Here is a 144,179-nt window from a genome sequence, read left to right as displayed (position 1 = left end):
TGGTGGGGGAGCGGGTTGGGGGAAAGAACACCTTGATTACCTGCAATCTTTTTGTGGGTGTCTGCGATTTCATTCTGAACCCCAAAAATTATGCTTTGCAATCATTAAAATGATGTTTAAATGATTAAATTCACCATTTTTAGCTTTTGGGACAATTGATATTTTATCGAGGTATTAAGAGTAGGTGGTCTTTACTTAAGTTCAAATTCTATCTTCACTCTACCTCCTATTCAAAAAGTAAAAATCCTATGTGGTGGCCCCACTTAATAAGATGGAGTTTGGTCACACACATGAGGAAGGAGTGTTAGAATAATAATTAGATGATTAAATTCATTGTTTACTTATAGTTTAAACTTTTGGGATTATTGGTAATTTATTAGCAACAACTTCATTTGAAGAAAATAAAATGTTGCCTATCCATGGGCTTCATCTATCAACCAGCTGTTCTGAGAAGCATGATTAATTTAAATGGAAAAATGTTCTGAATGCTTTTGAGTTTTGACTGTTAGCAGTCAGGCATGTGCTGTTCTCACAAAACTTTGGAACCCAGCTCCATATTTATGTTGGTGTTAATACCTCAACTATATTTCTAAATTTTTGCTTCATGTTTCATTTTGTAAGAGGGACTGCAGTGACCATGAATAAGATGTTGGAGACTGCTTTTCCTGGAATTGATGTTAGACTTTCAAATTATCCACCAAGCTTGCCAAAGCGTCTACTGGGAAAATTGGTTCCAGCAGTGCAGATTGGGGTTGTTGCAATTGTAGTGGCTGGTGAACAAATTTTTCCGATGCTTGGATTTATGGCACCACCTCCTTGGTATTATTCTTTGCGTGCAAATAGATTCGGGACCATTGCCAGCTGCTGGCTTCTTGGCAATGTAGCACAGTCCTTCCTACAAAGTTCTGGGGCATTTGAAGTTTACCTCAATGATGAATTGGTAGGTAACCTTTTCTTTGTGTTGTATGTTTGATTCTAATTTATGTTAAAAAGATTTCATTGCTACTTAAAATTTCAAATGGTTAATACAAGCATAGTCTTTGTAAGTCCATTTTGGCATTCTAGTAAATTCATGATGCCTTGGTGCACTTAACAAAAGCATAGATAATCTGGTATAAAGTTGTATCTGCCAAATATTGTACATCAGTACTCAATGCAAATAAATGGATGTTGCCATCTGTCCTGAGTCCAGGGATTGGATGTTTGGTTTTGTTTTCGACTGGGATATGATGTTGTCTTAGAAGGTTTTCTAATACTTATCCACCTCATAAAAACCACTGATATTGTTGGTAGTTGGTCTTTATAACCTGCTCTCATTGAATGACTCGGCATTTTAAAACTCCTACTCTATGTCAGTTTTTCTTATTTTCAATTGATGATGTTTTATCCTGCTACTTGATGTGTTTGAAAGTTGAATTGTAGGTTGGCTAAATTTATTTAGTTCATTTTCTTCAATTTTCTTGGAGATATGATGTTCATGCCTCAGGGTTCACCATGACTATGATTTCTTCTTTAGACAACTAACTACAATATATTGTCTCAATAATTTTGAATTATTCAACTAATTTGTAGCCTTTTGTATGTTGTAGGTTTTCTCTAAACTACAGGAGGGAAGGTTTCCTGGTGAAATTGAATTGAAAGATCTCATTGGTAAAAGGTTGGCCAACTCTGGAGTTGTAGATGGTCTGGGAAATGTGGTCATAGTTCACAAGCCAAATATAGAGGGTTCTCAATCAATGTGATTGGAGGTGCAAAATGAGTCCAAACTGGGAGTTGTTTGGACCTGTGACTTATATTATTTTTGCACAAATCTTCTGTGTATTAAAATTTGAACCTGCATGGTCTGTGTCATAGACAAATCGCTACTTAAACAATATTAGCTATCTGGAGCTTGTTCTTGAATTGTTTATAGATTATTTTGCAAAAAAATTCGGTGTATCAATAATTGAACGTGCATGGTCTCTGTCATAGTCAAGGCACTACCTAGTTTCTGCAACTGTTGGTCAAGCTATGTGGCCATACATTGCAAGTGCAGGACATGATGTGAAGTGTATTGACTTTTATAACTCATAAGAAATCGTGAGGCGTTTGACGCATCTCGATACATGCCATATAATTGGCTAGAAGAAAGCGTAGACGAATTATAAAATTTTCATCTCGAAATTTGAGGTCTCTCATGCGGATCAGTGAGTATTTCTCATCAATCTGTGGTCACCGTTCATGGCCTGAAAATTTCTTGAACAAAAAAGAGCCATGTTAGATTGTCGTGACATGTCTTGTGCTTGTGCACAAATTGCGCAAGTAGGAGACTGGTGAGAATGCGAAAAGTATGATTTACATACCTGATTTGTTCAAAATCCTTGAAAAGAAAACCCATTGTGCTGATTACAACGTACATGAGGGCGGCCTTGTCGTTTTCCAACACACAAAGTATCTTTTTGGACAAAACCTTGTGCCATTTAAATAGGATATATAGAGCTTACTCTTTAGCTCTATTTTATAACACTTCTACTCCACGAGTCATTCACCTTTGCTTCAATCAGTTCAGTTCTTCTCTCTAAAAAAAATAAATTTCCTTCTAGTTCTACTGGCTTTGATTGCACTCAATTTTCAAACGCACGAGCAAATATATATATATATACAACATCCATGGAACTCAATGTGACCAAGTTGCATAGTGCTTGTCGGCCGACGTGTGTGGAACAGTACACTAGTACAGCACTCTCTCATCCTCATGTGACAAGAAAGTGATCTTCCCAAAACAAAACCTCCACTCAAAGTATAGGGCTGGAGATAAACCACTAGGGGTTAATGAAAGATGTTTTTTTAACAACAAACTCCTTTCCCTTATCCAAAAAAAAAAATCTCCTTTCCCTTATATGGGCTTCACCATTTTATTTGGGCTGGGTTGTGAATTAAACGCACTAAACCAATGACACTGACGCTTTGGGTTAGTTTTTTTGGATGGATGGGTCTGGTTGAATATTTTGCATTTCTTTTTTCTTTATCTCTTTTTTTTTTTTTTAATTCAGGATAATTTTGTTTGGATTACTACGATTTTCAATCCGAGTAACCCTATCCACGTTATTAATAGTTTAACAAATATATTGTGTATTTTAAAGTTGTTATTTTCATTTATTTTGGAATTTGAGACTTATTTTACATATGTTAGTTATGATTCATTTTGATACTCTTTAAGGCTTACTTTTGATAAGTTTTGGAATACTATGCCGAATTATGTAAATTAGAACAATGAATTGAATAAATGATCTAAATAGTTGAATGAATTTTTTTAAAAAATTATTATTATTACACTTAACAAAATTGTCCCAATCCAGTGAACCAACTCAACATTTTTGGGAGTACCATTGGCATTGGGTTGAATTGGGGATTTCTCAACATAACGTGATCATATTATGTTCAAACAAATAATAATGAAAATTAAAAAAAACTAAAAACTAAAAACTAAAAACTCTGCTCAAGCCCAACCCATGCACACATTCTACTTTTAGTGTGAATGCTGATTTTAACTTAACCTTTGATGCCAAACAGAATTGCTTCGGGGTAATATTTTTGTAAGAATATTTCCCCTTGCTAAAATTTCAACTAAATTGGTCATGAATTTTGACTCAAGCTAGTAAGGTTTGGGACATTGGGCCATGAATAATTGGGCCAAGTTAATACAGAAACATCTATTAGCAAACCCAATTCCTCAACCCTCTCTCTTCCTATGATCTCCTACCTGACTGGTCTATTAGCACTATCATAAATAATATTCGTAATCTTGCTGTTTCCTTTTCTAGTTGTACTTTTGTTTGGATTAGATGAGGCTGTAATTCAACTACTCATTCGGCTGCCGGCCGCCTATATTTTCTTTACTTGCCAGCAGTTTTTATGTTTCAACAAGAGTAATCTTCCTGCTGTCATTGAGTCTGTCTGTAAGGAAGATTACCAACTCTGTCCTCTTACTTGATTTATATCATTGAAGCTAATCAAAAAAACAAACCAAGTCCCCGTTTTGGAGAGCTCTGTGCCATCTATAACCTTTGCATTGGATATGTAAGAAATATCAAGATGCCAAAAGCTGGGAAGAGTAGATAATACTTGACGAAAATAAAGCAGATTATCTAGATCAAGCTGAGAGGAATGTGTTTTATGTTCATGATCATTTCTCCAAAGTTGTGATCCGGATCTTAAAAGCATCAGCCAATGTCATCATAAACAAATAAGTGTTACAGTTACGCATCCTATAAACAACACTCAACTCGATAGGAATAAATCTGGGGGCTGTCAAGGGAGAAGAACAAGCACGTGTATGTACCAACCATGTCCACTTTTTTCTTCACTTCCTGCCTTTGCCAGAAACGATTATTTGATATATGGTCTTTCAATTCAATGGGACTCCATTGCCCTCTGCTCAACAATTCACCAAAGGAATTGTGCCATGAGTGCTGACCTACGTTTATTTTTGAAATCTAGATTCTGCTAATATCACGCCCAAACACCATAGTTGTAAGCCAGTTGATGGCCACATAAAATCTGTTCCTCCAGCTAATAACACGTGTCAGATATGCCGAGCGCCAAATAAACCAACTGGTAAATCCTGCCAGAGATAATCCTTTTGACTCCTGCAGAATTGCTCCACCAGTTAGTGACCCAAGTTTACAATAAGCTCCTGAGAAGGCCTGGAAATAACTAGAAACTCACCTTGTTCTGCCTAAGATCCACAAGAGCCTTGTATCTGCCGATGGTAGCCATGCTCCCTAGATGCCTGTAAACAAACGGCTGTCCAAGTTCCATGCCATTGGAACTATTTGCATGCCCTCCACCAGCTTCACCAATTTTGTTTAATAAAATTGCTAGATACTTCCCTTGCCGCTCTGCAACCTTCAAAAACTCAGAAGTACCTTAAACTGTTAAACATTACCAAAATTGCTAGCAAAACAGAAATGTAACATCTTTAGTTATCTGCCAACCATGAACAGAAACTGGAATATTGATTTAAGCCTAATAAGGAAATCTCACACTAAAATAGACTTTGATCGAACAAGTTACTCTGGAAATACAATACTGTAGTCAACAGATATCAAACATTATACCACACATTCTGCCTCATCTTTAATGGGGAAGGCCCTTGTAGTTTAGAGTATAAAAGACTTAACCCAGTCCCCTATTGCCTAAAACAGAACTAAAGATATGGACCATGTAGTATTCCCATGCATCATTTGAGAAAGAAATGTGGGAGTCAAGTCTTAATTAGGTTGATAAACCAAAAAACTGCAATCATCAGGGAGATTTCTGGTTCCAGCAGTTTTCCAGGAAGATTAATAATATCCAAACAAGCAAAAGTTGTTCATGCATTCATAAATTACCTGGGCCAAAGCAGGAAGGGTTGGTTTTCCAGTACTTTCAAGAAATCCACTGCAATCACCAATTGAGAACACATCCTGCACAGAAGGAACGCGTAGCCACTCATCAACACCAATCCTGTAAACACAAAAAGGACTAGTTATTCTCATCCTAATATATATGTTGTTGTCCAACCACAGCTACAAATTTGAAGAGACATGGAGAGCACAATTGGAAAATGTCAAATTGAGTATGGAAGTTGTGCTACAACAAAGAATTATGGTGTCAAACAGAACAACAAAATTATGCCTGAGGCAATAAAAAGCATTTACTAGATGCCCAGTTACCATGCAACCTTTTTTTTTTTTTTTTTTTTTTTATTTTAAATTCAATTGCTACTAGTGAGGGGGAGGGGGGATTTGAACCCTGTTTCTCCAAAGAAAGGAGAGCAGGCGGGGTCAACTGAGCAACAAGGCTCCTGCGTTACCATTCAACTATTGAATCAGACTAGTAAGATGCATCAAGACATTTCAAAAGAAAGAAGAGAGGGGGGGGGGGGGGGGGAAGGGAGAGGGGGAATGTCTTTTCTTTCCAAAGTATATCCAACATTGGCCAAAGTCATAATAGAGATTTCAAAAATTTCCCAGCCCCAAAAGTCAGAGAGACATTGTCATCAACTGATTTAGGACCACATTTATCAAAAAATGATTTTTCCCCTGCAAAAGAGTTACAGTAACTACAAGTAATGAAGTGGTCAAAAACCTCAGATAGGACTGAGAATGAGGTAGAGAAGCATTATCATGAGCCAAAAAGAACTTATAACTTACCTTCCACCTGGAGATTTTGGAATTGTTAGAGAGTTAACAAGTGAAGAGGGACCAACACCCGTAGACCATACTAGCAGCCCATATGGAACCTCTGTGCCATCATTAAGAATTAACTTCTGAGATTTAACATCTTTGACAATCCCACGGACAAGCTGAACTCCTGACTGAGAAAAACAGTGAAAAATGAACAGATCCAGAACTTAAATTGGATAAGAGATTTCTTTTCTTTTCTTTTTGTCAGATATCCTAGTCATTACTAGAAAGAGTTACCCTACCCATCATGGAAGAAATCCCACGACCCTTTCAGAAAATAGGTTCCTTTGCTTGGGTTTAGATTATATATGATTATCAATACAAGGGGTGTTCTTTTCAAAACAAAATTCAGACTAGAACATTCAATTGGAAAAGTATACAATGAAACATATTTAAGATAGGGAACAACAAATTCTTCCTATAAACCACACATCTCTTACCTTAGTTAACTGCTTGGTAGCATACTGCCGGAGGCGATCATCAAAGGATGATAATATGTCGTTTGCCTGAGAAGACAAGAACAATTTACTCAACATTGCCTTCAACAATATGTGGTTTTGTCACAATACAAGTCTTAATAATGATTCAAAGCAAATAAAGAACCTATGTCAGCCAAGTTGTTTGCATGAACAGAAACAACTCAAGTGATGGTAGTTTAAAGGAAAGATGATGTTACAGGAATATCTCATGGCTTAATTGAACAAACAAACCTCAATCAAAGTAACGCGGATGTAGTCCTTCACGTGCGAATATCTTTCATGGACATCTTTCGTGATAAAATCACTAAGTTCACCACTGAATTCAACTCCTGTGGGACCACCCCCTACTACAACACAGTGTAGAAGTCTTCTTTTCTCTTCTTCTGAAATGCCTGTCTCCAACCCAGACCAAACAGCAGAATTTCCATTTAAAGGTCACATCATACAGTCTCATTCTTAATTAGAACAGAACAAAAACAAAAAATCATTGCAGCAGCATACCAGGCATGTCAGACAGCATCAGGTTTAGGAGCAGCTTCCTACGAATTTCCTGGGCATGGTAAACTTCCCGAAGAAAAGTTGCATGCTCTTCCACCCCATGGATTCCAAAAGTTGAAGGCTGCGCCCCCAATGCAATTACCAACTTGTCATATGAGATCTTAAACTTCCACGGATCCAAGGTGTCCACTCCATCAGTAACAGTCTGGCAGTGCACCTTCAATATCCAAAACCAAAGTTTTTCCAGTTAAGCCATTGAGAAATTGAAGACTTCAAAATTTTTACAGTTTCACTTACTGTGTAAGTAAATAATTCACTATGCCAATCATATATGTTTCAAATATATATGCGCAAGACTCTCTTATTTTCTTTTATTTTTTTATTGTTTTATGGATAAGTGGGAATAAACGGAAAGATAGGATTCGATATGAGATCTGTTTAAAGATAGGGGTAGCCCCTATTAATGAAAATATGAGGGAGAGTCAATTGAGATGGAGAGGTCATGTTCAGAGGAGAGCGAGTAATGAACCGGTAAGAAAGAGTGAGTTGATCTAAGTTGAGGGAACTAAAAGAGGTAGAGGAAGGCCAAAAATAACTTTAGTAAATAATAAAAAATACATGTCACTTAGGGAAGTAACAAAGAGCATGACTTTAGATGGGATAGAATGGATAAAAAGAATTGTTGTTGTTGCTGTTTAAGTATCAGTTATATAGTAAGCAATAGACCATTGCTTCCTAGTAACTTTGATCATGAAATCAGTTTATTCTTTTAGTTTATCTGTGCTTTTTGCATGTTAAACTCAAAACGAGAATTCAATCAATTAAGCAAGTCTATAGAAGTCAACTCAACATAATTTTAGATATTAGCTTGTCTGATTGTGCATGACAACTTGAAAAGGGATTTAAGGGCTCTAAAGTGTTTTTTTTTTTTTGGGAAGAAGATATTGGGGGCGAGGGTGTTGTTTGGTAAAAGTGGAGAAAAGGGCTTTCAAGCCCCATATAGCTTTTTGTAGTCTTTTAGAAATATACTGAAATTTAGAGCTTTTAAGGAAAACTCATATTCATGCTTAATAAATCCAAAGCTTTAAAGCATTATTCACTGTAAATTTTTAGATGCAAAGGAGCTTGTCAGCTAAAGCTCTCTATTTTTATTATTTTTTTAAAGTAACAATTTTTTTTTGAAAATAAAGACTACTTTATGTTCACGAGGATGAGCACGCATTTTAAAAAAATTACAAGAGCATTAAACTCTAAGAGAGTATTGGAACTCTAAAATAATGTGTGAGATTCCAAGCTTGAGACCAATCAAATAAGTAGGGAATCAACTTATGACTTCAAATGATCAAGAGATGCCTCAACTCTCAACACCCTCAAACATATGACACCATATTCCATATAGCTGAGGATTGTTTCCAAAACCAGTTCCTCCAACCAAACAGTTAAAGGATTATATTACAAAAGCTCTACTTCCTACGGTAATGCCAAACAGTCCTATTAACTAAATTTATCATTCAGCTTGCCAAAAACATATATAACAAAGGGAAGCTCATAAGTGTCAATTTTCAGAACCTAGAACCAGATATTTTTGTAAACAATTTCCTAGGATACAAATGACGCCCTAAAATTTTACATTTATAAAAAAAATCTAGTCCCAACAATCAAATCCAATAAAAGGGTACATTTTATTAAAACACGGGAATAATACAGATTCACAAAGTAACTTTCAAAATTGACCATCATTGCACTTTAGTTCAATCAAATATAAATGTTCTCTTCTCTCTCTTTCCTCATTGGATTGCTGTTCAATCAGTGTTTTCCCACAAAGGGTTCCTATTAGCCATGATTGTCTTTCAAATGACAATCATTTGTTGGTACACAGTTTCCCAAAGAGACCTTTATTCAAACACTTTCCGGACAACAAATAAAAACATCAAAAACATAAAAATAAAAGAAAGATTACCATATGGTTATCGATATCAATGGCCGTACAATTGGATAAGAAGAAGTAGGAACCCGGTTCGCGAGAGATGGCGGGTTGGATCCGACCAATGGGTTCGGCGACGGACCTGAACTCGAGGGTTCCGACGCAGGTGGAGGCCAAGAGTGGCGTGAAGACCATGTGGTTCCTCGGTGACACGCAAACGACGTCGTAGATGTTGGTGTCTATACCTTTCATGAACCTACACCCGGCCCAGCCGGTGCCCAGAACCACCACCCGTGGCTTCTCTTCGGGCCGAGTGGGGCCCAGCCCCGCGTACTGAGTCGGCGGAGCTTCGGTGGTGTAGTGAGAGTGTGAGAGATAAGACAGTAGCGAAAATGGGTGATTAATGTGGTGGTGGTGGTGTTGCTTTTTGAGGGCCGAGACTTGGGTTTGGGTTAGCTTTCTGAACCAAGCCATTGCAAATTCTGAAAGAACTGCGTGTCTTTGGGATTTTTTTGATTTGTTTGAGGAATTGAAATGATTCAAATTAAAGGCAGGCTGTATCAGTCTGTTTAATGTAATGTATTCCTATTTTTTTGGGTTTTGACTTTTTTGACTTTTGTCTGCTGCAGCCTGCAAGATGTTAGGAGCGGCTTTGATTGATTTTTTTTTTTTTTTTGACTGTGTTTGTGTTTATTAGTCAAAATAGATTGCTCGGCGGTGGTGATTGCGTGGCAGCTCCTGAAGGGAGCAGTTGGTGTCTATGACGTTATTTACAATCACAGTCGGCTATTCTACATTTACCACCTGCCTTTCGTATCGTATCGTATCTGCCACGTTATGTTTTCAATTTTGGATTCCAAACGTAGTAATGCAACGTAGCAGCGTAAATTCGCTTTAACTAATTTACAATATTTTTATAAAAAAAAGTTGATTTGATCAACTTTATTTATTAATAATTACTTATTACATTAATAATTTATAAAACTTTTTTTGTAAAATAATTTATAGCATTATTCTTCTAAACAGCGATGGAAGGAGGAATTAATCTTTTCTCAACTTGATTATATTGGACAAACATGAACCATCATTAAATATCAATCCTCAACTTGATTACACTTTGTTTTTCTTAATTTATTTATTTTTCCCTGTTTTTCTTTCTCCATGTTACGTCTTACGTGAGAAAGATTGTTCAGTTTTACCTATTTGTCCAACTTATTTTGCTTCTTTGGATAAATACATGTTTTTAAAGAGAAAATCACACTTCTTATTTTAGATACAATTATACCTTTTCAGACACCTTAACATTTAAATAAAATTGATCAATGAAAATAAGTTGTATAAAAGATAGGTACTAAGATTCATCCCCCAAAAAAATTACTAAAATTGTTTCTAGCATAATACTTCTTTTTCAATTTTATTTTTTTTATTTATAAATTCAGAAATTTGAGAACTTCCCAAAATTCTCTTAAAAGTCAAAAGAAAAAGGTCTTCTATAGTCACATTGTTTAACATCTGAATAAGTTATTAACTTCAGTTTAGGTTGCGTTTGTTTCGACGGTAAATGCTTTCAGGAAATTGTTTTACGCGTATGCGGGTGTTTGGCAACACCTGAAAATTTGGTCAAACCGAAAATTAGCAACATTTGACTGTAAAATATTGCCTCCCACCCGGAAAATATTTTCCATTTGTATTTTACCTTCAATTGGTTTCAGTCCTCATTTTCCCTCTCGGCTTCTCGCATTGTTAGTCACTCCAGTCAAGCTCCACTCCCTGCCTCAAGCCAGTCCGAGCTACACCCACCGTCCGACGAGCGCTGCCACTCTCCCACGGTGAGTTTCCTCCACCTTTTCTCGCATTCTCCTTCACACACCAAACGACCCACACCTTCGGCCCACTCGACGAAACCTCACCCACACACCTCCGATCCCCACACACCTCCGGCCCACTGGACAAACCCACACCCACACACCTCCGACCCACTTTACACAGCCCGATCCACCCACCTCCGACCCACAACCTCCGACCCACTCTACAAAACCTCACCCACAACCTCCGACCCACTCTACAACCTCTGACCCACTTTACACAGCCCGATCCACCCACCTCCGACCCACACACCTCACCCACACACCTCCAACCCATTCTACAAAACCCAATCCACCTACCTCCGACCCACACACCTCCGACCCACCCCTCTACAAAACCCAATCCAAACCTTCGACCCACCCTCTACAAATGGTACTTTGGGTTGAACCGATATGGCTTATATATATATATATATATAATTATTTAATTAAATACCTATTTAATTATTTATTTACTTTTTTTTTAATTATCTAGTTATTTATTTAATTATTGATTTCAGAAATTCAATTTTGCTGCTCTTACAATTATACAGAAATATAAATGCAATGTGATTTGTTGGTGTTAAAGCTCTTGGTGTTTTTGTTGATGGGTATTCTACTGTTTAGCTAGAAAATGTTTAGATTATTATTTAAAGGGGAATTAAACATTTTATGGCTGCTCATAATGGTTTTGATCTCACTTGTTCAAAAAAAAAAAAAAAAAAATACTATTGATTGCTTGAATTTGGATTGTTTCTTGTTGTGTTTTTATATCTTGTGTACTCAATATCATGCTTGTTTGCATACCTCTTAGACCACAATGTTTGTGATGTTTTAGATGAAGAAAAAAACCAAAGCGGAGTTCTTGCCTCGGTTGCATACGTCCTCGTGGGGGTTGCGTTGGTAAGGAAATTGCGACGTAGACGACTGCCTAGGGCGCCTTATGTTAATCATGCAGCCGAAAGAGAGCATTACATAAATAGTATTCTGCATGGAAGTGAGAGACTTTGTGTTAGTCAAATTAGGATGAAACCTATAGCTTTCCACCACTTATGTCACATCCTCACTGAGGGGGAGCACATACGCCCTACTACGCACATGTCCGTTACGGAGCAAGTGCTAATTTTTTTACACATTATTGGTCATAATGTGAGGTTTCGTGTAATTGGTAGTCGGTTCTATAGATCAACTGAAACTGTCCATAGATACTTCAACGTCGTCCTTAGGGGGTCCTGAAATTATATAGAACTCTAATAAGACTGCCTAGCGAAGATACACCCCCAGAGATAAGGGATAGTAGAAGGTTCTACCCCTATTTCAAGGTAAATATTAAGACTTGTGTATATGTGTAAATTGTGAAAGTTTGTGTAATTCTAAATCATTATGTTTGTCGAAAATTAGGATTGTGTTGGAGCGATAGATGGTACACATGTTCGTGCATCTGTGCCACCTGAGATACAAGGAAGGTTTCGTGGTCGCAAAGGTGGAACCACACAAAATGTGTTAGCTGCCATTAGTTTTGACTTGAAGTTCACTTATGTATTGGCTGGATGGGAAGGCAGTGCACATGATTCACGTGTGTTACATGATGCATTTGCTAGGCCAAGGGGATTTTCAATTCCCTCAGGTATTATAGGATTACTTCACCTTTTGAGTTTATTAGTTTAATAAATTTTGTGCATTTTTGGAAGCATAGTAGTGATTTGGTTTTATTTTTGAACATATGTAGGTAAGTATTATCTTAGTGATGCTGGGTATGGTAATAAAAATGGAATTTTGTCACCCTATCGGAGTGTGTGATGTCACTTGAAAGAGTTTAGTGATCGTCCTCCTAAGAATGAACAAGAATTGTTCAACCTCCGACACTCTTCCTTGAGAACTACCATTGAGCGAGGGTTTGGAGTGTTGAAGAAACGTTTTCGAGTGTTGAATGCAGAACCATTTTGGTCTTTTGAAACACAAGTGAAAGTAGTGTTAGCATGTTGTGTGATTCATAATCACATTATGGGGGTTGATCCTGCTGACTATATTATGGAAGCTGCAATGAACCAAGTAGAGGGTAGTGGCTCCCAACAAGAAACACAGTCACGTCGGGATTCCATTGAAGACAGTAGAGTGTGGAATGCTAAGAGAAATGAGATATGCAAAGCTATGTGGTCTGATTATACTAGGAGTGGAGAGTTGAACTTTATTTAGATTTATATGATTGTCATATGTACTGTATTCTTGTTTTATATATGCTTAATCTATTTACTGTAGACTTCTGGTGGTGTAAGGATCATTATTTTCAACAATACATTGTTATTTCCAGTAGTTGTTTTGTTCTGTTGCGTACATCTATAATCATGGTTGTATGTGTGTTTGATTTGTTGTTCATATGCACAGTAATTTGTAAATGCTACTTGGATTGTTTAAATACTAGTCTCACTATGCAATTATCATATGTAGTAATGTCGAAAGGGAAAGAAAAGGTGGGTAGTAAGCAATTCCGATGGTTGCCACCAATGCACACGTGCATGCTAACTGTACTTGCCGAAGAGGCCACGAAGGGCAACAAGCCCTCGAACACTTTTAAGCCCAGTTCCTTCGCTACTGTCGCCAAGGCGATAACTGAACAGTTTGGGGTCGAGTGCCACCCCTCGTATGTTGAGAATCGAATGCGTACTTTGAGGACAATGTGGACTACCATTCAAACTCTTCAAAAGAAGAGTGGGTTCGGTTGGGATGATAGCTTAAAAATGATCACGTGCGATGCGAAGACGTACCAAGAGGAAGTTATGGTATGGCTTTCAACTATATTTATGCATTATATTTTCTATTGTTCTTATCCCATAAATCATGGATTATGTCTCTTGTGGTAATAATAGCTTATACTTGTTTATCATTCACATAAATCATCTAATGACATCAATATTGAATTGAATATTGAATTTATGAGTGAAGTGATCATTGCATTGTTATTGTATGTTCCTGTCTCCCTTACAGGCGCATCGTAAGCATGCTGATTTTTTGAACAAGAAGATAGAGATGTATGATGAGTTGGCCATTGTAGTGGGTAAGGATTTGGCCACAGGAAGCTTTGCTAAGTCATATGTTGATATTGACACGAGCATGACAATGCGAGGAACGAGATGGTGGGCGATAATGGGGAGGAGGGTGTGGTGGATAAGGGGAAGAATGTGGTAGAATCGTCCACCACTGGGTCCACACTTTCAAAGTCCCGCAAAAGAGGCCGTGCACCTCCCTCTGATGATAGCGCTCGGCGATTTGTCGATCGAGCTTAAGGAAATTGCTATGGCCTTGAAAGAAATCAGTCGGGGGCCTGTTGATTTTAATAGTCTTTACTCTGAGGTGATGGCTATGGCGGCGGATGGCTATAGTGAAGATATGCTCGCAACTGTCTTTGACCATCTGTGTGAAAATAAGAAGGTAGCTAGGGGATTTTTGGCCAAGACTGCTAAGCTGAGGAAGCTTTGGATGGATAGTTATTTGTTCACTCGACTCTGACTTGTCTGTTTAGTGCTGATTGTGATGGTAGGGATTGTGTGTGATGTAGTACTAGTATGATCCTAACATTGAATGATATATGTGACAATTGTATTATCGGTAAGCAACCTATGTATGTATTTGTAACCTGTAGGATGTGAACTCTTTTGTATTATTGGGACGATACAATTGCCCAAGTTATGTGTGGTGACTTTAAGCATGTAGGGCACATGTGCACTGTTCAGATACCACGTGTAGGTATCAATTTTGCATACCATGGACTTGTAATGGTGAAAGTACATTATGTGCGTTTTGATATATATATTACCACGTGATATTCGGATGCTCTTTGTTGATGTTGAAGTTGATGATTATTTTTGTGATGCTTTTTGTAACTGTTGAAGTGGATGATTATTTTTGTGCTATTACAGGTTCATCTAGGCAATGCAGGTTTTTATTTGTAAATGCATTTCATATTTTCCGTAAAATGTGTGAACAAACCAAACATGGGAAAATGAATACAGTAAAACGAATTTCAGAAAATGCCAAACAGTGGAATTTGTTTGCTGCCCTTATTTTCCATGGTGCAACCAAACAGCATGAGTACATTTTCTTTACGGGAAAATATTTTTCCCGGAAATGATTTTCCGTCCGGAATTGATTTACCGTCGAACCAAACGCAGCCTTAATTTCACCAATTGTTATGTAACACTTTTTGAGACCTTCATTCTTCAGAGGTTCAATTATACTTTTTTATTATTTCTTTTAAATGAGCCACCAATCATACTGTGAATTTCTTGGGCCATAGAAAATACTTGGCGATGATACACTATTCTATCACTTAATTCGGGGTGAGTTTGGTCTTTTTGGTACTGTACTTTTTGAAAAAATAGCGGTTTCAAAATTTGCAGTATGAATCAAGGCTTTTTAAAAAGTAGTTCCTTTGGTAGAAACTGTTAAAAAATGTTTTTTGAAAAAGTTGAGTATTTGGCTAGCACCTATAAAAGTGGCAATTTGAGTTGTAAATTACCAAAAATGACAATGTATATATAAAGAAGTTTATTTCATACTTAGTATCAACTTTTTAATAATAATAATAATAATAAAAATAAAAATTTTATTGATATTATTTTAATAATGTTTGTGTCAGTATTTTTTAGTGTCATAATTATTTGTTATTACTGTTAATGACTTCTTATCAATATTAATTAAATTTTAAAAAATTTCATCATCATGGAGCACAAAATGATAATGTAAAAGATGATAAAATACATACCAATTGATGAGTCAAAAATAACTTGGGATTGTCATTCCATGTTAATAACGATCCAAACAAGCGTCACACATTTATTGCGTGCATTGATGATGAAACGTAACGGACAAAGAAATGGTAACAAGTGAGCTGTGCACTTCAGAGCTCCCATTGATGGCATACTAGTCGTTGCCCATAAATGCTGAAAATTCATTACCCATTAAGATAGGAAACAACTATAAAAGAAAGGAACTACATAATCCAAAGGTATGCACAAATACGGATAAAAAAAAAACTACTCCAAGTGATTTTCTCTCAAAACAACTATTTTCTGACTTAAGCATCAGAGTGTTTTTGGCACACACCACACCGGTGTATTATACTTTTTTCCCAAGCTTTCTTGCAGGTTTGCACTGAATACACGACCAACCATGGGATCGTCCATCCAGTGAGATGAGGTCTTCAAGTTGGTGATTTTTCGCATCATCAGTTTGGCCCTGTCTCTGGGAATGTTGATTATTCAAAGCCATCTTCCCTAAGTGACAAAAGAGAACCTTGTAGCACGAGATAGATGCTGAACAAGCTGCATAGCAGATTCAAGCCCTGATAGCCAGTTTGGAAGAATTGACTCACCATAATGAAGAACTGAGGAAATTTGTTGAATCCCAGAATATGGAATGACAGTAGACTATGGAGAATCAGAATGAAGAAGAGCATCAGAGGATTGAAGGAAACCATAATGAGGAAGGGTCAGATAGCCAGGTCAACAAGAGGACGAGAACATCAAAAGAAAACTCATCCAAAATGGAGAGCGAGCTTCGTAGTATGAGGAGGGAGATGGACCAGTTCAAGAAAGCAGTAAAAGACAGAGCCGTAGAGAACTTAGATGGAATGATCTGGAGGACAGATTCACCATTCACCACAGAAGTATTGAACCGTCCACTCCCACAGAAGTTTCGTCTTCCTTAACTAGAGTCCTTTGATAACTCAAAAGATTCCTTGGATCACATTGAGTCATTCAAAACTTTGATACTTTTGCAGATGACCCCAAACGAAGTAATGTGTAGGGCCTTCCCAACGACGCTGAAAGGTGTAGCTAGGGTGTGGTTTGGCAAGCTACACTCAAGCACCATTGCAAACTTCAATCAGCTTAGCAAAAGTTTTGTTTGTCATTTCATTGGAGGACAATGACACAAGAAGCCAACTGGACATCTTCTCAACATACGCCAGGCAGAGGGAGAATCATTGAGGCAATATATGATGTGCTTCAATAAAGAGTTGCAGCAGGTGGACAAAGCAGAAGATCAAGTCATCCTTATGACCTTCCAAGCAGGGTTGCTACCAAGAGATTTCTTCTTCTTAATCACCAAGAGTCCGCCGAAAACAGTGGCAGAACTACTTCACAAAGCCCAGAAATATATGAATGCAGAAGACGCTGTGACTGCTAAAGGTGTGACGACCAAAAGGAAACAAGACGAAGGAACCAGTTACAACCATGATAAGAAGAAGGGGACACAGGGCACTGGGCATGCGTTGGACAAAAAGAAGAATCTCTCATATCGAAGGCCTAAGTTTACTAGTTTCACTCCCCTAGTAATGCCTATCGAGCAAATATTGATGCAGATAAAGGACAAACCTTCTTTGCAATGGCCCAGACCCATTTACACTCCAACAAAAGTAAGAGACAAAACCAAGTACTGCAAATTCCACTAGGACCATGGGCATCGCAATGACAAATGTAGGCATCTGAAGGACCAAGTAGAAACATTAATCCGTTAGGGAAAATTGCAGAAGTTTGTATGAAGAACAGAGCCGTATAGAAGACAACAGAGGAACGAGAAGGAAAGGAAGCCAGAGACAGGGGGAAATAAAGCCCCCATAGGTGAAATAAGGATGATCTTAGGAGGATTGGTAGTGGGAGGATCCTCCAAATCATTGAAGAAGGCATATGCGAGAGAGGTGAACAACGTGCACTCAAGATTTCCACCTTAAAAAACGCTTAGATACAGCGAACCGGACATCATCTTTTCAAAGAAGGACGCTCGGTGTGTTAGATAGCCCGATGACGATCCGCTAGTTATAATACTCAGGATGGAAGAATTCAACATGCACTAGGTATTAGTAGACAATGGAAGCTCAACAAACATCATCTATCTGCCAGCCTTCCAATAGATGAAGCTAAACAAAGAAAGGCTTCGACCATTCACTTCCCCATTGGTAAGTTTCATTGGGGATAGGGTTATTCCCAAAGGCGTTGTTAAGCTAACCATAATTGCAGGCAATTATCCAGCATAAGTCTCCAAGGAGATTGATTTTCTCGTTGTAAATTGCCCATCGACATACAACATCATCCTTGGATGACCAATGCTCAACAAGTTGAAAGCGGAAACATCAACCTATTACCTAAAGGTTAAATTCCCCACAGCTCACGGCTTAGGGGAAGTCAAATGACACCAAGTCCTCGCAAGAGAGTGCTATCAAGCTGCCTTAGCATCAGGAGAAAACCACACGTGGATGATAGACAAACCTAAACCAATCCCCAAACTGTCAGAAGTGCCACAAGAAATTGAGTTCGTCCTTAGATTCAGCACTTTCAACTTCAGAGAAGACGAAGATAACAGACTTCCTAAGAGAGATCCAAGACGTTTTTGCCTAGAAGTACGAGGATATGCTAGGTATCGACAGAAGAGTCATCTAACATCGTCTTAATGTTAATCAAGAGTGCATACCAATACAACAAAGACAAAGAATATTTGCGCCTAAACGCAATAAGGCAATAGCAGAAGAGGTTGAGAAACTCCTAGAGGTAGGCTTCATAAGGGAAGTATTCTACCCTCAATGGCTAGCCAACGTAGTGATTGTAAAGAAGAATAATGGCAAGTGGAGGATGTGCGTTGACTTCATAGATCTCAACAAGACATGCCCGAAGGATAACTTCCCCTTCAACTAACTGGTGGATTCAACTGCCAGACACAAGCTCTTAAGCTTCATGGATGCCTTTTTCGACTACAATCAGATTATGATGAACGAGGAAGATCAAGAGAAGACCGCATTCATCACTAGCCACGAGTTATACTATTGCAAGGTGATGCCTTTATAACTGAAGAGATCACATTCATCACTAGCCAAGGGTTATACTATTACAAGGTGATGCCTTTCGAACTAAAGAATGCTAGTGCCACATATCAGAGGTTGGTGAACATCATGTTCTCTCATCAGATAGGAAGAAATGTGGAAGTATATGTAGATGATATGCTAGTGAAGAGCAATGACAAAGTAGACCACTTGGATGACCTAAAGGAAACCTTTGACACACTATGTAAGTATAAGATGAAACTAAATCCTACAAAGTGTGTCTTTGCTGTCTCATCAGGAAAATTCTTGGGATTCATGATATCTCAACAGGGCAAAGAGGCTAATCCAGACAAGAAAAAGGCAATAATAGAGGTAAAGTCCCCTAAAATAGTAAAGGAAGTATAGAGCTTAACAGGAAAAGTTGCGGCATTGAACAGATTCGTCTCTCAAGACACAGACAAGTATCTACCCTTCTTCAAAGTCTTGAAGAAGGCCTTTCAGTGAATAAACAAATGTGAAGAAGCCTTGATGAAGTAAAAAGAATACCTAACACAACCGCCATTGTTAAGCCCTTCAGTAACAAGAGATAAGCTGCACCTCTATTTGGCAGTATCCAACACAGTAGTAAGCTCGGCATTAATTAGAGAAGAGAAAGATGTGTAGAGGCCGGTATACTACACCAGCCAAGCATGATGATTTGAAGACAAACAATAATGGGACCACTCCTTATAGGTGAATGACGATTTTGTATGAATGCCGATGATGTCGATAACCGCTCCATGACCTTTCGCCCAATGAGGAATCGACATAATGGGACCACTCCCTATAAGAAGGAAGTAGTACAAGTTCCTCATTGTCGCAATCGATTACTTCACGAAATGGGTGGAAGCTAAGCCAGCAATGACGATCACAGAAGCCAAGATCACCAGTCTTGTATGGAAGAACATAATCTGCAGATTTGGGATTCCTAACGTAATCATATCGGACAATGGGAGGCAGTTTGACAATCCTAAGTTTTGAAAATTTTGCCAAAACTTAGGCATCAAGAACCACTACTCTTCTCCAAGACACCCTCAGGCTAATTGTCAAACTAAAGTGATGAATAGAAGCCTGCTCAAAATGATCAAAACTCGGCTTAAGGGGGCAAAGGGTGCATGGCCTAAAGAGCTGCCTAACGTCTTATGGGTGTACAAGACGACCACAAGAGTGTCAACGAAAGAAACGCCATTCAGACTGACATTTGGATATGATCCAGCAAGAACTCAACAACAATTTGGATCGGATCGACGAGGTGAGAGACAAGGCAATGAAGTGGATGGCAAAGTACAAGGGAGCAATGGCCAGATACTACAACAAGAAGGTGAATGTGAGAAGCTTCAACATAGGTGACCTCATCCTTAGGAAAGTCTCGCAGGCAACAAAAGACTCGTCCCAAGGGAAGTTAGGTCCAACATGGGAAGGACCCTAGCAAGTCATTCATCACTCCAGAGAAGGATTATACTACTTGAAGACCTTGGACGGCTAAGAACTACCTCGCCCATGGAACATAGAACACTTAAAGAGATACTATCAGTAAGAATCCCCAAGTATCTCAAAATGCTTACTTTCATTTAGATGTAGTTCCTCTTTTTATTATTGTTTTTCTTACATAGACGAAGGAATATTTTATCTCTCTATCAATAAAACATGGGCAACAACACTATTCAGGAATTATACGTAGCTGATTTTATGGCCAAATCGTCATTGATACATAACTTAGAAAAAGTATTAATACGTATTAACAAACACCACTCATGTATGAGAAAAGTTATTAATACATAATAAAATCATCATTCATACATGACCTAAAAGTTATTAATACATAACAAAATTGTCATTCATACATGACTTAAAATGAAGTTATTAATACATAACAAAATCGTCATTCATATGTGACTTAATAAAAGTTATTAATACATAACAAAATCGTCATTCATACACGACTTAAAATCATCATTCATACATGACTTAGTAATACATAACAAAATCGTCATTCATACATGACTTAAAATCGCCATTCATACGTGACTTAAAATCGTCATTCATATGTGACTTAATAAAAGTTATTAATACATAACAAAATCGTCATTTATACATGACTTAATAAAACTTATTAATACATAACAATTTTGTCATTCATACATGACTCAATAAAAGTTATTAATATCATCATTCATACACGACTTGAAAGGACGTCATTTAACACATAACCTCACCATCATTCATACATGACCTAAAAACAGATTCAAGGATATCAAGTTGTTGTAAATTGGATTTCATAAATATATGTTGAATAATTTTTAAAAGGATTAAACTGGGTACTCAAGGATAAGATGTAGTAATTTACAAAGTGGCAGTCTACTTTCATGACTCTGTATTACTACGAATATTTTATGAAGGGGTTGCATTTATAATAAAGTCTTGGGATATAATTTATAAATAAGGCCTAGAGTGCAACTATATTTATATAGTGGTGTTAAATATAGTTAATGGTAACTTTGGACTTATCAAGAGTTGACAGAAAAGCTCAAGGCCCATTGGAGCTAGTGTCTTATCGGTCCCTTTTGGTCATACTCCAAGCCACACACTAAAGCCTAATTGGAAAGGCCCAAAAGGCTAGCCCAATCAGATAATCAGTTATAAGAAGAGAAACATACAAAATTTTTAGGTATGAAAAAGAGAGACATCATTGTGAAGTATATGAGTGTTGGACACTTTCTCATTCTCCCTTGAACAAAAACTGATTGAGAGACCACACATCTTGGGTGTTAGTGGAATTGGAGTGAAGATTAAAAGTATTCTCAAGAACTTATGATCTTTGGTTTTGAAATTCACCGCACCAAGGTACACTCTCTTGATTCTATATTCTGAAATTTACATAGTGTACATTATCAATTACGATTGAAGTAGATCCGTTTATTTTTCGTTGTGTATGTTTTGTATGCGATACAAACATGTAATTTTCCATCAGTTATCTCACCCATAAAAGCCTAGTTTTAGAGCCCATTTTCTACAAATTCATTATGTTGGGCTATTTGGGCTTGGGTTCTCCAGTCGTTTGGGCTCAGGGGCTAAAGCTAGCCCCTACAGATATTATTTTAATAATATTTGTGTTAGTATTTTTTAATGTCATAATTATTTGTTATTACTGCTAATGACTTCTTATCAATATTAATTAAATCTTAAAAAATTTCATCATCATGGAATAATGATAATGTAAAAGATGATAAAATACGTACCAATTGATGAGTCAAAGATAAGTTGGGATTGTCATTCCATGTTAATAAAGATCCAAACGAGTGTTACACATTTATTGCGCGCATTGATGATGAAACATAATAGACGGAGCAACGGTAACAAGTGAGCTATGCACTTCAAAGCTCCCATTGATGGCATACTAGCCGTTGCCCATAAATGCTGAGATTTATTACCTATTGAGATAGGAAACAACTATAAAAGAAAGGAACTACATAATCCAAAGGTATGCACAAATACTGATGAAAAAAACTACTCCAAGTGATTTTCTCTCAAAACAACTTCCTCCTTTTCTAACTTAAGCATTAGAGTATTTTTGGCACATACCACACCGGTGTATTACACTTTTTTCCTAAGCTTTCTTATAGGTTTACACTAGATACACGACCAACCACGAGATCGTCCATCCAGTGAGACGAGGTCCTCAACTTGGTGATTTTTTGCATCATCAATTTGGTGCCATCTGTGAGAATGCTAATTATTAAAAGCCATCTTCCCTAATGGTCCGTTTGGATTAAGGGGGAGGGAGGAGGAGTAGAGTAGAGTAAATTTAGAACAAAATTAGTTTATTTTTAGCCAATTCTATTCTACCCCCCACCACTCCCCCTCCTTCCCCCCTCCATCCAAATAGGCCATAAGTGACAAAAGAGAACCTCGTAGCATGAGATAGATGTTGAACAAGCTGCACAGTAGATTCAAGCCCTGACAGCCAGTTTGGAAGAAGTGACTCACCATAATGAAGAACTGAGGAGAGTTGTTGAATCCCAGAATAAGGAACGACAACGAACTATGGAGAATCAAAATGAAGAAGAGCATCAGAGGATTGAAGGAAACCACAATGAGGAAGGGTCAGATAGCCAGGCCAACAGGAGGACGAGAACGTCAAAAGAAAACTCATCCAGAATGAAGAGCGAGCTTTGTAATATGAGGAGGGAGATGGATGAGTTCAGGAATGCAGTAAAAGACAGAGCCGTAAAGAACTTAGATGGAATGATTCGAAGGACGGATTCACCATTCACCACAGAAGTATTGAATCGTCCACTCCCACAGAAGTTTTGTCTTCCTTAACTAGAGTCCTTTGACAACTCAAGAGATTCCTTGAATCACATTGAGTCATTCAAAACTTTGATACTTTTGCAGATGACCCCAGACAAAGTAACGTGTACAGCCTTCCCAACGATGCTGAAAGGTGCAGCTAGGGTGTGGTTTCATAAGCTACCCTCAAGCACCATTGTGAACTTCAATCAGCTTAGCAAAATCTTTGTTCATCATTTCATTAGAGGACAACGACACAAGAAGCCAACTGGACATCTTCTCAACATACGCCAGGCAGAGGGAGAATCATTGAGGCAATATGTGACGCGCTTCAATAAAGAGTTGCAGCAGGTGGACGAAGTGGAAGATCAGGTCATCCTGATGGCCTTCCAAGCAGGGCTGCTACTAGGAGATTTCTTCTTCTCAATCGCCAAGAGTACGCCGAAAATAGTGGTAGAACTACTTCACAAAGCCCAGAAGTATATGAATGCGGAAGATGTTGTGACTGCTAAAGGTGTGACAACCAAAAGGAAACGAGACTGTGAGAGACCTCGCCGAAAGCGCCTCTAAAAAAAGAGAGATTTTTGGAGTGCTTTTTCAAGACACCTCTTTTTTTGGGTAAGTGGTATGGAGTCGCCACTTTTTTTTATATACAAAAAAAATAAGAAAAAATAAATTCAAAATACAAGACTAAATTATTCCATTCTCATTGATTGAATAAAAAATACATGTTTCAAAAATTTTGAAAAATACATGGTTTTGGGTCCTAGTTACAAACTACGAAATAATTACATGACTTTTTGTCCAAGTTACAAAATAAAATACAAACAAAGTGTAGATCTACCTATCCAAAAGAACTAAATCCGGGAGCTAGGTTACGGAATAGGAAGGTGTTAGGCACCCATTTCGCCCAGATAGAGTCTGGTCATCTAAACTCTTGTAACCAATGTATCATTTATGCATGCTATGAATGACATGTTGCATATATACAAAAAAAAAACTAAATCACATAAGTTTATTTATGAATTCATCCTCTTCTTTGTTTAAAAAAAAAACTCAAATATGTTTTAGGTGATAAAAAAAATTGATTTTTAGTTTGTCAAAAAAAGGGCCAGATTTGTTTTATCATAAAGGAAAAAAAAAAGGTTTTTGGAGAGAAAATTTAGATATGTTTTGGTGATTAAGAAAATTTTGATTTTTAGTTTAGAAAAATCAAATCTGTTTTTACAAAAACAAAAAAAAAAACAAAAAATGTTTTTACCTTGGTAAAGATCAGATCTGTTTTGTGACGATTAAAAAAATGGTTTTTGATAACAAAAAAAAAAAAAAATCAGATCTATTTTTATATGTTTAAAAGAATAGGGAAAAGATTTTTTTTTTATGAAGAGAATTTCACTCATAACATAAATTTATGCTACATGAACTAAATAAAACAACCATAAACACAATCATGTTTAATCTCTTTCTTTGTTTCAAAATCTGCATATGTTAAGAAAACTAAATTTGTATCTAAGGAAGATACAAATTAGTTTTTAACTTAAGAAAAATTCAGATCTGCATCTAAGGAAGATGCCGATCCGTTTTTGTTTTAAAAAATTTATCCAAATCTACATCTAAGAAAGATGCAGATCCCATTTTTTATTGAGAAAAATTCAGATCTACATCCAAGAAAGATGCAAATTTGTTTTTATTTTGAGAAAAAGAATTAGTTATATGCAGATTATTGAAATTAAGAAATAGATCTCAAAAATTACATTAAAAAAAAATTCAAGATCATGCTTTAACAAACAATGATTAACAATTCATATTAGGGATAAAGAAAAACATGCATCATCATAAACAAGAAGCATAAAAAAGAGAATAGGGTGATTGAAAACAACCTCTTGCATGAGCACTCCTTGTTCTTGAGATGATGTTTTAGAGTTCAAAGAAATTTATTTAATTATTTTTGAAACCTAAAAACCCAAAATTTGGCAGCAAGTATCAAAGAGGATCAGCAAATATAAGCACTTGGAGAGTCTAAAAACGTATGCCTTTCAGAGCACCAAATTTTTTTTTCTAAATTATGAGATCCAGTCTTTATTTATAGAGGCCAGAAAACTCTCAAAAATAGTTCTAATGTGTAGAACGGAATCGGGACTCATCCTTTTGCGAAAAGATCGAAAAGGGTGTGCCTTATCGTCACTCGAAGGGCGTTGGGCCAAAGCCCAAAAGAGGCCAATTCGGCACTTTTAATGTGCCATTTGACACTCCAATAGTGTTGAATGGTACTTTGGATGCCAAACGCACTTTCATGTTCGGGTGCATTTTAGACTCTCTTTCTAGGGTTTTTTGATCCGGTCTTTGTATCTAGACGTGTTTTCGTCCTTAGTCTATAATTTTTTTATCTCTTTTCTGGATAATTCATACTTTTTAGAAACAATTATCTTGTAGATAAATCTCTTAAAATAAATCTTGATAAAATTAAGATTATCCACAATTTTATTGTTATCCAATCATCCCTTTTATTCCTATGCATGCAATCCTATTTTAAACACTAATTATCAACCAATCACAAAATTATTTAATTAATTTTAATTTTCTAATCAATCAAAATTAATTTAAATTAATTGTGCGTGGTCGACTCTTCCTAGACACAACGCATATTGACCATGCAAACTTGATCATGTGATATCTTTCGATCCAATGGTTTGATTTAGAAACCAGACACACCGTTGTGACCATTAGAATCTCAAGATCATTTTTATGATATGCAATAAATAACTTGATGCATGTAATGCAAGAACAAAATGATGCATGTAATACAAGAAAAAATTGATGCATGTAATGCAATCATAATTTTTTGGGGTACATGGATGGTCATTCCAGTCATTTTCCTTAATTAAATCATGGGTGCAAAATCGAGTGTCCATAGAATGCCCCTCATTGATAGAGCATGGAAAGCGAATGTCAATGTAAAACAAAGACACTGATTTTAGCGACCATGATTTAACTGAGGTTGAATTTTCAAAAATTACCTAGCCTTAGAACCTAAACCTTTAGAACATAGAACTAGTACCTTATCTTTTAACAAGAAAAATGAAAATACTTGACCTACTTGATAACTAGTGAACTTTGAAATGATTCTTGATAACTGAGGTGACTGAGAGGCTTTCTATATTAGTTTGAATGTGAAGGGTTGATTAAGGGGCTTCTCTACCACGATCTCAAATGTGGCAAATATCCAAGGGGCTTCTCTACCTCAAAATCAGAGTTGTGGTGGCCAAGGGGCTTTCTACCTCAATCTTGATAGAAGGTTGATCAAAGGGCTTCTCTACTTCGATGATAACTATTTAAATGTCGATCAAAGGGCTTCTCTACTTCGATGATAACTATTTAAATGTCGATCAAAGGGCTTCTCTACTTTGATCTTGATGGAAGATCAATCAAAGGGCTTCTCTACTTCGATCTGAATTGTTGAAATGTCGATTAAAGGGCTTCTCTACTTCGATCTAAACTGTTGAAATGTTGATCAAATGGCTTCTCTACTTCGATCTAAACTGTTGAAATGTCGATCAAAGGGCTTCTTTACTTCGATTTGAAATGCTGAAATGTCGATCAAAGGGCTTCACTACTTCTATCTGAACTGTTGAAATATCAATCAAAGGGCTTCTCTACTTCGATCTGAACTATTGAAATGTTGATCAAATGGCTTCTCTACTGTTGGGAAATTTAGACCCCGGTTGATAGAATTAACAAGTTTTAAATCCAAATTGTTAATTAGATTTATTATGCATAAAATTTGTTAAAACAAACAAACATCAATATCATGTCAAAACTAAGTGCAGCAGAAAAATAAATAAGACAAGATATGATGACCCAAGAAAACCAATGAAACCAACCAGTTTCACAGAAAAAAACCTGGGGGGAAACCTTCCCGAAAAGCAATCCACTATAGTAAAGAGAAGTTTCAGATCTAGTACAAAACCTTTGTTCCTAGACTCTACAATCCCCGTAGATGAACTCACAGTAGAAACCTTCTACTGCTTTAGAACCTCTGAACTCTTCAATATATGAACGCCACCCATTGATACACGAATCCCATTACGTGACTAACCAATTGCGTGGATCCCAGTATGGGACTTCAATCACCAATTAGAGAAGAAGATGTTGGTTGCAAAGTTCTTCACTCCATCAACAATGAAGATCAAGAAGCACTTGGTTACAAAACCCTAAGGCGCAAAGACACAGTAGCTTCTTCTAGAGAGAATAAAGCTTCGATCACCTTTTGCATATGTTCTCCTTGTATTCTCTTATGTGATGGCCTCTAAAATATGCCTTATATATGTCTAGGGGTGTGAGAAAAGAAACCCTACACAAATACAAAAGCCTGGCCCAAAAATCAGATCTGAAAATTCTGATTTCCGTAACCTCGATAGATAACCTAGATAAATAGCATCTGTCGAGCCTTATTAAACCTCGATAGATAGCATCTGTCGAGCAGCTGTCCAGCTGCTGTCGAGCAGCTGTCCAGCTGCTGTCCAGCAGCTATCCGCTAAGTGTCCAGCAGGTGTCCAGCAGCTATCCGCCAGGTGTCTAGCTTTAGTAAACACCTTTTCTTCACTTGTTTCTTGGTCCAATCTTCATGGCTTTAATACTAGACTTGAATAACATGTTCTTTGAAGTATTAAACGCATCCTAGATCTACCCAAATACACGTAAAGTGCGTTTTGTCAAAGGATTAGCCAATTACATAAAATATGTCCTTAACAATCTCCCCCTTTGGCAATCCGTGACAAAACCACAACAAACAAATGAACATATGAGAGAAGTCATAAAACACTCAACTCATACTCACTTGTTGAATGCAATAAAATCTACCCTAACAAAAACTCTTGAAAAACTTTGCAAGAAGAGAGTTTATGACAAGTAGACTTTGACAACCTGTATTTCTGAAACACTTTAAACAAAACTCATCAAGGCATCTTAGTGTGAAACAGAAATAATAGATTGCATACAAATAAAGAAACATGTGTATAGAGAGAGAAAAGAAACAACACATGTAGAGATAGGTGAAAGAAACATACATCATCACATATATATAACAAAATGAGCACAATGTATGTAATAATGGTCACAAGACCTAAGGTACAAGAACAGGAAGCTAAAAGAATCTTCTACAATAACAAAGAGGTAAACACTCCCCCTCACAAGATGAAACACATCTCCCCCTTACAAGGGTATGTATTTATCCCCCTAACTTGTAGAATCTTAAAAAAAGAAATCACAAATTCTCCAATTTCTCCCCCTTTTTGTCACGATTGACAGAGGGTACAGGAAGCTATAAAGTTATACTCGAGAAACATAAAAATAATCAAGGATGATCAAGGGGGCACAAAGAATCCATAAAAATGCATGAATGTAATGAAACAATATGCTATGAATGATAAGATAAAAGAAACATGCAAAACATGTGAAAAAAAATGCATGTAGAGGATCTCGATGGATCGAGAGGTATCGAGGAGCTATCGAGCAGACCTCGATGGATCGAACAGCTATCGAGAAGCTATCGAGAGAACAAAAACTTTCTCGATCGATCCACCTAACTATCGAAAGGTGTCGAGATTGCGATAAGATGCAACAGAAGAACTCGACAGATAAGCCAGGTATCGAGAGGTATCGAGAAGGTGTCAAGATGGCTTAAAAATAGTTTTTCAAGAAAGGAAAAATACAGATATGAATGCAATCAAACATGCAACTCAGCCAATGAACCAACCAACAGTTTGACCTCTCAAAACATCTCTCAAACAACAAAGAGTTAAGCATTTGAGATCCCAAAAACACACACACACACTAAACAAGTCTAACCGATTTTATATTTCAAAAACAAGTGAAGATAGTTTAGTGAGTATACATCAACACATGTAAACCTTGTGATGACCAAATCACATTGTACCTGCATATGTATCAAAAGTAGCAAAGAATATTGCGTGTTGTGTGTGAAAAACATTGCAAGATTGCATAAGTGTCTTAATGTTATGACGATTTGAGATATGAGAAAATCACTTTAACTCACACACAATCATAACTGTTTGATGGGGACTATCACCTTTGAGGTACATCCTTTAACTCCCACATCTCCTAGAAAACACGCTTGCAATCATATTTAAAGCATTTTTGATCTTTTTGCTTTTATTTTCTTTGCATATTTTCTTTTTATTAAGCAAACTATGCATGGGTATACAAAGGAGAGAAAAGAAATACCCAATTGTGTTAAGCTTTTGACATTGCACTTTTGCTATGTCAAAGCATACAAATGTCATTGACATTGCACTTTTGCTATGCCGAAGCATACAGATGTCATATCATGATTGGCGAGTAACAGTGGTGAGATGGTTATTTATGCCTTTCTCTTAGGATTTTCTAGTCCTACCCGTCAAAAAGAGTGATACGAGTGTTATGTTCAAGAAATCACTTAACCTTACTCATCACAAAAAAAGAGCTACAAAACTCACTTGCTTAGTTGTGCATAAAAATGCTCATCTAAGCTACAAGAGATACAATATTTAGAAAACTCTGTTTCAATGGCCATTTTAAGGTTCACAAGAACCGATGTACACATACACACACTGTTTTTGTATTTTTCTAATTTTTCCCTTTTATTTTGAAAACAAAACAAAATAAAAACTAAACAACCAACCAAAAACAGAGAAACAATCATGAAAGCATGAAAGAAAAATGCATATGCATGAAAGCATGATAGAAAGATGCAGATGCATGAAAGCATGATTTCAAAAGCAGTTAAAAAATCAAGCAAAGAAAGTCCTACTATAGATAGAAAGAATTAAAGCAGAGGACAAACAGAAAAAACAATTAAGTCTTAGGCTCCTTTCTCACCCACACAACATGAGTCTTTGGCCGTGAAGATGAAAAGACACGTGTCCTAGTATGACTACTAAAGGACATAGAAGAATTAAAATTCTCCTGAAATTGAGTTAAAAAGCTCAAGACTTTTAATAACTCTCCAAACAAAGCTATAGGTCCTTGAGAAGAAACCTGTGACCGTTTGGACACTTGCTTTTGAGGATACAATTTAAAGCAATTAGGATGAATGTGTCTAGAAACACCACAATGGTGACAAACATGAGGTCTAATAAAGGATTTAGAATTAGCCAAAACAGTTTTAGATTTTATACCTTTATTACCTTTCTCGGATTGAGGCACAATGACAGTCCTTGATCCAGAAGCCATGGAAAAGGAGGGGCTGGAGGAGACAACATATCCTAAGCCAATCTTATCAGAATTAGGCTTTTGAGCACGCAAGACCTCTTCAAGCTTTGTACTAGACATCCTTTCTATTTGAGTTATAGCTCGACTAAGCTCAACCTCGAGATTCTTGACCTTCTCTTCTAATGAAGTGTTCTCCACAATGAGAGTCTCAACTAACCTTGTAGTCTCATCCAGTTTGACTAACATATCAGCCTTTTTCAGTTTTTACCTCACTAAGCTCTTTTCTACAAAGATGAGAAGTCTTTTCAGATTTTATGAATTCAGTGCATAGCTTATCATAGGCTTTCTGAAGGGTCATCTTCTTGGACACTTCATCATCAGAAGAATCATCACTGTCACTAGCACTTGGTTGAGTCAGCAAAGGTCATAACATGCCTATATTCATCCACATACTCATCAGAAGAGTCATTCTCAGTGTCACTCCAAGTAGCAACCAACCCTTTATCTTCTGACTTATTGGCCATTTCCCTCATAAGGTAGTTTAGGCACTCTATCCTCATATGACCAAAACCCTTGCACTCATGGCATTTAATGGGGGGTTTCTCATTCTTACCCTTCCTAAAGGAGTTAGATTTCCTAGGAGGTTTGCCCTTATCCTTTTTCCTAAATTGAAGAAGCTTGATAATCTCATCAGTTATGAAGGTTAGATCCTTATCCTCATCATCATCTTCATCTTCAGAGTCCTCAATCTCTTCCTCTATACCCGTAAGACCCGAATTTTTACTCTTTCCACCTTTTGCCATTGAGCCTAATCCCATCTCATAGGTTTGAAGGTTCCCTACAAGCTCAGTCAAAGAAATTTGATCAATGTCCTTTGCTTCTTCAATGGCAGTGATCTTGGCATGGAATCTTTTGGATAAGGACCTAAGGATTTTCCTAACAATTTTGGATTCTGCTATAGACTCTCCAAGGTTGAAGGCAGAATTCACAATATCCATGACTTTAGCATAAAACTCATCAAAGGTCTCATCCTCCTCCATCCTTATTTCTTCAAAGCTACTAGTGAGTCTTTGAAGCTTCATAGTCTTTATAGCTATGGTACCTTCATAGGTGATAGCAAGAATGGTCTATGCTTCCTTGGCAACTTCCGTGGATGATATTTTCTTGAATTCCTCATTAGTCACCCCACAAAACAAAGCATTCAAGGCCCTACTGTTGAAATTTTCCGCTATGATTGTTGCATCATCCCAATCCACCGGCGATTCCTTTGGCTTAATCCAGCCAACTTCAACAGCTTGCCCTACCTGTTCACCTAAAGCCTGCAAAAATACTTTCATACGAACTTTTCAGTACGCATAGTTAGTGCCATCAAATAAAGGAGGAATCAAAAGAGATTGTCCACGATCCATGACAATGGGGGTCAAGGATCACACTCAAGAAATTAATCCAATGGGAATGTACTCGCTTTGATACCACTTGATGAGAAATTTAGATCTCGGTTGATAGAATTAACAAGTTTTAAATCCAAGTTGTTAATTAGATTTATTATGTATAAAACTTGTTAAAACAAACAAACATCAATATCATGTCAAAACTAAGTACAGCGAAAAAATAGATAACACAAGATATGATGACCCTGGAAAACCAATGAAACCAACCAGTTTCACAGAAAAAAACCTGGGGGGAAACCTTCCCGAAAAGCAATCTACTATAGTAAAGAGAAGTTTTAGATCTAGTACAAAACCTTTGTCCCTAGACTCTACAATCCCCATAGATGAACTCACAGCAGAAACCTTCTATTGCTTCAGAACCTCTGAACTCTTCAACATATGAACGCCACCTTTTGATGCACGAATCCTAATACGTGACTAACCAATTGTGCGGATCCCAGTATACGACTTCAATCACCAACTAGAGAAGAAGATGTTGGTTGCAAAGTTCTTCACTCCATCAACAATGAAGATCAAGAAGCACTTGATTACAAAAATCTAAGGCGCAAAGACGCAGTAGCTTCTTCTAGAGAGAATAAGGCTTCGGTCACCTTTTGCATATGTTCTCCTTGTATTCTCTTATGTGACGGCCTCTAAAATATGCCTTATATATGTCTAGGGTTGTGAGAAAAGAAACCCTACACAAATACAAAAGCCTGGCCCAAAAATCAGATCTGAAAATTCTGATTTCCGTAACTTCCATAGATAACCTCGATAGATAGCATCTGTCGAGCCTCATTAAACCTCGATAGATAGCATCTATTGAGCAGCTGTCGAGCAGCTGTCCAGCTAGTGTCCAGCAGCTATCCGCCAAGTGTCCAGCAGCTATCTGCCAGGTGTCCAGCTTTAGTAAACACCTTTTCTTCACTTGTTTCTTGGTCCAAAAGCCTAGGGTTGTGAGAAAAGAAACCCTACACAAATACAAAAGCCTGGCCCAAAAATCAGATCTGAAAATTCTGATTTTCGTAATTTCGATAGATAACCTCGATAGATAGCATCTGTCGAGCCTCATTAAACCTCGATAGATAGCATCTATTGAGCAGCTGTCCAGCTGGTGTCCAGCAGCTATCCGCCAGGTGTCCAGCTTTAGTAAACACATTTTCTTCACTTGTTTCTTTGTCCAAAAGCCTAGGGTTGTGAGAAAAGAAACTCTACACAAATACAAAAGCCTGGCCCAAAAATCAGATCTGAAAATTCTGATTTCCGTAACTTCGATAGATAACCTCGATAGATAGCATCTGTCGAGCCTCATTAAACCTCGATAGATAGCATCTATTGAGCAGCTGTCGAGCAGCTGTCCAGCTGGTGTCCAGCAGCTATCCGCCAAGTGTCCAGCAGCTATCCGCCAGGTGTCCAGCTTTAGTAAACACATTTTCTTCACTTGTTTCTTGGTCCAAAAGCCTAGGGTTGTGAGAAAAGAAACTCTACACAAATACAAAAGCCTGGCCCAAAAATCAGATCTGAAAATTCTGATTTCCGTAACTTCGATAGATAACCTCGATAGATAGCATCTGTCGAGCCTCATTAAACCTCGATAGATAGCATCTATGAGCAACAGCCGGCAATGTCAGTGTCCAGCAGCTATCCGCCAAGTGTATAGCAGCTATCCGCCAAGTGTCCAGCTTTAGTAAACACCTTTTCTTCACTTGTTTCTTGGTCCAATCTTCATGGCTTTAATACTAGACTTGAATAACATGTTCTTTGAAGTATTAAACATATCCTAGATCTAACCAAATACATGTAAAGTATGTTTTGTCAAAGGATTAGCCAACTACATAAAATATGTCCTTAACACCTACTTCAATCTAAACTGTTGAAATGTCGATCAAAAGGCTTCTCTACTTTGATCTTGATGGGAGGTCGATCAAAGGGCTTTTCTACTTCGATCTGAACTGTTGAAATGTCGATCAAAGGGCTTCTCTACTTTGATCTTGATGGGAGGTCGATCAAAGGGCTTCTCTACTTCGATCTGAACTGTTGAAATGTTGATCAAAGGGCTTCTCTACTTTGATATGAAATGCTGGTTGCAAAAGTCAAAATTTGGAATTAAACTTTAACTGATGAGTGCTTTGTGATTTTCATTTTCCCCTTCTTGATTTGAACTTTATCAAGAAAAGTTTAATTGAAAAAAGATTCTATTTTTAAGAAACATTTTATTTTTGAAACTTGGAAGTTTTGAAATTGACATTTTAAAATTTTGAGACTTTGAGATCTTGACTTGAAATTTGGAATTTAAAATCTAAAATTTTGAGGTTTGGGATTTTGAAAATTAGAGCTTGAAATTATGAAATCTGGGGTTGGAATTTTTTTTCTTGAAATTTTGAAAATTGAAGGTTTGATTTTTTTTTTATTAAAAAAATTGGCATTGAGAATGTGAATTTTTTATTTGGGAATGAAAACTTTGGATTGAAAATTTGGAGTTTGAAAGATACTTGGAAAACTTTGAATTAGAATTTTTTTTTTTTTGGGGGGTTTGACTGAGTCAACTCAATTTGACTGAGTTGACTCGGCTATTTGGCTGAGTTTAAGTGTGGGGACCGAAATTTTGGCTCCCTACTTCCTTGTCTCTCTCTTTTTTCCTTTTTTTGCTTCATCCTTGATCAATTTCTCTTCCTCCATTGTCACTATTCATCTTCTTCTTCCCCTTGATTTTCCTTCTTCATCTCAACATTTCTTCTCATAAAAAATACTCCTCCAAGCTTCTCAAGCTTCCTTTATCCATCTCTATCAATATTTCTTTAGATCCTTGTGTTTTGAGCATTTTCACCATACACCCACTTTTGATGAAACCCATTTTCTAAACCCATTTTTCTTTGCATCAAGGTGGCTTCTTCTTCCAAGGGACCTTCTTTTCTTACTTTTCATGGTAAGAATATATGATCCAACATTTGATTGGCATGATGAGAATGGACTTCTTCAAGACCCTAGGACCCATGCTCCATATTTTCATGTAGACACCAAGGTGAGTTTTACTTTGGTTTCTTTGCTTGGAAAAATGTTGTTGCATGTTTCATTGAAAGTTTCATGGCGAGATATTGTCATTTGGTTGTTCGAAATTTGGGGCATTGTGTGATTGGTTATGTTGGAAAATGTTGGCTTTGGAGCATTCTTGAAGTATTATTTTTTGATCATGGTGCAATTTGGACAATGTTGGTGGCTTATGGAATTTTGACAATGTAGGTAGATTGTGATGTTGTTGATGAATTTTGGTTTGAATTTTGGGAGTATTGGCATTGTGAAAAATTTGTGGTAGGCTTATGTGAATGTGTTAATGATGTATATGGGAAAAAGTTTATTGGCATGTGTAAACTTTGTTTTATGGACGTGGCAAAATTTTGTGGGTAAATTTGTGGGTATGGAAAATTTTTGGACATGGGAAAAATTTTATGGGCATGAAATTTTGATTATGAAAAATTTTGTTAGGTATGTGATGTTGGTTCTTGGAAAATTTTTGTGATTATGATTTTGGCCACGTGAGAATTTATTTGTGCATAGGCATGAGCTTGTGGGAATTTTTTTGCTATTTTGGAAATGTAGGAATTTTTTTTGCATGGTTATGGAAAAAATTTGGTAGTTGTTTATAGATATGTGAAGAATTTTGATTGTGGTGAAATTTTGGTGGGGCATTGGTTTTTTTTTTTTTTTGTGATATGGGTTTGGTCATGGAAAAATTATTTGGACATGTAGTTTGGTCATGAAAATTGATGAGCTGAACTTTTGTGTTGCAGAGCCTCAAGAGTCGAGGCAATCTCCAAATGTTAAAAAGTGCATGGGCATCATTGTCTCCTAGCATCAAAAATATCATCAATGAAGCAAGTTTTGGCACTTTCTTCGAAGCTTTGTTAAATCATGAGACACATGAATACAAAGATCTCCAGTTACTTCTTGCCTTGGCAGAACACTTTTGGGACACTACATGTACCTTCCACTTTCCAAGTATTGGGGAGATAATGCTGACACCTTATGACTTCTCTGTTATCACCAGTTTGAGGTTAGGTGGTGAAAGAATTCTTGTCAATGATTCCCTTACTTCAGCTGAACTCAAGAAGCTTCTTGGTGTAGTGCCTTCTAGAATGTAGTGCCTTCTAGAATGAGGAGTAACAATATCCCTTTGTCTTGGTTATGTGAAAATATTCCTCATTGTGAGACTGCGGCAAAAGGTGCTTGTATGTTCATGCTTCTTTTTATTGGGACTTTCTTGTGTCCAGATTTAGGTAGTACTGTGAATCTGCGCTACCTAGAAAACTTGAGAAAAATTGGACAAATTTGAAATTATGACTGGGGCGGCATGACTTATGCTACTCTGATGCATTTCATGACCCAACTCTCTAGATGGAGTCTTTCAAGCTTGGGTGGGGCTCCATTTGTATGGTAGGTGAGGTTTGGGATTTTTTTGGTTATGTGTAGGTTTTGGAAAATTATTTTGGCTATGTGGTAATGGTGTTGTGAATTTTTCAGGTCTGGATGTATGAATATTTTGGAGTGGGTTCTCAAGTTCAGGAGGAGGTTAACGGTATTTTTCCTAGATTTCTCCGTTGGTTGCCCAAGTATTGTTTGTCAATGACCTCCAAGCGTTCTTTGGAAATTTGGCTATTGATAATTGATGATTTGACTGCTGATAATGTGAGTCCTTCTTCTTCTTCCCCCCTTTCTTTTTTGCGCAGGATCTTTGGTGCTTGATTATGGTTTGGTCTTTTCTCATTCTAGGTTCCTTTGCGATTTTTCAGATTTCTTTAGATCCTTGGGCTGGATGTGAGGGGTATGCAGAGTGTGAACGGGCTTTGGAGTTGAATGGTTGTTAGGCATTATTTGAATGTGGGCATGGAAGGTATTGGCATCTTGGTGATCGAGTGTTACCCCAAGTTCATCATGTGTATCCTCCTACAACAATTCCAGCTCTTCCTTGTCCCTCCATCCGGTTAGATGGCTTTCTGACTGATGAAGAGATTGCTCAAGCTCGTACGGGCTTCATTGTTCCGAGAACAGCAGGATCTTATTCTAAATTTATTCAAACTTGTCTTCAAGGTTGCTTGGTTGGCCGAACGGTACTTCTTTTCCTTTCTAAAGTTAAATCCTCATTTTGCAAATTCTTTTTCCACATTTATTCTTGGTGACTTTATCTGCATGTTGGACTTTCAGCCTCCACCTTCTGAAAGAGAGGAAGAGGAAGAGGAAGAGGAAGAAATTCCTTCTCCTCATCATGCAGGTAGTTCCTCCAATTCTTTCATGGAGACTTATCCTCATTTTCTGGCATGGCAATACCCTTGACTAGGCCAAAGCACGTACCAAATGCTCCTTGGCTCAATCCGATGTGTTCTTGAATTTTTAGTTCTTTGTCCTCATTTCTTCTTGGCTTATTGAACGATTCATAATCCAGCAGATTTGTTCTTCAAGTTGATATGGATCTTCTGGAGGAAAGCATACGAATGATTAGAGGCTTGCAGTCATTGGCTCGTACTCAATCCTCCCAATATGTGCTCAATGATTCGAGCTGGGTATACCTTGTTGCTTTCTGAGTATCTGTTGCTTGAACTGTGCTTGATGGTGGAATGAACACCTGATTCTGCTGACTTTCCAAGCACATAGAATGGAAGCTGCTAATGCTACCAGAAGAACTTTAGAGGAAAGGATCAGGAGCCTTGAACTTGAAAATCGTCAATACAATCCTTGCTTTTTCTCAAGACAAGAAGGAAATACTGAAGGTGGCTCCTCTAGAGGTGGATCAAGGAGATCCTCATGTAGGCGGACTCAAAGTCCCAATGATGTATGACTTGTATTTTTATTTTTCCTACAAAACAAAAAGAAGTGTTCCTTAGACAATCTTGTATTAATTTCCATGTTTAGTACTGATGATGCCAAGAAAATCAGTAGGCTGGATGCTTCGGACTTGAAAGGACTACTGGTTCTTTCTACGGCCTGAAAAAGAAAGAAAAGCGTATCAAAGGCGACCGGGGCTGCCGGCCAAAAATCCTCCGATGGCAAAGTTAGTTTTTTCCTCTAAGTTATTCGAATTCCAACTTTTTTGGAGTAAAAACTCAACATACCTTGGCCTTGTCTGAAGCAGCCTTTATATAGTGCTCTTATAGACGGTTATTGAGATGGGAACCTCTCCTGGATTCGAGGCTGAAACGTAACTGCCATAACCGTCCAGGAGTTGCATTTCTATTTCACAACGGATACATGACCGTTATGCGTGGGATAAGGGATTGTCACATTTTATTCGGAGATTCTCCCAAGTATGGTACCCTCGTCCTGAATTTCCTTCGTCGTGTGCACCTGCTGATTCCAAATGTAAAATCCTAGTCCATGGATCACCATGTGGACGAGTCTTCTCAGGGTAGGCTGTGCGCACCCCACGGACGAGGGATGTAACTTCGCTCACCCTCTGGACGTCCTTGTTCGTTACCCTCGTCCTGAGGATAACTTCTGGACGGCTGCCGAGGTGATATCCGTCCATGGACGGGTTGGGTGGTTTGAGTGTTTTCATCCCACATCAAGTACTTTGTCCTTGGCATCACCTTGGATCATGTAGAAACTTTAACTACGATAAGTTTAGAATTCACCTGATGAGGTCTTGTAGTATCAATTTAAATTTATCTTGATTAGCTTTATTGGAATCTGCACTTGCTTGAATGAGGTGGAGCCGAATGCCCCTAGTTTAAAATGAATGCATGACTTTTGGAAATCTTGGTGATGAAAATTTCTTTTTTTTTTTTAAAGAAAAATGATGATGGTGTCTTTTTTTTTATAAGAAAAATGAGCCATGGGCAAATGCCCCTAATTTAAAAAGGAATGTATGAATTTTAGAAATCTCAATGATGATTTTTTTTGAAAAGATGATGATGATCTTTTTTTCTTTGAAAATTGCATGAGGCATGGGCGAATGCCCCTAGTTTGGAACATAAATTCATGAGTCTTAAAAAAAAAACTTGATTTGATCAATTTTTTGAAAACGATGATGCAAGTGATGATTTTTTAAAACAAGTGAGTTAGACATGTTAGAGTGCCCCAGTTTGACTAAAAAAATCTTTTTGAGTGTTAAACGATCTAAAAAAAGTCCGAGAATGCGAAATTGCATAAGTGTACGGCGGAGGGACTGCATGCCACTTGGCATGTGAGGAGTGCCACTCAGCACTTTTGGAGTGCCGTTAGGCACTAGGCCATACCATGACGTTCATGCCATGGTGGGCCGACTCCTTACTCTTTCCAACGCAACTATCGCGTTTTCGGGTTTTTTGAAAAATATTTACTTCGTTTGTGATTATGAAACACTCTACTAGTTAGCTACAAAATCTCTAAAACCTATTTCAAACTTGATTAGGAATTGATGTAGCCTAAATAAATGAATTCTCCTATGACAATTCTCTGTATAAAGGTTAGCAAAACACAATAGTCACAAGCAAAAGTCATTCATGGCTAGCAATCATAATTTTTCTCATTCAACAATTCATGATATCAATAGATGGGTTCGTAGCTTTGATTTCAGTACCAAAACCAATTTTACAGCCTTCAAACTAGAAGGAATTAAGGCTCTAAGGAATGTCAAAATCAAGTGGGACTTCCTTCATGCTACCGTGAAATTCTGGAATCTGGAAGATCATGATATCAACAGATGGGTTTGTAGCTTTGATTTTAGTACCAAAACCAATTTTATAGCCTTCAAACTAGAAGGAATTAAGGCTCTGAGGAATGTCAAAATCAAGTGGGACTTCCTTCATGTTGCCGTGAAATTCTGGGATCTGGAAGATCATGTGTTTCGGTTTAACACTGCTAAACTCGGTTCAACAATTGAAGAGTTTTCTGCTATCCTGGGCTATGATCCAAGCAAAAAAATTTGTTGCGGTTTCTTGTGATCCCAGGTATAAGGAATCTTTGTCTAATGCTCTTGGTCTTCCTACTTCCATTACTGATGGTTTGATTGAAGGACATATGGTGAATCTTCGTGCAATTATCTTTCGACTGATTGACAAACGCACCTATGGAGTGACCGAGAATATGCAGAAAAACTTGTTTCGTGGGAGACGCGGTTTCGTGGATGCTCAAGCCATAAGTGTTGTGAATCAAATTAAGGATGGTGATAATCTTGTTTCTTTGATCTTGGCAGAAACTCTTCTAGGACTGGTTGCTGTATTTCATGGTGGAGAAACTCAGAACTTCTTAAGGAGTCCTTTGACTTTGTAGATATGGATGATGGAGCGACTGGATATGATTGCCATGCCTAAAATTGGTAATTATGGTCCTAACAGTTTTCCAAGCAAGACTGTCATCAAAATTGAGTGCCAAACTGAGAGTGACTGGGTGAAGTTTTTGAACAAGAAATCCAGTTCTTCAATTGATGAGACTGTTATTGGTGGAAGTGCCCACCCCTTCTACTGCAGTCTCCAGGATCAGATCACATCTTCCTTGTTGGGTTGCGGAGGGCAACTTTCTATAAGGGAGATAGACTCTTAAGACAATTCAAATATGAGCAAGAAATGCCTAGTGGTAAAAGAAGAAGACCTTTCTCTCCTATGGACATAAATCCTACTTCTGTAAAGAACATGCTATTGGGTTTAGAGATGGCTGACCGAATGGACCAATCTTTTGTCAAGGTTCACTTTCACAAGATGACTACAGAATACTCTAACTGGTTGACAGAAAAGATTGTTGACAAGGAAGCTGAAAGGGTTGCTATGAGAGAACAGTTTCTCAGAGACAACCAGGAAAGACTCGATGAAGACAACTATGAATTCAAAAGAAAGGACAGGAAGGATGAAGCACCTAACACAGAAGAAATCAATGATCAACAGAAAAAGAAAAGACTGATGACAAAGTGACCTTATTTTTTGGCTTTGAGCATGTTTATTTCGTAGTTGATGTAAAAACTCTTATTTTTAAGAATTATTTAGGATTTGCAGGTTAGGGGTTTTGGTTATGGTGTAGGCTTTTAGGGTTTGGGTTTTTTTTTTTTTTGTATGGTTTGGCTTAGGGTTTGGGATTTTGTGTAATGACATGTTTTAATGGAATGGTTGAATTTTTGGTTAAATTTGGTTAATGGACAAATGGTAGGTTTTGGGAAATTGTGACCGAACCAATGCATGGTTGCCTACGTACCCCCTTTGTAGAAGGATGAGGTCATCACGTAGTTCATTGTTTTTTTATTTGCCTTAATTTTTGCCTAGGCCCTTTCGGGTTTTCAACCTAGCAAGCTCTCTCACTCTTTTTTTTTTACTTTTTTTTTGCATAGGTTGCCCTTTCAGGTTTTCAACCTACCCTTTTTTTCTCCATTTTTTTTGTTGCTCTAATTTTTGCCTAGACCACCCTTTTGGGTTTTCAGCCTAGAGAGCTCTCTCTCTCTCTCTCTCTCTCTCTCTCTCTCTCTTTCTCTCTCCTAATCCTAGGAAGGGAAACAACATAATCACTTCAGACGTGGTACTTCTTCAATTGATCCATGTTGGTTGGCTTAGTGAAAGGGTTTGCATCTAAGTCCATCAACCTTACTACTCCCTAACAGTATATCTGCTTGATAATGTATGGGCCTGCTTAATTTTGCTTGAACTTCCCATTTGCATCTTGAATCGGGGCTCGGATTTCTTTCAACACTAGATCTCCCAACTTCAAATCTCTAGTTCTTACTTTTTTGTCAAATGCTTTCTTAAGTCTCCTTTGGTATCCCTGAATGTGATATAGGGCTTTGAGTCTTTTCTTATCCAGTATGCATAACTAGTCATATCTGCTTTGCATCCAGTCCACTTCAGGAATTTCACTTTCCAATACTATCCTTAGTGAATGGACACCCATTTCAATGGCAATGACCACTTTCATCCTGTACACCAATGAATAAGGAGTGGCTCCTGTGGAAAATCAGATTGATGTTCTATACCCCCAGAGTGCATAGGGTAACTATAGGTGCCAGTCTTTGTAGTTCTTGGTGCTTTTCTGCAAGATTCGCCCTATATTTTTATTAGCAGCCTCAACCACCCCATTGGTTTGAAGATGGTAAGGTGAAGACTTGTGGTACTGAATGTTGAGCTTTCGTAGTAACTTTTCTGCTTCTCCCTTGAAGTGCAACCCATTGTCTGAGATAATCTCATGTGGTACCCCATATCTACAGATGATATTGGTCTGAATGAATTAAGCAACTTTCTTTGAATTTAGAACCTTATATGAAGCGGTTTCTACCCATTTAGTAAAGTAATCAATGGCTACAAGTATGAATTGATGGCCATTGGATGCAGTTGGATGAATTTTCCCAACAATGTCTATCCCCTATGTAGAGAATGGCTAGGGTGATGTCATAGTATGTAGTGGCATGGGTGGCATGTGTTTCAGATCTCCATGGACTTGGCATTGATGACATTTTCGAACATGAGTTACACAGTTGGCTTCCACTGTGGTCCAGTAGTAGCCTTGTCTCAATATCTTTCTTGATACCATGTGTGCATTCATATGTGGTCCATAACTTGAATCATGAACCTCCACAATTATTTGTTGCACCTTCTTAGTGGTTACACAAAGGAGATGAATTCCATCATACGATCTTTTGTAAAGTCTTTCACCACAAATAATGTAATTAGTGGACAACCTTCAGATGGTCAATTGGTCATTCTTGTCTGCAGATAGTCTTCACTATTATGTCATCAACATAGACTTCTACATCTTTGTGGATCAAATCATGCAACAAGGTGGTGGCTGCACATTGATAAGTAGCACCAACATTTTTAAGGCCAAATGACATGACCTTATAGCAATATTTCCCCTATGGTGTAATGAGGGAGGTTTTCTCCATATCATCTGGAGCCATCTTGATTTGGTTATTTCTTGAAAATCCATCCATAAACAATAGTAAAGCATGACCTGCTGTGTTATCAACCGTGACGTCAATGTGAGGCAAAGGGAAATCATCTTTCGAGTTGGCCTTGTTCAAATCTTGAAAATCTACACACATCCTGACCTTCCCATCTTTCTTTGGTATCGGAACCACATTAGCTAACCACTTTGGATAGTTGATCACTCTTAGGAATCCAGCATTGTACTATTTCTCCACTTCTTCCTTGATCTTGAGAGTCCATTCTAGCTTCATTCTTCTCAACTTCTGCTTGATTGGCTTGATGGTAGGATCTGTTGGAATGCACTGTTGTACTATATATGTATCAATCTTAGGCATGTCTTCATATGACTAGGCAAAGACCTCCTCGAACTCTGTCAATAGTGCCACTAGTGCATCTTTCTCTGAAGTGGTTAAGGTATTGCCTACTTAGATTATTTTGGGCTCATCCTCAGTTCCTAGGTTAATGGGTTGGGTTTCTTCTTTTATAGGTTCTAGGTATCCATGTTTTAATTCTTTATTATTAAGAGTTTCTTTACCAATTTAAGAAATAAAAACATTCAAAGCCAGCAAATAAGAAGAATCAGAAATCATATTAAAAGGAAAATAGTTCCTAACAGACTCAACAAACTCAATAGACTCAACTAAAGCAGACTTAATTGGAAAAATATCACAAACAGACTTAACAGGAACAAAAAATATTAGCAGAGGTAGACTTAATAGGAACTGAAACCATGTTCTTGGCAGGAGTGACTGGCCTGACGGTCTTGATCTTCTTAGCAAAAGTGACTGACTTGACAGTCTTGATCTTCCTCATGGAGTCCTCCATGGGGTGCGTGACTCCCTCCCATGCTCAATTCTTCAACTTAGTCGTGGCTTCCACGATGGCAGCTAGCTCCCAGTAAGCTCTTTCTTCCCTCAGTATCAATACTGCGGGATCTATATCCATATAATTTGTAGCTTCTTCTTCAATCTCCATGTCTGTAGGCTTATCGTCACAAAAACATCTAGGTGCTCTATGCTATCCATCCATTCATCAAACAAGCTGTGCTTGTCTCTGTTACCCAAGTCAGTGGGTTAAGGGAGGTGTTCTGACTCGCCTCCTTCTTCTCTTTCATTACTACATTCAGCACTCTCAAGTTTCATGATTCTGAGACTGTTGACCATTAGCTTTTGGTCTAGTGTGGCCAATCTAGCATCTATGTCATCTTCGTTTTCAGTATGTGGGGTTGGTGAACTTGGTTTTGAATCATAATACGACCCCAATTCTCGAACCTCTCTTCCATGCTTGTCATACCGAGGGCCAGACCTGGAGCTAACATTAGTGATATCACTCCAATCTGAAAGGTGCCTATAGGATATTCATCATGGTACATTTGATTGGCTTGTGCATTCTCCTCTCTTGCATTCTCTAACACATTCATTAGTCTATATTAATTACTATCAATGTCATTCCACCTGTTAGCTTCGGCATCTTCTTCAACGTCTTCATCATAATAGTTCACATCATTATCATATTCCTCACAGAATAGGTCTACATCTTTATCTTCTTTATCACTAGGGGGTTCACCCCAAACATCACCACTGTACGGGCTATCATAACTTCTACTACTATTGTAATTACTATTTGTGCTACTTTCATCATCATCATGTCCACTATCATTGCTGCTGCTGTCACTACTACTATCACTCTTGTCATTGCTTTCCTCCTTATCATCACTAGGGGTTGCTCCCCCTTCCTCATCTTCATCATTGGCTTTTAGTTCGTATGGGCTCTTTAATGCATGCTGGCAAGACTCCCAATATTCTTCTTCTTCTATGTTGCAAATAGGATCTCCAAGAAGTGTAGTCATGGCATCAAGATCCATGTAATCAGCCCAATCAGTAGGAATCAAAGTTGTATCTTCTTTCTTCAATTCTAGAACCTTGTTGTGGTGATCAAGTAGTATCTCAAATTCAGGTACCATTGTCTTTGTCATAGAATCAAATCTCGGTTCAGGAAATCCCCAATAACGTTGACTTTCTCTAGCTTTTACAAACTTCCCATTCAATGTAGGAGTGTAGGGCTTCAGCGATTCTGGAGGACAATGAAGTTCTTTTGCTTTGGCTTTGGCTCTGGCCATGGCCATCTTTCTTACTTCTATCTCTAGCAAATCATCATCAGTGGGCTTATAGCCTAGCCCAAAAGTTGGTGTGGCAATAGGGATCGTCAGGTCTTAAACAGTTGGCTTTTTCACAGTTCTCCCCAAATTCATCCCTGGAAGGTAGTTCATTCTCCTCATCATTGCTACCACATTGTTGTTACCATAAGGAGCAAAGTCCATTGAGATCTTCTCAACTTCTTCTTCTTTCTTTTCAAAACCAAGCTTTTCAATCACAAAGTCATCCAAGGTCAATGGCTCTTTCTCAGAATCAATACCGTAAATAGGCTTAGGCACAGTCAGAGTATCCCCATAGATGATCACAATAACTCCTTCATGTGGAAACCGAACCGTTTGATATAGAGAAGAAGGTATGGCCTCTGTGTCATGGATCCAGGGTCACCCAAGGAGCATGTTGAAGCATGATGCTATATTAAGGACCAAAAAATCCACCTTCTTGACCATTGGTCCTATGGTAAGCTCCAATGTTATGGTCCCCAAGGAGTATGTAAGGAACACTGCGTTGGTCTAAACGGCATGGTTTTTCCTTTACAGTCAACAGGAAACAATCCAATGACTTTAGGCTATGAGTTGGTGAGTTCGCCATTGGGTACCCGAATCTAATGAAGACCAATGATCCATGGTTACTACCACCACAAAATTGTTGAAAATGGGTGCATACATTTTTGTTTGGATGGCACACACTATGACAGTTAGGGAAAGATTTTAACAAACAATACATATAACAAATACCATACACCAAAATATAATACAACATCCCATCAAACATAAATAAACAAACAAACAACTATATCATGCAAGACCATGCAAAATAATGGTACACATTTGGTCACTTAAGTCTAATACGAAACTTAGCCCTCAACATCCCCAGTGGAGTCGCCACTGTGAGAGACCTCGCTGTAAGCGCCTCTCCAAAAAGAGAGATTTTTGGAGTGCTTTTTCAAGACACCTCTCTATTTGGGTAAGTGGTGTGGAGTCGCCACTTATTTTTTATACAAAAAAAAAAAAGTAAATACAAAATATATGATTGAATTGTTCTATTCTCATTGATTGAATAAAAAATACATGTTTGAAAAAATTTGAAAATTACATGGCTTTGGGTAACTAATTACATGACTTTTTGTCCTAGTTACATTCTACCCAAAATAAAATAAAAATAAGGCTTAGATCCACCTATCCAAAAGAACTAGATTCGGGGGCTAGGTTACGGAATGGGAAGGTGTTAGGCACCCATTCCGCCTAGACAGAGTCTAGAGAGTCTGGTCTTCTAGCCTCTTGTAACCAATGTACCATTTATGCATGTTATGAATGACATATTGCATATACACAAAAAAAAACTAAATCACATAAGTATATTTATGAATGCATCGCCTTCTTTGTTTAAAAAAAAAAAAAAAACTCAGATCTGTTTTAGTTTGTCATAAAAAAATTTGATTTTTAGTTTGTCAAAAAAAAGGGCCAGATCTATATTGTCATAAAGGAAAAAAAATGGTTTTTGGAGAGAAAATTCATATATGTTTTGGTGATTAAGAAAATTTTGATTTTTACTTTAGAAAACTCAAATCTGTTTTTACAAAATAAAAAAAAAAATGGTTTTACCTTGGTAAAGATCAGATCTATTTTGTGATGATTAAAAAAATGGTTTTTGATAACCAAAAAAAAAAAAAAAAATCAGATCTGTTTTTTTATGTTTAAAAGAATATGGAAAAGTTTTTTTTTTTTTTTTATGAAGAGAATTTCACTCTTAACATAAATTTTAATAAAACAACCATAAACACAATTATGTTTAATCTCTTTCTTTGATTCAAAATCTGCATATGTTAAAAAAATCAGATTTGTATTTAAGAAAGATACAAATCAGTTTTTAATAAGAAAAATCCAAATCTGCATCTAAGGAAGATGCCGATCCGATTTTGTTTTAAAAAAATAATCCAAATCTACATCTAAGAAAGATGCAGATTTGTTTTTTATTGAGAAAAATTCAGATCTACATCCAAGAAAGATGCAAATTTGTTTTTATTTTGAGAAAAAGAATTAGTTATATGCAGATTATAGAAATTAAGATATAGATATCAACAATTACATATAAAAAAAAAAATCAAGATCATGCTTTAACAAACAATGATTAACAATTCATATTAGGGATAAAGAAAAACATGCATCATCATAAACAAGAAGCATAAAAAAGAGAATATGGTGATTGAAAACAACCTCTTGCATGAGCACTCCTTGTTCTTGAGAGGATGTTTTAGGGTTCAAAGAAATTTATTCAATTATTTTTTAAACCTAAAAACCCTAATTTTGGCAGAAAGTATCAGAGAGGATCAGCAAATATAAGCACTTGGAGAGTCTAAAAATGTATGCCTCTCAGAGCACCAAAAAAAGTTTTCTAAATTCTGAGATCCAGTCTCTATTTATAGGGGCCAGAAAACTCTAAAAAATAGCTCTGATGTGTAGAATGCAAATCGAAACTCATCCTTTTGCAAAAAGATCGAAAAACGTGTGCCTTATCGTCACCCAAAGGGCGTTGGGCCATAGTCCAAAAAAGGCCAATTTGGCAATTTTAAAGTGCCGTTCGGCACTCCAAAAGTGCCGAATGGTACTTTGGACACCGAACACACTTTCATGTTCGGGTGCATTTTGAACTCTCTTTCTAGGATTTTTCTATCCAGTCTTTGTATCTAGATGTGTTTTCGTCCTTAGTCTATAATATTTTTATCTCTTTTCTGGATAATTCAGACTTTTTAGGAACAATTATCTTGTAGATAAATCCCTTAAAATAAATCTTGATAAAATTCAGATTATCCATAATTTTATTGCTGTCCAATCATCCTTTTTATTCCTATGCATGCAATCCTATTTTAGACACTAATTATCAACCAATCACAAAATTATTTAATTAATTTTAATTGTCTTACCAATTAGAATTAATTTAAATTAATTGTGTGTGGTCGACTCTTCCTAGACACAATGCATATTGACCGTGCAAACTTAATCATGCGATATCTTTCGATCCGATGATTCGATTCAGAAACTGAACACACCGTTGCGACCATTAGAATCTCATGTCCATTTTTATGATATGCAATGAATAACTTGATGCATGTAATGCAAGAACAAAATGATGCATGTAATACAAAAACAAATTGATGCATGTAATACAAAAACAAATTGATGCATGTAATGCAATCATGATTTTTTTGGGGTACATGGATGGTCATTCCAATCATTTTCCTTTATTAAATCATGGGTGCAAAATCAAGTGTCTACAGAGATGAAGGAAACAATTACAACCTTGATAAGAAGAAGGAAACATGGGGCACTAGGCATGCGTTGGACAAAAAGAAGAATCTCCCAGATCGAAGGCCTAAGTTTACTAGTTTCACTTCCCTTGTAATGCTTATCAACCAAATGTTGATGCAGATAAAGGACAAACCTTCTCTGCAATGGCCCAGACCCATTACTGCAAATTCCACCAGGACCATGGGCATTGCATTGACAAATGCAAGCATCTAAAGGACCAAGTAGAACCATTAATCCGTTAGGGAAAATTGCAGAAGTTTGTTCGAAGAACAGAGCCATATAGAAGACAACAGAGGAACGAGAAGGAAAGGAAGCCAGAGATAGGGGACAATAAAGCCCCCATAGGTGAAATAAGGATGATCTTAGGAGGATTGGTAGTGGGAGGATCCTCCAAATCATTGAAGAAGGTGTATGCGAGAGAGGTAAACAGTGTGCAATCAAGGTTTCCACCTTAAAAAACGCCTAGATACAATGAACCGGACATCATCTTTTCCGAAAAGGATGCTTGAGGTGTTAGACAGCCCCATGACGATTTGCTAGTTACAATGCTCAAGATGGAAGAATTCAACATGCACCAGGTATTAGTAGACAATGGAAGCTCAGCAATCTGCTAGCCTTCCAACAGATGAAGCTAAACAAAGAAAGGCTTCATCATTCACATCCCCATTGTTAAGTTTCACTAGGACAAGGTTATTCCTAAAGGCGTTGTTAATCTAACCATAATTGTAGGTACTTATCCAGCACAAGTCTCCAAGGAGATTGATTTCCTCGTAGTAAATTTCCCATCAACATACAACGTCATCCTTGGACGACCAACACTCAACAAGTTGAAAGCGGCAACATCAACCTATTACCTAAAGGTTAAATTCCCTACTGCCCACATCATAAGGGAAGTTAGAGGACACCAAGTCCTCGCAAGAGAGTGCTATCAAGCTGCCTTAACATCAGGAGAAAACTACTCGTGGATGATAGACGAACCTGAACCAATCCCCGAACCTTCAAAAGTGCCACAAGAAATTAAGGTCGTCTCCAGAGATCCATCCAAAGTCTTGAAAATAGATTCAACACTTTCAACTTTAGAGAAGACGAAGATAACAAACTTCCTAAGAGAGGACCAAGACATTTTTGCCTAGAAGCACGAGGATATGCCAGGTATCGACAGTAGAGTCATCCAACATCGTCTCAATGTTAATCCGGAGCGCATACCATTACAGCAAAGACGAAGAATATTTGCGCCTAAACGTAATAAGGTAGTAGTTGAGAAACTCTTGGAGGCAGGCTTCATAAGGGAAGTATTCTACCCTAAATGGCTAACCAACATAGTGATGGTAAAGAAGAATAATGGCAAGTGGAGGATGTGCGTCAATTTCATAGATCTCAACAAGGCATGCCCGAAGGATAGCTTCCCCTTCAGCTAACTGGTGGATTCAACTGCCGGACACAAGCTCCTAAGCTTCATGGACTTCTTTTTTGGTCACAATCAGCTTATAATGGACGAGGAAGATCAAGAAAAGATTGCATTGTTAGGACATATGTGATTCATGTTAGGAACATATGTTAACATTTTATGTAATTGGCTAATCCTTTGACAAAATGCACTTTACTTGTATTTGGGTAGATCTAGGATGTGTTTAATGCTTCAAGAAACAATGTTTCAAGTTCAAGTGTTAAAACCATGCAAGTCTGTCCAAGAATCAAGTGAAGAAGCGTTGTTCATTAAAGCTTAACAGCTAGTATTTATTGAGATTTTAAAGAGCTGCTTCAGCCTGAGGCTCAACAGCTACTCGATAAATAGGGTATCTATTAAGATTTATGAAGTTCAATTTTTCAAAGCAGATTTTCATCCAATCCATGAATGTATGTTTGGGCTTTCTTTTATCACAACCCTAAACATATATAAGGATTATTTTAAGGGTCGTCACAGGTTGCACAGTTGCACAAGAGTACAATTCCACAAGTGTGAAGAAAAGTGTGACCAGAAACCTAGTTTGCCCTAGTTCTTAAAGAAGCTGTTGTGTTTGTACACCATAGGGTTTTGTGACCAAGAAACTTCATGATCTTCATTGTGTGATGAACAGAAGAACTTTGCGGCCAATATCCTTCTCAAGTTGGTGATCAAGTCGAGTACTGGGATTCACGCATCTTTTGGTTAGTCACGTATTAGAAGTTGTGCAATACAAGGAGAGATTATCACTACAGAACAAATCTAATTGGGTATTGGGGTAAGGGTTCAACTGTAGATTGGTATAAGGTACTGGGATTCCTTTACTTGTAACCGCTTGTTGTGATAATAGTGAATTCTCGAGAGTGGTGATCTTAAAATCTCCCGATGGGGGTTTTTGCCGTGTAGGTTTTCCCTATTCCTAAACAAATCACCGTGTCATTTATTTTCTGCTGCATATTTAATTAATTGGTGATTTTTTTGTGCTGCAATGTACATTGCATGTTAATTTGATTAATTAATAAAACTTGACTAATTAATCAATTAATCCATCACAAGGGGTCAATACGTTTTTGACCTATCATGCATTCATCACTAGCCAAGGGTTATATTGTTACAAGGTGATGCCTTTCGGACTGAAGAATGCTAGGGCCACATATCAGAGGTTGGTGAACCGCATGTTCTCTCATCAGATAGGAAGAAATGTGGAAGTATATATAGATGATATGCTGGTGAAGAGCAATGACAAAGTAAACCACTTGGACGACCTAAGGGAAACCTTTGACACACTATGTAAGTATAAGATGAAATTAAACCATACAAAGTGTGTCTTTGCTGTCTCAACAGGGAAATTCTTGGGATTCATGATATCTCAATGGGGCATAAAGGCCAAACAAGACAAAGGCAATAATGGAGGTAAAGTCCCCTAAAATAGTAAAGGAAGTATAGAGCTTAGTAGGAAAATTTGTGGCATTGAACAGATTCGTCCCTCAAGCGAAAAACAAGTATCTACCCTTCTTTAAAGTCTTGAAGAAGGCCTTTCAATGGACAGACGAATGTGAGGAAGCCTTGGCGAAAAAGAATACCTAACACTGCTGCCATTGTTAAGCCTTTCAGTAACAAGAGATAAGCTGCAACTTTATTTGGCAGTATCCAACACAGTAGTAAGCTTGGCATTGATTAGAGAAGAGAAAGATGCATAGAGGCTAGTATACTACACCAGCCAAGCATGACGATTTGAAGACAAACAATAATGGGACCACTCACTATAGGTGAATGATGATTTTGTATGAATGATGATGATGCCGATAACCGCTCCATGGCCTTTCGCCCAATGGGAGATCGACATAATGGAACCACTCCCTATAGGAAGGAAGCAGTACAAGTTCCTCATTGTCGCAATCAATTACTTCATGAAGTGCGTGGAAGCTGAGCCAACAACAACGATCACAGAAGCCAAGATCACCAGTTTTGTATGGAAGAACATAATCAGCAGATTTTGGAATCCTAATGTAATCATATCAAACAATGGGAGGCAGTTTGACAATCCCAAGTTTTGAAAATTTTGACAAGACTTAGGCATCAAGAACCACTACTCCTCTCCAAGACACGCTTAGGCTAATGGCCAAATCGAAGTGACGAATAGAAGCATGCTCAAAATTATTAAAACTCGGCTTAAGGGGGCAAAGGGTGCAGGCCTGAAGAGCTGCCTAACGTCTTATAGGTGTACAGGATGACCACAAAAGTGTCAACGGGAGAAACGCCATTCAGACTGACGTTTGGAACTGAAGTCGTCATACTAGTGGAAGTAGGACTGACAAACATCCGGGTCAAGGCGTATGAAGAGCAAAAAAACCAGCAAGAACTCAACAACAATTTGGATCTGATCGACGAGGTGAGAGACGAGGCTATGAAGCGGATGGCAAAGTACAAGGGAGCAATGGCCAGATACTAAAACAAGAAGGTGAAGGTGAGAAGATTCAACATAAGTGACCTCATCCTTAGAAAAGTCTTGCAAGCAATAAAAGACTCGTCCCAAGGGAAGTTAGGTCCAACATGGGAAGGACCCTACTAAGTCATTCATCACTCCAGAGAAGGATCATACTACCTGAAGACCTTGGATGGCGAAGAACTACCTCGACCATGGAACATAGAAGACTTAAAGAGATACTATCAGTAAGAATCCCCAAGTATCTCAAAATGCTTACTTTCATTTAGATGTATTTCCTCTTTTTATTATTGTTTGTCTTACATAGACGAAGGAATATTTTGTCTCTCTATCAATAAAACATGGGTAGAACTACTATTTAGGAATTATGCGTAGTTGATTTTATGGCCAAATCGTCATTGATACATGAATTAGAAAAAGTACTAATACGTATTAACAAACACCACTCATGCATGAGAACAGTTAATAATACATAATAAAATCGTCATTCATACATGACGACCTAAAAATTATTAATACATAACAAAATTGTCATTCATACATGACTTAAAATGAAGTTATTATTACATAACAAAATCATCATTCATACGTGACTTAATAAAAGTTATTAATACATAACAAAATCGTCATTCATACATGACTGAAAATCGTCATTCATACATGACTTGTTAATACATAACAAAATCGTCATTCATACATGATACGTGACTTAATACATAACAAAATCGTCATTCATACATGACTTAAAATCGTCATTTATATGTGACTTAGTAACAGTTATTAATACATAATAAAATCGTCATTTATACATGACTTAATAAAAGTTACTAATACATAACAAGTATTTCATTCATACATGACTCAATAAAAGTTATTAATATCGTCATTCATACACGACTTGAAAGGAAGTCATTTAACACATAACCTCACCATCATTCATACATGACCTAAAAATAGATTCAAGGATAAAAATATTCATAAATTATATGCTCAAAACAAGCGAACCCGAAAGATTATCCAAAAGATCGTTCAAAGAAGAAAAGTAAAATAGACATGCTCAGAAAAATGAGCCCTAAAAATGATAATGTTTTTGCCTTACAAAAAAATGAAGGTAAAAAAGAATCAAGGGAGACCGGAAGGGGATAGATCATTTGGGGCATTCTCAGTAGTATCTGACATTACCCCGTCCTCAACTGCAGCCTCAATAGGACGATCCGTTAAGATTTCCTTCTCCACCTCTTCCATGTTGAGCTTGGAGAAGTCCATCTCAGGCTTACGGAAAAGTTCACAACCGTCCACGTAGTAATCGTAGAGCTTGTCTAAGAACTCATTCAAAGCCTTAAACTTCTCCACCGCTTCAAGACCCGTCTTCTCGACCTTCTTGAGGGCCTCATCAATTTGCTTATCCTTCAGTTTCAAAAATGCCTTCTCAGTGTCAATATTCTTCTTCAAAGTCTTCAGACGATCATTGTCCTTCTTGGCTTGTTAGCAAGAGCAAAGATTTAGATAGTCAGTGACTCATTCTCTGCAGAAAGAGAAGCAATCCTAGATTGAGCTTCAACTAAATTCTTGTCATAGTACAAGTACTTTCCTAAGATGTACAAAGACATTCCCAACACCTGCAACAACAAATAGGTGACAGCTCCAAAAAAAAAGAAAAAAAAAGAAAGAAAGAATAAAACAAGGGTGTGCATAAGAGACAAGGACACATACCTGCATAAGTTTATGAACGTGTGACGACATCAGCTCAAAGGGAGGTTTTCCCATCAAAGGCTTTAAATCCTCCACGGAGATTGAGTCATGGGCATTCTGCGTCGCAATCCCTGTGTCCTCCCAAAAAGTGGCAATCAAGACCTTGCTCATGGCTTTGGCCTTAGAGTCGCCACCACGAGAGATGATCAACTCCAAGGAATAAGTGGGCAAGGCAAGATGGCGGTCTTGAAACTTGGCCACCAACGAGGTCACCACAGCATCATCTTTGGACAGTTCACTCTCCCTCTGACGTTTCCTCAACAGAAGGCCACGAGATAGACCAGCCTTGGCTTTCTTCTCATGAACCTCGGCGAGTTTGGCTTTGCTAAACCTAGTCTTCATTCCTAAAAGAAAAAGAAGGAAGAGATGATTCCTTAAATAAAAAATAAAAAAGAGAAAACATCATTGGTGTGCTTACTCTTTCTTACGATCTTAATGTTCTTTCGAACTTTGCTGGAAGGTTTTGGACCGAGAAAGTGGAAAAATAAATATTGGGGGGAGATGAGCTTGTCAAAATCCTTGATGGTCACCAAATACTCCTTAACCTTCTCTAGACGAGCATGATATCGCTTTTTCAACTTAGGACAAAGTTTATCTACACCAAAAAATAGCAGACAACAGATTTAGAAAGCAACGAACACACGAGCATAGAAACACATAAACGCGATTATGAATAAAGGACGCACCAAACACAGGGCTTCCCCAACTATGAAGCAACTTGGGAGCTTCACTCGGATCCTCACTAGGTACGGCCTCCCAAACTTCACTAGAGTCGAAGAAAAAGCTCGTCTTCCAGTTTCGAAAAGAAGAAAGGGAATCAATAATTAGCCTTGAGCTCCTATCCCAAGGTTTGAACTCCCAATAACCAAGATCCTTGAAGCGTCTTAAGTGGTACAAGTGCAAAAATTCATCCATCCTAATGGTGTCTCCATCATTAGCTGACATCCACAACACCATACAGCAAATAACTATCCTCCACGAGTTAGGGACTAGTTGGGCAGGAGCGAGCAGCAAATGGCTAAAAAACTCCCTAAGAAATGGGTGGATAGCAAAGCAAAGACCAATGACAAAGTTAGCCTCGTAGAAGCACACATTGTTAGCATAAGAATGGCAAGCTCTATCATTGTCATTAGGGATCCTGACCCTAAACGACAAAGGAAATTGAAACCTATTCTTGATTCTATCCTCGTTTTTCCCTTTCAAAGCACAGCCAATATCCTAAGCTTTGTAGGGAGTGGACGAAGAAGTGACCTCAAGAGCCCTACGGTCCTCAGACAAGGACAAACATGTCTCATGTTCACTAGACCTAAATTCACCCTCTCCAGACATTATCAAAGATTGGGAAATCCCCATAGAACGATGAACTAAAGGAAAAAGGAAATGCAAGGTGAACCTAAAAGGACCATCTCTACCCGCGAAAAGCCCAACCTTGAGGCGTTGTCCACCTATAACCTCAAGAAAACTACTCAAGCGAGCGAAGAAAAAAGAAATTGAGGGACAATCCGACCTAACCACAGAATAGTCTACCATTAAAGAATGAAAAATAGAGAAAGAAAACGTGAAAGACTTACCTGAAGATGAGAGGGGAACGAGGGAGGCTTAAGGAAAAAAGAGGCTCTAGGGCAATTGAAATGCCACGAAGAAGGAAAGAGCAAAGCAAAAAATGGAAAGAGAAGAAAAGGAGGGAAAAAGGCAGGATAAATGGAAGAACATGAGTAGGCAATAATTTACAATAAATGCGCCAAACGCAGGATACGAAACAACAGACGGGTATGTTCTTATCTTATCTCAAAGACGAGAATACAAACAGGGGGCAGCTGATGAGTCAAAAATAACTTGGGATTGTCTTTCCATGTTAATGATGATCCAAACGAGCGTTACACATTTATTGCGTGCATTGATGATGAAACATAACAGACAGAGCAACGGTAACAAGTGAGTTGTGCACTTCAGAGCTCCCATTGATGGCATACTAACCGTTGCCCATAAATGCTGAGATTCATTATCCATTAAGACAGGAAACAAAAGAAAGGAACTACATAATCCAAAGTTACGCACAAATACTGATCAAAAAAACTACTCCAAGTGATTTTCTCTCAAAACAACTTCCTCATTTTCTGACTTAAGCATCAGAGTGTTTTTGGCACCACCACACCAGTATATTACACTTCTTTCCCAAGCTTTCTTGCAAGTTTGCACCGGAGACACGACCAACCATGGGATCATCCATCCAGTGAAACGAGGTCCTCAACTTGGTGATTTATCGCATCATCACCAATAATCCAAGTTTAAATTATACTACATGATATTATTAAAAAAATAAAAAGGAAAACTACTAATTATTATCCCCCAAATAGAATTAACAACTGAATCACTAAGAGATGACCATTAAAGATCTCGTGCTCTGCACACAATTATTGCCTGCTTCACTATTATGTTGTCTTGTAGGAATTGAATCTCGATTAGCACCGTTGAAGCCTCTATCTTTCCTATCATTTAGCCTAACAAAATTATAAAGAGCCATAGTAGCAGATACAGTAAGTATTTGGATATGGATTGGAAAAGATAGCATATTTTTTATAATTCTCCATTTATTCTTCCACACACCAAAAGTCTGCTTAATCACACATCGAAGAAATGAGTGAGCATGATTAAATTTTTCATGTTTGCTTCTAGGTCTTCCACCTCTCATTTGAAAATCCTGAAGATGGTAAGGTATCCTCTTGTATGGAGGCAAACAACCTTTCTTCATTGGGTATCCAGAATCAACTACATAATATTTTCCTTGAAAAAAAAATTCAATTAAAACTAACACACACACACAATATGTCATTGTAATGAACAATTGATTAACCAATTACAAACCTGGTGGTGGATTTGGAAAGAAATGGTATCAAGAAATGGAGGTGTCGTGTGTTGACCCTTCCCATCTAGGCAAAATAGATGTGAATAACATATCAAAGTCGCATGCAACCATCACATTTTGGGTTGGATATCCCTTTCTTCCATAGCAAGGAATGGACTTATTAGTAATTACAACCACTACCACATGTGCAATATCAATCGCACCAATGCAATCCTAATGGAAACATAAACAGTTTTCAATTCCACATGCATTGTATTATCTTATACACAATAACACTTATTCAAATATACAATGTTACACATACCTGGAAATGTCGCCAATAAATTGGATGGTCAATTGGGTTGAATCTTCAGTAAAAGTTGGATCAGAAGACTTTAAATATACAGCTACATGGCTAGCACCCAAAAGAGTGACCATCTTCTCAAAATGTCTACTTATAGTTTCACCCGAATGTTGAAATATTTCTTAAACCATTCATTTACATGTTTCATGACCAAGTATCAGTAAATAGATAGCCACTAACTCTTCTAACTTTATATACCTTGAATGTTGAAGTTCATATTCATGTTGTAAAACTTGATACAAATTATGAAATACCTATTTTTTCATTCTAATCATTTTGTAACATAATTTCTTATTACCTTCCACGCAACGTCTCACCTAAACCCACCATGTTTGTTCAGAATCATAACAAGAAGTCTTATTAAAGTACTTATTGAAATATGTCACAGCTGTTTCACATATAACTGCCACAAGCTGATAAAATTCATCATCAGAATTGTTGTTACTATCATCATCATCAGAATCATTGTCACCGTCATCATCATTGTCACTATCATCACCATCTTTATAATTACCATCATTCAAGTCATCACCATCATTACAATGCCTTTTGTAATTCCCTTCTATTAACAATTCCATAAAGCCACTCTCATGATTACCATTATAATCATCCATATTTATGTAGCCTATACAACAAAGTAACAAATAATCAACCATTGCTTTTAAAATGCAACAATAACACTTTAATACAAATTTCAAATATACTTACATTACACATAAATTAGTCTGAAGTTAATACAACATTGCTAATACAACATAGCACATAAAATTAGTCCAATGCTAATACTAAATATCACATAAATTAGTATAAAGTTAATACAACATAGCTAATACAAAATAAGGCTAATATTAGTTGTAAGCTAATATAGAATAGCACATAAGGTTTGTCACTTCTTTTGTTTCAGAAGCATTCTTTGTAGCCATTGCAGCTGTGACTCTAGCTCCTTGAACATTAGAAACATCTCTCTATGTGACCTTTTCATTAAGACATAGGAAATTTGAATAACAAAATTTGGGTCTTCCTTCACTGTAGGAAGTGTTCTCACAATCTCCATGACATTGCCAATTGAACTTGGTGACTCTTGAGAAATAGCTAAAGACCTATTCTCACATACATTTATTAATTGACTAAGATGATCGTCCAATTTTGCAACTCCTCCTATCTTCTTCTTTTTCTCCTGTAAGGAGGGTATTGATTCACTAGTTCGCTTTTGTCCTAAACTACTTGATTGACTAGTATGGCCTTGCAGTAAACTATCAATGTCCATATTCATGTCACATTGATTATCCTTAAATTTGGAGCTACCAGATGAATCGCCAACACCCTCTTGTGGCATTGTTGGAGGTAGTGTGTTTGAAAAAGAGGTCCATGCAATTACTCCAGTTGCTGTAACATCTCTAGACATTCTATCAAGTTGTTGTAAATTCTCTAGACCTTTTTTTCGAAATTTTGAAGCTTTGGGTACTTCCTACAAAATGCAATTGTCATTACACTCATATTACAACAATATACAAAATTATATGCAACTAACTACATATTAATAAAATACAAACAACTCACCTTCAACTTCATGTCCCACCAATCATCACTAGCATCAATCGTTCCCTTTATTGCATCCCAAACCTAAACATGTGTTATGATCCTTCAATTTTTTCCACACTTTCCAATCTGTCTTTAACATATCCCACCTATTTTTTAACTGGTCCTTATCATAGTTTTTACCAGTCATATAATAGAATTTGGACACCAAATTGTTCTAACCTTCGGGATTAAAAGAAGCACTTTTTTTTTCTATTCCCAACTTCAATCTCTTCCACACAAAGGTCACAAAATATAGTTGTAAAAATTGGGTTGCTCCATAATGTTCTTACTTTTTTTGCTTTGGAGTTGGAAGTGGTATTTTTAGCCATCTATGGAGTTGAGCAGCCATAAGAAATGCAAAAAATAGAACACAAAAGGGCTAGATTTCCAATTAGAAATACTTAGTATAAAAGTGCTTATGGAGTCTGGAAAGAGCAAATCTACAATAAGTGAGACAATCACATCACTAAGTCTACATGACTAGTATGATTTATTTTTGTACCTTCTCAGTTAAATAAGTGTCAAGGTTGAAAATATAGATCCATTCCAAATGTAATAAAAAAAAAAGGTTAAAATGAAATTAGCACTAAAAAATTGGCAAGCTAATGTTCAATAATAGTCTCAAACAATCCAAATGCCCTATTGGTTAACTTAATTTTCTTGTGTTTGTCTAGTTACTTTGAACTAAAAGAATTCATAATATTGCAATCTAGTGGATTGTCACTAATTGTTCAGGTATACACATGGTCATTTCGATATTCTGCTGAGCTAGTGAAATTTGATTACTTAAACATGTTAATATGTAAATGTATTGAAAGCAAAGGAGTAGCAACTCAACTATCTTAGATTATGTAGACTATTAAACACTCTTTTTCACACCAATAACTGATCTTGGCATGTGGTTACTAATATTTTGTATAACAAAAGAACACCACATAGGAAAGCGGAGTGTTATCAATTATTTCAAGAATCACATATTTCAAACAAATACACAGGCTTGTTTATACAAGGTTGGAGGAACCAATGTAATGCAGCTCATGAGCATATTTTAGTTTATTATTTCTACCTCATTATAAAACACAGAAAGTCATTATAAGAATGACATCACAAAACCACTCATTCAAATAAGAAATAAACACAAAAGCTTAAAACATTGAGAGATGATTGTTTAACCTATCTACCATTAGTAGAATAAGACTGAAATTTTCAAGAAAAAATGAGTTTGAAACTACTAAAGTTTTGTTAGTCCATACCCATTTCACACTATAACGATAGGAACATCACCAAACAATGTGATTTAAAATTCAACATAACATCTTCAATTATAATACTAAAAACAACAATTCAACACAACAGACTTAAAATTCTTCACTTATTTCCCATCCACATTTTCAATTTTATTTTCCTCATGTTTTCTTAGCAATCAAAAAAAAAAAAAAGACAATCAAAAGAGAAATTTCAGTGCCCACAATTTTTTTTAGTACCCAAAAGAGAAAAGAAAAGTAAAGAAGATTTGTGAGATTTTTGGAAGAAGAGCAATATTTGTTTTGAGGCAGAAATAAATAAATAAATAATATCTAGGGCATGCATAGATCATATAAATAGCAAGAACAAATAGAGCATGCATAGATCATGTAAATAACCAAAGCATGCACAATCTGAAAAAATTTTGACAAATATTTCAAAATCTATGGTGGTACTTGGTGGTTTTTGGTAGCAGATCAATGTTGCTTGGCGTCTTGTTGATCAAAAACTCTACCTTCAAAAGGTTTTTCTTAGATTAGATATATAGGACATAAATAAAAAAAATAAAAATAAAAATAGAGAGGAGAAGAAGAAGAATCAAACCTTTAGCAGCACAGAGAAAAGGAACCCAGTAGCAACAAAGGGAGCTACATAGAAGAGTTTGTGAGACCTGTGGTTCTGGGGCTACACATAACATGTGATCTATCTTTTAAACAAAGGGTTTAAAATTGGGTTTTTAAGAAAAATAGTGGACAACTTGGGAAATGACTGAACCTTCCAACAGTAATATTTATAACACACTTGTGGTGTATTGTAATTGCAGCTCCCCAACTGCCACGCAATAACTTGTGCCTTCTTTGTATTTGGAAAAATGTGCTTTTTTACAATGCATATTTGCAATACGTTACCAAAACGTAATTTGGGTTTCAACTGGAAAAGTGTATTTTGGCTCCTTAAAGTGGAACCAAATGCACACTGAAGTTATTAGAATGTAGATCTCTCTAAATAGAAAGATATTTTCTTATTGAATCAAAAATGAAAAACTGAGAGAGCGTACAAATAAATATCTACTCTAGTGTTTATATACTACAACAAAGCATTTACAAAGCAAAGAGAAAGAAAACTAACAAAACAGAATAACTTAGTCCATTAACAACACTAACTAACCCCACTAATTAACCGCTTTAATACTCATCCAATAGGAAATTGACAGCTATCTTTCTTTATAACAAATTTTGGTTTACAACTTCGCACATGTTGATTTCGTGTTTTCATTAAACAAAACGCAATAGTTTACTTGATTTCATTATTCCTTTTGGCAAAGCAAATAGGTGTCGTTTTCATTTGCTATTTACTGCCTTCATTAAAGGGAACGACACCATTTGATGTTTCAACTTTCTTCTTACAAAATGATCTCGTTTTGACTGCAGGCTCTCCTTTCTCTTCTGATGCAACTTCAACACTCCCCCTGAAGTCCTGAACGTCAAGTTCTAGGACTTGAACTGATGAACAAGTCTTTGAAAATTTTGGAAAAAAAATATCTATCAAACCCAATTTTCTAGAAAGTCTTGTGAAAGTTAAAATTCCCAAAGTCTTAGTAAATATATCTGCCACTTGAGAATTTCTTGCAACGTGAAAGGTTTTAATCATACCCTCCTGAATTTTGTCTCTCACCAAGTAACAATCAACCTCAATATGTTTTGTTCTCTCATGGAAAACATGGTTGGTTGCAATATGTTATGCAGCCCGGTTATCACAAAATAACATAACAGGTTTGGGATGATATATCTTCAAGTCTTTGAGCAATTGTAGCACCCAAGTAATTTCACAAGCCACATTAGCCATGGCCTTGTATCTAGTTTCAGCAGATGACCTGAAGACAACACCTTGCTTCTTTGATCTCCAAGAAACCAAAGCTTCTCCCAAAAATATTGCATAGTCTGTTAGAGACCTCATAGTGTCAAGGCAACTTGCCCAGTCAACATCACAGAAGGATTTTATATGCAAATTCAAATTGTTAGGAAAGAAAATTTCTTTTCCCTGTGAACCTTTGATATATTGAAAGACTCTATTGACAGCTAACATGTGAGGCTCTCTTGGTTCTAATTGAAATTAACTGAGCCTATGTACAACATATGTGATATCTGGCCCGGTCAAGGTTAAATACAAAAGTCTCACCATCAATCTTCTATATTAAGTAAGATCAGCATTAAGTTTGCCCTTATGCTTTGACAACCTCAAGTTCTGCTCCATGGGAAACTTAATAGGCTTAGATCCTAGAAACCTGTATCTTTCAGAATTTCCAAAGCATATTTCTTTTGGTTCAAACTGATGCCTTCATCATTTCTTGCCACTTCAAGACCTAAGAAGTATCTCAAAGATCCAAGGTCCTTCAAACCAAACATTTTATCAAGAAGCTTCCTCAAATTGTTAACACAAATAGTATTATTTCCAGTTAACAAGATGTCACCCACATAAACCAAAGGTATAGTGAATGAAGATCCTAGGTGTAAGTAAAGAGTAAATAGTCAAATTTTGATTGTACAAAACCCATCTCCAAAATGGTTGGAGAGATTTTCAAACCATTGTCTAGATGCTTGTTTGCGACCATATAAACTCTTATTTAACTTGCACACTAAATTCTCCCCCTTGCCGTGAAAGCCAGGTGGTAAGCACATGTAAACTTCCTCATCCAAGTCCCTATGTAAAAATGTATTATTTATGTCCCTTTGATGTAAAAACCACCCTTTCACAGCAGCTAGAGCCAACACAATCCTCACTGATACAGTTTTAGCAACTGGGAAGGTCTCAGAATAATCCAAGCCTTCTCTTTAAGTGTACCCTTTTGCTACAAGTCTGGACTTGTACCTCTCAATGGTTATCCAAGTGTTATTAAGTTCCAAAGTAGCTATCTCTTTATCCATGGCTGCACTCCAATTAGATGATTGAACTGCCTGATGGAAGAAGACAGGCTTTGATGGAGTAGCAATGACAATCATGACAAAAGAGTGAAAGGTAGGTCCAAGATGGAAGCAACTTAAACCATCTAAGATATCATAAGGAAGACCAGGAGCAAGTTTGGTATTAATAGACTTACAAGAATAATCTAAGAGGTGGCTATGAGGGTGATGAGGTCTAGTGAATTAAAATAGGTGGATCAAGAGGTGGAGGAATTGGAGAAGAATAAAAAAATGGAGGAATTAGAGAAGGAGAAAAATATGGAATAGTGTTTTTAGATATTATAATGGGATTAGTATCTGCAATTGTGTCTACAATGGGATCAAGATTTGCAGATTGTGTATTTCTGTAGTAATGTCTAGTTCTACAGCAAGATTAGAGTGAAAATAAGGTGATGAAAAGGAAGGTACCGATGATTAATCATAGAGATTAGGAACACAATGCAAAAAAACAAAATAATCAAGATATGTGGAAGAAGGAACAGAAGTAATGGATTAATGAGAAGTGACAACATAAGGAAATATATGTTCATACAAGATGATATCTCTAGAAATATGAATAGAATTAGATTCAAGGTCTAAAATCTTATAACATTTAATGCCATGGGGATAGCCTAAGGCAACACACTTTCTAGCCCTAGGTGCAAATTTGTGTCTATTGCATGGTAAGGTGGAAATGAAACACAAGCAATTAGAACATCTTAGATGACTATAAGATGGTGGAGTAAGGAAAAGAAGCTCATAAGGACTCTTGTTGCCTAAAAACTTGGAAGGAATCCTGTTAATTAGGTATATTGCAGTAATTATAAAATCACCCCATAAGGATAAAGGCACCTGAGATTGAAATTTTAAGGCTCTTGCAACATTGAGTATGTGTTGATACTTTCTCTCAACAATGACATCTTGTTGAGGAGTATCAACACAAGTCAATCGATGTATAATGCCATTTGTTTGAAAAAATTATCTTAAGAAAAATTTGGTGTCATTATCACTTCTAATGGTTTTGATTTTTGTATCCATGAAAAACCTGCATTTGTCACAAATTCATACCAATCCACCGAATTGTTTGAATTTTGATGTAAAAGGCTAAGTATTGACCATATTAGCAAATTGTGGAATTAAGGCTTGTGTATCAAATTTATGTTTTAGCAAATAAACGCAAGTGCATCTAGAATAGTCATCCACAAGTGTCAAAAAATATTTGAAACCTTCAATAGTACAAGTAGAGGAAGGACCCGTGAGGTCACAATGTACAAGTTCAAAAGGATTTTGAGAAACATGAGTACTTGATGAAAAAAGAAGTATTTTTTGCTCGGAGAAATAACATACATCATAGCAATGTGATTTATTTGAAACATTAGAAAATACAAGTTTATTCAGTAAAGCTAGCTTTGAATGAGAAGGATGACCTAAATGACCATGTCACAAGTTTGAGGATGAAGAGTGTCTAGTATGAACAACTAAAGCAGTGTGAGAAGGAAGATCTTGCAGCAAGACCTCTACACTCTTTACTAAGACCAATCATGCTCTAGCGAGCAAGGTCTTGGATAAAACAACAGTTACCAAGAAATATAAGGAAACAAAAGTAAGATTTGGTAAGCTGACAAATTGATGAGTTTGAAACTAAAGGAAGGTACACATAAGACACCAGTAAGTGTTAAAGTAGAAGAAGTTTGCATAGTGCCATGTTTTACTATGGCTTGCTCCCCATTTGGCAAATAGACACAAGATTGAACAACAAAGGTTATTGTAGTGAGGTGAGCCATTGAATGAACCATATGATTAGTGGCTCTAGTGTCAATAACCCAATCACTGGATTTGTAAGCATGTCTATCAACAACATGTGCAAAAAAAATAGTGAGACAAATTTGATGGAATCCAATAGGGATTACCTAAGAAATTGGAAGGGAATGAGGATGAAGATGTTAGATTTGGTGTTGGCTAAAGTGAAGAAGTAGAAGCCATCACAGAAGAAGCTTGATGAGTAGGTTGAGTACTAGTACTTGAACCTAAAATCTCCTTAAGAAATGACAGAAAAGAAAGCAACTACTCACATTGGACTTATGATGTGGGACATTGAGGCATAGTAACTTGTGGTGATGGAGTCACATACTAAGTAGGAAAGAAATTTTGTGGTGAAAAGTTCATAGCTTTAGGTTGAGAACCACCATTTCAAAAAGAAATTCAGATTTTGAGTAGAAAAATCTAGACTCCCCAAATTTCCTGATGGCAAGGCAGCTGAAACTTGGTTAGCTGTAGGCCTATTTCCTCCTCTTGGTTATAGCTTAGAGGATTTCCATGGAATTTATAGCACTTATCTGCTATGACCTGTGAGTCCACAATAAGTACAAATTGGATTCTCCTTTTTAGAATTTCCACCTTTCTCACCATGATATCCTTGACCTTGATGGCCTTGTCCTTGTTACCCTTGACCTTGATGTGCTTTAGCATTGTATTCAGTGTTAGCATACATAGTAGCAGCCTCAATTGGGTATACTACATTGAATCCATGACCTATACCTCTTCTTTTTTCTTCTTGCAAAATCAAAGAACAAACCTTATTGATGGAAGGAAGTGGTTTAGCCAACAAGATCTGACTATTCAAATTTCCATAGCTATCATTCAATACCATTAAAAACAAAAACAAAAACAAAAATCTTTATATTGAGCCTGCATCTGAGATTGCTCAGAACCACAAGTAAAAGTACAGGTAGTAAAAGGCTGGTAATTGGTAAATTCATCCCAAAGAGTCCTGAATTTGGTGAAATGAGAACTCACTAAGATTGGTCCTTGCAAAAGATGAGAGATTTCCCTCAAGAGTTCATACAATTTTGGAGAATTTCCTTGAAAAAACCCATCTCGAAGATCAATCCACAAATCCCTAGTAGTGTTTATGTACATCACACTTGCACCAATCTCTTTGTTGAGAGAATTGGTTAACCATGACAGGACCATGGTATTGCATCTACACCAAGAATTGTATAATGGTGAAGATGGATCTAGTATAGGAATCAAACCATTCCTAAAACCAAATTTTTTTCCTAGCACTTAGAGCCAAGAATGGAGATCTATCCAAACATATGTAATTCTCTGTTCCAATCAGTGGTTGTGACGCAAGCATAATCCCCGGGCTTTTAGTTATTGGAAGAAAGTAGGGATTGTTTGCAAACTCATTAGCCATTGATGTACTAGAAGAAGGTAGGGTTTGTGAAGGATTGGTTGTAGTGGTTGCAAAATCAAAAGCCATGATTGAGCTATTGAAGCTCTGATACCATATTAGAATGTAGAGCTCTCTAAATAGAAAGATATTTTTCTTCTTGAATAAAAAATGTGAGAGCATGCAAATAATTAAATATTTGCTCTGGTATTTATATACTACAACAAAGCAATTACAAAATAGAGGGAAATAAAACTAACAAACAGATTAACTAACTCCACTAACAACCCTAACTAACCCCACTAATTAACTGCTTCAATACTCATCCAATAGGAAACTGACAGTTGTCTTTCTTTATAATAGATTTTTGTTTACAACTTCACACATGTTGGTTCCGTGTTTTAATTAAACAAAATGCAGCCGTTTCCTTTATTTCATTATTCCTCTTGGCGAAGCAAATTGGTGTCATTTTAATTTGCTGTTTACTGTCTTCATTAAAGGGAACTACACCATTTGATGTTTCAGCTTTCTTCTTACAAAACCATCCCATTTTAGGGTCCGTTTGGTTGGAGATGTGGGAAAGAGGGAGGATATAAAATATTTTAATTTCTCTCATTTTTATTTGGTTGGGAGTGAAAACATGGAGAGACGGAAAAATTGAGCTTGTATAAATTTACACATATATCCTTGTTAAAAAATAATAGCCAATTGAAACAAAAAGTGACAAACAACCAAAAAAAAATACAATCACCCAAATTTATTAAAAAATATAAATCATGTCTAGAAAAAAAAATCACATCTAAAAAAAAATAAAAACCGGAATGAGAACAAAAGAAACACTTAACAAGGGTACGGAACACTTAACACTTAACACTTAACAACTTATTAAAATTGGAATTAAAAAAAAACACACATACTGAAGAAGCCCCATGTGCAAGTTGCACATGAGCATTTTTGTCCTTCACCTATAAGATTTCCCCCCACCAAATTTTCTTTCTATTTTGGAGAGATAACTTTTTGGTAGGCCCAGGTGGGCTCCACCATCATTTTCTCCTCTCCCCCTCTCAACCAAACACCCTTCAAAAAGTTTTCCCTCCTTAAAATTTTTTTTATTTCATCCTCCCTAAAAGTCACTCAACCAAATACACTCTTAGTTACAGGCTTTGCTCTCTCTTCTAATGCAAAAAGTTCAAGCAATTCTAGTTTTATCACCAGGTGGAGCTTCGAAAGCCTACTAAGAAAAACACCCATGAAAGGCTTCAACTTTGAGTTGAACAACTTGCTCAAGGATGGGCAAAGAAAATTTCTGACTTCTATCCAGTCATTGCGGAAGCGTGGGCCATTATTTGGTGTGCTCGACCGGTAGAAGATCTGGATCTTATGGAATTATATTTGAAGAAGACAAGTAATGTATGCGATGAAGCTCCAGCCAAATAATCAACTAGTACTTCCTGGAAACTTCAATATGCTCTTTATATAATATCACGAAGTGAATTTTGACCTATCCAAAAAAAATAAAATAAATAATAAGTGAATTTTGAGGCTGTTCTTCATCCTTGTCCTTTCCTTCAAGACACTGCCAAGTCTTGAGGGATTGTAAAAATATTTTGAAATTTTGTTTTTCATGAATTTCCGGAATACAACTAATATAGTACTCCAAGTGGATAAATAATTTAAAGGTTTTTTTTTTGGGGGTAAAGGATTTAAAGTTATGACGTACACTTTGCAATTGCACCATATAGATACTCTCCCCTTTCTTCTTTATATATATTCTCCCTGTTAACAAAAGAATGATCATTACACTATAAACACATTAAAATCTAAATTTCTATTTTGATTAAAATTTTATCAAAAGGTTAAAATAATTGAAAATAAATTTTATTATTTAATTTAAATTAATTTCATCATTTATCATAATATTTATTTTTGTTAAAAAAAATTGGTCTACATGATGATATAGCCTCCCATCATATAACAGTAGGTCATTTATCTTTTCAACAAAAATAAATTAACTATTTATTGTTGACTTTTAATGATATTTGCATGAAAATTTCTCTTATAAATTTTAATTTAATTTGTGCATCACATATAACTATTTTATTGTTAGACTTTCGATGTTAGCAAAATTTTCTCTTACATTTAAAATTTTAATTAGTATGTGCATCACATAGACATATTACTAAGCAAAATATATTTTAATATGAGATTCTATGATATAAGTGGATGAGATGGGATATTATATCCAACTCTTTGTCAAATAAAAAAAAATACAATTCGAGTATCATTTTAAAGACCAATTTAAGTTGGATCACAACATAGACTACCTAAAGTTACAGGGAGCTTCCGGGAGAAAATTACATAATTAATGGTCAAACTTTGAAGGACAAAATAAAATACAAAATTTATCCCCCCCCCCCAAAAAAAACAAAAACAAAAACAAAAACAATGAAAATTGAAGTCTTACAGAAGACATATCATATATTGTTTATTTGATTCTCTGTGTAGTCATTCGTCATCTCTACAAGGTAGAGCATGTGAAGATTATTTTGGAGTAAATATATAGCAAACTATAAATGAAATGAAAAAGGCAAGGGCGATCTCATCCTTTCCGGCCACCACCCCTATTTCTTGAGGGATCGTGCCCACGGTTTGCTGATGGCTCGCTGTAGTCGTCAGTCATCACTAGAGACCTTCCCTCCGAGGCCAACTGCACCATTTCATTCCCTGTACATATATTATTCCCACATTTCATTAGACATGCCTCTATTTTTATTAATCATATAAAAGCTTATAAATGTCAAAGATTCTTCTCTCGTTTTTCCTCAAATAAGTAGTGGAGTTAAACAAGTTCTTTAGAGCCTACCGATTATAGTTGTAGTTTTTTTTTTTTTTATTCATAATTAGCTGATATCCCGTATGATGCGCAGTGCATTTTGATAAATTTTGTAAGATATTATTTATGACCTTTTGGTTTCATAAATATTATTATTGTTTGTCACAATTAATCTATGAAATTTTCTACTAAAACTAAATACATTGGGGGGAAATTCTTCTAATTCATGCAGCTAAAAAATGTCACCAGATCACGATTCACATTGTTACTTACAAACTTGTTAGTTCTTAAGTGTCTTTCTTTCATGATTTTTACTTTATATATCAATTAGCTATAAAAACTGCTAGAATTTTATGATACAAAAAAAAATACTGATGGAATAAATTTAATCTCCAAATTTTAATTGAACTAAATGCAGCCAAAACAACTACAAATTCGTACCATGTATACGCATCATACAGAAAACCAAAATTCTAATTTTGCACATAATATGAAAAAATAAGCCTAAACACATTATAATGTTACATAAGTAAAAAAGTATAAATAAAATCTAAGCAAAATATTTAAGACATACATGATATTTTGAAAATTAGCATACCTCTTAGAAAGAAAACCAAAGATATTGTGAGAAAAATTATGGAAGTTTAATTTTTAAGTTCAAAGGAAATGAAGATTTATTTTGGACAAATGTGGAGACAAATAATCAAATTACTTAATTAATTAAATCCGACTCTTGCAATTTTGCATTGAAATATGTAGGAATTGAAAAGTTTTCTTAACTCCTACATTTACCATGACATTTTAGATGCATCCATTTCTATCCAAAGCATGTGAAGTTATAAATGTATACAAAATTTTTAAATTTTATTAATATATTGAAATAAATGAATCTTCCATTACTTAATAATTTGACATAAATGTTAAATTTAGATGAGGTGGAAGCCTAATGAAAAGGATGTCATACAATGCGCCACTTGACAGAATTTCATGCTTTCCTACATAAGCTTTCTGCTTTTATATATATTGATTGATTTGATAATTGGAAGTAGAAGAATTTAAACCCTAAAAGACATCAAGAAGTATTAATTAATTGAGTTACAAAACTTTTGACATAAACTATAACAACAAGGAGATACATATCAGAAGTTTTATCTGCTATGTATAAAATTAATAAACATCATATATAAATATGTAGCATATAATTTTATTAATTGGTAATATATAAATATGTAGGTTGAAACTTGAAATTCAATCGTATTTTAAAGAAAAAAAATATAATATATTACTGATTCTAAAAAAACATTTTTATTGAGGAGAAATCTTTCACTCTTATTATTAATATCACAATTTTACTTACCAATTAATAATCACTCACCACATCAACTGTTTGTAAAAAGATTTATAAGATAATTTGTGACTTTAGCATTTTCCTTTTAAGCAATCATGTCATTAATAATAGTGTAATGATAGGGATACAAAATTGTTTACAATCTCTTTCATAACTACTAGGTAATAAGTTATGCTTTTGTATAGACCTATTTACTGACACCAATTTTATGAATACTAATCACAACATATGAAAAAGATTATAAAAGACCGCATACTTTTGGTGTGGTAGTCACTCTATAAGTACAAGTGTTTGTAGGGTGTGTGAGGTAAGGGCTGAGTTCAAACTTCCAAGAAGGAGTTTCAAATATATATACACTTAAATTAGACTAATGTAGAATTTTTATCTTGTATAAAATAAAAAATTAAAAAGATCGTGAAAGATTTTGTGACCCAATACTTATTGTTGCTAATACTAATTAACTATACTAAATTAAGGAGCTTAAATGATTATTAAAAGGTGGTCAGTGTGCACTTGCATATAAACGAGATTAGTAGAGGGAAACGGACATGGATGCGACCAAGTACACGGAATCCAGCTGGCCTAATGCACACATTACGATAACATATAATGCCCATTGATCCAAACGTAGAAAATGGCTATCTTAACGGTGCTCGGTGCAAACTGGGTTTTTATTTTTTATTTTTTGAGTTCTGGGGCTACAAACTTCGATAGTGTAGGGTTTCCTAGAATCCCAACCCCGTAAAGACGGATTCCAAGAATGCAATGTGGGGTTTTGGTAAAATATGCAAGTTGAGAACAATAATATTTCACAAATGGGTTCTTTTTCTTTCCATAGATAAAGAGAGGAAGGTGAATTTTATCATAAATGGATGCATGACTTGTATTTTTGGTTGATATATAGCAATATGAGAGAGTGAGTGAGAGAGAGAGGGAGTTTTGTCATTGAAGGAAAGAAAGAATGGTACATACCTGAAAGTAAAATGGTGTTTCGAGCTGAACACGTTATTACAAAGGCAAACAAGAGACACAAGCACAATCGAGCTCCAATAGCCATCTCTCTCTCTCTCTCTCTCTCTCTCTCTCTGGTTGAGGATTTTGAATTTTGATGTGTTGTTTTTGGGTCCAAGAATATAGTCTGTATTTATAGAACCAAATCTTCTGTCTGTTTGGTATACGACAACACCAGGCTAAAGAGCATTCACGTCAGTATGTGCAAAAAGTTTTCCGTTTTGTACATCTAAAACCTACTTTTTCTATTTTATACACTTATTTTTACAAAACATCCACATCAGTTTGTCTATTATATACATTTATTTAAATAAAATATTAATTTCTTTAACACAGTGAACAGAGTGAGGTGAGAAAAGAAATGAGAAAAAGAGAGTGAGGAGAGAGAAAAAAAATATTTAAAAAAAATTACAGTAACCGTGTATATATGTATGGTTACTGTTCATTTACAAGACTATTGTATATATTTAGATATTTTTACAAAAATTGATGTAGAGATTTTTTGGTTAAAATATACAAAATTGAATATTTTTGTATTTTAGAAGATTATAGCTAACGTGGTTGCTCTAAAATACCTGCAATTTGTAAAAATAAAGAGTTGACAATTTCCATTTGTGGTTGCCACGTTCGACGAATGAACGGCTCTGTGCGCAGTACTAAGTGCATCCTAGCAGTCCATTTTTTGTCAACGGGGATGGTGTCGCTTACTTTCACAGAAAAGGGAACAGCTTCCTTTTGTAATTCAAAAGTTGCAATCATATTTGTAGTACATTTTTTTTAGTGCATGGTATGGCTCTCACACGGTCCAGCCCATGATAGTGATGGCGCACTGATGCACTATACACCCTTAAAAATTAGAAGACCAACAACATCCACGTGGTCCTCTGCCCAATCAAGGCCTGTTGATTGAATTTTTTTTTATAATTTAATTCGACAGTTACTATAACGATAGGAATTTGAACTTTGATGTTTTGAAAATTTTATAAGAAGTGTCAATCAATTAAGTTATCTGGTTTTTGAATTCGATTGAAAGATTAAATACAAACAAAATCGATTCATTAATCATCATCCCTTAAAGAATTTATAAGCTAATTTTTCTTATTTGGTAGGTGTCCATGGAACAAGAAAACATCTTAATAATAATTCTATGGGTCTGTAAATCAATACATTAACAAATAAAATAAAACAATCCACCTTGTTTCTTGAAATATTTAGATCCATGGAAACAAAATCTTATGAAAAAAAATAAAAGTCTTCTCTTTGTTTTAAAGGATCCATGTGACTTTGATGTAGATTGAATATATGTTTACTTGCAAAAACAGTTTTAGATCGTCAGCATCTACATAAACTGCAAGTCTGCTTTGAGTTCAGTCAGATATTCAAGAAAAAATGTGAATCCAATCGTAGGGGATAAACATAAAGCAAATCATTTTAATTCAACACTATCATCTAGTGATGTGTACGGGTAGATATGGTGCAAAATGAAACCAAAGTCCTAGCTAATAGACCTAATTCATTTGATTACATCAAGTTATTTGACTTGATTATTTGTTAATTATGTGCTAAATCACTTTCACTTTGACTTAATATAACTGCATAATCCTTTGGTTTAGCCTTTATACGGATGTGGGACGTGAACCACCAAAAGATATAATGGTACGGAGATTGCAAAAGATTGAAGTCATGGGTACTAGCAGTAGGTTAAGGCACATGGTCGAAACTATATATATTTTCTTGAGCGTAATGACTAAAGAGTTGATGATTTTGTCACTAGTAAGGACTGTAACTTGTGTTTGTAACTGTTTCAATTAAAAGGTGGATGTGATTGTGGGTGCGTTAGTTACCTTTCAAAAGCATCGATCATCGATGGCCTTTCGAAGATTTGTTATCTCGTGATTTTGACTTCATGATGCTCAAAAGGATATGGTTTGGTAATGCCTCAATGAAGATTTGGGCTTTTACTTTATTGATGCCAAATTAGGTTACATCAATTGTCGATGAAATTATTTATACTATTATTTAAGGAGCTTTCTCTGTTTGAATTCTTCATTTTTTTAGTTTAAAAATGCCCGTACACTCCTATATTTAAGTAAAGACAAAACTAAAAGACAATTCAGTAAAAATGCAACTCTAACTCTCACTAAAACATTGCCTCAAAAATAGGACTACTCTCCTATTAATTTTCAAATTAATTTATTCACTTATAAATTATATTTTCAAAATAAAAATTATATATATATGTGGGGTCATGGATTTTGGGATTTGGCCGAGAGCATGTGGTTTTGGCCGAGAGCATGTGGGTTTGGCCGAGAAGCATGGGTGGTCCTTGTCCGAGGAGTACTATCTCCTCGGACAAAGCTAAAAATGTAAATCTAGTATAAATCCTAATGATCAAGGATGACCTTCCAAGAAGTTCTAATGATAGCAACGAGTATCATGAACGTACAAGAGGGATAATGACTCAAAAATATCTAAGGGAAGCCCTGCCATCACCGCATTAATGATGCGACCTCTGAACAGTATTATGGAGCCTACAGCCACCCCAGAAGACTTTTAGAGGGGGATGATGGAACAAATATCAGCATAAACCATCAACTGTCCACATGTAGTCCACATGTAGGGTAAGGATGAAGGGGGAGATGTAATATAAATAAGGGTAGAGATCCCAGAGAGACACGACGGAAAAAAGGAGAAGAGAAAGCACTGCCAGCAACCTCAACAACTCCTGTAACCGTGGTCATCCAATATATGCTAGAACAAAGCTCCTCGGATTGTGCAGAGGACAAACTTTCTTGCACAAACCGGGTACAATTCATATTGGCTCATCATCCAAAACCATACTAATTGCTATCCACGCACTAAAGCCTAGCTCTTTGACTCACTCTCTACAAATTTATTGATCTTTTGGGTTCAACTGCCAAGATCCCTTACACATTTTGGGCTTGGTCTGAAAATTGTGTCCCCAGATTGGCGCCGTCTGTGGGGAGAGCTTGTGTAATAGTGAGTGCAACGGTTAAATATGGTGGGCTCAGCCCCATCAGCAAAAGTCATTGGGGAAAGCCATTATGGTGGCCGATTTACTATGTGAGCAAGTCACTACGTAGGGCACACACAATTGTTGTCCTAACTTAGCTTCCGCTCGGTGTCTATACGACAAAGTGTGGATTATATGGGGAGGATGGCTAAATGGGGCACGAGTTTGGGGGCTTTTGACATCAAGTACATGCCTCGTACTGCGGATGGGGCCGGGTCCTCGCGAATTTGGTGGCCGAGTTCGCTGAACCTCCATTAGAGGAAGTGGCGGCAACATATGAGCAATTCAATGGGGCTTTGCGACGGGGCTAGTCCTTGAAGGTATATATATTGATATCTTCTCTAAATCTTTTGAAGTGGTTAAAGGAACCTTAGCTATGCGGGTCCTCGGACCTCCACCTTTGGGAAATTAACACAAACATCTTTTGAAGTGGTTAAACAGAACCTTAGCTATACCTGTCCTGGACCTCCTACTTTGGGGAAATTAACACACACGGCATCTTTTGAAGTGGTTAAACAGAACCTTAGCTATGCCGGGTCCTCGGACCTCACTGCCTTTGGGAAATTAACACACAAAACATCTTTTGAAGTGGTTAAACAGAACCTTAGCTATGCCGGGTCCTCGGACCTCCTGCTTTGGGGAAATTAACACACACTGGCATCTTTTGAAGTGGTTAAACAGAACCTTAGCTATGCCGGGTCCTCGGACCTCCTGCTTTGGGGAAATTAACACACACAGGCATCTTTTGTAGTGGTTAAACAACCTTAGCTATGCACAAGGTCCTCGGACCTCCTGCTTTGGGAAATTAACACACACGGCATCTTTTGAAGTGGTTAAACAAAACCTTAGCTATGCTGGGTCCTCGGACCTCACCTTTGGAGAAAGTTAACACTTCATGACATTCTCTCTTCAAAGTGTTTAAACTATAACTCGATCATGCCTCGGTCCTCGGACCAGATGATGTGAGAAAGTTAACACTTCATGACATTCTCTCTTCAAAGTGTTTAAACTATAACTCGATCATGCCTCGGTCCTCGGACCAGATGATGTGAGAAAGTTAACACTTCATGACATTCTCTCTTCAAAGTGTTTAAACTATAACTCGATCATGCCTCGGTCCTCGGACCAGATGATGTGAGAAAGTTAACACTTCATGACATTCTCTCTTCAAAGTGTTTAAACTATAACTCGATCATGCCTCGGTCCTCGGACCAGATGATGTGAGAACGTTAACACTTCATGACATTCTCTCTTCAAAGTGTTTAAACTATAACTCGATCATGCCTCGGTCCTCGGACCAGATGATGAGAGAAAGTTAACACTTCATGACATCTCTCTTCAAGGTATTTAAACTATAAACTTGATCATGTTTCGGTCCTCGGACCACATACTTTGGGGAATTATCATTCCACAACATCTATTTGTTTCTCACTAAGTGTCAAGACAGGCCCAAGATTATAACCAAATCCTCAGATTGGTAGCTCTGAAAGGAGCAATTCACAGTATAAATATGGGGTGCCTGAAACGACACTCCCACAGGTGTAAATCAAAGGATCAAAGCAGAATCGACTCTTAAGAATTCAAAACCCCACTTTTCTCCTCGGATGCGAGGAGAAAACCGGAGTTTTGAGGGGCTATTGTGGGGTCATGGATTTTGGGATTTGGCCGAGAGCATGTGGTTTTGGCCGAGAGCATGTGGGTTTGGCCGAGAAGCATGGGTGGTCCTTGTCCGATGAGTACTATCTCCTCGGACAAAGCTAAAAATGTAAATCTAGTATAAATCCTAATGATCAAGGATGACCTTCCAAGAAGTTCTAATGATAGCAACGAGTATCATGAACGTACAAGAGGGATAATGACTCAAAAATATCTAAGGGAAAGCTGCTATCACCGCATTAATGAGGAAGTGACCTCTGAACAGTATTATGGCAGCCTTACAGCCACCCCAGAAGACTTTTAGAGGGGGATGATGGAACAAATATCAGCATAAACCATCAACTGTCCACATGTAGTCCACATGTAGGGTAAGGATGAAGGGGGAGATGTAATATAAATAAGGGTAGAGATCCCAGAGAGACACGACGGAAAAAAGGAGAAGAGAAAGCACTGTAGCAACCTCAACAACTCCTGTAACCGTGGTCATCCAATATATGCTAGAACAGAGCTCCTCGGATTGTGCCGAGGACAAACTTTCTTGCACAAACCGGGTACAATTCATATTGGCTCATCATCCAAAACCATACTAATTGCTATCCACGCACTAAAGCCTAGCTCTTTGACTCACTCTCTACAAATTTATTGTACTGGGTTCACTGGGCCAAGATCCCTTACATTTTGGGCTTGGTCTGAAAATTGTGTCCCCACAATATATATATATAAAATAAAATAAAAACACAGTTTTTTTTCTACAAAATATGACCACTAACAAAAAAAACCTCATTGTACACGCGAAGTGCATGTGATGAGGCTAGTTAAATAATAATTAAGTTGCAACTAAATAATAAAGAACTCAAAAGGCATGTCTTTGCTAAGGCAATTAGGAATATGTTTTTTTTAGTGGAGTTGTGGACAAGAAGACCGGTAGGCTTGGGTTAAAACAGGAATTGGCGATTTCTCTGTAAAGTTGACATACAGACAGGGAAGCTTCAAGAGATAATCCTATGGGAAATGAAAGATCCTTTAACGAGCAAGATATGGAAGACCAAGCTTCATGAAAGACTCAAAATGCACCGATGGGGGATCGCCTCGGACTTATTGCCTAATCTAGAGCTAAATTGTCCTTGTGGGCCCGACTTAGAAAAAACCTTAAACCTATTCACTCATTGTCAACAATACGTGAGGGCCCAGTGATTTGGTTTGCAAGTCAGTGGACGTATCAGAATAGACAATATATATTAGGGAAATGTTAAAAAGCATAGATTTCCCTTAATGGGTTGTATTAATAAAAAGGACAAAAAGTTATTAAAAATATTACCAAAAAGGATTTAAAAAATTATCAAAAATGACAAAAAGTAAAAAAGTAATAAAGAAAAGTGTAAAAAGTTATTGTTAATAGGCACCGTAACGCAACCCTATATATTAATTCAGTTTCAATTTCCTGGTCAACTAAGAGAGTCACTTGTAAATCCTCCTCAAGACCTTCATTTTGATGAGGAGCAAAGGGAGTAATTTCTACTATTTCGTGCACTTGCTCTAAATCTCATCTAAAATGTTAGAAACTAAGTGTTGCATGAAAGATCAATCCCATCGCAGGGGAAAACTTGTGTTAAGAATATAAAGTGAGAGAAAGAAAGACTGAATAGTTTGTGTGTTGTTGTATATATTGTGTGTGTAACATTGTACAATAGAGAGTCTTATATAGGCTAAGTATGCGTGAAATATAAGTAATATGTTTATACTACAAGTGTATACTGGTCTAAGTCCGATGGGCTAGGTTAGACTAAGCTATATACTAACATTTCCCCTCAAACTCGAGGGGGTAAGGAGGAAGACAATTAGAGTTTGAATATAAGATCTCAAAGATGACCAAGCAAGTGAGTCTAGGTGAAGATATCAGCAAGTTGGTCGGCAGAGGAGATGGAGAACAATTGGAGATTGCCTTTCTTAAGATGCTGATGAGTGATATGGCAGTCGATCTCAATATGCTTGGTGCATTCATGGAAGATATCGTTATGAGCAATATAGATATCACTACGATTATCACAATAAAGAGGAATGGCAGTGGGCTGTGGAGCATCCATGTCAGCCAAGAGCCATCGAAACCAGACAAGCTCACAAGTGGTGTTGGCAAGGACATGATACTCAACCTCAATATTGGAACGAGAAACCACGTCCTGCTTCTTGCTATGCCAAAAGACAAGAGAAGTACCCAACAAGAAACAAAAACTTGCGATGGAGCATCAGTTAGTCGGATCACCTACCTAATCCGCATTTGAATAAGCATGGAGCTCAAGAGAAGACTAAGAGGAGTGGTGAAGACCATGATAAAGTGCGTCCTTGACATATCGGAGAATCCGAAGAATGGCAGCATAGTGGACAGAACGAGAGGTGTCCATGAACTTGCTAACCATACTCACGACATGTGAAATATTTAGGCGAGTGATTGTGAGATAGATTAGACTACCGACCAACTGATGGTAATAAGTAGCATCTGATATGGGTTCACCATCCAAAGGTGTGAGCTTGACATTGAATTCCAAGGGAGTGGAAATATTCTTGTTGTCTATGATTACGGCTTTGGAGAGAAGATTAGAAGCATATTTAGCTTAGGAAAGATAGTATCCATTGGAGGATGAGGTAACCTTAAGCCCAAGAAAATAGCTGAGAGTGCCAAAATCTTTCATCTTAAAATGCTGACTAAGGAAGTTTTGAAGAGAGCGGATACTTGCAAAGTCATTTCTAGTAATAATCATGTCATCGGCATAAAGAAGAATAAGAGTGATACTAGCAGAGGATTTTCGAATGAAGAAAGCAGTGTCATGAGGACTAGAAGTGAAACCTTGCTGAACAACAACTATGCTAAACTTTTCAAACCAAGCCCAAGGAGCTTGCTTGAGGCCATAAAGAGCACGACGAAGGCGACAAACTTAATGACCTAAGTGAGTATAGCCAAGGGGTGGTTGCATGTACACTTCTTCCTAGAGTTCTCCATTGAGAAAAGCGTTCTTGATATCCATCCAATAAAGAGGCCAACAACGAACGGTAGTCACAGTAATGAGACATCTGACAGATGTAAGGCAAGCAACAACAGCAAATGTTTCCTCATAGTCAATGCCATATTCCTGAGTGAAGCCCTTGGCAACTAAGCAAGCCTTATATCATTCAACAGATCCATCAGCCTTGGTCTTGATCTTGTAAACCCACCTACAACCTACTACAAACTAACAAGGAGGTAAATCAACCATATCCCAAGTGTGACTTTTCTAAAGGGCATCTAGTTCTTCAAACATAGCTTGCTACCAAAGAGGGTTAGTATAGGTCTTACAATAGGTGTGAGGCTCATAGAGGGTGGTAAGAGCAAAAGAGCAGCGATAATCAATGAGATAAGGAGGAGGAACGCTTACCCAAGTAGAGTGATGAAGGACAGGACCAACAGAAGGCTCAAGAGACAGTGGTGCCATAGGATCTAGGACAAGTGGCCCATGTGCCAAGGATAAAACCAGAGATGAGTCGTCTAGAGAGGTAGCCGATGTTGAAGAATGCTCCACAAGTTCAAGATAAAGAGGGAGGAAAAGATCAGTAAAAGTGGGAGACTCTAAGGAAGAGGACGTAGGAAACTGCCAAAGACTTGTGAAAGGTCGATGTTCCCAAAACTCAATGTGACGGGAGACACGAAGGAGATGAGTTATAGGATCATAGCAATGAAATCCTTTTTGGGATACACCATAGCCAACAAAGCAGTAGAGAAGAGCATGAGGCTGGAGCTTTGTTCATTCATGAGGAGGAAGAGAGACAAAACAAGCATAATCAAAAACCCGAAGAGATGAGTAGTCAGGGTTTTGACCATAGAGGAGCTCGAAAGGTGATTTGTTATGTGTATTCAGTGAAGGAATACAATTAATGGTGTAAACAGTAGTGAGTGCAGCCTCACCCCAAAAGCGCTCAGAAATAGAGGCAGAAACGAGAAGGGTGCACAACATTAAGAATGTGACAATGTTTTCGTTCTGCATGACCATTTTGTAGAAAGGTGTAGGAACAAGATTGGTAAGGGAGGGTATCATTGCTATCTAAAAAGAATAAGAAAGATTTATCATTATGTTCTTGAGCATTATCTTATCGAAAGATCTTAATGGTGCGATTGAACTAAGTGTCAATCATTTTATGAAATTTTTTGTATATGGACACAAGTTCAAACCTATAGTGAATTAGATAAATCTAGGTATATCTAGAAAAATCATCCACATATATGACAAAATATTGAGAACCTCTTTAGTGGGAACCAGTGCAGGACCCAAATATCAGAATGTATAAGATCAAAAGGTGCAGAAGAAAAAGAGTCACTATTATTAAAAGACAATCTTGTTTGTTTGCCAAAATGACCGGAAGTAAAATCAAATTTTGGAAACTGAACTGAACCTAAATAACCTTGAGAAGCTAACAATTGGAGACAAGATAAGATGTGTGACCAAGACGAGCATGCCATAAATCAGGCAAGAGAGTGGCAGTAGTAGTAGCAGCAGAAACAACTTGTGAAGGAATCTTCAAGTCGTAAATCTCAAACATACATCTAACCTTACGGCCTGTCCCAAACACTTGACCCTTCCGAAGATCCTACACATCCACACCATGATTAGTAACTAGAATATCTGTTCCTAATTCACAAAATTGACCATTAGAAAGCAAATTGATGGACAACTTTGGAATATGAAAAGTGTCACTAAGAAATAAACAATGGGAGGAGATTGTTCATTTATGACTAATAGGCATAGGAGTTCCATCAGCAGTGTAAATAGAGATGGGATGTGCTAAGGGTGCCTTATCAGAGAATTGTGATTCATCGGGGGTCATATGGTTACAACATGCAGTATCAAAGAACCAAGAATGTTTACCTAAGGTGACAAAAAGGGCAATGGAAGTTCAAAATAAAACCTATTGAACTACTACCTCAATATCAACTGTAGTAAGTGAGGAAGCCGAAGATGGACTTATAAAAACCAATAGATCTAAGAAACACATAGCGACTGCCCGGGGAAGATGAGCTTTGTTCTAGTCTTGCATGAATTTCTGCAATTTGTGGCAAACAGAGATATCATGACCTTTGGCATGGCAAGACTTGCAGTGAGTATCTTTGGAAGACTGAGAGGTGGGACGCCTAAAGTTTATTCGTGAAGGAGCACTAAATGCAGCAATAGGAAGCTATGGGGGAGGAGAAGGTGTAGCCAACACAAGGTTAGAGGATTAAATGTGATAAGTAGGCTGATGATCATCCTCGAAGATGAGCTTCTTGACTACAGCATTAAGAAAAGGAGTAGGAGATCGGCTAAGCAAAGAAACCTAAGCGGGCTCAAAATTCTCACGTAAACCCATCATGAAATGCATAAATTGATGATCCCGATATTTGACAAGAGCTCAATGTCCGTAGGATGCTTTAGTGGAGGATCTGCAGTAAAGAGTTGTTCCCACATAGAAGAAGTCTGAGAATAATAATCAGAAATAAACTAACCTGGCTCTTGATGCATTTGATAAAGTGTAGACAACGCATTTTGTATCTGTTAATAAATTTTAGTCCCCGGCCCCAATGATGAGCTTGACATATGTCAATCAAGGATAATTAAACAGTTCACAATAGTTTGGAAGTAATTACAACTCAAAAGTACTCAAATCACTTTGAAATCGATACTGAAAAATGACATTTGTTCACTATTTTGACCATAACTTTTGATCCACAAAAAATTTTGAGCGAAGTTTATTTCATTGGAAATTAGACATCTTAGGCTTCAATTTGAATACAAATTTTGCCTACTTTGGACTTGTATTGAGTGAGTTATGACTATTTAAAGTTGGGCCAACTAGGCAGTCTGATTTTCTGAGTTTTAAACTTCATTTTAAGGGCCCAAAACATAATGCTTTGATGTGGGCTAGCTCATGGACCCTTAAAAACGTCCAAAGATCATTAAAAAGTCTAAAACTTTAATTTTAACTTACAAATACTCATCTTATGTCTCCAATCAAAACCCTAACTAAAGAGAGTGATTTTTTGGCCTCCATCTTCTCTAAAAACTTTTTTTCTCTTTTCAAAACTAGAGGGCAGCCCCTTAGCACGTTTTTTAATCATCAAAAAAGCTCTCTTTAGTTAATTCTAAGGCAGAATTTTTTTTTTTTTCAAAGTTGTTTTCTAAAAACTTTTTCAAAAAATTTTGTTATTGAGTTATGATTACTAACAAATATTGTGTTCTTTGATTATCTTTGTCTTCTCCATCTAACCTTTGTGATTGTAGGCAACAAGGGGCCAATTAAATAACATCAAATATGTGATTCTAAAGCAAGGTGAGTCTCTTTTCCATGATTTACCACCTAGCTTAATATGATTCACATGATTTTCTTGATATAGTTTCTCCATTTGTTATATTTGATGTGTTTGATGTTTTAATTATGTAGGATATGTTCTAATATGATTTTAGGTTGTTTATAATCTATTCTTGTTGTCCTTGGTTTGTTATTTTGGTTTCATGTAAAGTATGACATGTATGTTTATTTTTTGTAGTTTAGTTTATTTATTTGTTTTGTTTCATGTTTATTTGTTTATGTTGATGCTTTGTGTTTTTATTTTATGTTAGTTTAGTTTTAAGGTTTCTAACATGCTTGTTTGATCTCACATATTATATCTTTCTTTGATTAAATCTCTAAAAATGTAATTTTTTGAATCTGTGTTAAAGGATGCATGCACATCATCAAGTATGCGTGTGTGTGGTTCAACCATGCATACACATAGTTGAGTATGTACACACACCTTAAATCCAAATTAGGGTAAAATATTGTTTTTATTTGTTTTAATCATTTTTCACATAATCTTTGATTCTGTTTGACTCTATTTTAGGTTACATATTTAGGTTTAATTATTTTCCATGTTTGTTTTAGTATTTTTGTCATGTTTAGTCTATTTGATATTAATTCCTTGTGTTTTTTATTTAATTGTCAACTTGTCATGTTTAATTTATTTTGTTTGATTGTGTTTTATTTATTTCCTTTTATATTTTGATATATTTTTAACATGTTGTATGTGTTATTTTTATTTAAAATGCATAATGTATGTTCAGGTTAAAGATTAAGGCTCTCTTAATAAATTCTTTAATTAAATTTGGCCTAGCAAAACATAGTGGAGGCCAGCCCATAAACCGAACAGTCTTGGGTGCTTAACACCTTCTTAAGTCGTACCCAAACTCTGAACTCATATTCTAGTATGTGGATTCATGTGTGTAAGTGATTGGCCCAAAGGGCTCAATATGGTTCCTAGACCTAATCTAGGTGGTGACTCCATTAGTCCATATAAAACTTTAATTAAATGTGGAACTCCAGACTTGAATCATTAGTGCAATTGTAGTGATTGGACAGAAATATCCAAGCAGCCATAGCAGTACCAAGACGAGGAAGAAGACTATGAATGGAAGATACAGAAGTATAGATAAACCAAGATAGAATCTTACTTTGAATACTCTCCCATTCCTATAGGCGTGCTTCATAATCATCCTCTATTATAGCAGTAGTTTTAGAAGCATCGGCGTCAATAGTGGCTTTGGACTGAGATAGTTGCACTAGCTTGGCAATCAAACCAGTTACATACCTCCATTGTTTGTAGCCCTTGAGAAAGACAGTCATACTTTGAGATTAAGCATGATAGCTAGTAGAACCATCCAAGATAACAGCGATAGGACAAATAATATCTCGTTCATTTTGTTGAGCCATCATGAAGAAAATGACCACAAAGAGGGAGTTAGAGACCTCAAACAAAGAAATGGAGCCAAAAATTGGAATCTACATGAAAAACTGAGGTAGGCCCTGTTGAAAAATTTTGACTTTTAGTTAAAAAGTCAACAGTTAACAGTGTTGGGTTCAGTTAAAAGGGAGTCAAAGTTAACGGCTAACATGTGCTGACGTAATCTGATGATGCAAGATGCTGACATGGCAGGATGATGTCACCCTAGGGCTAACATGGCTTGACGTGAAACGATTCTGGAGCGTAGGGTACATGACACACACATGACAAAGTTGTGCCTAACGCGTGGAGCGTGTGTAAGCTTCTAATAGCACGTGCTCATGAGGCAGAATCTTCAGGTGGCATGTGCGGGCGCATGTCAGGTGATTTCGAGCTGTCATCGATTAGGTTTTTTTCTCAAGATTGGTCGATCTGTCAAGTTATGCCTTTGCTTTGGCAATTTGATTAACAGAATGACGAGATCTGAGCATTGCAAGGATTGTGGGCATGACGGCGATAACTAGCTTCTGGCAGTGGCTACTGGATAAAGGTGAGGGCGGTGGAAGAACACCAAAGGAAGCCACAAGTACTAGAATGTCAGAGCAATGACTTTGATACCATGTTAAGAATATAAAGTGAGAGAGAAAAAGACCGAATAGTCTGTATATTGATGTATATTTTGTGTATGTAACATTGTACAATAGAGAACCTTACATAGGCTAAGTATGGGCCAAAATGGGAATATACCCCTTTCACTGAAACTTTCCAGCAAAATGGCCCATGTCTGAAACTATCTAGGGATATGTCCATGTTTTAAACTTGATTTTCTAAAAATTGAGTTTCAATAAAAAACTCAATTTGGCGAAAATCGAGTTATAGGCAATCAAACTTAAAAAAAAAAAAAAAAAAATCCTGCATGGAATTCAAGTTCCTTTCCATGCAGGATTTTTCAAGAAAATCGATTTTTGGCAAATCAAGTTTTTCATTGAAACTTGGTTTTCTAAAAATCGAATTTCAAAACAATGGCATATCCCTAAATAGTTTCAGACAGGGGGCATTTTGCTGGAAAGTTTCAACGAAAGGGGTATTTTACCATTTTGGCCTCTTTTGGTATGATAAAAGGCTCGAAGTATGGGTCTAAGTATATGTTTGGCAAAAATTATTTTTGTCAACTTATTTTACTATTCAGTTTATTTTTGTTACTATTTATGGGCCTCATTGCACTCTTTGGTACTATTCATGGGTCCCACAATACTATTTCAACTAGCTTTTACCTTTATCTATAGTACTTTCAGCAAAAAAGTTTTCAGTTTCAGCAATATAAGCAGATCCCAAACAGACCCTAACTCCCAAAAATTTGCAATAAAACTCATCAAATCCTTGTGATTGTTAGTCTTATTTGTATCTGAGAGGACAAGAGTTCAAGGAATGCATTGCTATCACCCAAGAATGCCATCAGAGTTATGCACACTTATTGGTTTTTTTTTCTTTTAAATGTAGGAAATTTTTCAAAAACTGTCATTTTTGGACAATTAACAAAAAATCAACTTACTTTTATGGTGATAATGTCATTAGTGAATTTTGAATTGTGAAAACTTAAGAATTTATGTATTATTTAATTTTTAATTTTTGAGTGTTTTGTTATTTTTGATATTTAGTATTTTTTTGGAGCATGTAAAAAAATACGGGTTGATTCATAACCTAATTAACTTGACTCATAAACCAATTGACTTGACCCACTAACAACTCATTTAAGATAACCCATTTTTTACCCAAACCTGATGAACTAGTCCCAACATATTTGCCAAGACTAACAAAGATTAAGAAGCTAATACAACTTATTTGTATTCTTCGATTCAAGCTAGATAATTCAGAATGCTCTCTCTCTCTCTCTCATAAAAGGAAAAACTATTATTATAGAATAACAACAGAATATACAGCTACGAAGTTGCCTCCCCAGAGATAACATTAACACTGGAGGGCAGAAACTTCATCAACAAAGCCAACTACAAAACTACTAAGAGACCATATAGCCAATACATGTGCAACATTGTTTGCCACACAATTGACTTAACAAAAGGAAATAGAATCAAATTGATCAACTAGAGTTTGAACTTCATCAACAAAATTAGACAGTCTCTAAGGAATTTGGTTCTTTGGGGCCTTCTCACAGCTTCAATGAAACTCCTGGAATCATTCCACAATTAAATGCTAGATGTTCTTGTGACTTTCTAAACTAATTGTCCATTGAATAGTTTATGCTTTTCCTTGGTCATGGATGTTGATGTTTACCTCTTTAGAACTAGCAATTTCCAAAGCCCCTCTCTAATCTCTAGCATCAACCAAGACAATGGCGGAATTGACACCAATTGCCGCATCACAATTTGGTTTTAGTAATCCCTAACCTGTTTTTTCCCACTTGCCAAGCCTATTAGGAAAGGAACTAGCATGCAAGCTCATAGATAGATTCTAATGTTCCAAAAATAGTTTCTGTAACTTCGTACATGTTGTTAGTATATAACTTAGTCTGATCTAGCCATCGGACTTAGCTTAGTATATTGTACTTGTAGTATACTCATATTACTTGTACTTCACACATATTTAGCGGAAAAATTGGGCTTTTGCCCTTATTTTGCAAAAAATTTAGCAATTTGTCCCTATTTTGAAACTATTTAAGTCTGTGTCCCTATTTTGAAACTCGATTTTTTTCAAAATTGAGTTATGCCAAATCAAACTTTAAAATAAAAATATAAAAAAAAAATTGTGGAACTCGAGTTCCATAAATTTTTTTTTTTTTTTTAAGTTTGATTGCCTCTAAACTCAATTTTCTACAAATCGAATTTCAAAACAGGGACACAGACTTAAATAATTTCAAAACAGAAATATATTGCTAGATATTTTAAAAAATAAGGGCAAAAGCCCATTTTCTCCTTGATTCAACATAGTCATTACCTAGTTGATGTCATGTTACCTTTATATGGTTTAGAATTTGAAGTGATTTGCTAGCTTATATGAATTATGAACTATTTTTTTTAAAACGTCGACAAGTCAAACCAGTTGGCCCAACTCAAGAAAAAATACGTCAGGCATGGGTCAACCTATTTTTACCCCGGTTAAAAAATTCTCAGGTTCAAATTAGGCATTTTCCTTTGGGTCAGGTTAATTTTGCCAGGTCGACCCTTTATGTCACTCAATTTTGCCACCAACTTAGCGTATCTTTAACTTGAGAGTAACAGACAACATGATTAACAAAGAAACCTGTATTACCAAAGAGAACGATCATTTAACGGTTTAAGTTTGTCTCCTCTCTCAAATAAAAGTTCTCTTTCTTCCTATACGATCCAGCCCAAGCCAGAGTTTCAACATCAAGATGAATAAATTGAAATGTAGTAGCTCATGTACACACGAAAAGAAACAATCCTGGTAGTCAGAACGACAGCAAGCATTCACCAAACAACATATCTTATATAAGGGTCTATTTAAAATCTACTTATTTTGTTAAAATTAAAAACTTTTTGCAAAAAATACTGTTAATAAAAGTAAAAGTTAGCTGAAATAATACAATAAAACCTATAAATAGTACTAAAAAATGCAGTAAGACCCATAAATAGTAGCAAAAATAAGCTGAGTTTTTAATTTTTCCAAAACCCACACTAAGTCAAAGTATTTGGTATAATGACAAGGAAACAAACTTGGTAATGGGTAAGAAAACAAACTCTCCACGACTTTTTAAGTTTTAACATATATCCAGCATTTCAAAAACTATTATGTCATCTTCATCAATATTTTAGTACATAAAAGCATTCTAAAAGCACGCATAGATGTCAAGATTCGTAGTCTCACACTAAATTAAAGCAGTTCGAAAGTTCCAGACACGTCTATCCAGCGCTCTTCATCTTTTCTTAAAACCATACTTCTTACGTTCATAGAATAGGTCTGTTTTGGCACTCCCTAAATTAACAATTTTTGGACATCCATCCCTATCTTTCTCCTGTTGCGTGCACTCTTTGCAGTAGTAGGCATCAGAAATTCCCACTCCTCCACAGATTACACACCGACCCTGGAAGGAACCATAGTTGCATTCATCACAAACTCGAACAAGTGTGCAAGGGCGGACATAGGAATCACAGATCACGCACTTCCCATCACATTTTTCACAAAGTCGCCCAATAGCAATTCCTGGCTGCTTTCGGCACATAATCAAATCTGGATGATGCTTGGCCATGCTTTCAGCAACAAATTCTTAGTTCCTGAACAGGAATAAGTAAACACTAAAACGCATTAAAAATCCATGCATGGCATATTTGATCAAGCATATATACAAACAAAAAAGAAGGCAAACATTATCAAAATTAATTTATAATTAGGAATAAGGAAAGAGCATGGCCTCTAGAGAACAAAATCCCAGTTTGCAATATTAATGTTTAGCATCAGAAACATATAGAGCAACATCGACTGCTTGGATTAGACAGCTGACCATCATCTCATGACATAACTCAATATAAAACTTCCAATTTTTCATCTAAAATTCCCATAATTATCCATTCAAACCAAAGTTTTTTCAAACAGAAGTGGAGGAACAACTAGATGTCACAAAACAGTCCAACTGAAATTCACAAGGAAGCTGAAAATGTTTTGGCCATCCAAACTTCCCACTTCACTCAATGCTCATGAATCTGGCTTTGATTTCAAGCTCAGGCCCTTCTCCTGAGCCACTGGAAATCCATGCCCTATTTAAAACAAAATGAAAAAAAATTAAAATTATATGCATGGCAAGTAATAGATGCAGCAGCATGTCACATTCCACCAAGCAAATTACCACTTTGATTTCCATTTCCCTCCTTTATGAACCAGAAAATACAACTAGACATGAAATTGAATTAAGTGTATTATAATCACATGCATAAAAGATATATCTTCAAAATATAGTTCAACAATTTAATGTTCCTTCAGAATCCTGCTGCAGACCACCAGTAAAGACCCCAAAATCCAAAAGGGGTTAAAAAGGAGTATGGCAGATTCAAACTAGTGTCAAGATAAATGTTTGCTGACAAATGGCTGAAAAGGAAATAAGAGAAAAGCAATTATAGTGTCTTGGCATAACAATTTCCAACATATATAAAGAATGAAGAAATTGAACAATGAGACTAACGAGTATTTGTTATATTAATATTCAAATATGCCTCAACTTTTCAGCAAAATTCAAGAATGACAAAAAAAAAAAATCCTCTTCAAAGTATGCATCACTCAGCACCAAAAGTACATCACTAACAAACCAAGTTAGCAAGAAAATCAGGACAAAAACTAGGTTTGCTTTTTTTCTTTTTTTTTTTAAATTGCTAAGTTAAATACATACTCAATTGGTCTTGAACCTACAACCTCACCCTCCCCTAGAACTTAAATGGGGAGGAGGTGCAAGTTCAACTAGAGCTCATTGGCAGGACAAAAACTAGTTAAAGAAGCAATTTATTCCTCATACACCCAATACCTACAAGTCAAAAGTTTTTCCCATCCCCAACCAAACTAAGGGTCAATCTACCATCAACAGCAGCAACTACTTAAATGAATCACCATGATCCAAGAGCCAGTTCCTACAATTATGAAACCCATATGAGATATGGAGGAATAGGCTATTCTTTTTGTTGACATGTAAAATGCACCATAATAAAGAAACCACCTGAAATTTGGGTCACTAATGCCAAGCAAGGATGTTCTCAAGTCCTCAGGTTTCAAGCAATTTAAAAAAATCAAAAATCAAAAATCAAAAGGCCTACACCAAAAATTAATTAAATGAGATAAAGCCAGTTAATTATATGGTTTCCCAATATTTGACCCAAACAATCATGTTTCTAGTAATCAAAAAGCCAAGTCAAATCCCCAGCACATCCCCATTCTGCAGATCGCAACTATCCATATACAAAGTTACAATGTCTAAGATACTTTTCTTTTTGGATAAGATTATATAAATCAGAAAAAATGAGCCACCCAAGTATACAGGAAATATACTGTACAACGTCTAAGATATTAATAATTATTATAAGAAGTAAATAAATAAACCCAGAAAGATACAACTTAACCAGACATAATGAATGACAAACCACAAGATGCAGCTTACTAATACATAGGCCATCATCAAAATTTATGACGATTCATCAAACCCCCTATTTTTTTTCTTTATATTTTGGCATATGGGATAAAAGGAGCCCTAAAACTTACTTTTGTCTACGACAAAGTAATTCCACCTGTAGTCCCCAGATACAAAGGTACATATCAAATAAAGAACAATATAGGAATTGATAAGAGAGCAACCACTCTAAGGTGTTCAATCCTCCTACTAATCTCTTTGAGGATGATTAGTCTCTAGAAAAGAGCTAAATATTTCTATTCAACGATGAAAGAACCATACTACTGTTGTGTTTGGGATTTGAGAAAAAGTTAGCATATTTTACTTTTTAACTTATTTTTGCTTCTAAAGTGGGTCCCATTACACTGTTAAGTGGGTCCATTGCTCCAAAAGTCAGCTTTTAGCTTTTTTCTCTACATACTTTCAGCAAAAGTTTTCAATTTTGGCAAAATAAGTGGCTTCCAGACAGACCGATATCCACATCTTAATATAGGGCTCAAAACTCTTATTCATAAGGAAATCATAATCCAGTCTGTTGACCCAAATCAAATAACAGACGTACAATAAGAAAATTAAAGTTATATTGCATAAAAGATCCTTGCCTCTTTTTTTTTTTGGAGATACTAAGTAATTAATTGCAATCTAACAATAAAATTAAATCTGAAACTGAGAGAGAGAGAGAGAGAATTGAATCTGAAGTCAATATTAGAATTCGAAAAGTAAAAAGTATTCCAATGTTAATAAGCATGTTTGGGGACAGGGTGTCACTCATTGTCAAGAACCAATCTTTAGAGGCCAAATAGTAAGTATTCTGTAATCAAATAGCATCTTTTGTTTTATATAACTTATCAAAACGGTGGCAGAAGGCAATGTCACAGTGACACAGCCACTGGATCAAAAATCAAGATAATTAATATAACGATGGAGAAAATCGCAGCATCATATCATTCCCATAAAACGCTCCATTCAAACCCCAAGTGTTTCAACTTATTTTCCTCAACAATATTTAATAAAATAGATACAATTCGTCATATTTTAGTCAAACATAACCATGTTTTATCATACAGTTCTTTGCGGGATTTCATCAAACACTTGGTACTCATCCTATCCATTACATTTCTTGAAGAAATATAAAATGCAATTTAAACAAACTAAGCAGACATTTATATTATAGTTATCCTCTAAAAACTAATGAGCTAAAGATTCAGTACGAAATAAAACACATCAGGCAGCGTAGTATTTAAACATACACCAATACAATGCGTTTCAGGGTTTTGTTAAATCTTTGCTATTCTGCACCTAATTTCTCGAATTTTTTTTAGACAAGGTTAGAAACTAGTTTCTTTAATTTAAACAATAATGTAAACTTTCTAGGGTTTATGAAAGTTAACACTCTAATAATCGAATTTACAAGAACAAGAGAGCGAAACAAGCAATCAAATTAATAAATTCCAAAAAAATAAAAAGGAGAAAACAAAAGATTAGAATATGGCCGCTGCTAACCTGCGAAGTTTCTCGGAGGCTCTACCGTGTAGAGCGCTGTTTTGCTTTGTAATATCTTTTTTGTGTTCTAAACTGCTAATATATAAACATTGAGAAACTGGGCCGGGTCTATTAAATTTACGAGCCCAAATTTGTCTTTTTCTTTTCTTTTCTTTTTTCTTTTTTAAGGGGAAATATATTAAAAATCAAACAAAAACCGAACAAAGTCTAAAATACATAGTTCTCCAAGAATTAACTAAGCTATAAAGAATGAGTGGACCGCAATTTATGTTTATAGGTCGGGTCGGGTCGTGTCATGTTCACAAGTCAGCTATATGGGTTGAACTGAACTCGACTTGTTCAGTAAGCGCATCAAAAATTCTCAACTCTAACACGATTTCTTTATTAAACAAGTCAATCCGACATAACACATTTAACCCGTTTAATTAACAAATCATGTAAAGATCAATACAAATGACTAATTTGATAACCTATTTGATTAATAGGTCATACCTAACTTGAATAACCTATTATCAATTCTCATATATCTAAAATAAATATACAATTACAACCATAAATATATAATTACAACAAAAATTTAAGCAATAATAACAAAAGTTAATACATATATAAGCTAAATTGGTCAGACGAGTTCATATGTTGAACACAAACACGAACCATTTATTAGACAAGTCAACCGTGTTGACCCGAATATATCCTGAACCCGTTTAGCTTCAACCCATGACTTATTTATAAATGAGTTAGTCATGTCAGGTTTGCGAGTTGTGTCAAATTTTGTCACTCCTATAAAAAATCTAGGAAAGAGCATTACAATACAAAATAATGGGTGCAAGTGCGACTCACATTTGAAAACTTTTCTTTTTTGAGTAAAAGGTTAGGAACTTTATTATATTAAATTGGATTCTAGTAACAAAAGAGTCATCCTAAACGGGTTGCAAGTGGGTTGGGTAATGGTTACGAGTTGGGGTAATTGAATTATGAGTTTGCTTGTATTTTTTTTACATGCAAAAAAAGAAAAAATTGTAAATCTCTAAAATAACAAAATACTAAAAAATAAAAACTTGAAAATACATAGATTTAGTTTACACAATTCAAAGTTTACTAATGATATTATCACCATAAAAATTAGGTGATTTGCCATCAAGTGCCTAAAAATGATGTAGTTTTGGTTTTTTTCAAATTTCTTACATTAAAAAACTCCATAAAATTTTAAAAAATTTTGAAAGACAAAAGAACAACAAGTGCCCATAACTCTAGTGGTATTCTCCACTGATAGTGAGGCATTCCTTCAACTTTTGTAATCTTAGATTTAGATTTTGTTGCGCTTGGAGATAGTGAAAGAGATGTTGTTCACTTACAATAGATGAGACTAAAACTGGCAATGATCTTATGAGTTTTTTTGCTAAAATTTGGGGTTTAAAATAAGGTAGTCAATACCGTACTGGTACTGGCCGGTACGTACCGTACCAATACGTGTACTGGTATAGAAACATCAACGTTTTGTACCGGTTTAAATACCAGCCGTACCGGCCAATTTCGAGCAATACCGGCCGGTACAGAAAAAAGTTTATTTTTATTTTAGTTTTGTAATTTTTGAATTTTTGTTAGAGCAGAATAGTAACTTATTTGCATTAATTTATTAGTATTATTTTTTTTTTTAGTATACAATGAACAATTAAGCTTTCTATTTTTTATATTGTGTTTTTTTTCTTTTAATTGATGCTAAAGTCTAAAATTATGAATAATTTGTTCTGAATTAAGAAAATGTTTTATGGTAAATTTTTATATTTATTATAATATATATATATATATATGTGTGTGTGTGTGTGTATGTATACACACACACATACATACATACACACATATATATATTTATTTATTTATAATATAAAAAATAATAGTAAACCTGAAACGGAACATCGATATTGACTGGTACCGAAATATATCATTCCACATGTCAAACCGATACAGCTTCCAGTACAAGATTGACTCCCTTGGTTTAAACCAATGCTTTGAGAGCCTCTTATCACACTATATGATGTAGAGGTATTGTTTTAATCTTTATTTTTTTGAGAGAAAGATGTTGTTTTAATCTAAGCTAATTGATAGTCTCAAAATTTATATTGTAAACGTAATTTCTTTGAATTTTAGTGCCCCATTGTCAAACTATAAAGATTTTTATTTTTTTGGGTAATTGTTGTTTAATTCAATATAGTTATTACCTTTAGATGATTGATGTCATATTATCTTTACATGATTTAGCATTTAAAATGATTTGCTAGTTTATACCATTTAATTTTTTAACTTTTTTTTTTTAATTTTTTTTTTAAATGCCAGTCACAAGTTAACCAAGCTTTTTGGTGAAGTCAAAAAAATCTAGGGTTATCATGTACAAATCTAATTTTGCAAGATCATCTAATACACTTTTTTTTTTTTATTGAATCTAATACACTATGGGAAATTATTGTGTACTCTCTCAGTACCATAAATACGTACTTTCTCCTCTCATATTAATGGTGAGTCTCACTAATTAAATTAATGGTGAAACTCACCATTTATGTTAAAAGGGAAAGTACTTATTTATAGTACTCCGAAAATACTTAATAATTTTCCATACATTATTTTGATTCTATTAAAAATGTCAAGTTAGAACCAGGAATTTTTTTTTTTTTGGGGGGGGCTTTTCAAATCTTAAAAATCTCTTATCTAAATAGTGAGTAATTATTTAGAAACGTTGAAGTTATCCTATAGGCTATTTGTTTGAATTTAGAGCAAACTAACAACAATAATTAATTAACTATTAAAAAAGTGATAAAGTGGTACAAGTTTATCACAAACAGTCTAATTTGGAAAGGATAAACCAGGGCTATTTTTCCTTTCAAGTTTGTCGTCGCATGCATACAAATTCTAGCCTACCATAAGCGAGATCTTGTCCCCAGTCCCCACACGTAGCAGACTTGTAACTCATACTTTTGCTTCTTCTATTTTTTAACCATATTATTTGTACGAACTACGAAGTAGATAAATTTTTTTTGTTACATTATTAAATTTATACGCTTCCAATTTAGACATATTCAAGCATTAACATCCGAGTTTATTAAATAAAAAGCTATAATATAAAAAAGTTATTTTATCTATTTTAACAAGCTATTTTAGTATTTTATAGCTCAAATTACAATAATTTTAACCCATTAAAATAAATAATTTCAATGAAACAACAACCATTACAACAAAACAAAAACAAAAACAAAAACAAAAAACTAGCCACAAACTTTCTTACATTATTTTTACAAACTGTTGAGATAGCAAATTCTTGGAAAAAATACCAAAAGACCCTCTAAACTTTGAAACATTGGCCATAACACCCCCTAAACTTTTTGTTTGGCCAATTTGCTCCTTGAACTATACAAACCTGCCAAATAAAGCCATCTGTTAGTCTTTTTGTTAAGTGACTAACGAAACACAACACACACGTGCATTTCATTTAAATCAAAGAAAAAAGATCCACCACATTCTGATATAGTATAGAGAGTGCATTGCCTAAGTTTATGGTTCTTCCACTATAGTCACTCGATTTTGCACCTATGATTTTATCAAGGAAGATGACTGGAATGACCATCCATATACCCCAAAAATCATGATTGCATTACATGCATCAATTCATTCGTTGCATATCATAAAAATGATCTTGAAATTCTAACGGTCACAATGGTGTGTCTGGTTTCTAAATCGAACCATTGGATCAAAAGATATCGCACGATCAAGTTTGCACAGTTAACATGCATTGTGTCTAGGAAGAGTTGACCACGCACAATTAATTTAAATTAATTCTGATTGGTTAAACAATTAAAATTAATTTAATAATTTTGTGATTGGTTGATAATTGGTGTCTAAAATAGGATTGCATGGATAGGAATAAAATAGATGATTGGATAACAATAAAATTGTGGATAATCTGAATTTTATCAAGATTTATTTTAAGGAATTTATCTACAAGATAATTGTTCCTAAAAGTAGAGGTGTTTGCGGTGCAATGCGGTTCGGTTTTAAGCCATTTTTAGCACCGCACTTTGTGGTGTGGTTTAGCTAAAACCATAACTGTACCGCACCTCATTTTTTTAGTCACATGTGTGGTGCGATGCAATATGGTGTGGTGCAGTGTATAGTTTAGTCAAAACCATAACCACACTGCACTTCATTTTTGCAGTCATATGTGCGGTGCGGTGTAAATTGAAATAGAATATCACATTTTATCATTTCTAGCTTTCCAATCTACCTTTTCCTCTCCTTCCTTCTAAGCAAAAAGCAAAGTTTATATATATATATATATATATATATATATATATATATATATATATATATATATATATATACCCAGATTCAATATCAAACAAAAACAAAGAAAACCCACAAAAATTAAACTTAAATATCTAACATAGGACCCATCAATAAAAAATAATAATATCTAACTTAAATATCTAACATAGGAAGTTCCAAGTGCCAGTATACCAATGGCAACACAACAATCAATAAAAAAAAAATATAATAACAACTGATGCAACGGCAGTGAATTGAACAAAGAAAAACTTTAACAATAGATTAACTTTAATAACTTGTTATGAGTGAATAGTATAATAGGCCAATAGATTAACTTTAACAAAGAAAAACTTGAATTGAACACATTAATACCTCAATAGTAGAAACAACTGGTGCAATGACAGTGAGTAGTCTAGGTGGAAGTGTGGCAGCTAGGGTCTAACTTTTGAGGGCTGAGAGAGTGATAAGATTTTTATTTTTATTTTTTACTAACAGAAGTTACATAACAATGAGATACGGCTAATGACTAGGGTATTAAATTATTAATGTATTGATCTTTTGTCCTTATTATATATAATATAAAATAAATAAATAAATAAATATATATATATATATATATATATAAAGGATGCGATGCGGTTTGTGCAGTTTTCATATTATAAAACTGCAAACCGCACTGCATCATGTGGTGCGATGCACTGTTACTTGCGGTGCGGTTATGCCATTTTGCGGACGGTTTTGGTGCGATTTTTGCGGTTTTTGCAGTTTGGTGAAAACCTCTACTAAAAAGTCTGAATTATCCAAAAAAAAGATAAAAAAAAAATATATAGACTAAGGATGAAAACACATCTAAGTACAAGGACCAGATCAAAAAACCCTAGAAAGAGAGTCCAAAATGCACCCGAATACAAAAGTGTGTTCAGCATCCAAGAGCACCATTCAGCACTTTTGGAGTGCTAAACAGCACTTTAAAAAGTGCCGAATTGGCTCCTTTTATGCTTTGGCCCAACTCCCTTCTAGTGACCATAAGGCACACCATTTTCGATCTTTTCGCAGAAGGATGAGTCCCGATTCATGTTCTACACGTTGGAGCTATTTTTTAGAGTCTTCTGGCCTCTATAAATAGAGACAAGATCTCATAGTTTAGGGACTTTTTTTGGTGCTCTAAGAGGCATACATTTTTAGGCTCTCAAGTTGCTCATATTTGTTGATCCTCTCTAATATTTGCTGCTAAAATTAGGGCTTTTAGGTTTCAAAGATAATTAAATAAATTTTTTTGAACCCTAAAATATCCTCTCAAGAACAAGAAGTGCTCCATGCAAGAGGTTGTTTTCAATCACCCTATTCTCTTTTTTTCTTTTTTTTCTTTATTTCTTCTCTTTTATGATTCTTGTTTATGATGATGCATGTTTTCCTTTATCCATAACATGAATTGTTAATCATGGTTTTGTTAAAGCATGATCTTGATTTTATTTATTTAATTGTTGTGATCTCTTTCTTAATTCCAATAATCTACATATAATCAATGTTTTTTCGTAAAATAAAAACAGATCCACATCTTTTTTAGATGTAGATTTGAATTTTTCTTAAAATAAAAATAGATCCACATCTTTCTTAGATGTAGATCTGAATTTTTCTTAAACAAAAAATGGATTTGCATCTTTATTAGATGTAGATATGAATTTTTCTTTAAAAAACAAGGATCTGCATCTTTCTTAGATGTAGATCTGAATTTTTTCTTAATGAAAAACGAATGTGCACCTTTATTAGATTTAAATCTGAATTTTTCTCAAATCAAAAACTGATTTGTATCTTTCTTAGATGCATATCTAATTTTTCTTTAACATATGTAAATTTTGAAACAAAGAAAAATATTAAGCATGATTGTGTTTATGGTTGTTTTGTTTTGTTTGGTTCATATGGCATAAATTTATGTTATGAGTAAAATTCTTTTTGTAAAAAAAACTTTTTCACATTTGTTTTTTTTTTTTAAATATAAAAACATATTTGATTTTTTTTTTTTGTTATCAAAAAGCTTTTTTTCTTTATCATCACAAAACAGATCTGATCTTTTACAAACTTAAAACCATTTTTTCTACATGTTAAAGTAGATCTGATCTTTTTACAAACTAAAATCAAAATTTTTTAATCACCAAAACAGATCTGAGTTTTTCTCTCCAAAAAAAAAAACCAATTTTTTTTTACAAAACAAAATTTGGCATTTTGACAAACCAAAATCAATTTTCTTTTATCACTAAAACTGATCTGAATTTTTTTAAAAAAAGAAGAGGATTCATTCATAAATAAATTTGTGTGATTTAGCTTTGTTCATATATACAACATGTCATTCATAGCATGCATAAAGTGTACATTGGTCACAAGAGTCTAGAAGATTAGAATTTATCTGGGCAGAATGAGTGTCTAACACCTTCCCATTTCGTAACCTAGTCTCCGAATTTAGGTCTTTGGATAAGTAGATCTAAGCCTTGTCTATATTTTTTATTTTGGGTAGAATGTAACTAGGACAAAAAGCCATGTAATTATTTAGTAATTTGTAACTAGGACCAAAGCCATGTAATTTTCAATTCTTCAAACATGTATTTTTTGATTTAATCAATGAGAAGGATACTATATAGTCATGTATTTTATATTTAGTTTTTTCTTATTTTTTTTGTATAAAACATAAGTGGTGACTCCACACCACTTACCCAAAAAGAGAGGTGTCCTAAAAAGTGCCCAAATCTCTTTTTTGAGAGACACCCCCCAATTTTGGCAGTCTCTCACAACCGCTGTTTATATATTCTGCCACCTATCATTGTCTTTAAATTTGCAACCATTATTGCCATCTATGGGTGAGAGGAAAGAGAGTATGCGAGCTTGGGAGAGAAACCCAGATTGGAGAAATCTATGGATTAATTTAAAGAGAGGGAGAGAGAGTTTGAGATGTGGAGATTAAGGGGTGTTTGGTAGCTAAATTCTAACACATTTCCACACATTTCAAACAACCTTACACACATTTTAACACACATTTTTACCTACACGTATATAAAAAACAATCAAACAACATTACTCAAACTAACCAACCAAACAGGCCCCTAGATTTAGGATTAGTTCTAACTTCTAAGAGGCTAGAGCTTGAGAGTTTTTGGGTATGGAGGCTACAAATTAGCTAGAGAGAGAAGATTGAAAGAGAAAGAAATTGTTGGAGAGAAGTTAGAGAAGAGAGATGGTTGGTCTTAGGAGCCACAACCAACAGTGGTGGTAGCGGTCTTAAGTCAGCCATGGTGGCTGATCTTTGAGTTTGAGAGAGAGACTGATATGTGGGTTTAGAGAGAAAAGTTGCATAAAGAAGCTTTGGTTTAGGTTTAGAGACTTTGCCAAAAACCCAGGATGGTACTTGTCGAACATGATCCGATGGTGGTGCATTCCTTTAACGATTCTGCAACCTTCTGGATGCTTCATGTGCTTGCCAATACAGCCATGTCCGGTGCTCACTATTTATGGCCTCAAACAAGTTTACATCATTTGAAACTCTCTTTTCTTTCAGCAATAGAACAACTGAAAAAGAAACTCAATTCTGGGAAGTGATATAAATAATTTTAAAGTAGCCATGACAGAAGGATTAGAAGCTTATGATGAAGAAAGAGTGACAGAAGTGATGAACATGTTGAAAAACATCTATATAGTGTCTTCACAAATGTGCTTATCTTTTGACTTAAATGAATAAGCTAGTAGTTAAGACGATTGTTATATTGCCAAGGTAGGTGAACTCTGCATTGAAGATGATGTGAGGAGTTCGTGCTTCTCCCTATTCCTCTTCAAACGTGTCGCCATTGTTGGGATCTCTCAATTGGTTTGGGAAGTTTTTTTTTTTAATAAATGAAATGCACGTGAGTTCCGATAGTCACTTAACAAACAGACTAACAGATGGCTTTATTTGGCAGGCTTGTAGTTCAAGGAGCAAATTGGGCAAAATAAAATTTTAGGGGGTCTCTTGGCATTTTTCCCCAAATTCTTATTAGTTTACATTTAGGCTAACCACTTACATCACATTTTTACTTACCGATAACCATTCATTACATCTGCAATTTGTAAAAAAAGTTTGTAACTCTAACATTTTTTTCTTTTAAAAGTGCATAAAAAATGTTATAAATCTAAAACAAAATATACAAGCCCAAAAAAATTACTAATAGTAAAGCTAAAAAAATTAAGCCCAATATACCTAATTTACCTAAAACAATCAACCCGGTCTCTTGAAAATTATTAAAGAAGAAGAAGAAGAAGAAGAAGAAAACCTCAGTGGTTGCAACAAAGTCGGAAGCTGGAGTTGCCACATGTAGCCAGTAGTAGAGCCGCTCCCCTAACTCCAAGTTTTGGGTTTGTCCCTAGCCACAAAATTAGAAAAAACCACCGCCGATCACCACTGTAGCAAACTAAAAAAAAAAAAAAACCAATGTCAACCGATCGAAACTCAATGCTGACAGTCATATCAAACTAATCTCAATGCTAATAACCACCACCCACAATTGCAACCCCAACCATTGAAACCTAAGAATCGCAACCCCCACCATCACTGTCGCATGCCATCCAAACCAAATTGAAAACCCACTAATAGTGCCACAACAACCAAATCAGAAACCCACAATATTGAGAGAGGGGGACCACTAGTAAGAGCGAGCAAGAGGTGGAGAAGGTTGGGTTTGGGTCTAACAGAGAGAGAGAGAGAGTTAATATAAAATGAATAGAACTAGCTACAATAATTTCTATTAGTAGAACTTTACTCTAACAAGTATGTAAAATTTTTAACAAATAGAAACCCAGATAAAGATTGGATTTTGTGGTTTGGGGTTTTAAAATAGTTTTTTTTTTTTTTTTTTTGGGTGTTTTAGACACCCAAATGCTAATGCTCTTACAAACCCATTAACATAAAACTTGACTAAGCAGTTAAAAAGCTTAAAGTTCAATTGATTAACCTGAAATGATATTTTCAATGAAGACATTTAAACGAAGACATTTAAAATTCAAATTTTCCCTGCTTTCAAATAATTAAAAAAAAAATTGACTAGCCCGAAGTGAAGTTCACCGTCTTACATTTTCTATTATATTTGCCTTTTTTCTTTTTCTTTATTTCTCTTTTTTGTGTGGTCTTTTTGGGTTGAACATGGTTACTCAAATTCCAGCCACGCAAGAAGCAGATTTAGAGTTATTCACGAGACTTGTACTAGCATTTAGAAGATGGTATCAAACCATGAATGCTCAGCCAAATGAATAGAGGGACCCGAAAGGACAAGTGTCAATGTGTCATAATATAAAATAAAGTTGTCCCCCAGGCTCTCTTTGAAATATAATAAACAAAGTTCCACTAGAACTTTCATTTTGTATGTAGTCGAGTCCTTTTGTGAGAGTTGTGTTGTGAGTCTTGTGACATGTATAATAATAGCATCTTTTTGGCTGAAGTGCAGTGCAGTGCAGTGCAGGATAGAAATTAAAACATATCTATCTCTGAATCTGAATCTGAATCTGAAATGAACCTTGAATCCTATCCTCCTCTCTTTAGTGAGCTGAGCAAGAGTAGCAACCAGCAGGAGTACTTGTCGTCTGATCATCATCAGAAGGTTGACACAATTGATAGCATCATCATCAAACCAGTAGTCCAAGATTCAGACCCTATACCTGTCATTGATCTCCAAAGCCTAAGCCTTGATGAGCTAGGGGAGGCTTGTAAAGATTGGGGTCTCTTTCGTTTGGTCAATCATGGGGTTCCTCCATCCCTTTTGAGCCAACTTCAAGACCATGCTAAAACGCTTTATTCTCTTTCCTTTCAATCCAAACAGGCCTTATTCACCACCCCAACGTCATACTTTTGGGGCACCCCTGCCCTGACACCTTCTGGCGCACCCCTTTCAAGAGGTCCCCAGAAAATCAATTGGGTTGAAGGCTTCAATATTCCAATTAGTCAACTCTCCCAACTGCAACCCCAACATCCTGTACTCGCGTCTTTCAGGTACACACTTCATTTTATTGTGTATTTTTTTTTTCTTCTAAATTTTTGGTTAGATCTTGGATGTTGGTCTATTCTAAAACTTTCATACCTTTTTTGTGGCAATAATTGCATGGAGGAGTCAAATTGATTGGACTTTCCATATATTTTTGTAAAGGAGAGCCTATTTTATATATATATATATGTTTTGACAAGAAAATTATATATGTTTACGAGTTAAATTGTTAGTAGTGATATTAGTAGTAATTTAAAAAAAAAAAAAAAACTAATAAAAACACTGCATTTTGTAAAACATGAAGTCTTTGTTGTCATTTTTTTTTTACTACAAAATAATCATGATTACAAGCAGTGACAAAATCAAGATATCAATTTGGGGTCAAGATTAAAATTAAAACTAATCAAAAAATTATTAATCGATATTAATAAAAATAAATGAACAACTGTAAACTAATTTAATTGCCACACAAAATAGAGTATAAATGTAAATTGTTATTCATTTTTTCAAAATTAATTTAATTTACTCAAACGTGTTTTTATATTTAAAACTGTTTCATGATTTCTTTATTCCTAACCATTTCTAAATTTGCCTACCTTTTTGGTTGGCAATAATTGCCTGGAAGAGTCGTACTGATTGGATTGTCCAGATCTTTTGTAAAGTAGAACACCCTTTTTATTTTTTGTGGTAACAAACGCATACTATTAAAAAAAAAAAAAATTGAAAAACTAAGTCCTTAAAATATTAGCATAATTGTTGTCCTAAAAATATATCATTTTAATACATCAAAAATTATTTTACTATTTTAGCACAACATATTATAATACACCATAAATCTAATATATTTTTTTCAATTCAATACATTAAAATACTGTTAGCCTCAGAACACACATTTAGAGGCTTTCTCTCTTAAAAAAAAAAAATTATGTTTCTATATTGTATTGGTTGCTATTTCTTTGTATCTAAGTATACAAAATAATTATTTGAAATATACACCAATTTTAGTATAAAAGAGTGTTTCAAGAAAGCATAAAAAAGAGTGAGTGCTAAAAAAATTACCTCTACTTATAGTAATTGTTTTAGAGTAGGAGTGTTTTTTTTCCCCTTCAAAATCAAAATAAAGAATAATATATTTCAAAAATAAGAAAAAGAAAACAAGAATTAAGAAACACGTTAGTGTTGACTAGCCTCATCATACGCGCTTCACGTGTGCGATGAGGCTTTTTCATTTTTATTTTTTATAGTGGTCATAACAAAAAAAAAATCTATGTTTTTTTATTATATATATATAATTTTTATTTTGAGAATCTAATTTATAAGTGAATAAAGAAATTTAAAAATCAACAGGAGAGTGGACCTATTTTTTAAGCAATATTTTAGTAGAAGTTAGGGTTATATTTTTACGAAACTATCTTTTAGTTTTGTCTCTACTTAAACATAGGGATGTAGGAATATTTTAGAACAAAAAAATTCGGTCCAAATAGGGAAAGTCCCTTAAATAGTAATATAAAAAAAAAAAAATCACAAGAAGAAACAAACGAAAAAAGAAAAGTTTGAACAAGGCCTAATTATTTTGGTGATTGTATGGGAGAGTTGGAGTATTTTAAATTTCTGAATACAGTTGAGTTTGAAAACTTATAGAAGAGTGGTCCTATTTTGTGGGTCATATTTCTTATAGGAGTTAGAGATATATTTTACCGGTTTGTCATTTAGTTTTGTCTTTATTTAAATTTAGGAGTGCAAGGGTATTTTTGAACCAACGAAATATCAATTTCAAACAGAGTAAGTCTCATAAATAATAGTTTAGATTAACTAAAATCAAAACAAAACACAACCATTGAGCAGTAGAGAGATGAGCCAACAGCCACCACCAATAACCACTGCCAAAAACCACCACACAACCACCGCTATAACCACCACACAACCACCGTATCTTTCACAATCCAAAACACATCAAAACAAACCCAACTCAATCCAGTCAGGGACAAAGCCAAAACTTAGAGTTAGAGGGGCAGAAGTATAAACAAAAAAGAAAAATTATAAAATTTCAAATAAGCATTCATTTAGTATTAATAAACCATCAACAAAGACAAATACATAAAATAATTATTTTTTAATATATTATTATGCAATTATTTATAAAAATAGAACTCGTCATTTTTTTAAATTTTCAAAAGCTTATATAAAATCTGTACTAATTTGAAATTATCATGTCATTATATTTTTAATTATCTTACTCCACGCTAACAGACAAAAACACAATCAAACAGAGCAGCACACGGCATGTACAAGACTCACAAGTCACCAGTCACAACTATTATTTATTAAAAAAAGAAGTACTTTTTGCTTTATTGAAGAGAGAGAGAAAAATGAGTCGACCTCTCTCTTTCTCAGTTTCTCTCTTCTATTTTCGGGGAGTGGTGTGGAGCTCTCAGCTCTCTCAATCTCATCTCTGCTTGATTGCCTCTCTTTCTATTTTCACAACTCATATATCAAATCAAGTTAATCAACCAAGCACTAGAGATTCAGATATGAGAGGGATAAAATATTATCATCCAAAAAAAGAGAGAGATTAGTTATAGTTACCACATTTGGGCGATGCTGCAGTGGACTGGTGGTGCTTCTAGTCTGGTTTGTCCCTAGCGCCAGCTGCCCAACCCCTCCCACTCCCAAGTCTTTTCTTAGTATTTAATAAGTTAGGTTTATTTCCCCCTCTTGTTATTTGGGTCTTCTTGCGTGCTGTGAGATTTATGTGGGGGTTCTCTTACTCTTAGGCAGGCTAGTTAGAATCGGTTTAGGTTTTTTTTTTTTTTTTTTTTAAAAATTTAAATCTTACGTGTGTTTGTTTTAGGTGTTGTTTGGGCTTAAGTTTTGATGTTGGGGCAATATTTTTTTTTATAGCTTTTAAAAATATCAAAGATATTGTTGAGGGAGCAAAATACAATTTTATTGAAAGAAATTGCAAAAAAATTATATTATTTATATACTAAGAATTTCTTTAGAAGTAGGGGGGGGGGGACTGCTCAGTGGGTCCCCCCACATCCAACGATAGCTCTGTCCCTAAATCCAGTCACATCCCCATAACAAACCCACATCCACGAACAAGCAAGCCGATCGTCACCAATGATGACATTAACCGCCACAAACCACAACTACAACTACAACCATTGAAATCCTCCAGTAAATTTTAAATTTAAAAACTGCAAATAATTTTTTTTAAACAATCTTCCAACAAAAGAGAGATTAAAAGAGAGAGATGATTATGAATTTGAGAACTTGGGTCGCTGTCATGATGGGTCATGGTTTTGGATTGCCATTATGGGTTGCTTCTTTTTCTTGGATCACCTCTTCTTCAATTTGAGTTTGATCTCCACGACGAGAGAGAAAAGAAAGAGAGAGTGAGAGAGAAGAAGAGGAACTATTTGTCTGAGATCGAGAGAGAGAAAGAAGTGCGTGAACACAAATGCTAAATTTTTTTTTAGCATTTGGCACACTTGATAAAACATGGTTTTTAGTGTTTGATATGCTAAATGCTAAAAATTTAGCATTTAGCATACCTGATGTTAGTGCTCTTACAAACAGAGTCTCACAGTTATCAAACTCTATAAAAAAATAAAACATCAGGAGGAGGTTTTTTATACAAAAAAAAAAACATAATAAATAAAATAAAATAAAATCAACCATTAATTTGAGAACAACCTTTCTTGGCAAAAGTATCAGCACATCTATTGGTTCAGAAAGATACGTTTAACTTCCCAGTTATGAAAAAGTTGGATGATATTCTTGGTCATTATCAATCAATTGTATTGATATTCAAATGTTTAATTTAATTAATCCTTTTTTTTATATAAATTTAATTAATCCTTTAAAAACCACAATCATAACACAACAATCCAAGTACTCATTTGTGTTAGAATAATTTAATAAAGTATATAATAATTACTTTCACAGTTTTGTTGTTAAATAATTTTTGAAGTATTAAGATTTCTTTAAATTAAAATTGTTACACAATATTTATCCCACCACTAATTCTATTATTTACAATTTATTTCTTCAATATGTTGTGAATTAATTCTTCATTTTTTATTTGGTAATAGTATTAATATTATATAAAGATTCTTATCAATCTTGATGAGATGTATATTTATGAGTGGAGTGTCAAAATGATAAGAGCGATATTGACAGATTCCAACAATGTGAGTGCGGGAGTGGTGTTACCTCTTATGAGAATTTATATCCTTAATAGTACTCTTAAAATTGAGATTAGCTGAAAAAGTTTAGTTTATTTCAAGTTGGCCACATGGCACACTTATTATTTGCAAGGTCCACTTGCTACTTTTTGAAGAGCAAAACGTCACTTGCAAGTGTTTGTGGGCCTGCTTGAATTACTTTTTTACTTTTAGTTTACTTTTTTTAATAGAGGCACTGTTTGCAAGTCTCCTAGGATTTAGATAACTTTTTTTTTATTAATTTTGTATTCTCTTTTAAAATTTTTTTTTCTATCATACTTTCAACAAAAAATTAAATAAGTTATTTTCAAACGGAGACTAAGAATGGAGCTAAAACGTGCTGGATTGAAAACATTGTTAATACATTGATTGTTATGTGTGAGTTGTACTTCTTTATTTCCTTTAGAGAATTGTATGCTACTACTATTCTTTTTAGTAGAGATCATTGTCTAAGTGAAAGCTTCAGTACAAAGTGCACATTCATGAGACATAACAATACCTCTTTTCCCAATATATTAAGTTATTCTTATTATTAATTTTTTTTTTCTATTCACACTTTTAGTGTTGCAAAATTTATTAAGAAGTTTTATATCCCATTAAATTAAGTAGTAATTACAAGATATTTATGCCCTACTAACCTCGCTCCATCAGTGTTAACTTTGTACCAACCCGGATTTGGTGGCCTCCACACTATCACATCAGGTGCAGCAATGCTTACAACGGGCTGGTTTGCTGCTTGGTATTCCCTTAAGTACTCAGCGGTTTCCTTCACAATCACCTCGTGACTCTTACATTGTCCCCATGTATCACTTGATTTCTGTTATTCCACAATCCCCACACGGTAGTCGTAAACAACTCCTAGTTGACCCCTGCACACCTTTCTTTGATTTCCCACACAATGTCACCCTTGGGGGGTCTTGAAAGTAAGGGAGTTTTAGCTTGGTGCCACACCACACATCCACAACCATTCTGCAGCTCCACAAGGCATGCCCTAACGTTTCATCTAGCCCACACAAATCACACCTTCCATCCTTGCCAACCCCATGTGCTTTCAGGTGTAGTTTCGTGGACAATATATTTTTACATGCTCTCCAAAGGAGGTGTTTGATTTTGTTTGAACAGTTCAGCCACCATACCATCTTCCATATTCCCCTCATCCCTGTGTTATCTGAGCTGCCCCCTTTCTCCCCTCTCCCTCCTTCTGTTTTCAACACTTTTTGGGCCACATTGTATGCACTTTTAACTGTGAATCTTCCATTTGAGGTCCATGCCCATATGAGTGAGTCTTCAGGCAGCCTGGCACTGATAGGTATACTTAAGATCAGTTCAGCCTCGTGGGGGAGGAACATGTTTTTCACTTTTCCCACATCCCACCCCCTCCTATCAACATCCACCAAACTCGACACCTTCTCCATGCCCGAGTGGGCACCAACTGGGCTTGTCACTTTGAAAGATTCCGGGGACGGAATCCATCTATCCTTCCAAATCCTTACACCTTCTCCGTTTCCTATGCACCAAATAGACCCCCTATCAACCACCTTTTTTACGTTCCAAATGCTTCGCAACGCGTAGGAAGGCCTTCTTCCCTACTCCGCCTCACTAGCCACGCTATTTGGGAAATATTTTGCTTTAAGTACTCTATGGACTAGAGAGTTTGGGTTTTTCTGCATTCTCCACCATTGTTTAGCGAGTAGCGCCAGATTGAAAGCTTTTAAATCCCTAAATCTCATACCCCTCTCAGTCTTTGGGATGCAAAACTTCTCCCATGAGACCTAAGCCATTTTCCATTCCTTATCTTTTTGGCCCCGCCAGAAGTTCCTCACGAGGGAGATCAGCTCTTTGCATAATGTATCCGGGAGTTTGAAACAACTCATCGTATACGTTGGCGTTGCTTAAGGTACTGCCTTGATGAGAATTTCCCTACCTGCATAAGAAAGAAGCTTATCCTTCCAACTAGTTATTTTCCTCCCAACTTGGTCCTTGATCTGGTTGAAGGCCTTTCTTTTCCCTCTCCCCACAAGCGGTGGCAGTCCTAGGTACTTTTCATGATGCTGAACTACTCTACCTCCAAACTTCTCCTTCACATACTCCTTTATCTCCTTACTAGTGTTCTTGCTAAAATGGAGAGAGGTTTTTTCCTTATTGAGTTTTTGCCCCTAATCTCCTTCATAATCTTCAAGTACTTTTAGAACCCTATCACATTCATCCCTCATGGCTCTACAAAACACTATGCTATTGTCAGCAAACAACATATGGGTAATGCTAGGAGCTCTTCTAGTTACTGCAATCGCCTTTAAGTGCCCCCTCTTTCCTCCTTTTTGAACATAGCTGATAGTCCTTCCACACACAATAAGAACAAGTAGGGAGAAATTGGGTCACCTTGCCGTAAACCCCTTGATGGGATAATTTTCCCTTTTGGTTCGCCATTAATTAAAACCGAGTAGGATACAGTAGTTACACACATCATTGTTAGGGAAATCTGCCTTTCATGAAAGCCCATCTTTCTCATCATAGCTTCCAGATACACCCATTCGACTCTATCGTACGCCTTGCTTATATCAAGCTTTATGGCCATAAGCGTTTCCTTCCCTTTCTTCCTTTGATTGATGCAGTGCATGGTTTCAAAGGCAACTAGCACGTTATCCGTAATCAGTCTACTAGGGACAAAAGCGCTCTACGCCTCATCAATCACAGTAGCCAACACTCTTTTTAGTTTGTTAGCTAGGATATTTGAGATTAGTTTATACACCACATTGCACAAACTTATTGGCCTGAATTCTGTAATCTTTTGGGGTGATTTCACCTTTGGGATAAGGCATATATATGTTTCATTCAGTCTACACGGCATCCTGCCCGAATTCAAAGAAGAAAGAACACAATTGACCACTTCTGGCCCAACAATATTCCAATAGGGTTTAAAAAAGATTAGGGACATACCATTTGGCCCGGGGGCTTTTGTTGGGTGCATTTGCTTTAAGGCATACCAGACTTCCTCAGCCTTGCAGTCCGCAAGCAGTTCTTCATTCATATCCGGCGAGACCCGAGTAGTTATTGAGCTCAAGTTAGCCTCAAAGCTGGTTGGCTGGTTGGACTTGTAAATGGTCTTAAAGTAATCCAAAATGGTTCGCTTGATCTCATCTTTGCCCTCCTACCATTCTCCAACCGGATTTTTCAGCCCCATAATCCAATTTTTCCTTTTTCTTTGGCTTGCGGTCGCGTGGAAAAACTTTGTATTTCGATCACCCCATTTCAGCCAGAGTGCTCTGGACCTTTGGTTCCACATCATTTCTTCTCTACACTGAATCTCGTTAATCTCCCTTCTCACCCTCTTAATCTCCTCTGTTTTCCCATGTAATCTGTCTTATAACTCCAACTGTTGCAGTTTCTCCTTTTTTTTGTTTCAACATCTTATTAACATTGCCAAACTCAGCCCAATTCCATCTCTGAAGTTGTTCCTGGCATCTCTTAAGTCTACCCATTATGCCATCCTCTAAATCTATCCACCTCGTCTCCCATGCCCCTTCTACTATTTCTCTACACCTTTCATCCCTTGTCCACATTGCTTCAAAAAAGAAGCATTTCCTCCCCTGTTTTTTGGGCTATTTGCGAGTAAGAGAAAGCATTAACAAGCAATGGTCCGATATGGACATCGCTACATGCCTCACTCTCGCCTCAAGAAATAACCTCATCCACTCCTCATTCGCAACCATTCTGTCGAGCCTGATCTTAGTGCACTGCTCATCCCCCCGCCCATTGCACCAAGTGAATTTCTGTCCAATAAAGCCTAAATCAAATAATTCACAACGGTTCAGGCAATCCCTAAACTCCGCCATCTGGCTTGCATCTCTGTCCAACCACCCTATTTTCTCGTCTGATTGTGTAATTTCATTGAAGTCACCAAACACTATCCATGGCATAGTATTCTGATTTTTAAGAAATTCCAGCAATTGCCAAGAGATAAAGTGTTTACCTGCATCAGGGTGCCCATAGAAACCTGTAGCTCTCCATGGAGTTGGTGCCGAGCCCTCATGGACTTCCACATCAATGTGGGAGTTTGAACAGATTTTAAGTCTGATATCTGAGCCTTCCTTCCACATCATAGCTAATCCTCCGTTTCTTCCATCACTAGGAACCGTGATGCCCTGCATATACTCCACTTTATATCTAATCCCTTTCATTTTACTCTCCCCTGTCTTCATTTCTGTTAAGAAGACCAGCAGTGGGTCTTTTGATCTCACCTCATCGGCAAGAGTCCGAACTGCCAAGGCCAACCCTATGCCTCGACAGTTCCATGCTAGGATCATCATGAGGCTCAGCGGTGCTGCCTCGCAGCAATCGTCTCTCCGCCAACCATCTTCTCTTCCTCATCAAAGCTACGCCTTATTTGCTTACCTTTAGTCTTGCCTTCTTTTCTGCGTTTTACATCCAACACATTTGGATCTAGTTCACTCAATGGGGTTGGGCCTTCTCATTTCAAGCTTTTAGGCCCCTTTTCTTCACCTTTTGATTCTTTTTTAATCTCTCGGGCCAAGCGTTTCCAGTGCCTACTGTTTAGGCCCCATTTTTCTGCACTCCACCCATTCGCTTCATCATAAATCATGGCCAATGGGCCTGAATTGGTTTCCAGCCTAATTGGGCCTACTAGTGCATTTTTTTGGCTTGAAGCTGGCGCCAACATTTCATCAAACAAAGCTATTTTCCTCTGATCATCACCTTTTTCCCACGTCATGCTCTCTGACTCTATAGTCTGAGATTTGGCTTGGTCCGATGCATCCCCTTCCAGAACCATCATCTTCTCCTCTTTCTTTTCAGCCATCCCATCAAACCTTCCTTTTTCATGTAATACCTCTGACCCCCTCACACCTTCCCCAGCTTTTACTCTTTGCTGTGTTAGAGGGATCTTCTCCAAGCTTGCTTGTCTCGAGCCGTGAGCCCCACCAGCCCCCACTGAGGTCTCATTCGAACTGGGAGTTACCTTCTTCCTTTCCGATTCAACTCTGGCGTCCCACCGATTTGTATCTGTTTCCACTCCTCTTCCCATGCCCATTTTGTTTTGGTCTTACGAAAATCTTCTAATGATGTCGCCTCTCATCCATGCACCGCACTATAGCACCTCCCCCTCTATTCTATTGTTTTCTTCACCTTTTTTTGGGCATTCTTTTAGTGCGTCGTTCAAAAGTCCACACCAGTAGTAGAAGTTAGGGAATCTTTCATACTAAAAATTGACCTACCTACATTCCCCCCGTCCACTGTGATTTTTTTGCCTCTAACTAAATTCTTGGTCACATCTAAACGCACCTTCACCTTTAGGCACATTCCCCAATGAACACTAGACTCCTGAACATCAATCTCCAACACCTCACCCAACTTGGTACCAATTGCTCGTCCTTGTTAGAAATACTGATTGAATAGTATTGTATTTCTCATTAAAAGAATATACATGAGTGCCTTTATATAGGAGGCATATGAGTGCAGTACAAGTAAATATGAGTGTAGTACAAGTAAGAGTGCTATACAAGTAAGAGTGCTAAACAAGTAAACTAGTTGGGCCTAAAGCCCATAACACTATATATGTTAACAGCCCCCTCAAACTCAAAGTGGATGTGAGACCAACTTGAGGTTGTCAACCAAAGTACGAAGGCGTCCCTTAGGATGTGACTTGGTGAAGATATCTGCAAGTTGATCTGTAGAGGGGACTGAGATTAGCTTGAGAGCACCATGGACAAGATGATAACGGATAAAATGACAATCGATCTCGATGTGTTTAGTCCGTTCATGGAAGACATCATTGTGAGCAATATGAATGGCACTCTTGTTGTCACAATAAAGAGGAGTAGCAGAGGATGTCGACACACCTAAGTCTTTGAGAAGCCATCGTAGCCAAAGAAGCTCAGATGTGGTATCAGCAAGGGCACAATATTCTGCTTCAGTACTAGAACGGGCCACATGAGTTTGTTTCTTGCTTCGCCAAGAAATCAGAGAAGAACCAAGAAGAAAGCAATAACCAGTGGTGGACCTGCGATCAGTGGGATCTCCTACCCAATCAGCATCAGAAAATGCACGAAGAACAAGAGGAGACCGAGTAGAGTAGAAAAGACCATGGAAGAGAGTGCCCTTTAGGTACCGAAGAATGCGCAGAACAGCAGCATAGTGTGTCGATCGTGGAGCAGACAGATATTGACTCACCTGGTGAACAGCATAGGAAATGTCTGGACGAGTAATAGTGAGATAAACTAGGCTGCCAACTAAGCGTCTATAAAGAGAGGGATTAGACAATGGTTTCCCCATTGAGGGAGTCAGATGCGCATGAAGCTCTACTGGAGTGTCAACAGTCTTGCTATCAGTGAGTCCAGCTCTAGACAAGAGTTCAGAGGCATACTTGGCTTGAGTAATGTAAAGTCCATCTGTAGAATGAGTGATTTCAAGACCCAAGAAGTAGCTGAGATGTCCAAGATCTTTCATCTCAAACTGCTGACTGAGAAAATCCTTGAGTTCTTGAATGCCACTGAGGTCATCACTAGTTATGATCATATCATCCACATACAAGAGAAGTAAAATAGTGCATTTGTCAGTGCGACGAAGAAATAAAGCAGAATCATAATGACTGGCCATGTAACCCAAATGAGAGATGGTAGAGCTGAACTTGGCAAACCAAGCACGTGGAGCTTGTTTAAGGCCATAAAGTGCACGTTGAAGGTGACAAACCTTGTTTGATTCAACAGAGAGACTAGGATGAGGTTGCATATAAACTTCTTCACTCAAATTCCCATTAAGGAATGCATTTTTGACATCCATCTGGAAAAGATCTCATTTACTGGCAGCAGCAACAGCTAAGAGGGCACGAACAGATGAGATATATGATCATAACACCGATACCCCTTTTGAGTTTCGTCATAACCAAGAAAACAACAAAGTCTTGACCTAGGCTCAAGTTTGTTATGCTCATGTGGCTGAAGAAGAACGAAACAAGCAGAGCCAAATGAGCATAGGTGGTGATAGTCTGGAGGTAACCCAAAAAGGCGCTCATATGGAGTTTGATTTTGGATGACAGGACTGGGAATGCGATTAATAGTATGAACAGCATGAAGAGCAGCTTCGCCCCAAAAGGGAGCAGGAACTTTGGCAGAGAGAAGAAGAGCACGAACAGTGTCAAGAATATGACGAAGTTTTCGTTCGGCTATACCATTTTGCTGAGAGGTACCTGGACAAGTTAGTTGATGAACAGTGCAATAGGAATGCAAAACAGCTTGGAAAGCATATTGAGTGTACTCAAGAGCATTATCAGATCGAAAAATTTTGATACGTTTAGAAAATTGAGTTTCAACCGTTTTTGCAAAATTAGAATACACTTGCAATAATTCAGAACGATGTTTCATATTAAAGATCCAGCTATAACGAGAGTAATCATCAACAAAGACAACAAAATATCGAGATCCACCAATACTAGAGACAGAGGAAGGTCCCTAAACATCAGAATGAATAAGGTCAAAGATATCAGTGGATATAGATTCACTAGAATTGAAAGGCAAAACTGGTTATTTTCCTAATTGACATGAAACACAATCAAAATTTTCTGTAGACACTGAACCTAGCAAACCTCTAGAAGCCAATTGTTGTACACGGGAAGAAGATGCGTGACCAAGTCGAGCATGCCAAAGAGCAAGAGAAGAAATAGAAGAAACTGCAGCAGCTGCGGCAATAGAAATAGGAGCAACAAGTGGAAGACAAAGGTTGTCCACGGGAAACATACGCCCAACTCTGGGACCGGTCCCTAGCTCTTGTCCCGTCCTTAGATCCTGCACAATACACCCAGAATAATCAAATATGATTCGATAACCCAACTTAGCTAATTGTCCCACAGAAAACAAATTGTAAGAAAGGTCAGGAACATTAAAGACCCTAGAAACGGAGAGGTTGGAGGTTGAAACGGAACCTATATTATGACCAGACATTGTGGAACCATTTGCTGTGCGAATAGTAAGAGGGTGTGGTGCAGGTTTAAGTTTAGAAAATAAGGACGAGTGAGGTGTCATGTGATTGCAACAAGCAGAATCCATAAGCCAAGAGGAAGGAGACATACCGGACAAAGCTGAAGGAGAAGAGGAATAAGATGCATTACCAACCATACGGATGACATTGGCGATGATGTTTTTAAGGTCATCTGTGGTCATGGTGAAAGTGCGACCTGAAGACTTAGACTGTGCAATGACTGAAGCTATTGGTTGGACACTCGCAATGTTAGCAATAGTGGCAGAAGAACCTGAAACAGCTGATTTATTGCGCTGAAAGCAAGTCTCAATATTATGGCCAAAACGTTTGCAAAAATTGCAAAAGCGTTTGCTAGATTGTCGGCGACAATTGTTGCAAAAGGAAGAAGACCTGTCCTTATTCTTCATTTAGAAGCAAAATATGCAAAAATGGATTGCAAAAATGAAATCTACGCGAAAAACTGGGTAAGGAGCACCTGGGCTGCAAAAAGTCAACTCTGCGAAAAAGTCAATGGTCAACGGCTGGTCAATGGTCAACAGAAGTCAACGGTCAGCAGTCAACAGAAGTCAACGATGACGTGGCGGGTGACGTCAGCAGCGCGCTGGAAGGTGACGTCAGCGATGACATGGCAGGATGACGTGGGAAGCTGACGTGGCAGGCTGACGTGGCAAGATGACGTGGCTTAGGGCTGACGTCAGCAGGAGCAGTTTGGCGCGTGAGGTGCATGGAAGCGCGTGGAGGCTCTGTCGGCGCGTGGCGGCGCGTGGCAGCTCTGTTCGGCGCGTGGGAGCATGACCTTCAGTGTAGAAACTTTGGGCGGTGCGTGAGGGCGCGTGGAGGCTCCAATGACTGTGAGGTTTTCACGAAAAGGTAGATTGGAGCAAGACGATCTTCGTGGTACCTTCGGAAAATTTTTCGGAGCAATATTCACGGCGGTGCCGACAAGGGCAGTGGTCTTTGCAGTGTTCGAACTCCCCAACGGCGGCTGCTAGAGGTCCGGAACTTAAGGACGATGTCTGGAAGACTCGAAGGTTCAACGGCGAAAGGCTGTGGCAGTTGTTGTGACAGCGGAAGCAATATTGAGAATGAAGTTACACTAATAAAGACAAGACTGCTAAGAAAAGGTCAGAGCAGTGGCTCTGATACCAGGTTAGAAATACTGATTGAATAGTATTGTATTTCTCACTAAAAGAATATACATGAGTGCCTTTATATAGGAGGCATATGAGTGCAGTACAAGTAAATATGAGTGTAGTACAAGTAAGAGTGCTATACAAGTAAGAGTGCTAAACAAGTAAACTAGTTGGGCCTAAAACCCACAACACTATATATGTTAACAGTCCTATCTCTTTCGTTCTACAATTCAGGGGAAGGTTGAAAATTTGGACCCAAAAGGGTGCCCACCTGATCTCTATCTCCTTCGGAGTAAGTTTTCTGTCGAACTCTTGGAGTAGAACCAACTGCTTTTTATAACTCCATGGGCACATATCCAAAACTTTTTTCTTATCCCTACCATCCCCAAATTCCACTAAATATAGATCCTCATCAACCTCAGAAATTTGAACACCCTTATTTGTCTTCCAGAGCATTCTCATGTTTTTTCTAAGTGCCTCGGTGCTTATACTTTTGTGAGCTAAGATTTTCATTAACACACAATTCTTTCCTATCTCCCTTGCTGCCTTGATACAGACGTACAGTTGAAGTCAAGCTCAATTCCCTCATCCTCTTCCTCTGTAAAGACAGCTTACTCCAGAGCCTTTCAAGCTCGTTTGCCATCCTATTCCACCCAACTAAAAACTAATCCACTTTACTAAGAAAGTAGGACTCCTCTCAGGAAGAGAGGACCACCACACGCCCTCACCCAGGGGAGCACACTATCTCTTGCAAGTGGCTGCAAGACTACACACTGCTTCTACATGCGCACAGGCACGAGAGCACTAAAAATTATCATCCTAGTGTTTTAGCTTATTTCAAGTTGACCACATGACACACTTATTATTTGCGAGGTCCACTTGCTACTTTTTGAAGAGCAAAACGTCACTTGCAAGTGTTTGTGGGCCTGCTTGAATTACTTTTTACTTTTAGTTTACTTTTTTATTTTAATAGAGCCACTGTTTGCAAGTCTCCTAGGTTTTAGATAACTTTTTTCTCTTTTATTTATTTATTTTTTCTATCGTACTTTTAGCAAAAAATTAAATAAGTTATTTTTAAACAAAGACTAAGAGGGCGTTTGGATAGTCCGTTCACGTCCAAGTTGTGCGTTTCAGCGTTTTCAAATTTTTTTTTTTTTTTTTTTCAAGCCGTAGTTGTTGACTAATTCCTCATGAACAGTGCATCCGTGCACTGTTCATGGACCCACAAATTTCACTTTTCAGCAACTTTTTCATTAAAAATAGGTCCCACGACACTATTCACACATTTAAAAATTATTTTGCTACAGTGTTTTCAGTTTTCAGCAATAAGTTCTATCCAAACGGACCCTAAGAATGATGCTAAAACGTGCTGACTTTTTTTTTTAGAGAAAATTTTAACTTATAGCATCCGCTCCTGATGATAGCTCTTTATCATTAGACCAAGACACCAATTAGTTTTTGGTGTAAGTGGGGATTGAACCCCAGATTTTTTATACAACCATAAAAAACTTTAACAGTTGAGCTAACTGAAAACCACATTGATTGTTACATGCTGACTTGAAAACATCGTATCATCACATTGATTGTTATGAGTGAGTTGTACTTCTTTTTATTTCCTTTAGAGAATTGTATACTACTACTATTTTTTTTAGTAGAGATCATTGTCTAAGTGAAGCTTCAGTACAAAGTGCACATTCATGAGACATAACAATACTTCTTTGCCCAATATATTAAGTTATTCTTATTATTAATTTTTTTTCCTGTTCACACTTTTTAGTGTCGCAAAATTTATTAAGAAGTTTTATATCCCATTAAATTAATTAGTAATTACAAGATATTTATGCCCTACTAACCTTGCTATCTTATTCTCAAAAAAAAACAAAAAAAAACTTTGCTATCTTCTGATTTATTTCTTAATTAATTATGTTTTGAATTAATTCCCAACTTGTAACTTGCAAATTGTTTAATAGTGTAATGGGGAACCCTACTTCTCTTGAATGTGTAATTAGGATTTTATTCAAATGAACACAGTTTTAGTAGGGTATAAATATTTTGTACAATGTGGATGTCTTGATAATTTTATAATTTTTTTTTTGGACGGAGGTGGGGGAACGAAGGGCGTTTATCTGTTGATGAAGCTTTTGCAATTTATAGCATATTGTAGATCCATATAGCCTATAGAATATCCATGTCTGGACTCTTTTTTATTGTGGTGGCACATTAGTGAGACTGTTGCTCCGATTGAGTCGTATGTTAAATATTCTATCATGGTGGCACAAAATGCTTTAAAGAAATTAAAATATATGTGCCGCCATATATTAGCGATATATATCTTATTAATTTACTATATATCATGAATTTAATTTTAGGGTTTGGGGAGGTTTTCTGCAGTAAGAAGCTCGTATGAATTTAATTTTACTTACCATATTTACGTTATTATCCATTTAAGATGGGAGATAGTTGCTTAGGGTGTTTTGGTGCAAATAATATTAATGTATCCATGAGGAAGAGTGATTTGATTCAAGTTGGGTGACCGAAGAGAGAGGTATAGAAAGACTTCTTCTTCTTCTTCTTCTTCTTCTTCTTCTTTTTTGAGAAAGAGGTATAGAAAGACCTAAAATAACACTAGTATAAGTATTCCCATCAGAAAAGAAAAAGAAAAAGAAAAAAAACACTAGCATATGTATTGAAAAAATAAATGTTAGTTACAAAGGTAACAAAGCATATATTTCTGGATATGATAGGATGATAGAGCAAAATACATACATACATACACACACACACACACACACACACACACACACACACATATATATATATGATTGTAATTAATTTGTTGAAGATTCATAGTTGACCAAATATTTACAAATATTTATTGTTTTATATTATTCATTTGAATGCATTGTACAATAATAAAAATTCATATTATTTGTTGTGAGTTTGTTATTGAAAATTGTTGAGTTACTTTATTATTGTATAAACTAAAGAATCAAAAGTTTGTAAGATTTAGGTTCCAATTATTTAAATGACCCAATTTAATCTTGCTCTTTCTTTCTTTTGATTTTCACGATTCAATGCGGGGTATAATATATATATATATATATATATATATATATATATATATATATAGAGAGAGAGAGAGAGAGAGAGAGAGAGAGGGTAAAGTTGAGAGAAAATCTAATTTGATTCAAATTGGAATTTAATTAGAGTTTAATTTTGCGCCACGTGTCCTATCTAATCTAAGTTTTTAAATTTTTGTGCCAAGTGAGTTAATTCAGTATAAAAATTAGATTTCAATTAAAGTTTAATTTTGCACCACGTGTCCCATCTAATCTAATTTTTTTAATTTTTGTGTCAAATGAATTAATTTAGTGTAGAAAATGAGGAATCCAATATAAATAAACTAAAAAAAAACCTAACCATATATTTAACTCTATAAATAAAATTAGAGGAAGAGAGAGTTTGAATGATTTTATATTTACGAGCATTTTTTTATAAATAATTCAAATTTATAAGTCATTTCTTTCTCAAAAAAAAAAGTCATTTATATAATATACCATAATTATGTATGGTCCATTACTAACTAGGTAATATATATATATATATATATATATATATTATATGTTATGATCCTAATATCCTACATAGATTAAGTATAAGTTTAACCATATATTTATAAGCTCTTAGGCACCCTTTCTTTGCAAGTCGGTTTTCAAGGGTGAGTTTTATGCATGAGTTTGTAACATTTAGTATTAGAGCTAACCACCATCTCGAGTAATTGGGTGTAACTTATTGAGTATGGGATCAAATGAGTTGCGGTTTTGTAGTCGGATCCCGAAGAGGGCAACCTAGAGACTAGATTAAAATAACTGATAGGTAAGTGGAGCTATCAAAAGAGAAAGGACAACCATCGGTTCAGTGTCACTAAAGTGAGCCATCGTAGACGTCGGCTGTGGATTGTGGTGGTATGTTATGATCCTAGTGTCCCACATGGATTAAGTATAAGTTTAACCATGTGTTTATGAACTCTTGAAGACCATTTCCTTGCAAGTTGGTTATTTCAATTATAATCAAAATTGGATTTTGCTTTTATTAGTTTTTTATATAAATTAAATTGTTTAAATTTTTGCTGTTATGTTTTCTTTGAACTAATGAGCATTTTTTTTTATACTGTTTCTATTAAGATGTTTTGTATGCGAAGTGTGGGGGGTAAAAACTCTTGAATAAACATTTGGGTTTTGGGCCTGATTGGCTGGTACTAGTTTCTTTTGATTAGAGCCTCTAGGCCCATAAGTCAGTCTGCACTGTAAAGGTCTGAGGAGTTGTCCGAGGAGGAATGTCTCCTTGGACAGGCCCAGTAATGACCCTAGGACTTGCTAAACGGGTTAGAGGCAGAATTCTGGAAAAACTGATGGGTAAGAAGGTGATCCAAGCACCCTTTAGAAGCAAGGATGTGAGAGAAATATCTAAGGAAAATGCTACTACCTCCACAATAAAGACCTTGCATCTACCTTTTTGGCCGCATTAATAGGAAAGTGACCTATGAACAGTAGAATTTAGCCTCCTTGCTATTGTTTGAAGACTTCAAGAAGGCGGTGGATGAGACAAGTATCCAAGGAAAAGATTTGTACGACACGTGGATAAACCAGTGAAGAAGAAGAAGTATATAAGGAGAAGAGAAGTATATAAGGAGAAGAGAGAGGAAAGAGGGGGATCTGCACCTCTGGCTGAGAAAAATAGGAACTAAGGATTGTAAACTTTGGCATAGAAAGAGAATATTTATACAACTCATCCTCGACTTACGTCCGAGGAGGTCTCTTTGTCATATTCGTTTATCATTTGCATAGATAGTGGCACTTTAGCCTGTTAATCAAATTTCCAACATCCCGAACCTAGATTTCAAATTCATACTCTACAAATTTTATTGTATAAGGCTCATTGGGCCTGAGCCCAACACGTGTTTTTGGGTCCGGGTACAATTGTGCACTTACAATTGGCGCCGTCTATGGGAAATCTAGCATTGAAGGAATTGGAACATCATGGCAGATTTAGGTTCACACCATGCAGAATCTCAGGGATCACAGCCCAAAGATCTTTTTGAGCGTCTTGAGCGCCGGAGGGATCGAGAGGGAAGTGTTCATATTGTATATCCTGGCGCGAGTCATACGCATGGTGGAGGCAGTGCCACCCATGAGTGTGATGCCAGGGCCATGCAGAGGGAGATTGACCACCTCAAGAAAAAGCTACGCCGTGTCAGACGAATGAGGGCTTCACCCTCATCCAATCCTTCTTCAGGGGAATCCCGGGGAAGCAGTTACAGTTCAAGGTCCAGGACTCCCCCTAGCAAAACCTTCTCTAGCGAAGGGGATGACCTATCAAGCCGTAAGCATAGGAAGCTTCCCTCTAGGGGCTTGGGGAACGATGCTATGAGCTGAGTGTTACACCAACTCTCCAAATCGCCCTTCTCATGCAGGATTGAGAATGGAAGGCTCCCTAGACGGTTCACCCAGCCTACCTTCACCATTTGTAATGGCCGGACAGACCCGGTAGAACATGTGAGCCACTTTAATCAGAGGATGACGGTGCATTCTCACAATGAAACCTTGATGTGCAAAGTCTTTCCTTCTAGCCTGGAACCTGTTGCTATGAGATGGTTCAATGGACTAAAGTCGGGGTCTGTTGGTTCGTTCAGGGAACTTACTAGGGCATTCGCGTCTGGGTTCATTACATGCAGCAGAGTTTCTCGACCATTGGACTCACTATTATCTATGGCCATGAGGGAGGGTGAGACGTTGAAAGCATACTCCGACAGGTATTGGGAGATGTTCAACGAGATAGATGGAGATTTTGACGAGGTGGCGATTAAGACTTTTAAAGTGGGCCTTCCCACTGATCATGATTTGAGGAAATCCTTGACCAAAAAGCCCGTACGGAGCGTACGTCGCCTCATGGACCGTATTGACGAGTATTAAAAGGTTGAGGAAGATCAACAGCAGGGTAAGGGTAAGGCGAAGGTTATCCCGCAGGAGAGAAGAGATTTCATGTCGGACAGGTACCACAACAATAAGCCGAGGAGATTAGTCTGGGTAGTGGCTCGCCTAAAGCAGTTAATACTGTATTCCGAGAACCAGTGCACCAACTTCTGGAGAAAATCCGTAAGGAACCCTACTTCAAATGGCCCAGTAAGATGGCGGGGGATCCTACGAAGCGGAATCAGAATCTTTTTTGCCAGTACCATCAGGATGTGGGTCATAACACCGAGAATTGTTGGACCCTCTGGAACCATCTGGAACAGCTTGTTAGCGAGGGGAAGTTGAAGCAGCACCTGTACCAACCTAACGGGCAAGGCAGTCAGTCAAGTTCAAATAATTAGAAGAACAACTCATCTCGGCCGCCCTTGGGAACGATTAATGTCATCTTCGCTGCACCTGGCAGGACCGATTCATGTCCTACCAGGGTGATGGCGGTATCACACTCCCAGGCTGAGGAGTCGGGCTCGAAGCCGAAGAGAATTAGAGGGACTATGCCTGTCTTGGGGTTCTCGGAGGAGGATAAGGTTGGGACCATCCAACCCCATGATGACGCCCTGGTGGTCATTTTAAGGATAGGGAATTACATCGTCAAAAGGGTGATGATCGATCAAGGCAGCAGTACGGATATTATGTATCCTGACTTATTCAAGGGGCTAAGGTTAAAACTGGAGGATCTCACTCCTTATGACTCCCCACTGATAAGCTTTGAAGGGAAGACTGTCATACCAAAGGGACAGATTTGATTGCCTGTATAGTCTGGCTCGGAAACGGTCGAGGTGGATTTTATTGTGGTTGACACATATTCCCCATACACGGCTATCCTTGCCAGGCCTTGGTTGCACGCTTTGGGTGCTGTCTGCTCAACTTTGCATGTTAAAGTAAAATTCCCTTCGGGGGGACTCATCGAAGAAATTCTTGGCAGCCAAGCGGTGGCAAGGCAATGCATATCGGCTGCAGTACTGCATCAAGCCAAATCAGAGTCCTCGGCCTCGGTTGTGAAGGACTTATAGCAATTAACAACTCTGGATGCGCCCGATGCGGTAACAGCAAAGGAAGCCATGTGTGAAGATTTGGAGAGGTTTCTAATAGCCGATGATCCCGAGAGGTTCTTTCAAGTGGGGATACGGTTCCCACACCAGGAGAAAATGGAATTAGTCAAGTTTTTGAAAGACAATATAGATGTCTTCGCTTGGGATCCTTATAAGGCCCTAGGGGTTGACCCAAACTTCATTTGTCATCATTTGAACGTCAACCCTGCTGTTGTTCCTAGGAGGCAACCACCTCGGCGATCCTCCAAAGAGCATTCCGAGGCTGTCAAAGAAGAGGTGCTTAAGCTCAAAAGGGCTGGTGCTATTAAAGAAGTTTTCTACCCAGAATGGTTGGCACACACAGTTGTGGTGAAAAAGAGGAATGGAAAGTGGAGAGTATGCGTGGACTTTACATACTTAAACAAAGCCTGCCCAAAGGACTCGTTCTCAATGCCACGCATCGATCAGCTTGTGGATGCTACGATCGGGCATCCTCGGATGAGCTTTTTAGATGCCTTCCAGGGTTATCACCAAATTCCATTGGCGGCGGGTGATTAGGAGAAGATTGCTTTCATTACTCCAACAGGGAACTATCACTATAAAGTAATGCCGTTCGGGTTGAAAAATGCCGGGGCTACTTACCAAAGGATGATGACCAGAATGTTTGAATCACAACTTGGAAAGACCGTGGAGGTATATGTGGATGATATGATAGTAAAGAGTAAGGCAGTGCCTATGCATGTAAAAGATCTCGACGACACTTTTCAAATACTTAGGAAGTACAAGCTACGCCTTAACGCCTCAAAGTGTTCTTTTGGGGTGGGTTCCGAAAATTTTTTGGGCTACATGGTGACTCATAGAGGGATAGAGGTGAACCCGGCGCAGGTTAGAGCCATCCAAGGCTTACAACCACCTCGAAATCCAAAGAAAATTCAGAAGTTGACTGGGATGACTGTCGCTCTCAGCAGGTTTATATCTCGCTCAGTTGATAGGTGCAGACATTTTTTCCAACTGTTGAATAAATGGAAAGGATTCTAGTGGACCGAGAAGTGTGCTTTAGCTTTCGAGTAACTTAAGGAATATCTTTCCCGGCTACCTATTATGTCTCGGCCGGAGGTTGATGAAATCCTATTTGCATACCTAGCTGTGGCCGTCTATGCAGTCAGCCTGGTCCTTATAAGGGACGACGGCGGGGTACAGAGACCAGTCTATTATGTCAGCAAATCCTTGAATGAAGCTGAAGTGCGTTATTTGCCTTTAAAGAAGGCAATTCTGGCTGTAGTCCATGCCACGCGGAAGCTTTCTCACTATTTCCAATCGCACATTATGGTGGTTTTGACCTAACTGCCTCTCAAGTCAGTATTGCGAAGTGCTGACTATTCGGGGAGGGTAGCCAAGTGGGGGACTATTCTAGGAGCTTTTGATATCAAATACATGACACGCACCTCGGTGAAGGGCCAAGTTCTTACGGATCTGGTGGCAGAGTTCGCCGAACCATCATTAGAAGAAACTGCGAAGGAATCACACATGGATGAAAAGTCAGTTGGCATGATTACGAGCAAAGGACCACCGATTTGGAAAATGTATGTTAATGGGGCAGCCAACCAAAGGGGGTCTGGGGTTGGACTTGTTTTGGTGTCCCCTGAGGGAATCGTCTTTGAAAAATCATTGAGATTGGCGTTCTCGGCTACTAATAACGAGGCCGAGTACGAAGTGGTCTTGGTGTGTATGAATATGGTACGTAGAATGGGGGGAAAGGAAGTTCATATGTTTTCAGATTCTCAGTTAGTTATAGGCCAAGTGACGGGGACCATGGAAGCTAGGAATTCAAGAATCAAGAGTACCTGACCCAGGTCAGGTGTTTACAATCCAAGTTTGATTCTTTTATCCTTTCTCATGTTTCTAGAAGTGGAAACACACATGCAGACTCGTTGGCTACTTTGGTGACATCCTCGGCTCAGTGTTTGCCTAGGATTATCCTCATTGAAGACTTGCTAGAACCAACTCTGACCACTGCAAGTGCCGTCCGTATCCATTTGATAAGGCCCGGACCTAGTTGGATCGACCCTGTGGTATCTTTTCTAAAAAGCGATATTCTTCCTGAGGACAAGTCTGAAGCAGATAAGATTCGTCGAAAGGCGCCTTGTTTCTGGCTGTCCGAGGATCAGAAATTGTATAAACGCTCCTTCTCCGGACCATACTTGTTATGTGTACACCCTGAGTCAACGAAGACACTTTTGGAAGAATTGCATGAGGGAATTTGCGGAAGCCATACTGGGGGAAGGTCCTTAGCCCATAGGGCTCTAACTCAGGGATATTGGTGGCCCAATATGCAGAGGAAAGCTCAAGACTACGCAAGAAAGTATGACCAATGCCAAAGGTTCGCTCCCAACATTCATCAGCTTGGGGGAGTCCTTAATCCTTTGTCTAGTCCTTGGCCTTTCGCTCAATGAGGATTGGATATAGTAGGGCATTTTTTGAGAGCTGTAGGAAATAAAAGGTGGCTACTCGTGGGAACCGACTACTTCACCAAGTGGGTGGAAGTTGAGCCCTTAGCAAATATTAGGGATATCGACTGCAAGAAGTTAATCTGGAAGAATATTATCACTAGAGTTGGGGTACCCCACACACTTATTTCAGATAATGGCGTTTAATTTGATAGTAGAGCTTTCAGAAAGTATTGTAGTGACATGGGCATCACAAACAGATACTCCATCCCAGCTTATCCTCAAGAAAATGGGCAGGCCGAGGCTGTTAACAAAGTCATAGTCAGTGGACTCAAGAAGAGGCTGGATGACGCGAAGGGTAGATGGGTAGAGGAGCTACCACATGTTTTATGGACGTATCGGACTACGCCGCACAGATCCACTAGAGAAACACCATTCTCTATGACTTATGGGGCCGAGGCGATGATACCTTTAGAATCTGGTTTCCCCACGCTAAGGACGAGTTCTTTTAGCCTAAAAAATAACGATGGTCTCCTAGAGAAAAGCTTGGATTTGGTTGAGGAAAGGCGAGAGGTCGCTATGATCCAAATGGCTTATTATCAGCAAAAGCTTCAACGAGGGTATGATGCCCATGTGAAGCTAAGGCCACTAGCGCCTGGGGATCTAGTGTTGAGAAAAGTTGTGGGTACTACCAAAAACCCAACATGGGGAAAGCTAGGACCAAATTGGGAAAGACCCTATCGGATCATCTCTGTAGCAGGCATAGGTTCATATCGACTAGCTGATCTAGATGAAAAAATTGTACAACGCCCCTAGAATGTAAACAACCTACGAATGTATTATTATTAATAAAAAGCACTTTTATCGTTCGTGGTTCAAATTATCAATATGTACTTGGGTTTATCTCTTACAATTTCTAAGTATCAAACAGAAACTTGGTCATGGATAGTCCTCAGACCACATACCTTGTGAAAATTGATATCTTATCATGTGTTAAATAGAACCTTAGTTATGTCGGGTCCACAGACCTTCTACTTTGGGAAAATTAACATTTCAAGTTACAATTTCTAAGTATCAAACAGAAACTTGGTCATGCATGGTTCTCGGACCACATACCTTGTGAAAATTGATATTTTATCATGTGTTAAATAGAACCTTAGTTATTTCGGGTCTATAGACCTTCTACTTTGGGGAAATTAACATCTCAAGTTACAATTTCTAAGTATCAAACAAAAACTTGGTCATGCATGGTCCTCAGATCACATACCTTGTGGAAATTGATATTTTATCATGTGTTAAACAGAACCTTAGTTATGTCAGGTCCACAGACCTTCTATTTTGGGAAAATTAACATTTCAAGTTACAATTTCTAAGTATCAAACAGAAACTTGGTCATGCATGGTCCTCGGACCACATACATTGTGAAAATTGATATTTTATCATGTGTTAAACAAAACCTTAGTTATATCGGGTCCATAGACCTTCTACTTTGGGGAAATTAACATCTCAAGTTGTAATTTCTAAGTATTAGATAAAAACTTGGACATGTATGGTCCTCGGACCACATGCCTTGTTAAAATTGGCATCCTACTTGTTCTAGAAAGGAAGTTTGGTTATGTCGGGTCTTTGAACCCTTTACTTTGAGAACATCAGCAAAAAACCATATCACATTAGTGCTGAGGAGTTGATGAAACACTTGGATTGCTTCACGTCCCAAGTTAAATTCTAAGTTAAGTTTTCGATTGTATATTGCTGTTTCACATATGTTTTGTTCGTGGGTCATGATTTGCAAAGTATAAGCTAATTATGTGTGCTTCTATTTAAAGTCATGACAAATTAAAATATTGCAAGGGTGTTAATTGTTCCATTCATTCATTTTTGTGCTGATGAGCATTATTATACTAAAAAATTGGAAGGCAAATGAAAATCAAACCAAACAATTTGTCATTAATTTCTGTTAATGTACATTCCAAGCAAAAAATTTAAAAATTTGTTACATAGCAAGAAAAGGGAGAAGTCCTAGCTAGACTAGACCCTAAGCTTTTGAAGGGAGGTTCTGCTCCGAAGTGCTGGCAGCCTCTGTGCGTTTTAGCTCTACTTCGAATGAGGACTGTGCTTGTTTTCCCTTGTCTATTGCCATAGGTGGAGGGACATTAGGCTCGACGCTTAGGCTTGTAGCCTCCTCGGCACCTTCACCCTGTTTCTTCTCTTTATTGGAACTCGTAGGTTCTGTAAGAGTAGAAATGAGCTTTGGGATCTTAGGAGGGAGCATGGAAGGTGCTGTCTCAGGGGCAGGGGCGACAGGAGGAAGTTCTTCTATCTCCTGGATGTCTAGGGGAAACCAGACGTTTTCGGGCTTCCTCAACTCGGAAGTTGAGGGAATCCCTGCCACATTTAAGGCTTCCTCCCAAACTTGCTGGCAATACTCTCGGCACAGCCCAACGAACTCCTCAGTTAACTGGTTTTCTGTCGCCACTACCCCTTCCTTGTAAGCGGCCTTCTTCGCGGCCTCCATGGAGTCCTTGAAGTTACGAGCCTCGTCCTTCATCCTGGCAAGCTCCTTCTTCAAGTCGGAGTTTTCCTGTTGAGCTTTGGATAACTCTTCATCCTTTTGATTAAGAAGCTTGCGTTGCCCCTCCACCTGGGTCCTCATTGTCTTCAGGTTGGCCTCGGCACCATCCTTTTCCCTTTTTAGCTCCGCCAACTGCGTGGTTAGCCTCTCATTCTGTGCAAGGGCCTGGCCTAAGGACTTCTTGGTCTCCTGCCTAAGCTCCAGTTCAAGTCTAGCCTTCTTCCGAGAATCCTCCACCCACTTCTTAGCGGCAAAGACTTCCTGGATGGCCTGTGGTGAAATATCAAATTATCAAGCGCATAAGAATGTTTCTTATAATAAGGTGTAATGAAAAGATAAGGTGAAGATAAGACTCAAATACTCACTAGGGTCAAGTCCCTTTTTAGCGAAAGGAATAGATGGGGCTGGTTCATCTTATCCAGGGCTTCCATGTCCTTGGGCAGAAGAAGGGGACATTCCAAGGCATCGGCCAGGTGGAGAGCATGGCCTTGTTGGAACGCCCTAATGTTAGACTGGCAAGAAATTGGTGCCCCATCCAGCATAAGCTCGGGAGACCAGTTAGCCGGTGCACGGTGCACCTTGGCAAGGTCCCTGTTCTCCCCGCTTTCCACTGAAGAGGCACATCCCTTGCCCTTGCTAGGTTTTTGTTGTTGGGGTTGTTGTTGTTGTTGTTTCAGCTTTTTCTGCCTCTCCCCATCTGCCTCACCCTTCATTTTCTTCTTAGGCTCCGTAACGGGAGGCTTAGGATCGGAAGGAGGAGGGGGTGGGGGCAAGGATGGAGGGACTTGCGACCCACTTGCTCCCTTTTGGGAGACTCTCGCGCCCCTTTTGTGCATCAATTGCTTTAGAGCGTCCATCTCTTTTTCCGAGGAAATGGAGTCAGGCTGGGCAATCACCAGACCTTGTATCCCCGAAGTCTCGGCGGGCGCATGCTCGTCGTCCGAGAGAATAACAAGTGGATCTCCTCAAGGCCTTTCAATGTCCTCGAATTGAAATTGGTCTATCTCTTCGTCCAACGAGTGTTGCGAGGACGCTTGCTCTTCTCGGACGGCGGTTTTCTAGGAGTGCGCTGAGATGGGAATCGCTGTGATAGGGCGTGCGTATAGAATGGTGGTGGGATCATCGAGAAGTTTGCGATTGGAAAGGAAGCCTGGTCTTGCCACGTCTATCCTTCTGCGTTGCCTATCCCCCCCGATGATTGCGTTTTCAATTTCTTGGAAGTCCACTGATATGGGGTCGTATCCCAGTATCAGGTAGGCAACCCTCACTTGTAGGTCCTTGCTGACAAATATTTCAGAGCGGAGGACACGGTTCAAGTCAGCAACGTTGCAAAGGCTGAGGCGTGGACGTACGTGTTGTTTATCTGTGAGAAAAAAGGCATCCGAGAAAACAAACATGGTCAGATTAGTGATAAACATTAAGACAAGAAGTAATAGTGTGCAATATGAATTGAAACGGTAAAGGTAACGGGATTGAATCACGAGTTAAGAAATTTAACTCCTAAGGAGTCACACTTGGCTCTCTCATTCGACTAGGCAGTGAGGACCGTTATACCAGTTTCCTGAAGCGATGAGGTAGTCGTCCTTCATGCCTTTGTTGGATTTAGGAAGACAGGAAATCAATCTAACTATGCTAGACCGGAATTTTATGTAATATCCTACATTTTTGAGTTTGTGGCACTCGTACATATAGGCAACGTTGTGCCATGTGAGGTTTAGGCTCATTTGCTCGTTCAGAGCGTCGACACTACCTAGGACCCTAAACATGTTTGGCGCGCACTGGTCTGGGCATAACCTATGGTTGCGAAGGTATTCACTGGTCACATTTCTCATGGGGAGAGTCATCCCACCTTCTATGAAGGAAATCATGGGAATAATGACTTCTCCGTCTCTCCTAGCGCTACCTACGGCTTCTACTGGGCGGTATCTCAAGCCTATGTCATTGGGAATTTGGTACTTGGCCCTAAAACCCTCCATACCGGCGTCAGAATCCACCAAACACTTAAATCTACCCATTTGGTGAGAGCGAAAATGAAAGTTAAAGGAAGAAGAGGAGTTTAAATGGTGGCTGAGGACAGAAGCCGAAAAGGAATGAATAAAGAAAAGCGAAAACTTACGAGAGTAGGTTATGCGATTCTTCACGAGCTTCTGGAGAGAAAAGGTGATGATTGACACTTAGATGCGATAGATCTCTGAAAGAATGAATGAAGGTACAGGTTCCCAGGCGTTTTGACGTGCGGGAGGCGGCCTCGAAATTGAAGTTCTCTCGCTCAAATTTTCAGAGACAACCTGGACCGTTGGATGTTCATCTCACCGTTGAACGTGGAGAACAGGATGTAACTTGCAGTCATAAATGCGCACGTTCCGGGTTTCGAAACGTCAGAAGCATTTTCAGGGAACGAAAGGACCCATACATGTGTGGCGGTTTACAAACCGTGTGGGAGGTATGCTGGTCGAATCAAAACTCTATTCCTTTCCTCGGATGGGAGGGGCAAAATAAAGTTTTGAGGGGCTATTGTGGGGGGTAAAAACTCTTGAATAAACATTTGGACTTTGGGCCTGATTGGCTAGTACTAGTTTGTTTTGATTAGGGCCTCTAGGCCCACAAGTTAGTCTGCACTGTAAAGGTCCGAGGAGTTGTCCGAGGAGAAATGTCTCCTCGGACAGACCCAGCAATGACCCTAGGACTTGCTAAATGGGTTAGAGGCAGAATTCTGGAAAAACTGATGGGTAAGAAGGTGATCCAAGCACCCTTTAGAAGTAAGGATGTGAGAGAAATGTCTAAGGAAAAAGCTACTACCTCCACATTAAAGATGCTGCATCTACCTCCATGGCCGCATTAATGGGGAAGTGACCTATGAACAGTAGAATTTAGCCTCCCTGCTATTGTTTGAAGACTTCAAGAAGGAGGTGGATGGGACAAGTATCCAAGGAAAAGATTTGTACGACACGTGGATAAACCAGTGAAGAAGAAGAAGTATATAAGGAGAAGAGAGAAGAAAGAGATGGGGATCTGCACCTTCTGCTGAGAAAAATAGGAACTAAGGACTGTAAACTTTGGTATAGAAAAAGAATATTTATACAACTCGTCCTTAGCTTACGTCCGAGGAGGTCTCTTTGTCATATTCGTTTATCATTTGCATAGATAGTGGCACTCTAGCCGGTTAATCAAACTTCCAACATCCCGAACCTAGATTTCAAATGCATACTCTACAAATTTTATTATATAAGGCTCATTGGGCCTGAGCCCAACATTTGTTTTTGGGTCCGGGTACAATTGTGCACTTACACGAAGATATTAAACATAACAAACTGTAATTAAACTGAACGATTCCATGTATCTATCCCTATTCAATTTAGGAGATACTATTTGACCAATTTATTATTTTATTTTGTGTTTTATTTAGTAGAATTTCATAGACAATAATCATGAATTGATATTGTATATGTACTATGTAGTATATCCAATAGTAATTTTTAAAATTATATATGTAATAGTAATATAATGAGAAACTTGACTTAACCAATATCATAAAATTTGCAAGAAAAAATATTTTAATACCTCCAAATATCCTGATCGAACTATGTCCTATATGTTTAATAACTCAAATTAACATCAATAGCACTACTATAATTCATCATTTCCGTGCTTAAGTAGGGCTTACATATTAGGAGTTAAAAGACTATTATTAGATACGAATTGATTCACAAGTAGAATATGTGAGAACCTTGAGATTTAGTAGAATATGTGAGAACCTTAAGATTTAAAAAAGAAACGGCAAGGTGAGGCAACACACATTAAACGTTTTTTTTTTTTTTGGCTTAATTGAATTAATGTGATCAATAACAATTTGTTATTTAGGATTTGTTGTGAACATGGCAATACTCTATCTATCTCTATATATACATATATTTTATGTAGTTAACTCATTTACGTATTTTGTTTTTTTGGTAAGTATCTATTTATTTATATTTTTGGAATATTTTTGCTTGCTTCACAAGACTGCTACTAGAAGATTATGGAAAGCACTTGGCTAGACTTGCTAAGACCATATTCGAAGCAATGGCAATGAAGCTCAAACTAGATGAAGAACAATCCAAGTCCAATCTATCAGAATCCACAGGTAACATACGTGTTTACCGTTATCCAAGCTGCTCTATACCAGACACTGCATGGGGAATTGATGTGCACACAGATAGCTCAGTATTGTCCATATTGTACGAATGTGAAGTGGGTGGACTTGAAGTCCTCAGAGACGATGAATGGTTCCAAGTAAAACCTATTAGCAACGCATTAATTGTCAATCTTGGAGATATGATGCAGGTCCTTATTGCATTAATTCAGATATTATATACAAATTACATTTGTTCATTTTATTCATTATATGTTCATATATATCTTCATTTTTCATTGATGACTAAATTGATTGTAGGCAATAAGCAACGACAATTACAAGAGCGTGAAACACAGAGTTAAGCTGAACAAACATAAAGAACGGATTTCAATATGCTACTTTGTGTTCCCAGATGAAGATAGCGTGATTCGGAGCTCAAAATACAAACCTTTTACTTACAATGATTTCCGGGCACAAGTACAAGAGGACATTAAAACCCACGGGTTTAAGTTAGGCCTTGAAAGTTTCAAGCTTACTGAGGCTTTGTAAGTATAATGGGCTTCAAAAATCCTTGTTTATGGGCTCTAATTTACTTTTTTTTTTCTTCTCTTTGTTGAAAACAAAATTAATTTCCATTTCTATTTACTTTTTTACTTTTTGGGTTTACATAGATAAGTTGCCTTAATTCTTTAAGTTTTTGGGTTATACAATTTATTTTCCAAATTAAATAAGCCAATGAGACCACCAAGGGAACTTCACATTCGAGCTGTTAATCAAATTTTACAGTACATCAAAGGAAACCCAGATCAAGGATCAATATTTCCCTTTTTTATTCAAATTGTAGCTCAAAGCCTTTTCTGACTAAGATTGGGTTTGGGTCAGTTGTCCCTAAGACAAGGAGGTCCATCATTGGGTACTGTGTCTTTCATGAGCAATTTTCTTATCTCTTGGAAATCCAAGAAGCAAAATAGTGACATGGTCATTTGCAGAAGTGAAGTATAGAGTGTTAGTGCATTTTAAATTAAATTTTACATCAAGAGTGAATGAAGAGAAATAGTTAAAGCAAAGAGTATTGTGTCAGAGAGTGAATTCAATAATATTCCTAAATACTTGAGAGATTTTGGGCCAAAGAAATGTGTTTCTTTTGGTGGAGCTTGGAACTCAACCACTTATGCAAAGATGGTTCGAGCTATATAACGAACTGTTGGGTTGTTGTATCCTGGAGGAGACAAGTCAAAAATGAATTTCTACAGCATCAATTTCTAGGCTTTGCCAACTGTAGAGGACTTGAATCTCCTTAAATAGAGCGAGATTTCCGTGCCTCAGTCCGATATTGTTCGTTTATATTTCTATTTGTATTGTAACCAAAATAGCATTTTGTCGGTAATTTTTCCAATATAGAGCAATGACTTTAACTATTTTTGAGTGAATTTGGTTATTATCTCTAATTCCTGACTTGTCCATATCACACCCATAGAGTCATAGACTGTTTTGTTGTTTTGTGATAATCAAGTTGCCTTTCACATAGCAGCTAACCTTGTGTTTCATGAGGGAGCGACGTATATAGAGATGGATTGTCATTTGGTCATGGACAAAATTCAAGAGGGAATTATTCTTGCTCCAATCAAATAGCAGATATAATGTCCAAAGCCTTGGGGTTTCTTCTATTTTCTATTTTTGTTAGCAAGATGGGAATCCATAATTTGTACTCCTTACCTTGAGGGAGAGTGTTAAAGATGACAAATCAAGATCAAGAAGATGAAGCAAGTGTCTTGTGGTGTAGAACAATTTTCAATTAAAACTATATATGCATATGTTTGACTTTTGGTTGGCATATAATATTGTGCTGGGATGACAATTTTGCCCAGCCTTGCTTCACCCTACACGAATTTTCCTAACCTCGCATAAGTGGTGAGGCATGGATGGGGCAAGATTTTAGCCCTCGCCGTGAGGCAGGACGAGGATGAGTTTAGATATTTTAACCTTGCCCCGCCCCTCCCCACCCCAGCACTGTCTTGCTTGACATTAATAAGAGTTATAATTGTAAATTTTTCATACCCTAAATCCCTACAATTTAAACAAACAAATCAATACTCACTTATTTAGATGCACGAATATTATAATTTTTGTTTTCGTTGTGATATTGTTTTGTTAAGCACTTGGATAATATTATTAAGTTCTAGTTAAAAATTAGTTTGATTTGATAAGATAAATTTAGTTGTAATTTCAAATATATTTATATTAAAGAAATATGTTTTATTAAAAAAAATTGTAATAGTTGTGGGACAAATTAACACGAATTAAAATTTTGTAGGTTAGGGCAAGGCCCTAAGGGACGAAGAAGAGGCAAGAAATTTTTCCCCATTATATAGGGCGAGGCAGGGATGGGGCAAGACAAAACCATGCAGAGCGAGTTAAAGATTCCATCCTTCAGCCCTGCCCCTCCCCATTCTCATCCCTAATTGTAACACATAAGTTTTCAAGGCTCTACAATTTTACATGTAATTATTTTAATTGAATTTATACTTTTATTCCATTAGAATCTCAACATATTATATTTTCTATATTTTCTTTAAATAGTAAAATATATAGTTTCATTAAACAAACATAATTATAAAAAATGTCTAATACTAGAATATATAATTTCATATACAAATCTAATCATAAAATAAATGTCTATTAATAACTATTATAACCATTAAACTTCACATTCAGAAAAAAAGAAAAAGAAAAAAAATATTATGTTAAACTTTTCTGTGCATTGCATTTGCACAAGTTATCGACTAATTGATGTATAAGCACAAGAATATCATGTCCACTCACATGCTTCATTAATGGACAGCTATCATAACATAATTGGTTAATTGTGTAAGGGTAGGATTGAAATGCTTCATTCATGGACAGCTATCATAACATAATTGGTAAATTGTGTAAGGGTAGGATTGAAATCTATTAGGAGTGAAGGATATTTTTCATCTCCCGTGTTCTTTTTTTGGCAACTATAAACAGATACGACTTGTACTATTGTAAAGTTTAATAAAGCAACTAGTGCGTCATCTTGTGTATTATCCTGTGTATATGCATAGGTATAATTAAAATTAATCATAATTACACATATAAATACGGGTTCAAATTATATGTTTTCTTTTTTTTTTGAGAAGGAAGACTTGAACTTTATTAAAATAATGGCATGTCTGCCTGATAAACATCTAAACAATGGACCGGAACATTCTCCATCCAAACATTAAAACCTATGACATGACGTGCATGTCTAGCAAGGTTATGAGCTAGTTTGTTACCCTCCCTACCCACATGTTGAAATCTAATCTCGTTGAGCTGCTCTGCCAATTGTTGTGCACCCTGAATCAACAGGCCATAGGACGCTAGTGATGGTAATGGGTCTGTTAGGGCCTTAATGACAGTCTCACAATCGTCTTCAAGTATGATCTTATCAAAACCCAACTCAAAGGACAATTCAATGGCTCAGATTGCTTCCATGGTTTCCATTTCCTCCACTGAAGTTGCGAGTTGTATGTTCTGTGATAAGGAAGCCATTACCAGACCATTGGTGTCCTTGATTACCACTCCCACACCTGCTCTGTCCTCTTCTTTAAAAATCGTTGCATAAAAATTGGTCTTATACCAACCCACAGGAGGTGGTGACCACCTTGCGGGGGGTGCCATTCTAATCTTATTCCTCCTATACCAGATCGTCCACGCTTGCATTGCAAAGAGCTCCACACTACAACCCGAGCTGAATATATGGAGCAACAATTGAGGAAAGTCTTGGAAATTCATGTGGTTCTTGAAACTCCACTGCAAGTCTTCGTTCCAGACCTATGTAAGGCTCGGACAAGACTATAATGAGTGAAGTACATCCTCATTGTGTTGTGAACAGAGGGAACACACCAGACTATCAACCACATAGTGGCGGTGCAGATTTGTCATTGTCAGAATCGCATTTCTACAAGCTCTCCAAAGGAAGTTTCGGACTTTATAGGGTAGTAGTAACTTCCATATTTTTTTCCTCAAAGGTTTAAGCTTCTTGGCATTGCTTTAGCTTCCAGTGGGAGTTGTTCTTGCTTTTGTTTTGAGGAAGAAGTATCCAGACTTGACAGTGTACTCCCTGGATTGAACAAAAGGCCATATGGGAATGTCAGGTGCATTGATTCGGCTTAGAGGGAGTTTCTAAATTAGCTCTGCTTCCGCTTCACTGAGCCTACTATGAAACAAACCTGCATCCCATTGCCTTGTGACCGGGTTTATAAGAGCACTAACACTAGCTTCTTGCAACTCTACCGTGAGGGGACCTTGGATTGATGGGGTGTTGAAAGAAGGCAGCCACTTTCCTCCCCATAATTTGATTGTTTCCCCTTTCCCAACTCTCCATTTTGCACCTCTCATAATCACCTCTCTCCCTTTTAAAATGCTCTTCCAAGCATACGAACCCCCACATCCTTCCTTAGCTTCTAGGATTGAGCAATTTGGAAAAAACTTGGACTTGAACACTTTGTGGAACAAGGAATTTTGATTATGTAGTTGCCTCCATGTTTGCTTCGCCAAGAAGGCATCGTTGAACAAAGATAGCTCCTTAAATCCCATACCCCCTTTGGATTTTAATTCACACATATCCTCTTATTTGACCCAATGAATCTTTCTACGATCTCCTCTTTGACTCCACCAAATCTTCAGATTAGCTTCTCAATTTCATTGCAAAGGCCAATGGGGAGCTTGAAAAAACACATTGTGTAGGTGGGGATGGCTTGCACCACCACCTTGATTAAAACTTCTCTCTCCGCTTGTGATAGTAACTTTTCTTCCCAACCTTGCAATTTCCTCCACACTCTTTCTTTGATATATTCAAAGCTTGCCTTCTTGTGTCTTCCAACTAGTGAGGGTAAGCCCAAATATTTTTCATAATGCCGAATTTCCGAAACCCCCAAAGTGTCTTTTATTTCTGTCCTTATTGCCTCAGTTGTGGATTTGCTAAAGAAGATGGAAGTTTTGCCTCTATTAATTTTATGCCCTGGCATGCTTTCATAGGCAGTCAAGATTCCCACCACTTTTTGGCATTTAGTCTTGCTAGACCTTTAAAACAATAAGCGATCATCTGTAAAGAGCAAATGGGTTAGTTTTAGGCCTCTTCTACTCAAGGCAAATCCGTGAATGGAGCCTTCATTTGCTACCTTCAAGATAAGGCTATTAAGTCCTTCTGTACATAGGAAGAACAAAAAAGGAGATAGATAATCGCCTTGGCAAATTCCCCTTGTAGGATGGATCAATCCTTTTGGTTCCCCATTCACTAGCACCGAATATGAGATTGTTTTAACACAAGTCATCATGAGAGCAATCCATTGCTCATTAAACCCCATCTTTCTTATTACTTCTTCCAAAAAACACTACTCAACTCTATCATAGACCTTACTCATGTCCAATTTTACTGCCATATAACCTGATTTGTGGGATTTATGGATATTCATGCTATGCAAAGTTTCAAAATCAACTAGGATATTATCAGAAATTAAATGGTGTTTGGTGAAAGCACTTTAGTGTTTGGTTATAATAGATGACAGAATTTTTTTAACCGGTTTGCAAGGACCTTAGAAATTTTTTTATAAAGTACATTGCAAAGGCTAATAGAACGATAATTAAACATAGCAATTAGGTTCTTTATATTTGGGATTAAAGTTATAAAAGTGTGGTTTAAGGGGTGGGGAATTGAGGCAGAATTCAAGTAGGATAAAATAGTTTTTGATACATCATAACCAAAAAGACTCCAATAATTTTGATAGAAAAGAGGAGGCATACCATCGGGACCAGGAACTTCTAGAGGAGCCATTTGTTTGATAGCTGCTACTACTTCTCATTCCATGAATTCTTGTGACAAAATGGTGTTCATCTCTTCAGTAACAACCCTCTCCATCTGATCCAAAGCTGAATCTTCATTGCTCGAGTTTGATGAGGCAAAAAGGTCCCGATAGAAGCTAGTGAAGGCCTCGGCAACATCATCTGGGTATGTTACCCAAGTCCCCACCGACTTTTGGATGCCCAATATTTCATTTCTTCGGCACCTTTGAGTAGCCCAGCTATGAAAATACCTTAAATTCATATTTGCCTCTACCAACCAGAGTTGCCTCTTTTCCTTTGCCAACAGCTCATTAATCTCCATTTTCAACTCCCTAACCCGATGATTACTACCATTCTGCCTTGCTTCCTGTTCGGCTTTCACCAACCATTTTCTTTTCTCCTCTAGTTCTCTTCTTACATGGCCGAAATTTTTCCTGCTCCATTGAGTGAGTTCAAGACCACGCTTTTCTATTTTTTTTTCACCTGAGTTTCGGCCTCATTGGAGATAGTGTTTCTCTATACTGCTTCGACTACTCGACCACACCCTTTATTTGATAACCACATTTCTTCAAACCAAAAACGCCTTGCCACTAGAAGAGGAGGCATGTCACTTGGAGTAATCCAAAGCGGGATATGATTTGACGTTGTACAGGTGAGATGGCTGACCTTGGTAGCAGCAAATAGGTTGAGCCAATCCAATTGCATAATGCTCTATCAAGCCTCTCCCATATTGAGTACCCATTCTTGTAGTACTTGCTTCATGTGAATTTTGAACCTGTGTACCCAAGGTCTATAAAACCACATGCGTCAATTGCATCCTGGAAAAGTTGCATCTGATTGTGACTTCTTCTACTACCCCCCAATTTTTCTTCACTTCGAACCAACTCATTAAAATCTCCTGTGCATAACCACAACATTCTAAATTTCTGGTTTAAGTTTCTAAGCAAATCCCAAGATTTAATTTGCTTGTGTGTGTCTGGTTCACCATAGAAACCAGTAAATCGCCAATCTTTTTCTTTGTTCTTATTTACGATCGCATCAATGTGATTTTTATCAAAACCCTCCATTGAAAGATTCACTGACTCCCTCCAAAATAAAACTAACCCACCACCTCTAGTAGTTCTTGGGGAAACAAACATGTTTTCAAATTGAATTTTCCTCTTCATATCTTTTAGCCTTGCTTTGTCTGCCCATGTTTCGGCTATGAATACGACAGAGGGATTTTTTGCCCGCACCAATTCCGTAAGCTCGTTCACTGTACATTGGTTCCCAAGCCTACGACAGTTCCAGATTAAGCAACTCATTGTGATTGGCGGTGCTCAACATCAGCCTCCACCATTGAGTAAAAAAAATACACATTCATCCTTAGAAACCAACCTATGCTTGCTTGGTGACTCCAGATGAGAAACCCTTCTTCTCTTTTCACCAATTTTTTCTTCTGCTTTCACCTCAGTCACGACCTTCTCCTTGCTTACCCGACTGTGTTTACTCCTATCGTAGGTTGTCTTTTTTTTTTTTTTTTTTTTTTTTTTTCGTATTGCCCTAATTCCTTCCTGACGTGTACTTAGATTTTTTGCTGAAATGGCATGCTGAGTTGGCGAGTTAGTCACCCTATTAGTTGTTGTCATAGGTGTCTCTCTCACATCAGAGTTCTTCTCATAAGTCATTAATGCCTCATCAATCTCCCTGATTTGAATGTCAAATAATTCTGGGGTTATAACTGAATTCGGAGTTGAATTTTTGAATTCCTTATTCACCTCCTCAAAATTAGGAGCATTTATTGGAGGTAATTTGGATGAATCTGAGTCCGGATTTGGCTGGGTATCCCGATCAAAAAGTAACGTATCTCCCTCTTCCACGTTTGTTGGTTTTAATGGTTAACCCACATTAATATCATTAATACCAATAGCAATAAATTCTGCGACCATCTCCGTTGGCTGGGCCTCTACTTGACCTTCATTCTCTGCTCTTCCCTCCGATAAGCTTGGTTGTGCATGTAGACCTGAGGCACGAGCTTTAGGCTTCCGTTGCTCGTAATAACCTAGAACATAGATAACGTCCTTCCCTACTGAAGTATACGGGGCTGCCTTTAGAGATGAATTAAACTGTTGTTGCTCCGACGTGAGAGTTCCTTTACTCTCAACATAAATAATGGCTTTATCACTATGGTTTAAGCGTCCACACCAAAAACAAAAATTAGGCAAATGCTCGTACTTGAAACTGACCCATATTTTCCTTCCCTCCTCTAATGTAATAAGTCTGCCTCGACATAATGGGAGAGATATGTCAACAAGGACTCAGACCCTTATGAAATGTCCATCTTCCTCGTCGACTGCCCCCTGTCAACTTTTGGACTTCCCCAATTGTGTCACATATTTCTTCAACCACAACCCTCATCATGAATTGCACCAGGATGTCATGGACTTGAACCCAAAATAGGGTTTTTTTGAACACAAGGTCACGTACAGGAGTATCTGAGTTGTATCTTTGTAGCATGACTAAATGTTTGTCGAATCTCCAAGGTTGATTCTTTGTAGCATGACTAATTGGTAAAAATGATTCTATTGACTTTGATAATTTAACTTATGGTGATATTTTCAGCACTATTAAAAAACTTGGAATTAATATGTGCAATGATGAAAAATGGTTAAAACAACAGTTAAAAGATAAAAAGAAAGCTAAATATGAAATGGGTAATTTTTGTGAACAATATGGTTTACCTCCTATTGCCCCTTCTAGGCAAAAAGGAAAAAGTAAACATGATAAGGTTTACAAAAATTATTCCCATAAAAAGCATAAAAGATACAGAACCCACTTTGTTAAACCCAATGATTTTTATGCTAAAAACAAATCTGCTTTTCGAAAACATGATAAACAAAAATCAGGTAAAGGTAAATGCTTTAACTGTGGCAAATTTGGCCATTCAGTAAAGACTGTAACCAAAAGCCTGGTAAATTGAAAAATAAGTTGAACATGTTAACCAGTAATAATAATGATCAAAATGAACTATTTCAGATTCTTGAATCTGCTGCTTCGACTGATTCCTTTGAAGAGGATTTTTCCTCCTCATCTGATTCTGATTATCACTCTTGTAGTTATATTTCTAAATCTCCTAATATTAAACTTGGTTGTAGAGATTCCTGTTCTAATGTGATAAAATCTATTAAAATATTAACTAAGAGTAAAGAAAGTGATGATATACTATTAACATTAATAAGCAAAGTTGAAGACCCTAATTTACAGAAAGAATATCTTGACAAGTTTATGAAAAACTTAACAAAAGATGAAAAGGTTAAAAGACCTAAATCTACGATAAGTTTTGAAGAAACTCTGAAAAGATTTAACAAAAATAAATCAAAAGAGATAACTGTTAATGATCTGCAATATGAAATAAAAACTGTTCAACAAGAAATAATTCAGTTAAAAAATGATGTTAAAACTATTAAATATGATAATGATCATCTTAAACAAGAATTGTTAATTCTAAAGATTGATAAAAATATGGATAGACACCAATCTGATGATAATGAGCAAAAAGACGAAGATGAATCTGATCAACAAGCTTCTCCTTCTGGTAAGGTTTCTGATCGTGTCTTGATTAATTTGATTGATAATCAATTGTCTCTTGTTAAACATATGCTGTCCAAATGGTACACTAAGGTCAAAATTATTGTTGCTCATGATTATGTTTTTGATGTTGTTGCTATGATTGATTCTGGTGCTGATGTTAATTGTATTCAAGAAGGAGTGATTCCTTCTAAATATTTTGAAAAATCTACTGAGAAATTGGTTTCTGCCAATGGAACTAAAATGAAAATCAAGTATGAATTGAACAATGCTCATGTTTGTCATGATAATGTCTGCTTTAAGATCCCCTCTGTACTTGTTGAAAATATAACTGACAAAGTAATTCTTGGTTTGCCTTTTATTAACTCTTTATACCCTTTTCTTACTGAAGATGATGGAATTATTACTGATCATTTTTGACAAAAAAATAAAATTTTATTTCTGCTCAAAGTGTGAAATTCATATTGATAATGCTTTTAATCTTGTTAATAAACATCTTAACTTCATTAAACAAAAAGATAGCTCTAAGAAAATTGGTGGTCAACTCCCTGATAATTTGTTGCCAACAATAATTGCTAATTGTCATAGAGTCTTGATGAATGATACTTACTCCGACAATGTTGATGTCTTTCTTGTTGACTTGCATAATGACAAAAACTTTAGTAAAAAGCATATCTTCACTAAAGAATGTCCTACGTATACTACAATTCAAAAAAGGATCCTTTGCACTAGGCTTTTGACCAAGTCCTTAGAATGGATCAATTATGTCTGGAACAAGTCTTCTTCCTACCCCAATATTTCCAAAAATGATCATTGTCATCCTAAAGCTTATTTTCCTGCACAATTAAGATATATTACTACTATACTCTGGCTTTTGAAACATATTTTTCAAAAGAATTTTACTGATAATATTTACTCTCATTTTCCTAAAAAACATTCTATCGTTGAACTAATGACTATGGCCAACTGGTTTAACATCTTCTCCCTTACTTGGCAGGAGAAAGTAAGATTTAATACTACCACTACTAAGTGGAATATTATGACTTCTTCGGCAGAGAAGAGGAACAAGGGGAAAGCACCTGCACATGACTTTCCTCAAGACGAAAGGTTTCCAGCGGGATATCCTTTTGTAATGCATGAAGGCGCATCTTCTGGAGTAAAATCCAGTAATGCAACATCCCTTCAGGAATTTATCCCGGCAGAGGTGACATATTCCAGTGGTGATATCATATTAACCTTACAAGAAGTATTGAACAGAGAATTGCATTTCCATAATGGAGTTTATAGTGAATTACCAGATTCTATTAAATTCATTCTTAACAACCTTCAAGCTTCCTACTCTTCAAATCACCATAAACTATTCAACAAAACCATGAGAGCACTTGAAATCCACCTTGTTAACCTTACTACCCAAATTGCTGACCCTACTGCTGAAAATGAGGCCTTTGCAGACCAAATTTTTAATTGCCTTGTTAACTCTCAAAACCATCATGATAAATCAAATCTGATTAATCAACTCTTTGGCAAAGAGGAAATCCATTCAATGGATAGAAAGACTATAATGGGTACTGATTTTGCTAGATTGAGTCTAAAAAACCAATCTTTGCTAAAAAGTGTTGTTGCCAACTTGCCTCCAGAAGTACAATATTGTATTTTTGAAAGCAAGGCTATGAACAAAGATCTTGATCTTTGGCTTAAACATTTCAAGACTCCTACCATTGTTGAACTTAATGGCCCCAATAAAGGCTACATGAAAAAGAAATGGGGAAAATACTTTGGGAGCAGTCTCAGAGTACATGAAAAAACCCATCATTTCCCTGGCCTCTTGATTAATTATGAAGATGGTTCTGATAATGATCCCTTCTGGCTTTCTCAAATGTTCGAATTTGGTTTTATCAGACTCATCAAATTAACGAGTCATGATCAGATTAACCAATTCCCTGATATTATTCAAAAAGCTGTCACACATGTTGAAAACCCTTATGTTTCCATCCGATGTTGGAGTACTTTGCCCAAATGGGAAAAGAATAATTGGATGAATGTTCAACCTTCCAAGCATCTGGTTCTTATTAATGGATATACTCACCAAGGTCAATGGTATGAAGGAAATGCTCATGTTTCACATAAGCATCCCTATGCTCTTGCTGAATGTTGGAGAAGTTACTTCAATAATCAAATTCTAGATGGCTCTGATATCATAAAGGGGGAAGGACGACAGCGCAGAAGGTGGAAGCACAACAGGTTACAGAATATATGAAATAATTCAAAGTAAATGATAATTGAAAGTAAGGCGGTAGAACCAGCCAATCAGTTGTATATCAAAAATAATTCAAAGTATTGAAAACAGAAGTGTTTATTGAATGTACTTCAAAACACTTACAGTAGTAGTAGCCACAAGATTACAGTGATCAACAGTGATAGTAATCAGTAAGACTAGCTTTTAAGCCTTATACTACTATCCCTGTTGATTACTATCACTGTTGATCACTGTAATATTGTGGCTACTACTACTGTAAGTGTTTTGAAGTACATTCAATAAACACTTCTGTTTTCAATACTTTGAATTATTTTGATATAGAACTGCTTGGCTGGTTCTACCGCCTTACTTTCAATTATCATATATATGTGTGTGTGTGTATATATATATTACATGAGGATCTCCAAATAGCCAAAGCATTATCACGCATTTATAACGGTTACAGAGTAGACAAACAACACTGAAGCTAGAATTTTTCAATTTGGCCCCATCTTCAAACTTCTCATAAGTTCTAAGCATTAATTAAACCCAATAACAAAACAATTTCAAGCAATCGAATTATAACTTCTAACCAATCGGTCTCTGTAAATCAAGTTCAAGAATTAAGTCACGAAATCTAAATTTTCTTAGTGTAATAATGCCTCTCAACCGTAATCTAAAATAGCACTTTCACTCTATTTCTTCTCCTTAGTTTTAGTTTTAGTTTTAGTTTTTTTTTTTTTTTTTTTGGGTGGTAAACGACGATGTATTAAACAAAACTCAAAAAATTACATCAACATCATGGCATAGCCTATTTACAGCTAAGCCATTCCTATCATCCTGAAAGGCATCCAAAATGTCCACAGGTGGACTAAAATAATTAACTAAGTCTAAGTCCTGCTCCACACCCATTCTTGCCAACATGTTAGCACATCGGTTAGCTTGTCTAAAACAATGCTTGATCTGGATTTGCTGAAACCTAGACACCTGCTGTCTACAATCGTCCAATTTCGGGGAGATCACGTTGTTTACATAGTTAGAATTTTTAAGGACTTCCACCACCACTCTAGCATCTAGTTCCACAATGAGGCAGGAAATATTAAGAGCATTGCAGAACATTAGCCCGTCCCGAAGTCCCCATATTTCAGCTACAAAACTACTTGCTGCCCCTATATGCCTTGAGAATCCCGCTACCCATTCCCCATGCTCATCTCTAATGACACCTCCATAACCCGCTTGTCCAGAACTTCTCATAAAGGAGCCATCATTGTTCAGCTTCTTCCAACCCGCAGCTGGCCTCTCCTATCTGATGCTTCCGACCACATATCATACTGGATTCATAGGAGAACACACATAGCACATAAACTCCATAGCTTGATTACAAATCTTAGTTGAAAGCTTTGGATTTTGGCTTTTCCTGTTGAAAACATGCATGTTTCTACTCTTCCATAAATTCCACACTGTTAAAGGGAGGGTAGTTTTCCATGGAGGTTTGCCTTCGATATAGCATTTACTTACTTTCCCATTCATCCTAAGCCATTCTTGCAGA

At 36.8% G+C, this 144,179-nt stretch overlaps 7 protein-coding genes across 9 annotated transcripts in view; 3 read left to right on the top strand and 4 right to left on the bottom strand.

The window, feature by feature from the left end:
* The window catches only part of LOC142607697 (selT-like protein), a 3,054-nt gene extending 905 nt beyond the window's left edge, over window positions 1-2,149 (top strand). Inside the window, exons 3-4 of the mRNA XM_075779287.1 lie at window positions 622-940; window positions 1,590-2,149. Coding sequence (XP_075635402.1) covers window positions 622-940; window positions 1,590-1,742 — 472 coding nt within the window. The 3' untranslated portion in view covers window positions 1,743-2,149. The remainder of the gene's footprint in view (window positions 1-621; window positions 941-1,589) is intronic.
* Window positions 2,150-4,104: 1,955 nt separating this feature from the next.
* LOC142607989 (internal alternative NAD(P)H-ubiquinone oxidoreductase A1, mitochondrial-like) lies at window positions 4,105-9,768 on the bottom strand. Its single transcript, XM_075779682.1, has 8 exons — window positions 9,147-9,768; window positions 7,190-7,403; window positions 6,920-7,080; window positions 6,650-6,715; window positions 6,177-6,340; window positions 5,373-5,487; window positions 4,708-4,887; window positions 4,105-4,628 (listed from the first exon to the last, which is right to left on the bottom strand). Exons 1-8 carry the CDS (start codon window positions 9,582-9,584, stop codon window positions 4,476-4,478), a joined length of 1,491 nt encoding a protein of 496 aa, XP_075635797.1. The 5' UTR covers window positions 9,585-9,768; the 3' UTR covers window positions 4,105-4,475.
* A 3,636-nt stretch (window positions 9,769-13,404) lies between these two features.
* On the top strand, window positions 13,405-14,140 carry LOC142605974 (L10-interacting MYB domain-containing protein-like). Its single transcript, XM_075777399.1, has 2 exons — window positions 13,405-13,734; window positions 13,940-14,140. The coding sequence occupies exons 1-2, from the start codon at window positions 13,405-13,407 to the stop codon at window positions 14,138-14,140; spliced, it is 531 nt and encodes a 176-aa protein (XP_075633514.1).
* A 27,357-nt stretch (window positions 14,141-41,497) lies between these two features.
* LOC142605973 (uncharacterized) lies at window positions 41,498-43,581 on the bottom strand. The gene is made up of 3 exons (XM_075777398.1): window positions 43,469-43,581; window positions 41,688-41,882; window positions 41,498-41,600 (listed from the first exon to the last, which is right to left on the bottom strand). Exons 1-3 carry the CDS (start codon window positions 43,579-43,581, stop codon window positions 41,498-41,500), a joined length of 411 nt encoding a protein of 136 aa, XP_075633513.1.
* Window positions 43,582-57,804: 14,223 nt separating this feature from the next.
* Window positions 57,805-58,490, bottom strand: LOC142605972 (uncharacterized). Its single transcript, XM_075777397.1, has 2 exons — window positions 58,479-58,490; window positions 57,805-58,386 (listed from the first exon to the last, which is right to left on the bottom strand). Exons 1-2 carry the CDS (start codon window positions 58,488-58,490, stop codon window positions 57,805-57,807), a joined length of 594 nt encoding a protein of 197 aa, XP_075633512.1.
* A 28,705-nt stretch (window positions 58,491-87,195) lies between these two features.
* On the bottom strand, window positions 87,196-91,209 carry LOC142608182 (PHD finger-like domain-containing protein 5A). Of its 3 annotated transcripts, XM_075779897.1 has the most exons (3): window positions 91,124-91,209; window positions 88,114-88,226; window positions 87,196-87,746 (listed from the first exon to the last, which is right to left on the bottom strand). In XM_075779897.1, exon 3 carries the CDS (start codon window positions 87,719-87,721, stop codon window positions 87,389-87,391), a length of 333 nt encoding a protein of 110 aa, XP_075636012.1. In that variant the 5' UTR covers window positions 87,722-87,746; window positions 88,114-88,226; window positions 91,124-91,209; the 3' UTR covers window positions 87,196-87,388. The 3 variants fall into 3 exon arrangements, with proteins under 3 accessions (XP_075636012.1, XP_075636011.1, XP_075636013.1); XM_075779896.1 differs by lacking the exon at window positions 88,114-88,226 and having other exon boundaries at window positions 91,124-91,199; XM_075779898.1 differs by lacking the exons at window positions 88,114-88,226; window positions 91,124-91,209 and adding an exon at window positions 89,174-91,029.
* A 9,575-nt stretch (window positions 91,210-100,784) lies between these two features.
* On the top strand, window positions 100,785-131,667 carry LOC142607479 (gibberellin 2-beta-dioxygenase 8). Its single transcript, XM_075778989.1, has 3 exons — window positions 100,785-101,444; window positions 130,868-131,189; window positions 131,299-131,667. Exons 1-3 carry the CDS (start codon window positions 100,966-100,968, stop codon window positions 131,527-131,529), a joined length of 1,032 nt encoding a protein of 343 aa, XP_075635104.1. The 5' UTR covers window positions 100,785-100,965; the 3' UTR covers window positions 131,530-131,667.
* The last annotated feature ends 12,512 nt before the right edge of the window (window positions 131,668-144,179 follow it).

This window comes from Castanea sativa, chromosome 8 (assembly GCF_040712315.1).
Source record: "Castanea sativa cultivar Marrone di Chiusa Pesio chromosome 8, ASM4071231v1".
Classification (NCBI taxonomy): domain Eukaryota; kingdom Viridiplantae; phylum Streptophyta; class Magnoliopsida; order Fagales; family Fagaceae; genus Castanea; species Castanea sativa.
This window is presented reverse-complemented; position numbering and strand designations above follow the sequence as displayed.

Excerpts from the sequence above, each read along its gene's own strand:
- LOC142607989 (XM_075779682.1), bottom strand. The coding sequence starts at position 9,584 with ATGGCTTGGTTCAGAAAGCTAACCCAAACCCAAGTCTCGGCCCTCAAA. Across the intron at positions 7,404-9,146 it reads TTGATATCGATAACCATATG|GTGCACTGCCAGACTGTTAC; the intron begins GTAATCTTTCTT and ends TGGATATTGAAG. Across the intron at positions 6,716-6,919 it reads TCCGCGTTACTTTGATTGAG|GCAAACGACATATTATCATC; the intron begins GTTTGTTTGTTC and ends TTGTCTTCTCAG.
- LOC142605974 (XM_075777399.1), top strand. The coding sequence starts at position 13,405 with ATGTCGAAAGGGAAAGAAAAGGTGGGTAGTAAGCAATTCCGATGGTTG. Across the intron at positions 13,735-13,939 it reads CGTACCAAGAGGAAGTTATG|GCGCATCGTAAGCATGCTGA; the intron begins GTATGGCTTTCA and ends TCTCCCTTACAG.
- LOC142605973 (XM_075777398.1), bottom strand. The coding sequence starts at position 43,581 with ATGGAGATTGAAGAAGAAGCTACAAATTATATGGATATAGATCCCGCA. Across the intron at positions 41,883-43,468 it reads ATCGTGGAAGCCACGACTAA|ATATGGGGTACCACATGAGA; the intron begins GTTGAAGAATTG and ends TATCATCTGTAG. Across the intron at positions 41,601-41,687 it reads ACCAAGAACTACAAAGACTG|GATGAAAGTGGTCATTGCCA; the intron begins GCACCTATAGTT and ends ATTGGTGTACAG.
- LOC142608182 (XM_075779897.1), bottom strand. The coding sequence starts at position 87,721 with ATGGCCAAGCATCATCCAGATTTGATTATGTGCCGAAAGCAGCCAGGA.
- LOC142607479 (XM_075778989.1), top strand. The coding sequence starts at position 100,966 with ATGAACCTTGAATCCTATCCTCCTCTCTTTAGTGAGCTGAGCAAGAGT. Across the intron at positions 101,445-130,867 it reads CCTGTACTCGCGTCTTTCAG|ACTGCTACTAGAAGATTATG; the intron begins GTACACACTTCA and ends TTGCTTCACAAG. Across the intron at positions 131,190-131,298 it reads ATCTTGGAGATATGATGCAG|GCAATAAGCAACGACAATTA; the intron begins GTCCTTATTGCA and ends AATTGATTGTAG.